At 37.0% G+C, this 144,179-nt stretch overlaps 6 protein-coding genes and 4 pseudogenes across 6 annotated transcripts; 3 read left to right on the top strand and 7 right to left on the bottom strand.

Annotated features, from left to right (window-relative positions):
* Positions 1–1,955: 1,955 nt before the first annotated feature.
* Positions 1,956–2,923, bottom strand: LOC148776744 (olfactory receptor 4K13-like; annotated as a pseudogene).
* A 21,207-nt stretch (positions 2,924–24,130) lies between these two features.
* LOC148776743 (olfactory receptor 4K13-like) lies at positions 24,131–25,069 on the top strand. The gene has a single exon (XM_088840387.1). The coding sequence runs from the start codon at positions 24,131–24,133 to the stop codon at positions 25,067–25,069; it is 939 nt and encodes a 312-aa protein (XP_088696513.1).
* Positions 25,070–43,712: 18,643 nt separating this feature from the next.
* Positions 43,713–44,645, top strand: LOC148776742 (olfactory receptor 4K14-like). Its single transcript, XM_088840386.1, has one exon. The coding sequence runs from the start codon at positions 43,713–43,715 to the stop codon at positions 44,643–44,645; it is 933 nt and encodes a 310-aa protein (XP_088696512.1).
* A 12,306-nt stretch (positions 44,646–56,951) lies between these two features.
* On the bottom strand, positions 56,952–57,908 carry LOC129562608 (olfactory receptor 4Q2-like). Its single transcript, XM_088840385.1, has one exon. The coding sequence runs from the start codon at positions 57,891–57,893 to the stop codon at positions 56,952–56,954; it is 942 nt and encodes a 313-aa protein (XP_088696511.1). The 5' UTR covers positions 57,894–57,908.
* A 17,221-nt stretch (positions 57,909–75,129) lies between these two features.
* On the top strand, positions 75,130–75,760 carry LOC148776741 (olfactory receptor 11H6-like; annotated as a pseudogene).
* An 11,779-nt stretch (positions 75,761–87,539) lies between these two features.
* On the bottom strand, positions 87,540–88,580 carry LOC129562847 (olfactory receptor 4K15-like). Its single transcript, XM_055436323.2, has one exon. The coding sequence runs from the start codon at positions 88,512–88,514 to the stop codon at positions 87,540–87,542; it is 975 nt and encodes a 324-aa protein (XP_055292298.2). The 5' UTR covers positions 88,515–88,580.
* Positions 88,581–99,065: 10,485 nt separating this feature from the next.
* LOC148776740 (olfactory receptor 4K15-like) lies at positions 99,066–100,109 on the bottom strand. The gene has a single exon (XM_088840384.1). It carries the CDS (start codon positions 100,107–100,109, stop codon positions 99,066–99,068), a length of 1,044 nt encoding a protein of 347 aa, XP_088696510.1.
* A 23,374-nt stretch (positions 100,110–123,483) lies between these two features.
* Positions 123,484–124,301, bottom strand: LOC148776739 (olfactory receptor 4K1-like; annotated as a pseudogene).
* Positions 124,302–131,319: 7,018 nt separating this feature from the next.
* On the bottom strand, positions 131,320–132,254 carry LOC148776738 (olfactory receptor 4K1-like; annotated as a pseudogene).
* A 9,784-nt stretch (positions 132,255–142,038) lies between these two features.
* LOC148776737 (olfactory receptor 4K5-like) lies at positions 142,039–143,007 on the bottom strand. The gene has a single exon (XM_088840383.1). It carries the CDS (start codon positions 143,005–143,007, stop codon positions 142,039–142,041), a length of 969 nt encoding a protein of 322 aa, XP_088696509.1.
* Between the last annotated feature and the right edge of the window lie 1,172 nt (positions 143,008–144,179).

The following is a 144,179-nucleotide window of genomic DNA, read 5'->3' as shown; positions in this document are numbered from 1 at the left end:
AACACACAGATTAATTGAGTACCTAAAATAATCTGTGTATCTGGAGAAGGCAATGGCAAGCCACTCCAGTACTCTTGCCTAGAAAATCCCATGGATGGAGGAGCCTGGTAGGCTGCAGTCCATGGGGTCGCTACGAGTCAGATATGACTGAGCGACTTCACTTTCATTTTTCACTTTCACACATTGGAGAAGGAAATGGCAACCCACTCCAGTGTTCTTGCCTGGAGAATCCCAGGGACGGGGGAGCCTAGTGGGCTGCCATCTATGGGGTCACACAGAGTCGGACACGACTGAAGTGACTTAGCAGCAGCAAAATAATCTGTGTAGTAAATAATAACAAAATTTATCATTTAATATTAAAAGACATAAATAGATGTTCTCATCTTTTTGTGCCTAATTAAATGATTACAGTTAGTTTAAAATGCATGCACCCTCCTTAAAACAATGGGTTTGAATAACATTTTAAAATAACTACTTAATTCAGGCTTCTCTTTTGTTTCAACTATGAATTCTAACTCTATTTATATAATATCCTTTATTCTTGATTAAATATGCACCCTAAGTTACTGGTCAGGGTAAAATTCTGTGATTCTCGATACATGCCTTCTCTCTTCTCAAATGTTTAATACTCTCATTCTATCTTTATCTAAACTGCCAAGGAACAACAGTTGTCTTAGCCTAAAGATGTATACAAATTAAGACACTCACCCTCTTTTCTCCAAATGGAAAGACAAAATTCTACAGATTACTATGTACATCTCAGTGTGGTATTATTATTTCCTCTAATTTAGTCATAATCCCACATGAATATCCCATATCCTAGAGAAAAAATTTAAAGTTAACCTCCAACAACTACTTGATAATGAACAACCAAAAAAAATTGAAATTTGTCAGCAAATACTATACATACACAATGACCATAAATATTTTAGGAAGAAACAGTCTTAGTTTCTATAATCATCATTCTACTAAACTATTGTAGTATTTATTTATGTCTATCTTCTTTTACTACCAATTGCATTCTTCTTCTGTCTTCATCCAAGATCTCCAATGATGGTGATTCTTTACTTGGTTGAGTGAATCAAATTCTAATTTATACTAGGTTGTGTGATTTTCTTTTTTTTTAAGAAAAAAGAAATTTTATTATTTTTTTAAATTTATTGATTTTAATTGGAGGCTAATTACTTTACATTATTGTATTGGTTTTGCCATACATTGACATGAATCTGCTTGATATGCACATACTGTGAGGCACCATAGAGAATCACATGGGTTTCAAACATGATTTTTCCTACCCTGCTGTGTATCAGTAGTACTAGTACACCTTGCTCAGTGGGTCAACCTTCTTAGCTATTTTAATAAACTCTTTTTATTGAATCAGAGGCATAAGGAAACAGAAATTGTTGGTTTCTTTTTACTTTCAGATCAATGGAAAATCATTTTAACCTTTTGTTGGGAAGATTTAATTATTGGGACTACGACATGTAAGGGAGAAGACAGGAAGCAAAAATGTATGAATACTAATTAAAGTTTAGATTAAAATATTTTACTTATAACAGCATAGATTTTGTAGTTACATGTAGGATATGATTCTAGGTCTAGTACTTAACAATTTTTGTGACAAGTTTGTTAAATTTTTAATGTGCAGTTTTCTGGTGATAAATATAAATAATATTCTCTATTTTCATTGTGTGAGGTTAAGAGAAAATGCATGCAGAATGCCTTAGACATGGTTAGAACTCAACAAACAGTATTTTAAAATCTAAGAATTTATAGAAAAATTTAAAATTGCAACATAAATGAATGATAATATATTGGAATGATTTGCACTTGGATGTACAATTCAGAATGCTTTGTTGCATATATGCTTGTGTAAGGAAAAGTAATAATTTCCCAAAATATGACTTATATTCAGTGTAAAATCTTATACCTGTATCTCTGGATGATGATTACAATAACAACAACGATGATGCCTTTGATGATTGTAATATTTAAGTTAAAAGGCTGATCTGGAACTCACATTCTTGGACTTTATTTTTATTATTGCTTTCTTCATGTCTTTATTCCTAAATGAGTAAATGATTGGATTTAAAAGGGGAGTAAAAATTGTATAAAACACAGAGAAGATCTTATCTATGAAAACATGGCTGAATGGCCATATATAGATAAAGAGGCAAGGTCCAAAGAATAGTACCACCACGGTGATGTGGGTTGAAAAAGTGGACATGGCCTTGGAATATCCACTGGAGGAGTGATGATGGACAGTTATCAGGATGATGCTATAGGAAATGAACAGAAATGTGAAACAGAACAAAGAAAGTAGTCCACTAAATGCAATAACTAATAGGTCTAAGACATAGGTGTCAGTGCAGGTTTGATCACCTGAGGCAGGTCACAAAAAAAACCATCCACAACACTGGGGCCACAGAATGGTAAAGTCACTATAAAAACCATTTGACTAACAGAGTGCACAAACCCAGTAGTCCAGGAGAAAATACGGTGCAAATACGGTGGCTTATAATATTTTGTAATGAAGGGGTTTACATATGGCAATTAATCTATCAATTGCCATGGCTACAAGCAACATCATCTCACTTCCACCTAAATGGTGAAGGAAAAAAATCTGGGCCATACATCCTTCATAAGAAATAGCCTTATTTTTACTAATAAAGTCACCAATCATTTTAGGAGTAGCAAAGGAAGCCAGAGACATATCAATAAAGGACAGGTTGACCACTAGGAAGTACATTGGAGACTGTAATTGAGGGTCCAGTTTCACTACCAAGATAATAATGAGGTTACTTAATAAAATGGCTATGTAAATAATGGTAAAAAAGAAAAAAAAAAAAATCTGTAACTCATGAAACTCTGTGAGTCCCAGCAAAATAAATTCAGCCACTACAGAGTGATTTTATTTTTCCATTTGTTTGGCTGTTGGCATATGTTACCTAAAACAAAATCAAAATAGAAAGTCTGTTAGTTAAACTTGAAAGATAAGTGCATAGTCACTTACCTTTTTTCCCTAAAATTCACTGAAATGCTTAAAAAGGATAAAAAAGAATCAACACTAAATCCAGCTTTTTGAAAGAGATAGACACAATTTCTTAACAAAAATTATAAGGAATATCTACCATAAACCAAGATGTTTGAAGAAAATTGAAACTGTCAATATGTAACTCATATTTGGGCTAATTATAAGAAAAGTGATTATCTCAGCTGGTGAGAGAATATTCAAGCTCCTTGCCACGTTTTTAGAGTTTGAGAAATAGGTTTATTCATCCTCCATAGACAAAAAATAAAGTCTACCATCTTGAACTCTAATAATAGTAAGGGTCATGTAAGTGAAAGAAAGGCCAAGTGGTTTTCTAATTATAAGCAGGACCGAGAGAAATGAAACTGAGTAACTGGAATATAGAGCATCAACAATCTAGAAGTCATTCTGTATTTGCAGCTGAAAGTTAGATGAACAGAGATAATAAACATGATGAGTCTTTGAGACAAATGAATCTATGTTGGCAAACTGAGATAGCTTCTCTTCTTATTTTTTTCTGAGATGGAAGAAGTGTCCAAATATTTGAGTCTTCTCCCACAGGCCCTGATTTCCTTTGGGCCTATGAATTTAGTAGATTGTGAAGTACAGTGCAGAGATAGCCTAAATGGATGCTTGCTGCTGGCTTATAGATCCCTGATAAACAAAAGGAAATCTGTTTATCAGGGAACACATCCATATTGCTCTGGATGTGTAAAGCAGACCTTTGTAGAATGACATCCACTTCCACCATGAATAATGCTAGCCAGAATTTTTGAAACAAAATAACAAGGAATATATACCAGGTTCGAAGAAGAGATAGTAACACAACACATTGTTAAGAGATCTAAAAAAAACCAAAAAACGGGTTTCTAGCTGAGCAAAGGAAAATATTTTTAAATATTTTAAGAATTCAGAAAAGTAAAAAATACTATAATAAAGATCATCCTGTTTTCAGAATTAACAAGTATATGCATTTTTATCATTTTGCATCAAATTTTTTAAAGAAAATAAAAAATACTGGCAGAGGTAAAGTTCACTTATCATCTGACTAGTTTGTGTATGACACAAACTATGTCATACACAAACTATGATTAAGTGATATCCTGTCATAACAACATTTTGCAAATGATTTTATTTTTACTGACAAACTGATATTCTAAAATTGTACGATATACTTGTACATATCCATTTACATGTAAAAAATTTTTTCGAGATTACATTACCAGAAGCACAATTACTAGTCATTTTAACTAATCAAATAATGCAAATTTCTCAATAAAGATTTATATAAATACTACTTTGCACAAATATTGGTAATTTTTTAGCTCTCATTCTGACCACCTGATTTTATTGTAGGAATGCAAAAATGGTTCAATACTAGAAATTCACTTTATATAATTAACAAAATTAAAGAGTTAGGCAAGTAACATAATTTACAAGTGACAACAAAATAAGCATCTAATAAATATTAGATTCATAAATTGTAAAATATGCCAATTATCTTTAAGTTCACATATATATTCATGTACTCCCAATCTGAATTCAAGTAGGAGTTTTTGGAAAATTGACATGTTAATTCTAAAATGTATATTGAATTACAAAAGATCAAGATGAGCCAAGGCTGTTTTGAAGAACAAAGCTAGAAGATTTGTACTGCCAAAACCTACTTATAAAGCCATATAAGACAGTTTGATTTTGGCTCAAGGATGTAAAAATAAACCAAAGAAACAAGTGAAATATCAGAAATGACAACAGATGACATAGTAAAGCACATTTGTGGAGAAACAAATATAACTGTTTACTGATGAGCCAGTATGTAATAAGTAGCTGATGCTGGTGGCTCTGTTTTGGGAAAGAGGACATTTCTAATGTCAGAATTCCACAATATCAATAAATACCATTAGTTGGCTTAATCATATTCTCCTAAAAATTTGGCTTCAAAATTAATATTGCTTAACTTTAAAGATTTGATATTTTAATCTTTCTTCCAGTTTGTTCTCAGGTTTGCCTGATTATAAAGTAGACCAGGCAGTGGGTGAGATAACTTTCCTAGGACGCATTCTAAGTCTACATGCAGCAATAACCCAGCCTCCCACGAGATGATGAGAAAAGAAGGAATTTTGCTAAATTTTTGTTTGTAAGTTTTTCCACTAAATCATACTTTTCACATATGACTCTGCCATGTGACATAGCGGTGTTTGTCTTCATGCACTATTTATTCCACAAATTACAGATTTCAGAGAGTAAGGACCCAGAGCAGAAAGAATGAGACAGAAAAATGAAACAAAACTACAGTTGACCGTTGAATAACAAGGGTTTGAACTGTGCATATGCAGATTTTTTCCAATAATAAATACTACAGTATTATATAATTTTTTAGTTCCACTGTGTTGGAGGGTTGGTGCCCCTAATCTCCCCATGTGTTCAAGTTAGTAGCTCAGTCATGTCTGACTGTGATCCCATGGACTATATATAGCTCACCAGGCTCCTCTGTCCATGGAATTCTCCAGGCAAGAGTACTGGAGTGGGTTGCCATTTCCTTCTCCAGGATGTGTTCAGAGTCAATTGTATTGTCCACACCTAGACACAAACACATACGTAAATGAGATATATAATAGAGATAGATTTTGGGATCAGTAAGGGAAATAGTAAATGATAATGGGGCAACTACTTAGCAATCAGGAATGGCAAGATCAAAACTCTAATTTCACTTCTCTTTTGAAAATAAATCTCAGAAATGTAAAAGATTTAGATTAGAAAAATACAGCTATGAAAACAGTAAAGGCAAACATAGGTGCATATTTTAACCCATTAAAAATAGCTCATTAAAAATGTTTTAGATATGATGCAAAAACTAAACTCTAGGAAGATATGGACTAGTAAATTTGACTTTACTAAATGTAAAAAATAAAAAAGTGATCATAAAAAAGAGATGAGAATATACTTTCAACAAATGAAACTAAGAACTGTTTCAAACTAAGAAGTTTGATTAGTAAGAAAAGGTTAAAGAAACAGTGGAAAAGTGGAAAAACCATATGGATTAGCAATTCACAGAAGTAGAACTTCAAGTATCTTTAAAAAACCCTTCTCAACTTTATTGATAATTAATGAAATGCAATTTATAGCAAAATATGTAATTTTACTTATCACATTTAAAATTTAATTTTGACAGAATATGAGATAGAGTTTAATAATTCTCTTTTATATTTTGGCCCTATATATATTTGGGGAGGGGGAGTTGGCACTATATCTTAGATTTAAAGGTTTTACGACAGTTTAATGGAAAACTTCCACTTGTGGGATTTATAGGCTAAGTGTTCAAAGAAACATAATTGCATGCTCTTTGCATCATTGTCTTTAATAACCAAAAATCGAGAAGCTCCTCAAAATTCCACTATTTGTGGGATTATTTTAAAATGGAAATGCATGTGTGCTGATCTGGAAAAACATATGACATATTAAATTTGTAAATGTTATATTTTAAATTGCTGCAATATTTTAATGAAATATTTCATACAAATTTCAGAGAAGTATCAGTTCATTAAACTACCAAGACTGCCTACCTCTGGCATATTAACATATAAAGTTTAATAAAGATTCTAAATTTTATAAGTTCAAATTCTGTACAATTTAATAAAATTGAATTAGAGTCTAGTCCTGGATAAGTGCTCTCAAAAATGTAGTTGGCGTTTGTCTACCGAAAGCTTTGAAGCAGAGAGTCATTTATTTTACACACAGCTATAATGGAATATTTAAAATTATCCATAAGTAACCTGAAACTTGTGATATTAACTTGCTGTGCCAGTTTATCATCTACTGCCTAAAGCACTTAGAGTTGCAGTGGCAACTCTAAGCTGGTAATTATGGATTTGGCAGTCAATCATGCATAGCCAGAATTGGAAACATATTCTAAGTTGTATATCAACTTTGACAAAGAAACTTCAAGAAAGTCAGGACGATATCTCTGTCCCCTTACCCTTCAGCCTTTCCAAAGTTTCCTCTGTGAATAATGAGAAAAATTCTTGAAGTGAAGGACAATGAAATCTGATATTAAAATGTACTACAAAGCAGAGTAATAAAATGATATTTTAGTTTCATAACATTAGATGGAGTAATGAAGTGATTGTAAGAAACCTGAGAATTTAAAAATAGTCATAGATTAAAAATATGTTCTTAAGGATAAATTTTCAGTTATTTGAGAATAAATATGGCTGGTTAGGTACATATCTTAAAGAAAAATAAATTCAAATATTTTAAATATTTCGACAATAATTTCAAAAATAAAATACTGACATAAATATATGTGAATATATATACTCTTTTGTATTAATATTGGGTAAGATCAAGATAAACCTATAAGTAAATATATTCATTTTGTTATTTTATAGTATTGAGTTAGGATCATGTAAAAGGCAAAAATAAAGGTGAATAGATTTTATTCAGTGAGGATGAGTAAGCTCTCTATTATATAAAAAACATAAGATTGTAAGAGGCAAGAGCTAAACTGGAGAGAAACAGTCAATATAAATGCCCTTAATGTCAATTTTTTACGAGTCAACAGGACAATATCAAGAGCCATGTAAAAAAATTAAGACAAAGTGAAGTATAAAATGTTTAGGAAAATATATGTGATGTTTGAACCTGTGGAAAAAAGAAATTAATTTCCATAAAAATATAGCTTGAGATCATACACAGCAAAGTTTTGGTGATTTAGTTGGATAGAAGGCAATGGCAAGCCACTCCAGTACTCTTGCCTAGAAAATCCCATGGGTGGAGGAGCCTGGTAGGCTGCAGTCCGTGGGGTCGCTATGGGTCGGACACGACTGAGCGACTTCTCTTTCACTTTTCACTTTCACACATTGGAGAAGGAAATGGCAACCCACTCCAGTGTTCTTGCCTGGAGAATCCCAGGGATGGGGGAGCCTGGTGGGCTTCCGTCTATGGGGTCCCACAGAGTCGGACACGACTGAAGTGACTTAGCAGCAGCAGCAGCAGCAGCAGCAGAATTAGATTTCTGGTTATATTTTCCCATATATCTTGATATATCACAAATATTTTGTAATAAAGATATTTAATTTTTAAAATTAAAGATGTTTGAATAAATATTTTATTTAATGTATTCAAACATAAAAATGTCTTTAGTTTTTTTCTCCATACCTTGTACCTGCTTTGAGAGTTGTGGGTGAAAATCACTGAGATTCTTCTAGAATTTTTTTTTCACTTGCTCCCACTTTCTTTAATCTTCTTTCTGTATGTACAAATTCTAATAAAGGAGAATTTTACTTGAAAATGTACAAGACAACATGAAAAATGTGTCAATTATCGACCTTGGGAAAATCTGGCATCTTATAACTGAATTCCCTCAGCAATTTAAAGGACATGTATTTGGCAAGCTAGAGTATTCAAATTCTCTCATTAGTGTGTAGTTTTTCACAATAACAAGGGACAAAAATAAGGCTTTGCCAACCAAACAATACATCCACATTTCAAAAAGCAGACATGGATATAAAAACTGAGTGTCTATATAAAGTGTAGATAAAATTGAATTTTCAAAAGTACAAAGTAAGAAGGATTTATAAATAAAAGAAACAAGATTAATTATAATTCAATTTATTATAGAAAATTTCTTCAAAAAATAGTTTCCTAGCCATAAACATCTTTCTTTAATCCTATTATCTGAATAAGAGTCAAGAGAAAAAATTTAATTGGAAATATTGGAAATAACTTATTCCTAAGAGTCACATTCCTCTGATACCTATTTTCCTCTGTAATTAGTTCCTCTTGGATTTGCAAGCCCCCCCATAACTGCATTGTTCCAGAAGAGTTCAAACTGGTTAAAATTTGGTTAAAATTAAAGAGATTTACTGTTTTTTTATTTCTTCCATGTCAAACAGCAGCTAATTTATTTCTCACACTTGACTGCCAATGTTTATTATGTCAATAAATGACCTATGCAACCAATTATTTTGTTGAATTATATTGTGATTTCAGTGAAAAGCCTGCTTAATAATATCCAAAAGTACTTATTTTCTGCCTCTATATTGACAGTTTCACATATTGATTACTTCACGTATTCATAGTTTAGATACTCTTAAGAAAATAACATACCTGTTAAAGGGTTAATGTGTTATTCCCAAATCTGCTATAAGCATTCTTGTACATTTCTTTTGGACATGATCATTTCTTTCTCTTTAGGTGTATACCTTGCAGTGAAATTACTGGCTCCTAGGTAGGCATGTCTTTTAGAAACTGCCAGTTTCCGATGTTGTTTCACCAATTTATCCTCCCAAGCAGTGTACAAGAATTCTAGATGTTCCATATCCTTCACAGACTTTGATATTCTCAACCTTTTTTAATTTAAAGCTATGTTCTTATGTACATCCGTTCCGTTCCGTTCTGTTCCTTTCAGTCGCTCAGTCGTGTCCGACTCTTTGCGACCCCGTGGACTGTAGCCTACCAGGCTTCTCCAACCATGGGATTCTCCAGGCAAGAATACTGGAGTGGGTTACCATTTCCTTCTCCAGGGGATCTTCCCGACCCAGGGATCGAACCCAGGTCTCCCGCATTGGAGGCAGACGCTTTAACCTCTGAGCCACCAGGGAAGCCCTCTTATGTACATAGCAATACTAATTGTGGTTATATGTACATTTCCCTGATTACTAGTAATAAGGAATACCTTTTTATATGATTATTATCTATTTGAATATTCCCTTTTGTGAAGTACCTATTTAACTCCTTTTGCCCAAATCTTGTGAATGGACAACTTAAGTGAAACAAGCAAATCTTGAAACCACAAAGTATACTACAGGCAAGAGAAGAAAGAAAATGTACATGCTGTGTATCAAAGAGATTAAAACCATAATTTAAAATAATTCCTTTAAAAAAGAAACACAAGGAACATTTGTTTCACTAATGAAAAAATTTCCAAATGTTTTAAGTGAAATAACTTGGAGTAGACAGAGATGATGGTGGAATAGGAGGATGCTTATTGCACCTCCCCCCAGAAACACATCAAAAACATCTACACGTGGAGCAATTCTCACTGAAAACAACTTTGAAACTGGCAGAAAGACTCTTGTTTGTAAGAAAGATACACACAGAATTGGGTAGGAAGGGAAGAGCAGAGATCAGTTCAGGACTCACAACCCATCAGAGGAAAAGGAGTTTGGAAAAAAGGGGTTAGAAGAAAAAGGGTTAGAAGAAAGGGGGTTTGGAGATCCTCCCTGGGGAGTGAGCAGTTCAAATCACATATCTGACACCCCAGCCCTGGAGTGTGACACTAGGAAGATGAGTCCCATTAGTTGATTTGAAAACCAGTGGAACTTATAGAGGACTGTGAGAAACCCAGACCCACTGGTGAAGGGCATGTACATCTTTCTCACTCCCAGGAACAAGGAAGAGGAAGCAGGTTGAAACTGCCTCAGGCTCTGGCTGGTTTCCAGAAAGCACCCCAACATGTACCTTTGCCCATGCCAGTCACCCAGTCTGGCCCCTCTACCTCCAGCACAACTCCGCAGTAGAGTGAACACTGCCTTTGTCAAGCAGAGTGTTCAGTGTTGATGAATTTATGCCTAAAAAATTCCTGAGACTAAAAAAAGGAGACAGATATTCAGGCAGAAGGTAAATATTCAGATATTCATCACAGAGAACCCTAATCAAGAAGAACCTGAAGAGACCCACACCAAGTCATATCATAACTAAAATGACAAAAATTAAAGATAGAGAATTCTAAAGGCAGCAAGAGAAAAACCAAAGAGTCATATACCAAAGAATCCCTATCAGACTATCGGCTGAATTTTCTGCAGAAACTTTGCAGTCTGGAAGGGAATGACATGATATAATTTGCTGAAGGAGAAAAAAATAAACCTAGAATACTCTACCCAGCAGGATTATCACTGAGAATTGAAGGAGAGACAGACAAAAATTAAAAGAGTTCATCAACCTCATTTTGTTCTTTGATCTGTGGGTTCATTGTTGTTATTCAGTCATCAAATCATGTCTGATTCTTCGCAACCCCATAGACTGCAGCGCACCAGGCTTCCCTATCCCTCACCATGTCCACTGAATCAGTGGTGCCATCCAACCATCTCATCCTCTGTCACCCTATTCTCCTTCTGCCTTCAGTCTTTCCCAGCATAAGGGTTTTTTCCAATGAGTCAACTGTTCGCATCAGGTGGCCAAAGTTTCTTCTTCTTCAGCATCAAACCTTCCAAAGTGTATTCAGTGTTGATTTCCTTAAAGATCAACTGGTTTGATCTCCTTGCTTTCCAAGGGCCTCTAAAGAGTCTTCTCCAGCACCACAGTTTGAAAGCATCAATTCTTTGGCACTCTGCCTTCTTTATGGTCCAACTCTCACATCTGGACATGACTACTGGAAAGACCATAGCCTTGACTATATGGACCTTTGTCAGCAAAGTGATGTCTTTGTTTTGTAACACACTGTCTAGGTTTGTCAGAGTTTTCCTGCCAAGAAGCAATCATCCTCTAATATCATGGCTGTGGCCACCAACCACAGTGATCTCAGAGCCCAAAAAGAGGAAATCTGTCACTGCTTTTTCCCCTTCTCTTTGCCATGAAGTGATGGGACTGGATGCCATGATCTTAGATTTTTAATATTGAGTTTTAAGCTGGATTTTTCACACTCCTCCTTCACCCACATCAAGAATCTCTTTAGTTCCGCTTCACTTTCTGCCATTAGAGTGGTATCATCCACCTATCTGATGTTGTTGATATTTCTCCTGGCAGTCTTGTTTCCATCTTGTAACACATCCAGCCCAGCATACTTTTCATTAAATTTAGATTTTTTTAAACATTATGTCTTTAGATATTTCTTTCTTCCATCTCTGACTCCGGTACTACATGTGGTATATTATGTGATATTTTTCATAGGTTATAGAGGCTCTTTTAAGTTTTTCTCCAATTTTATTCTGTTTCTGGTTTAGCTTAGATGATTTCTATTTTCTATCCAAGTGTTTTATTTTTCCTTTGTTTCCCAAATGGAATTTTTCAGTTTCTGTATTATATTTTCAGTTCAGTTCAGTTCAGTGGCTCAGTCGTGTCCGACTTTCTGCGACCCCATGAATCACAGCACGCCAGGCCTCCCTGTCCATCACCAACTCCCGGAGTTCACTCAAACTCATGTCCACAGAATCGGTGATGCCATCCAGCCATCTCATTCTTTGTCGTTCCCTTCTCCTCCTGCCCCCAACCTTTCCCAGCATCAGAGTCTTTTCCAGTGAGTCAACTCGTCTCATGAGGTGGCCAAAGTATTGCAGTTTCATCTTTAGCATCAGTCCTTCCAATGAACACCCAGGATTGATCTCCTTTAGAATGGAGTGGTTGGATCTCCTTGCAGTCCAAGGGACTCTCAAGAGTCTTCTCCAACACCACAGTTCAAAAGCGTCAATTCTTCGGTGATCAGCTTTCTTCACAGTCCAACTCTCGCATCCATACATGACCACGGGAAAAACCATAGCCTTGACTAGACGGACCTTTGTTTTACTGCCCCCCAATTCCATTTGGTTATTTATTTCATATCTTCATTTTTTTCTCTCATGTTCATATTTTCCTTTAAATTCTTGATTTATTTATATAATGTCTATTTCAAAATTTTTAATTTTAAAAGCTTATTCATCTAAATCATTTCTGAATATGTATCTCTTGATCATATAGATCATATCTTACTTCTTTGAATTTTTATTAGCTAATGATTGGATGTCATATATCAGTGGGATTCTCCATGAAGGGACATTTGGCATTATCTGGGGACCTGGTTGGATGTCACATGTGGGGGCTGCTACTGGAATTTAATGGATAGAAGAAGGAATGCTGCTAAATATCTTAAAATGATCAAGAAGACCTTTGAACCTACAATAAAGCTACCTTTAAAGCTTAAAGTTGAAATCAAGACTTTAAAGCATACAAAAGGTTAAAGAATTCTTAGCAACCTGATGCTTATATAAATATGTTAAATGAAGTTGTAATGAAAATTTTTACATTTATTTATGTACAAATAAAATTTGAATATGACAATAGTTCATAGAAAAGAAAGTGCATAAAGAAGTTTCTTACATTTATTTAATGAAATGTTATAATTATCTGGAGGTATGAGAAATAGAACGTTTCTTTCCATATCAGTAAACGAAGATGTTACAGACATTAGCAATTGCAGCCACCACCATGGTGAGCTGGTAAGCTCTGAGGGAACTCGGAAGGAGAAGAATACCTGCCATATTGAAGCCATCAGATTATAGCCACTCCCTACATTGAGCCACAAGGAAACTCAGGATGTGACCGACACAGGATACTGGTCCTACACAGCTCAGGTGCAAATAAATGGGATGATTTCAGTGAGCCCAAACTCTTGCATCTTCCCGTACATGGAAAAGAACTAAATTCCTTAACTTGAGTTATCCAGTTTTCTTTAAATAACAACAATATTTTGTTGTTCAGACTATGTGCCTTTTGTTGAAAAAATTTTATGTAACCTGGTTCTTCCCTTCAACTCCTTGGAGCAGTTCTCTCAGGGTCATTTTAGATGCTGTCTTCTAGGTTTGAAGTTCTAAAAATCCTCACTGGAAAAAAAAAAAAAGCTCTCAACTTTTAGGTTGTGAGTATTTAAGTTGACAGAAATCAGAAAGTGACAATTTAAAGTTCAGTTCAGTCACTCAGTCATGCCTGACTCTTTACAACCCCATGGACTGAAGCACACCAGGCTTCCCTGTTCATCACCAACTCCCAGAGCTTGCTCAAACTCTTGTCCATTGAGTTGGTGATGACATCCAACCGACATCCAACCACCTCACCCTCTGTCGTCCCCTTCTCCTCCTGCCTTCAGTCTTTCTCAGTCAGGGTCTTTTCCAATGAGTCAGTTCTTCACATCCAGTGGCCAAAGTATTGGAATTTCAGCTTCAGCATGTCTTTCCAATGAATATTCAGGACTGATTTCCTTTAGGATTCACTGGCTTGATCTCCTGGAAGTGCAAGGGACTCTCAAGAGTCTTCTCCAACACCACAGTTCAAAAGCATCCAATTTTCAGCACTCAGCCTTCTTTATGGTCAACTGTCACATCCATACATGACTACTGGAAAAACTGTAGCTTTGACTAGACAGACTTTGGTTGACCAAGTAACCAAATATGTGGTCTAGGTAGGTCTTCTTCCAAGGAGCAACTGTCTTTCAATTTCAAGGCTGCAGTCACCATCTGCAGTGATTTTTGGAGCCCACGAAAATAAAGTCTCTCACTGTTTCCATTGTTTCCCTATTTGCCATGAAATGATGGGACTGGATGCCACGATCTTAGTTTTTTGAATGTTGAGTTTTAAGCCAGCTTTTTCACTCTCCTCTTTCACCCTCATAAAGAGGCTCTTTAGTTCATTTCTGCCATAAGGGTGGTGTCATCTGTGTATCAGAGGTTATTGATATTTCTCTCAGCAATCTTGATTCCAGCTTGTGCTTCAACCAGCCTGGCATTTCATGTGATGTACTCTGCATATAAAGTTAAATATACAGCTTTGATGTACTCCTTTCCAAATTTGGAGGGCTTCCTTGGTCGCTCAGACATTAAAGACTCTGCCTGCAATGCAAGAGGCCCAAATTAGTTTCCTGGGTTGGGAAGATTCCCTAGAAAATGAAATGGCAACCCACTCCAGTATTCTTGCCTGGAAAACCCCAGGGACAGAGGAGCCTGGCAGGCTACAGTCCATGCGATCACAAAGAGTCAGACACAGCTGAAAGACTAAGGCTTTTTCCAATTTGGAACCAGTCTGTTGTTCCATGTTTGGTTCTAACTGTTGCTTCTTGAATGACATACTGATTTCTCAGGAGGCAGATGAGGTCATCTAGTGTTTCCATCTCTTGAAGAATTTTCCACAGTTTCTTGTGATCGACACGGTTCAATAAAGCAGAAATAAATGTTTTTCTGGAACTCTCTTGCTTTTTTAATGATCCAACGGATGTTGGCAATTTGATCTCTGGTTCCTCTGCCTTTTCTAAATCCAACTTGAACGTCTGAAAGTTCTCGGTCCATGTACTGTTGAAGCCTGACTTGGAGAATTTTGATCATTACTTTGCTAGCGTGTGAGATGAGTGCAACTGTGTGGTAGTTTGAACATTCTTTGGCATTGCCTTTCTTTGGGGTTGGAATGAAAACTGACCTTTTCCAGTCCTGTGGCCAGGACTGGAAAAGTTATGTAATTTAAAGTTACATATTACATACTCTAAAGAAACCACAGAAATGAAACAGAGAAAGAGAGTATGACAGAAGGAGGAAGGAAAGAAAGAAGGAAGAAAGGAAAAAAGAAGAAAAGAGAAATGAAACGGAGGTTATCTAAAATAATCGTGTCTGTCTAGTAGTTACTAACTTGGAAAACCCAGTTTAAGCCATTTGATTCTTTCCTGGTCAAACCAAACAGGCGTTTTGGGCTCATTTTTAGCGATGGGCTTTCCAGAATGAAGGCCATGTTGCTCTTTGCATTATTAATCAGCCAGAATCAGTCCCAATAAGCAATAAAAATGTTGAAAAAGGGAAATCTGTATGACAAATGTGCCAAGTATCCCATGTTAGTATTGCAATAGGAATTCTGTTCATAGTCACAGTGATATCTTCGGACATTGATAGTCTCTTAAACCAGTGTTCTTCCTATGTGGTCAAGTACATGGGCTCCAGATAATTGGAAAATAAAACCACTCTTATTTTGAGAACTTGGTCATGGAAACTTTCATGGGAACTTTGAGGAAGATTTAAAAGGTCATGTAGAAATATCTTGAGAAAAAAAACAAAACAAAACCTAGATCCAGGAAACTGGAATGCATCTGCAAGTTCTTTCAGATGACTTAGAATTCTTAGAAACAGCTACTTGGAGTCATGAAATACATTGACATGGGAACATCAAACAAAAAATAGATGTGCATATTTCTCTCATACACAGCTGCTGAAGCCACTTCTCTGAACTGAACTCGGTGCCTATGGGGAAAATAATCTGAAGATGAGTTTAGGCAAATTTCTCTGATGGCAAACCTGCACAAAATCAGAAAATGGATTGTATTGGATTCACTCTTGAAACCCCAGTGGTATAAAAACAGATATTCAATAGAATTGACACCTATTCAGCTCTTAAATCTGCTTCAGTTCAGTTCAGTTCAGTTCAGTCGCTCAGTCGTGTCCGACTCTCCGCGACCCCATGAATCACAGCACGCCAGGCCTCCCTGTCCATCACCAACTCCCGGAGTACACTCAAACTCATGTCCACAGAGTCGATGATGCCATCCAGCCATCTCATTCTCCGTCGTCCCCTTCTCCTCCCGCCCCCAACCTTTCCCAGCATCAGAGTCTTTTCCAATGAGTCAACTCATCGCATGAGGTGGCCAAAGTATTGGAGTTTCAGCTTTAGCATCAGTCCCTCCAATGAACATCCAGGATTGATCTCCTTTAGAATGGACTGGTTGGATCTCCTTGCAGTATAAGGGACTCTCAAGAGTCTTCTCCAACACCACAGTTCAAAAGCATCGATTCTTCGGCGATCAGCTTTCTTCACAGTCCAACTCTCACATCCATACATGACCACGGGAAAAACCATTGCCTTGACTAGACGGACCTTGGTCGGCAAAGTAATGTCTCTGCTTTTTAATATACTAAAGCAACCACCATGAATACAAGTAAAGATTTATAACATTGCAGAGTCTATCAGGGTACTTCATATGAATGCAATTCCTCTGGTCAAGAAAGGCATTTTTTTATTAATATACAAAAATTATCCAAGAAACATTGAATTACGTGGTATTCACAGTTCTCATCATTCTTAGAGTATTGGTCTTACTGAAAACTGAAACAGGCAATTCAAAGCATATCTTACTTTGCATAGGAGTGGATACAGACACAGAAGTCTGCTAATATTAATGGGAAAATGTACTTTTCAGTTGAATATGAGAGTAAAAGGAAATAGTCCACAGGAAAATTTTCTTAAAACTGGGGGGTGGAAATGAGGAAATAGAGGGAAATATAATTATCTAACATTATCTTTTCAAGTCTTGTATTTTAATAGGCCCAGTTCTATTTAAAATACATTATACATTAAAAAAAAAACTAAAGTTAGTTTACAGTAAACTTTAGATATATTTTGCATTTGATGCCTTTTAGTACTCTTCAAGTAAATTTTCATAATTTGAATACACCAGACTTGAAAGTGGTTTTATATTGCCCTCTTATCTGTTGTCCATAAGTAAAGCATATCAATTTCTATAATTATGTGATACTAGAAAAGAATGTTTACTACTATTGTAATTAAGGGAAAACAGTATAGCATCTTTAATAATTCCCATTGGTATTTGATCATGAGTTGGGTATTGTTAGGTCTCAAAATATATCCTTTTTTTATTATCACCCTCTCAATATTTATGATCCCTTTTTCCCTAGGAAAATGAATATTCACATGTGTCACTATTTTAGGAATAATGCAATTATTTTGAAATGAGACACTGTTCAGGTTTCAGTGTGCCCGGAGTCAAGCGATGTTCTGAAGCACTCTGTACAGTTGGTAAGTCATGGAGTCAGTTTTAATGTAGATTAAGACAATACAGAAACATTCCTGGATACTGGCTTATAATCACATTGTCCATAGGTAGAATCAGATGTGAAAAGTCATTTAGAAGCTGAACAATGTGATACAATTATTGAATTCTAGGAGGCATTATTACTCTAGTTGTCATACAAATATAGCATAGTCTCATATGTGTGTGACAACATGAAGAACATTATATGATTGAGTATACTTTGATACAACTCAAGTGATTTTATTTTCAATCTGCTAAACAGCGTCCATGTCAAACTTTATCATGTCAATGTTATTACCAACAAAAATTTTATGGCGAACTATGCCAAACAGTGTTTATTGAAAACAGTAACTGGGTGAATGGAAACTTCCCTCTTGTTTTCCAAGAAATGTGTTATTCTCTTGTGCTTATCCACCTACCACATCTAACACATCAGTTTATCCTATTCTGTTTTTAAAGAAAAATAAGTCAGCTAAATTGGCAAATCTGACCTAAGAATATTCACTTTTACTTAACATTTTTATTAAGATTACAAATATTAAAAATATAAACTTTAAATAGAATAAATCTTTTATCTGTTCTCTAATACTTGAACATTTTATTCTTTCTAGATAAAGCACTAGGTGCATGCTAAGTTGCTTCAGTCATGTCCAATTCTTTGTGACTCCATGGACTGTAGCCTTCCAGGTTTGCTCTGTCCTTGGGATTCTCCAGGCAAAAATACTGGAGTGGGTAGCCATTGCCTTCACTAGGGGATCTTCCTGACTCAGGGATCGAAACTGGGACCTTATGTTTTCTGCATTGGCAAGCGGATTCTTTACCACTAGCATCACCTGGGAAACCCTAAAGCACTAGGTAATCAACCACAGTTTGTCCTTTTCTTATCGGATTTTGATGACTATAATCTTCTATGAGTAAATTTCAAATTCTAAAACTTAGTTCAGTCGTACTTCCTGCACATGAGTCTATGTGCTGTACTTAGTCACTCAGTCACGTCCGACTCTTTGTGACCCCGTGAACTGTAGCCTGCTAGGCTCCTCTGTCCACAGGGGTTTTCCAGGCAAGAACACTAGAGTGGGTTGCCATGCTCTCCTCCTGGGGATCTTCCCAACCCAGGGAATGAACCCAATTCTCTCGCATTACAGGAAGATTTTTTACTGTTTGAGCATTAGAATTAAAATGTTAATTTCAGGATTTCATATAGCCATCTTTATCCTCAACCATTTTAGAATAATCTGAAAGTTTTTCATCTAACAAAGGGAAGTTAAGGACTTTGCTTTTGCAGAAAGGGAAGATGACAGGCAGACAATCAAAATGATCCTTTTGAAAACAAAAGAGATTCTTTTCTCTGTCTTCTGCCTTCTCCATACCCTTAGGAGTATGTGTGGGTGAGTGTATGAGTGTGTGTGTATGTGTGTATGTGTGCTTTCTGTATGTATATGTGTAAGGTTTTGGATTAAAAACCTATATATAAAAATGTTCTTTAAAGGAAAATCATAGATTAGTGTAACACTATAAAAACAGAAAGAAATAAAAGTAGAAAAATCCTTTGGTTGTAAAAATTATTAGTTATGTATTTTTAGAAATATTACCCTAAAAATATCAACAAATTTTTAGAATTTTTTCTTTTTAAATATCATTCAACAGCTTTATTGATGGCTTTCATAAGCTGTATTAGTATTATGAGAAATAATTTGTATATTTTCAAGTACCTTAAAAATTCCTTATTTGGGAAGGAAAACACACTAGCAATTTAACCCTAGAAGTCAGAGATACCAAGTGTTGAAATAAATTGTGCCTAATTCTTATTAGAAGAATTAAAGAAGAACGAAAGAGCCTCTTGATGAAAGTGAAAGAGGAGAGTGAAAAAGTTGGCTTAAAACTCAACATTCAGAAAACTAAGATCAAGGCATCTGGTCCCATCATTTCATGGCAAATAGATGGGGAAACAGTACAAACAGTGGCTGACTTTATTTTGGGGGGCTCCAAAATCACTGCAGATGGCTATTGCAGCCATGAAATTAAAAGATGCTTACTCCTTGGAAGGAAAGTTATGACCAACCTACATAGCATATTAAAAAGCAAAGTAATGCTTTGCCAACAAAGTTCTGCCTAGTCAAGGCTGTGGTTTTTCCAGTAGTCATGTATGGACGTGAGAGTTGGACTATAAAGAAAGCTGATCGCCAAAGAATTGATGCTTTTGAACTGTGGTGTTGGAGAAGACTCTTGAGAGTCCTTGGACTGCAGGGAGATCCAACCAGTCCATCCTGAAGGAGATCAGTCCTGGATGCTCATTGGAAGGACTGATGTTGAAGCTGAAACTCCAACACTTTGGCCACCTGATGCAAAGAACTGACTCATTTGAAAAGACCCTGATGCTGGGAAAGACTGAGGGCAGGAGGAGAAGGGGATGACAGAGGATGAGATGGTTGGATGGCATCACCAACTCAATGGATATGAGTTTGGGTAAACTCCGGGAGTTGGTGATGGACAGGGAGGCCTGGCGTGCTGCAGTTCATGGGGTCACAAAGAGTGGGACATGACTGAGCAACTGAACTGAACTGAATTCTTATTCTGGGCTTCCCTGGTGGCTCAGTGGTGAAGAATTTGCCTGCCAATGTGGGGAATGCAGCTTGAACCCCTGTGTCTGCAAGATCCCCTGGAGAAGTAAATGGCAGCCCACTACAGTGTTTTTGCCTCAGAAATCCCACGGACAGAGGAGACTGGTGGGCTCTAGTCCATAAGGTCACAAAGGAGTCGGACATGACTTAGCAACTTAAACAACTCTTGTTCTAGTGCTCCTTTAGAAGACTGAGATTTAATATATGTAACATATGTGATGTATATGGGAAATAGTTAAGTTATAGGATGCATGAAATGGACAATAAATGCAGTGGAAATTATCATGAGTTTCAAATTTATGGAGGGTTTTTATTGTGTATAAGAGAGGCCTTAATGCGCTCTGAAGGGTTTGGTTATACGACAAAGGAATTTGTGTAGCTAAGAAGGAGAAAACAAGCAAGCATGGGGAAAAAAAAAATGCGTGAAGAATGTAGAAAGCCATGAAGTTTCTGCTGAAAGAGATGTTGAATTTTTTCAATACTAGAAAATAGTATTGGATTGGTTGGTGAAGGGCTGACTATGAAGACCTAAGTACATTTGGGGACTCATAGTTAGAAATTTATATAAGTTTTTAAGAAAACAATGATATGATGGAAACAGAATTTTTACGGGAAATGTTAAAATCCTAAAATCAACTGCATTTGTGGGGTGATTATATATGCATCATCTATTGATGTAAAATCAAATTCTGTATAGCTGCAAAAAGTTTATAATTTTTGTGCACTCATATGAACATATCTTTAATTTTTAAGTGAAAAACCCAAGGGAAATAACTATGCGTGTAGCATGAACACTTGTTGTCTTATAAATATATACACTAATATACATAACACACACACAAACACTATACTAGTATGTTATTATTTTTTTTGAATGCTATCTAGGATACAAATGGCTTACAGTTAGTGATCCTGTTATGTGTGACATGGTATTTTTTCCCCATTAGTATAAGCTACTTTTACTTTTTAAAAAGTAATCTAAAGGAAAACTATATTTTTAACAAATATTTTAAAATGGTGATTGTTTCTGTTTTAAAAGATTCAACATTCAATTTGACATATGATTAAAATTTCCAATTTCTATTGACTTTGCTCTATAACTAATTTTAATCTAGATCCTGAATATATACTGCATAATTCACTTATTCAACCATTCTTTCAACAGATATTTAAGTGTCATGCACAGATGCTAAAATGTGTATAAATTACTTTATGTGTTTCTTGAGAGAACTGTCCTGTTCTCTTTAAATGAAGTTTCAAAAATTAGATTTTAAAAAGGATCACTGTAAGGGATCCTTAAAATACTAGACTGTAGCCGAAAGGAGCTATAAACTTTCTAGACATGGAAATGAATACCTTTACAAACTTGATGTGATTTAGTACTTTATGTCAATTCATATTTCTCAGAGTAGGAAACTGGCCAAAAGATATGTTCATATAGTGAAAAATGCAGCCTCATTTGGAAAATGTATTAATACTATGAAGTTGTTTTGAAGAAACTGAATATACACCATTATGATGCTTTTTCTTTCTGTTTTTGATGATTGGGAGAGTAAATTGTAGGAAATTGATGGGATAGAGGCTTGGAGATGCATGGATATCCCCATTCACAGAAGGCACCTTCACATGAAAATATTTCTCCCTGTCTTCTGGGTATCAATGGGGCAAAAAGAAAGACTATATTTTATTTACTGAAGGAGATTTATAAAAACAGGTAATTTAGAAATCGTTTATGACTATGCTAAAGTGTTTGACTATGTGGATCACAACAAACTTGAAAATCCTTAAGGAGATGAGAATACCAGGCCATCTTACCTGCCTTCTGAGAAATCCGCTTGCAGATCAAGAAGCAACAGTTAGAACTGGACATGGAACAATGGACTGGTTCCAAATTGGGAAAGGAGTACCTTATATATAGAGTACATCATGAGAAACGCTGGGCTGGATGAAGAACAAGCTGAAATCAAGATTTCTGGGAGAATATCAATAACCTCAGATATGCAGATAACATCACCCTTAAGGCAGAAAGTGAAGAGGAACTAAAGAGCTTCTTTATGAGGATGAAAGAGGAGGGTGAAAAAGCTGGCTTAAAACTCAACACTCAAAAACCTAAGGTCATGGCATCCGGTCCTATCACTTCATGGCAAATAGATAGGGAAACAATGGAAACGGTGAGAGACTTTATTTTGGGGGGCTCCAAAATCACTGCAGATGGTGATTGCAGCCATAAAAGATGCTTGCTCCTTGGAAGAAAAGCTATGGCCTACCTGCTGCTGCTGCTAAGTCGCTTCCGTCATGTCCGACTCTGTGCGACCCCACAGACGGCAGCCCACCAGGCTCCCCCATCCCTGAGATTCTCCAAAAAAGCAGAGACATTACTTTGCCAATCAAGGTCCGTCTAGTCAAGGCTATGGTTTTTCCAGTGGTCATGTATGGATATGACAGTTGGACCATAAAGAAGGCTGAGCACTGAAGAATTGATGCTTTTGAACTGTGTGGTGTTGAAGACTCTTGAGAGTCCTTTGGACTTCAAGGAGATCCAACCAGTCCATCCTAAAGGAAATCAGTCCTGAATATTCATTGGAAGGACTGATACTGAAGCTGAAACTCCACTACTTTGGTCACTTGATGCGAAGAACTGACTCACTGGAAAAGACCCTGATGCGGGGGTAGATTGAAGGTGGGAGTAGAAGGGGACAACAGAGGATGAGATGGTTGGATGTCATCACTGACTCAATTGACATGAGTTTGCATAAACTCAGAATTGGTGATGGACATGGAACCTGGTGTGCAGCAGTCCATGATATCGCAAAGAGTTGGACATGACTGAGCGACTGAACTGGAAAGCAATTTTTAAAAAGCAAAGCTAGTCAAATCAGTTTTGCAATAAGCATGGGCTTAATTAGGTGATTTTACTGCAAAATTTGTATAAGCTAGTTGCCTCAAACTTTCTGTTATTTTGAAGCCTGTTACAGATATACTTGCGAGAAACAACCAGTGGTCCTCTATACAGCAATAAGCAAACAAAATACAAATAAATGGATACAAACCAGAAATGAAATAAAATCAGCTACATTTGGCTGTGGATTTTTTTCACCTTTTGTACTTTTTGCCCAGAATTCTAAAGTAGGCATCTGATGTGAATACAGTTAAATTTTGAGTGAATAAGTTGTATATTTATATATTTTTTAAAAATGTGTAATGACCACCACTAGTTAAGCTGTGAGACATTGTTGCACTGGAGCATGGAATGGAGCATGGAAAAATAAAGGTAGATTTCTCAGGAACTAAAAGCATATATTTAAACCTTAATTTATGTTTTAATTCATAGTTCTTTACCAAAATATATTCCAAAATATAGTTCTTGTGAATCATGGGTATATTGTCTACATTTCTAATTTCCAGATTAAAAATTTCAATATTACTCTGTTGATATAAAACCCACCATAATTATCTAATGCATGGTTATCTTTATAGCACGAAGAGGCGTTTAGTGCCTTGTAGTCTAATTTTTTTATTTTATAGAGAAGGAAACTTGACCACCAAAAGGAAAATGGCTTATTCTATGTTGCTCAATGAATGGCTCTGCTAGGTGTTGTATTGAAACCTTCTAATTCCAAGTTCACAGCCTTATAAAATTGAGGTTTCATAATTTTGTGGTTTCATAACTATTTTTATTTTTGTTTTTCAGAAATGTATATTCTGAATTCTACCCTTATTTGGATACTTCTCTGGACCATTTAGTAAATCACTGACCAACAAAAATTCCCAAAAGTAGAAGGTGCTTATAAATTCAAATACCCTATCTAAATAGCGAAGTTGGTCATCAGCATGAACCACCCTTATGTAAGCATAATTTTCCTGCTCTTTATTCTTACTCATTTTGATTATTACAGGATTAAGTAGACAACCAGACAAGTGGATGACATGGAAAAGACAAACCATTCAGTGGTATCTGAATTCATTTTGCTGGGACTTTCCAAATCTCAGAATCTTCAGATTTTATTCTTTCTGGGATTCTCTGTGGTCTATGGAGGGATTGTGTTGGGAAACCTCCTCATCTTAGTCACTGTGATCTTTGACTCATGCCTTCACACACCAATGTATTTTCTGCTTATCAATCTCTCCTGTATTGATATGATCCTGGCTTCTTTTGCTACCCCTAAGATGATTGTAGATTTCCTCCGAGACCGGAAGACCATCTCCTGGTGGGGATGTTATTCTCAGATGTTCTTCATGCACCTCCTAGGTGGGAGTGAGATGATGTTGCTTGTAGCCATGGCAATAGACAGATATGTTGCCATTTGCAAACCCCTCCGTTACATGACTATCATGAGCCCACGAGTGCTCACTGGGCTACTGCTATCCTCTTACGCAGTTGGATTTGTGCACTCGTCTAGTCAAATGGCTTTCATGTTGAATTTGCCCTTCTGTGGTCCCAATGTTGTGGACAGCTTTTTCTGTGACCTACCCCTTGTGATCAAACTCGCCTGCGAGGACACCTATGTGCTCCAACTCCTGGTCATTGCTGACAGCGGCCTCCTGTCCCTCGTCTGCTTCCTCCTCCTGCTTGTCTCCTACACGGTAATTATTTACTCTGTCAGGCACCACACTGGCAGTGCTTCCTCTAAGGCTTTCTCCACTCTCTCAGCACACATCACAGTAGTGACTCTGTTCTTTGCCCTTTGTGTCTTTATCTATGTATGGCCCTTCAGCAGATATTCCATAGACAAAATTCTTTCTGTGTTTTATACGATTTTCACACCTCTCTTAAATCCTATTATTTATACATTAAGGAATCAAGAGGTAAAAGCAGCCATTTGGAAGATAAAGACTCGACATACAAATTCAAAGCACGCTTTGTAGATGACACCGCTGAAGAGGTGTTTGGACATTATTTAGGAATGCACTTTAAATGCATTTCAAGTTCTGTAAAACAGTATGTGTGATTGTTAAAAAGGAAGCCTCTCTATTGTCACCCTTAATGTTTAAATGCATAATATCTACAGTCTGGCAGGTGTGCGTTGAAATCCCACCTTCACCACTTTCTCTCATGCAAATTTGAACAAAATGAATAAATTCTCTGCAGCTTAGTTTCTTTATCTAGAAAAACTTCCTCGAATGTTTCTTTTACTATTTTCAGTTCAGTTCAGTTCAGTTCAGTCGCTCAGGTGTGTCAACTCTTTGTGACCCCATGAATCACAGCACGCCAGGCCTCCCTGTCCATCACCAACTCCGGAGTTCACTCAAACTCATGTCCATCGAGTCGGTGATGCCATCCAGCCATCTCATTCTCTGTTGTCCCCGTCTCCTCCTGCCCCCAACCCCTCCCATCATCAGAGTCTTTTCCAGTGAGTCAACTCGTCGCATGAAGTGGCCAAAGTATTTACTATTTTAGCAGGTCTTTAAGCTTTTGAACTGCAGTGTTGGAGAAGACTCTTGAGAGTCCCTTAAACTGCAAGGAGATCCAACCAGTCCATTCTAAAGGAGATCAATCCTGGGTGTTCACTGGAAGGACTGATGCTAAAGCTGAAACTGCAATACTTTGGCCACCTCATGCGACGAGTTGACTCACTGGAAAAGACTCTGATGCTGGGAGGAATTGGGGGCAGGAGGAAAAGGGGATGACAGAGAATGAGATGGTTGGATGGCATCACCAACTCGATGCACATGAGTTTGAGCAAACTCCGGGAGTTGGTGATGGACAGGAAGGCCTGGCATGCTGTGATTCAGGGGTTGCAAAGAGTCGGACACAACTGAGCGACTGAACTGAACTGAACTGAAACCTTGTAAAGTATATGATTATTGCTGCTATAATAGCTGCTGTCATTACAATGGTATTCTGCGTTTGGAATATGCACACAGATGACACTTCACATAGTTGTTTAGCTAAGGGCCTGGCTAACTACCTTGCTAGAGAGCTGCATTTTGTAGATAATCCCTAGTCAGTATGTATTAATTTTTAATTACCTACTTACCACAGTGCCTCCAACCATTCTGCATCTATTTAGTTAGGCTGCAAAATCCTGGAAGATATATCTAGGACTGTAAGGAGCATGGCCTAACCATGGAGAGAGTGAACGAAATTTGCAGTTGTGTTGTGGCATGAAAGCACTATATTAAAGGATGCACAGGATGCTGTCGAGATGCAGAGGAGCGACATCTAAATCAGAACAGGTTCAAGGAAGTCTTCCAGGAGAAGGCAATAATTGGAGTAAGCATTGGTTGGATAGAGAAGAAAGACATGCTGAGAAAGGGATCTGTATAGGAGAACACAGGGAAGCAAGAAATAGGACACCTTGGAGGAAGCACACATAATTTTTTTGAGCTGGGACATGGAGTTTGATAGCAAGAGCTGAGGTAGAGAGTTAGGTCAAATGCAGTCTTATCTTATAAAAGAAGACCTAAGGGACTCCTTGGCATTCAAAACTATATGATATGGAAATTAAAAGAGAAGGAAAAAGAAAGCATAGATTCTCCTGCCCCAAATAGTACATTGTACTGTTCTTATTCCAAGTTTGCCTTCTCCATTTCAGCTCTATCTATGATATTCCTCTTTGCCATCTAAGCAACTAAGCCTGGAACTGAATAAAAGACAAAAGGAAATTTATGGCAACTGGTTATGGGAAGAGATGCCCATTGTCTTTTAACTGCAGCACACAATAAAAGAGAATCATCACATGTTTGGAATTTATCATAGCTATGACCCGGAAAATAAAACATTAAATACTATGGCAGCAACACATCAATAGGTCATTTCTACATAAAAGGCACATCACATCAACCTTAGTTGTTTTATACCGAAAAACTAGTTTCTGGATAAAACAATGTACATGCATACTGAATTCTATCTGGCTAGATATATCTTTTCTCTGAGCACATCTTGTAGAAATGCATCATAGATTTAGAATAGTCTACAGTCTTGTTTCTACAAGCGCATTACTGATTGATGGTTGTGGCCAAAAATTTGTAATTTAAATTATTTGTTATGTATTTTTTTATGCCATCGCAGAGTAAAACCACTAACTACTCAAGTTTTTCCCCCAAACAGTTGCATATTTTTCCACATCATTATTTTTAATATAATTTATCCTCCTTTCACTTCGTTATGTGAAATTTGTAAACTGTTGTTGTTAGGAGGAATAATATTTTCCCTCTCTCGCAATTCTGCTTGCCATCGACATAATACAGAAACATTCATCTTGATATTAGCAAGACTTCTCTCTTTTTGCACTTCCTTCCCTATACCACTCACTCACTATTCCTCTTGGTATGAAGCATGCTTTATAGATCATTAAGGTTTAAAAACGAGACTGAGCATGAGGTCCTCATAGTTTTGCCCTTTCAGAGTTGCTCACACACTCATGAGTGCTCTTTCTGCTCTTGGTGTTAAACCTGAGTCAGGGATTATAACCTGCCTTCTAGGAGCAGATTTGGAAACGTCTCAAAGTGTCTTCCTCTAAGAATTATCTGCTCTAGAAGTATGGGTAGTTAAATGTATACTTGCCCCTGTCTGTTTAAGTATTTGTTCTGCAAACCCTCCCTTTGGGTTTCAGGGTTAAAATTAAGGGGAAATAGTACAGAGACTTTCGGAGTTATACATTCAATACAGCTTTACCAGTAATAATATTGATACTCTGTCTCTTCTTTTTTCCTGATTCTATTTATAGACTGGCTCAGAACTCAGGAAGGGGAAGGGGTGATTAACACTTCTGAGAATCCTGCAATCAATTCCTAGTACCCTCAGTTCAGTCAGTTCAGTTCAGTCGCACAGTCGTGTCTGACTCTTTGTGACCCCATGAATCACAGCACACCAGGCCTCCCTGTCCATCACCAACTCCCGGAGTTCACTCAAACTCATGTCCATCGAGTCGGTGATGCCATCCAGCCATCTCATTCTCTGTTGTCCCCGTCTCCTCCCGCCCCAAATCCCTCCCAGCATCAGACTCTTTTCCAGTGAGTCAACTCTAGTACTAGCATTAAGCTTTTTTCAAAAGTAGTTTTTAAATGGAAAAAAAAAAAAAAAGACTCTCTTTAGTGTATCATTCTGTAAGTTTGGACAAAAGCATATAGTCTTGTAAACATCACAGGAACATAGGAGAGTTTCATTAAACCCCCAAATTCCCCTGGTCCCATCTGTAGTCAACCTTCTCTCCCTTGCTCTGGTCTTGGTACAGGTGATCTATTCTCTGTCCCTAGTGTTTTGTCTTTTCTAGACTTGGATCTGGAATGACATGGAATCATATAGAAATAGCTTTTTGAACACGACTTCCTTCATTTAGCATAATGCCTGTGAGATTCATTCAATAGCAAGTTGTTTTAATTACCATAAGCCCATGTTCATTTTAATATCTATTTATTAACTATCCCCATTACTATTCTTCTAAAATTATTCTGAAACCAATTCAGTTATTCATTGATATTGAGTAGAATACTTCTATGAAATAACCTACTGCTGCTACTGCTGCTAAGTCACTTCAGTCGTGTCCGACTCTGTGTGACCCCATAGATGGAAGGCCACCAGGCTCCCCCGTCCCTGGGATTCTCCAAGCAAGAACACTGGAGTGGATTTCCATTTCCTTCTCCAGTGTGTGAAAGTGAAGTTGCTCAGTCGTGTCCGACCCTTAGCAACCCCACGGACTGCAGCCTACCAAGCTGCTCCATCCATGGGATTTTCTAGGCAAGAGTACTGGAGTGGCTTGCCATTGCCTTAGGTAATTATATTTGCACTCATCTTACACATCAATTTAGGGAGAAGTAAGATATTGACAATTTTGGGCTTTTTATTACAGAACATGTTTATTTCTGCACTTATTCAGGTCTTCTTTTATGTCCTCCAACAATGTTTAATAAAGTTTTCCATTACATACTAAAACTATTAAAATTATAACATATTATTTTATTTAATTTTAATGTCATTTTCAATTGTATTTTTTGTTATTTCTGGAGTGAAGAAAGTCTAGTTTTATATATGTGTGTGTGTTTGTGTGTGATACATATATATATTTACTTGAAATTAACCACTAAAATAAACTCTAAGTAATTCAAAATTTTATTCAATTTTGGGAGGCTTAGTATATAACATTTCAGCTATGATAAATATGTTTTTCTATTATTTTTCAGTATTTTATTTTATATCTTAGATCATGACATTTTGAGCACTTAGTACATTTTCTGAATTTTTTTCCAAAAAGCTGGAGAACAAAATAGATATTTGCCATAAAATTTGTGAGACAGTTCAACTCCAGTAAGATTTGCTGATTTTAATCTATTTGTACAATATGTTGAATATTTTGCATTTTACAAAAATAATTTAATATTCGAGATAAAAACTACAGTTTGCACTTGGCTTATTTGACATGGATAAAATTGCTAATTTCATTGGAGCTACTGTTAACATTTCCAGTAGGTAGAGGTAAATCTTTTAGGTGGTATAAGAAATCTAAGAAAATGCATTTAAAGCTGGAAGTTAGACCGCCTATCAAAAATTAATACAAATTTATAAGGAGCTTGGGCGCCATCTAGAGAGAGCAACCTCCTGTTTCTCTTCCTGGCTTTAAACAAGAAATCAAGAATTAGGAAGGAGAATTTATAAGAATGGGATGAATTCTTCCCAATCCCCTCAATAGATTCGGCTCTAAGTCCTGTACCTCCCAAATAGGAAGTCAGGCTGATTATTCTCATCATTACCAAAAAATAGCTATTTTCACAGACAAGTTTTAACATTATTTTGAGAACTTTCTTTCCTCTAGTACCCATCAGCCAAGTCTATAATCCCAGTAGATATCACAACCTACTAAAAAGGCAAGTCAAACTATTAGTAGTAGCAAGAAATTATCTATTGCTTATGATTTAAAATTTTTGTAACCTACCATAGATTTACAAAACTAATTCTTTAACTTCTCTAAAAGTGTGGATGAGCCTTCTAAATTTGAGGAGGAACAAATACATATAATACTCATTATAATCTTAATTTGCAAGATTTTATTTTGAGCATAATTGGTCAGATTGGTTAATATGTCCCAAGAAAAATAGGAATTGTTTAAGGCTGCTATGGAAAGAGTGGTTAAAGGTAATTCTTCAGTCAGTATTCAAAAGACAGATTTTGAAAAATTAATAGAATTAAAATAATTTTTAATTAAAAATAATATAATGGATGAGAAACTAAGTAAATAACTTGGCTATCTTAGTATTATTAGCTACTTGATGATTTTATCCCCATTTTTATATATGAGGGAACTGTCACAGAGGGGCTTTATAATTTATCTAAGTTTCCATATCTAGTAAGTAAAGAACTAAGATTCAAACTCAGTCTGTTTTTAGACTCCATGCACCTCTTTATAATTCTTATGCTACCTCTACCTTTAACCCAAATTCTGGAAACCATATTTATAAACAACCCATTCCCAAAATCCTGAAAGAGTTTAAAAATTAACAGAGGGAAGTTGGGTCCATGGACAAATAATGCAAAAGCTAATTTATTTTCCTTTATACTCAAGATTTCTTGAAGTGATATTGAACACTTCAACTATAAGACTTGCCTGTTCACAAGTATTGAGGTTTTGAAATAACCATATATAATAAATATGACGAAATTTTCAAGTAGTGTTGATTGTAAAAAGCTAAACAGTAAATAGTAAATAATTTTTAATTTTGCCATAGAGGTGTAGTCGGTAGAAAAGCATTTTCCAAAATTCATGTCCACCTGAAATCTCAGGATGTGACCTTGCTTGGAAATAGTGTATTTGTGGATACAATAAAGATATTGGTATAAATGAGGTCATACTGGATTAGGGTGATCCCTGAATCCGATGAATGTGCCCTATGGAGACAGAAAAGGACACACAGTTACACAAACGAAATTCCATGTGAAGACACAATATGCAGAGTTTGGAGTTACGCTGTCATAAACCAAGGAACACTTGGAGCTGCCAGAGCTGGAGGAGGCAAGAAGGGATCCTTTCCTGGAACTGTCAGAGGGAGCATGGTCCTGATGACACCTTTATTTCAGACTTCTACCTACTGGATGTGGAACAATAAATTTCTGTGGTTTTAAGCCACAGTGCTTGTAGCAATTTGTTATCATAGCCCTAGGAAACTAATACAACCAAGGAAAGTTACTTCATGTACTAGAAAAAAATTAAGGCTAAATACAAAGTTGCACCACCAAATTAACATGAAAATCAGATTTTGAATGATGCAAATTGATGGCAAGAATGTGGAAATATAGGACTCATGCAACATTAGTGGGAGAAACCAGTTTGTAGAGAATTGTGGCATTATTTATTGGACAAGGGAATGGTAACCCACTGCAGTATTCTTGCCTGGAGAATCCCATGGATAGAGGAGCCTGATGGGCTACAGTCTATGAGGTCGCAAAGAGTTGGACACGACTGAGTGGCTAACACACAATGGAACTAAATATATGCGTATATTAATGCCAAGCAATTCCTCCCTCACACCCACTGGTGCTCACAAAGTGGCAGCTGATCCTGTAAGGGCCAGCGATGAGAAAGGCTCTGTGGATGGAACTGCCCCGAGCCTCACACTCCTCCTTTCCTTCATGTCACACTGGCCCCACCCAGGTGCCAGTGCCATGTCAGTCACCAGCTAGCCCCTGAGAAGATTTTAAGATGCCCCTTGGTGACTGGTGAGTGGTCCCCTTCTGGATCAGACCTTCCTGGGAAGGCTTATGGCTCTACCAGATGGAGAGAGGCCAGTGGTGGCATGCGGAGGAGATCTAGAACAGAAAGGGAGCAGAGACATGACCTGGGTGAGGATCTTGTCTATTTCCCAGCACCTCGACCAGTATCTGGCACACTGGAGGATAAGGCACAGAGAGGTTAAGCAACATTCAGAGATCATCCAGCAAGTCAGGTGCAGAGCTGGTCCAGGAGTCTCATGTTTAATTCCAAAGCTGGGATTTGCATTTTTAGGTTCCTTCAAGCACAGATCAGAGGGAAGGCTGTGCTGTGGGTGGAGGTAACCTCTGGCTGCAGCATTTCAGCTCTGAGGTCCCAGGGAAAAGAAACTCTCCCCTGGAATGGAGCTCTGTATCTAATAAGGAAGCCCATTTCTCATTTCAGTGTGGAACTTTGGGATCCCTTTTAATTATTAAAAATTTTTTTTCCTGAATATTTGTCCTCCAAGAAAATGTGGCAAAAAAAAAAGTTTTATAAGAATTGTTCCATCCTGAAACACTGAAACTGTTTGAAATTACCCGACTAAAACATCACTCAATGATAAAGCTTAGAAAATTCTGTCATAGAATAGAAGTGAAATGTTTGCTAAATAAACAAATTAATAAATAAAATTGTTATTATGTGATAAGTGTTTGTGAATGTTATGTTTGCTCTTAATAAAACCCATAAAAAGAGTATTGAAACCAACCATATAGTGTCAATGAGAGAACATTAATTAAACACTAATATTTAAGTAAATTTGTTAGCAGTCACACTAGAGAAAGATCCTCTACATTAAAGTCTTTCACAAACTTCAACGACTCTTATCAGTCTCAAACTAACATAGTCGGTAGTTAATGTTAAATAATAAATAGTTTTAAAAACAGTTGAGCAGATAGTTCTATGCCCTCAATGATGTTTTTACCTTAACCTGGCCTCCTGTTTTAGGATTAACATTGTCCTTTTTATGTACACACTGTCCATGCTACATGATGCTATCATTTAAAGTTTGACTTTTTATTGCATTTTTTTGTCAAGAGCCACTAATCAAGTTACCCCTTGAGGCTTGCAATGATGTTTCATTTCTTATTCCCACTAGATTATTACACAATCTCTGGCATAAAATAGATTCTCAGGGCAGATTCATTTTAAGCAGTTAGTGCTGCGGTTAATTATGTGATGAAGATTTAAAGATTTAAGGGGAATCAATTACATCTTAACCATTTTCAGTTAGTGTGGCAGTGAAATGGTCAGTTAATATATCTGAGAAGTCAGTAGTGACATGGGATTAGAAGGAGAGACAAAAGAGTAGAGGAGAGCCATTTACAGAAAATATACTCTGGTAACCAGTATAGTTGCAGGTTAGCCATAGAAATCCCAATTTATATGTTAATGTCAGATGCATTAACCTCTCTTATTTGTTGGTACCTGTACAATTTAACATATTCTAAACATGTGTGGAGAAGACTCTTGAGAGTCCCTTGGACTGCAAGGAGATCCAAACAGTCCATTCTAAAGGAGATCAGTCCTGGGTATTCATTGGCAGGACTGATTGAATTGAAACTCCATAAAGTTAGACATAAAGATGGCTAATAAACACATGAAAAAATGCTCAACATCCCTCATCATCAGAGAAATGCAAATCAAAACCACAATGAGATACCATTTCACACCAGTCAGAATGGCTGCTATCCAAAAGTCTACATGCAATAAGTGCTGGAGAGGGTGTGGAGAGAAGGGAACCCTCTTACACTGTTGGTGGGAATGCAAACTAGTACAGCCACTATGGAGAACAGTGTGGAGATTCCTCAGAAAACTGGAAATAGAACTGCCATATGATCCAGCGATCGCACTCCTAGGCATACACACCGAGGAAACCAGAATTGAAAGAGACACATGTACTCCAATGTTCATTGCAGCACTGTTTATAATAGCCAGGACATGGAAGCAACCTAGATGTCCATCTGCAGATGAATGGATAAGAAAGCTTTGGTACATATACACAATGGAGTATTTCTCAGCCATCAAAAAGAATGCATTTGAATCAGTTTTAATGAGGTGGATGAAATTGGAGCCAATTATACAGAGTGAAGTAAGCCAGAAAGAAGAACATCAATACCGTATATTAACGTATATATATGGAATTTAGAAAAATGGTAACCTGAACCCTGTATAAGAGACTGCAAAAGAGACATAGGCATTTAGAACAGTCTTTGGGACTCTGTGGGAGAGGGTGAAGGTGGAATGATTGGGGAGAATGGAATTGTAGCATGTATATTATCATAAGTGACCAGTCCAGGTTCGACGCATAAATTTTCCTCTGTTCATTTCTTTGCATTTGTGCTTTTTTAATAAAATTCTTTTTAAAAAAAAAAAAAGAAACTCCAATACTTTGGCCACCTGATGCGAAGAGCTGACTCATTTGAAAAGACCCTGATGCTGGGAAAGATTGAAGGCAGGAGGAGAAGGGGACGACAGAGGATGAGATGGTTGGATGGCATCACCAACTCGATGGACATGGGTTTGGGTGGACTCCGGGAGTTGGTGATGGACAGGGAGGCCTGGCGTGCTGCGGTTCATGGGGTCGCAAAGAGTCGGACATGACTGAGCGACTGAACTGAACTGAACTGAAACATGTGTGGTTATCAAAGCTGTTTATTTCTGTACATATCAGAAACTTTCCTTTGTTTATAGTAATTTTAGCATTATCTTCTCTAATGGCCAGTGGCAAAGATTTCTTTGAAATAAATGTCATTTCCAGAAACATTTAATGAGTGGCAAGTTTATACTAGTATTTAGATTATATAATGTATTAGGATGGTTAAAATATGATCTTTAATTTTGAAACCATCAGTGTTTAGGCATTTTTAGAGAAACATTTTAATTAATACTGTAATTTAACAGACACCATTAGATATTTTTTTTTCTTTGAATCTATGGAAATATGAGATCTTATTTCTGATATGAGCAGCTTTAGCCCACAGCAGTCAGATAACCAGTGTGCACAGAAGCCTGAGAATCCTAAACACAACATCAGAGGTAGAAAAGGCAAAGTGAGCATTAAAGAAAGTAGCAGTAGCTTCTGAATGGAAACCTGTTGGTGTTCTTTAAAATATAAGAGCAATGGCAGATTTGGCATAAGAATTTATTTTACAGGCTGGAGTAGAAGGCTTTCAAAGTCATGTAGGTCAACTCTAAAGAGTTTTGAGAAGAAAGTTCATGACAGGAGTAGCAGTAAAAAGTCATCAAAGAGTAGTATTAGGGATGTGTTATTGGGGACAACTGACATAGAGGAGGGTAGAAGGAAATACGAAAACCCAGAATATATGGAAGTCTATCTGACATGACCTTATGGGGCTCTAGAAGAATTATGCATGAGTGTTTCAGTTTGATGTGCATCACATCACTTCCCCAAATATTGTGGCTCATGTAGCCACTTTATTCTGCTTGCAAATTTGTGGGTCAGTGAGTGAGAAAGGGCTGAGACAAGTAGTTCACATCTGAGCAACATAGGGTCAGTTTATTTTGAAACTGAACTCATCTTGGGTAATCTTTCAAGAGGGCTTCTTTTCTCATACGTCAGTCATTATGAGCTGTAAATCTTCATTGGGAGAGGCATGTCTCATTGTAGAAGAGTATATAGAAGAAAAGGTGCATATTTCTTTGGAAAATATGATCTGCTATAGGAGGATAGTCAGGATTGTGACCCAGTATCTTGCTAACATTATATCGTAGGTGAAAGAGCTATTGAACCAGAAGAATAACTGAGAATATTAATAAAGAGACAGAAATAATGAAAAAAAGACATTTTGGAATGAAAAAATACAATAACAGAAATGAAACATTCACTAGTGGAAATGAAACACTCAACTGCACTTTGGCTTTCAGAAGAAAATAGCAGTGAACTTGAGGATAAGTCAGTTGAGAGTATCCAGTCAAGGAACAGAAACAAAGAAGAATAAAGAAAAATTAAAAGCGCTTTAGAGACCTGAGGAGTACCATTAAAAGTACTAAAATATATAATGGTAATTGTAAAGGAAAACAAGACAGAAAGAAAGAAATAGAAAGAATAGTTAAAGAAATAACAACAACAAGAGACCCAAAACCTTCCTATACTTGATGAGAAACACTAATATATATGCCAAAAAATCTCATGTGTGAGTGCTCAGTACTTGAGTCATGTCCAATTCTTTGCGATCCCATGGACTGTAGCTTGCCAAGCTCATCTGTCCATGAAATTTTCCAGGCAAGAATACTGGAGTGGGTTGCCATTTCCTTCTCCGGGGGATCTTCCTGACCCAGGGATCGAACATGTATTGCCTCCGTCTCCTGCATTGGCAGGTGGATTCTTTACCTCTGCACCACCTGGGAAGCCCTCAGTGACCTTAATAAATTCAGGTTCACAGCTACATACATATTAGTCAAACTGTTAAATACTAAGTAATGGATCTTGAATCCAGAAAAAAAAATACTCATACATCACACACAAGTTACTCTCAATATGTTTACAGTTCGTCCCTCATCAAAAAGCATAGATGCCAGAAGTTAGTGGAATGACATACTTCAAGTTCTAGAGGGAACAAAGCAGATGTTATTCTTAAAATATTATTTCTCTACCTTTACTTGTCTTTAGGCTACCTGAAGGAGTAGCGCTTGTTTTTATTTCACATACCTAGTAACTCACTCAAGATAGAAAAGCAGACAACATTCCTCAAAACATTGTAATGCAAATAAAAAATCCACAGCAACCTTGGACAAAAGTTTACTGTTGAGGTATACAATAGAACACCAAAACTTATGGAACAAATTTGGGGAGAGTTTCTTTGGGAAATTGTCTCTTTCAAAAGTGACTAGGTATATTGAGGAATTAGAAAGTTACATGCATGACCAGAGTGAGATATACGCTCAAAAAAATTTAAAAAGACATGAGAAGACTTTAAGCTTTCATCTCTGACTGGTCTCTAAGCTAAGTGCAAACAGAAAGTTAAGGCTTAAGGCAAAGTTGTAAATGGCCTGTTTAAGCACTGAATACGTGTTCCTGCACAGAGCCAATCTGCAAAGTTTTAGTGGTTCTTTCTTCCTTCCCTCTCTGTTTTCTTTCTCTTTGTCTTCGTCTCTCAATCTCTCTCTCCTCGACTCCCTTTCTCTCTCTCACCTGCTCTTTACATTCAGAAAAGCTCTGTCAAAACACTAGCTGAAAACAGAGGAGTCCAAGATGGCAAAATAGGAAGAACCTGAACTCATCGCTTCCCCTGGAAAAATAAACTGACTAAAACATACCTCATACTTGACCAAGGATGTGGTGTATTTATTCCAAATTTTGTATGTGAATAAATGTGATATTTGTTAATTTTTATGTTTGACATTTATTGAAGTAAGATGTTTAATGTTCACTGGCCTATTACTCTCTTCATTTAAAAAATAATTTTCTTATACTCTTTGTTCATTTTTCTCTTCAAGTTTTCTTACTGATTTGTAATTTATTCATTTTTTTCTATATTGAAGATATTAGGCCTTTGTGATCAGGGCTATAATACCCACTCTGGAACTTTGTGTGGATTGGAAAAAAATTGTGATTCCATTTTGGCAGACGCAGGCTTGGTCAGTGTAAATGGTTCATTGGAAGGGTGTGGCACAGGCTGGATGTCAGCCCCCAAAGACCCTTTGGCCAGTAGGACTTGAGCAGTTAAAGCTTACATGATTCACAAGTTTAGACATACAGTTAACCAGTTTGTAGCTGGATTTTAATATTATTGTGATGATGTCTCAAATACAAAATGTTTTTTTAATTTTAAATATTTTGATAATTTATCCTTCTACTATCTGAATTCTTCCATTGTGGAGAGAAGCGGCGGTAGAGGGGAAAGGAGAGGGAAGGGAAGAAAACGGACAAGAAGAGAAGAAATTTATTCTAAGGGATGGTTCATGTGATTTGGAGCCCTAGCAAGTCAGGTAATCTGAAGTATGGACTGGCAGGCTGGAATCCCAAGCAAGCTGATGACTTTTTTTTTTCTTTTTTTTTTTATTGTTGTTCTTCTATTCAATTTCAGAGATTTAGAGGATAATCTAGAGTATTCATTTAGCCTTCAACTGATTGGATAAGGCCCACCCACATTGTGGATTGTGATCTTCTTTACTCAGAGTTCACCAATTTAACATCAGTCTCATCCAAAGACACTCTCCATGTTGACATGTATAATTAATTATCACATTTAGTAATTCCTTCCCTACCTCTGCATCAAGTGTCCACTTCTGTGATTTGTCACAGTTTCTCTGTAGTTGTTTTACATAATATAGCTGTACTCACATAAAAGCTACATTTCAGACACAAGTGACACTGATATGTCGTCTACTTCCACAATCATTATTTAGCAACCATTCTTTCTGTGTTTCTAATAGAGAAACAGAACCTTAGAAAGGTTTTATTGTTCCTTTCAGTGAACTATAATTATGTAACACCAGTTTGGAACTGGTCTTTTCATTACATGCAGGTGCTATCTTGGAAGAAAAATGTGTTATACATTTGACTGCATATATATGTCGAATATGGAATTCAATGTTATGCAGATAGTTGCAAATGTGATTACCATTCATTAGAACATTCTAGGATTTTTGCAACCACACAACCATTAGAATAAGAAACTTGATTTAATTTAAAATGATTTGGGTAAGTAAGTGGGACACTAATTATAAATGATCTGTAGTAACCCAGAAAAGAGGTGATCATATGAATCTGACTTTGAGAAAGCAAATATTTTGTTATATATAAATCTGATATTGCTGGTAGGAATGAGCCTTCTCCAAAGTGTTATGCTGGATCTTCAGCATATTTTTAGAATGTAGCTTGTTAATTTGACTATTTGAGAAAGAAGCATGCATATTTTTGAGGTCTTCCCTCATAGCTCAGTTGGTAAAGAATCTGCCTGCAATGCAGGAGACCAGGGTTCAATTGCTGGGTCAGGAAGATCCTCTGGAGAGGAAATGGCAACCCACTCCAGTATCCTCGCCTGGAGAATCCCATGGACAGAGGAACCTGGCAGGTTACAGTCCATGGGATTGCAAAAGTCGGACACAACTTAGTGACTAAACCACCAACCAAAAGTATATTTTATACTTTTTAAACTAGATAATGATGCTTTATTATTCTAGTTGACTTATTAAAGTAATTGCAGCTATGATTTTATAACCTGACAGACATTTAAAATGTTTCTTCCATTGGCAACTGGGGAAGTGAACATGATTCACTACCAACAATTTCCACTAGAAGATGGCTTATTCCCCAGACTCCATCATGATAATTAGACAAAAATAGCTGGTCTTTAAAGGATTCTTAATCTGATAGGCAAGAGGATATAGACATTAATGTCTGAAATCTGAGGGAAACTCAAATCTGAAGTTCTCTATCTTCTTAAAATGATACTTCTAAGGCTTATTTTTTAGGAGGCAGAAGATATAATTATATCTTCTCTGGAATTAAAATATGTATGTTTTAAAAAGTTTTATTTAAGTATAATAGATGTAAAATTCAAACTTAGGGATCTACAGTGTCAGTACTGAATATTTTAACTCCAGGTTAGTAAAAATCACTGGATGTATATTTAAGTGAATGTGTGTCTAAACAGAAAAGTCAGATAGAGACTGATTTGTTCTTTTAACTTGTATATTAAATGATTAGAGTAAAGCGTATTAACATTTAAATTTCTTCATTGCTATACTTAAGCATCTTTTGTAGGTATGCAACCTCATTTTTTTTTCCTGATTACAAATTCAACATTGTTTAATTATCTTTAAAAAGCGCTTGCAAATCATAAAAGGGTCTCTGAAATTAGAACCCTATATAAGTTTTTCTTATTTTACTTTTTTTAGTATCTATTTTATTTATTTATTTATTTATTATTTTTATTGGAGGCTAATTATTTTACAATATTATATTGATTGGTTTTGCATACATTGACATGAATCTGCCCCAGGTGTACATGAGTTCCCCTTCCTGAACCCCTCTCCCACCTCTGTTGAGATATAGTTTACATATCATACAGTTCACTCACTTTAAGTGTTCGGTTCGATGGTTTTTAGTATCTTTACATTTCAGAGTTGTGCATCCATCACCAATATCTAATTCTGGAACATTTTGACTCAACGGCAAGTGTTTTTTTTTTTAATTTTTTGTTTCCTGAATTTTCCATTTGATTATTTCAACTTTTCATTCTCTTTTTTTTTTGTTTTGTTTTATATATCCAGAGTAACATTTATTTTTATTTTTTTTACTTCAGTTAAAAGTATTTTTATTGAAAAAGCACAAATGCAAAGAAATGAACAGAGGAAAATTTAAGCGTCGAACCTGGACTGGTCACTTATGATAATATAGGTGCTACAATTCCATTCTCCCCAATCATTCCACTTTCACCCTCTCCCACAGAGTCCCAAAGACTGTTCTAAATGCCTATGTCTCTTTTGCAGTCTCTTATACAGGGTTCAGGTTACCATCTTTCTAAATTCCATATATATGCGTTAATATACAGTATTGATGTTCTTCTTTCTGGCTTACTTCACTCTGTATAATTGGCTCCAATTTCATCCACCTCATTAAAACTGATTCAAATGCATTCTTTTTGATGGCTGAAAAATACTCCATTGTGTATATGTACCAAAGCTTTCTTATCCATTCATCTGCCGATGGACATCTAGGTTGCTTCCATGTCCTGGCTATTATAAACAGTGCTGCAATGAACATTGGAGTACATGTGTCTCTTTCAATCTCATTCTCTTAATTTTTATAAAACACTAAATTAAACATAGTTATGTTTTAGATTTACATGTGACATTTTTCATGGTCATAAAGAGGAAGAAATATCAATAAAGATACTGCCATTATGGTCTGTACTATGTATGCTACAATGGGTTTCAGGGTAATCCAACTATATTTATGAAGAGTTCCTGAATTGTGATTTATGACCACTCTGTCCACGAAGCACTTAATTTCAAATTTATAACCCCAGTCTATTAACAAAGGTGTTGCAATTAAATATTTATAAAAGTTCAAGAGAAATAAAAAATTTTGAGTCCTTATTATCTTGACAAAAGTCTGTTGAGATGAGTACTATTTGAGTGGTTTAAAACAGATAAAACCATTAACTCCTATAGATTTTAAAATTTTACTATTGTGTCCTATTCATATCATTAGAATATTTCAAGCATGGAATGTGTTTCTTTATGTGCTTAGTCGCTCAGTTGTGTCTGACTCTTTGGGGGCCCATGTAGGCTCCTCTGTCCATGGAATTTTCCAGGCAAGAATACTGGAGTGGGTTGCCATTTCCTACTTCAGGGGGTCTTCCCAACACTGGAATCGAACCCACATCTCTTGAGTCTCCTGAATTGGCAGGTGGGTTCCTCATCACTAGCACCACCTGGGAAGCCCCTGTGTTACTTTAGTTCCCTGTAAAAACTTTATAATACTATTTTTTCAATTTTATAAAGGGTAAACATAATTAAACTCTTACAAAGGACAGTTCTACATGTTTAGTAAAATTTTTCACAAAGAACTATTCAATGACTTTACAAATTGGTTTATACAGTAACTTCCTCTTGTGATGAAAGTGAAACACAAGCTTATCTCTCTTGATAAATCAATATTGGGATCTATACATCCCATTGTACTTCTGGGGAGCTCAAAGCTATATTTTTAAATCAAATACTGACCTTAGCAATCTCTTATACATAATTGTGAAAGCAGCACACCCCCCTCACCAAATTATTTCATAGGTTTTATGCTCTGATTTTTGTTGAGAGGTCCTAAAAAAAATCTCATTCATTGAAAGCCATCTTAAAATCTTTTCAAAACAGTTTATAAAAAAAACAATTAGACCATTAGCTTTGTATTCCCAAACCAAATTAAAAAAAATAACAAAAGCAGTAATTTTTAAAAATGTGTGGAATCAGGGAAATTGTATAAATCTTAGATAAATTTATTTATTTTCTTTCATATTGGTTGGTTTCTATATACTTAATTAAGTGAGAATGGGAAACTCTGTTGGTGTTATATAGATATGATCTGAATGAGTGAGTGTGTGAAGGAGTAAATTAGTACAGAAGATATGTTTACTGAATATCATAGAGTTTTTACACTTAAAATGGCTGTATTCTATAGTTGATCAATTGGAGTTAATAAATCAGGCCCCCCCAAAAATCCAAATAGGCTTAACCCGAAGAGATACTAACTCTATTGCTCTTTGGGAAGCCATATCTTGAGTTGAATATTAATTGGAAAGTAAGACATAATTTTTCTGAACCAGATCTTCTTTATCATTCAGTTAATCATAAGCATTATAACAAATTATACTATAAGGGCCTTTTTCATTTTTTGACAAAAACAGTTTTCTAAATGATAAAAGAAAAAATATATTCTCATTATAATTATAAAGCATAAAAAAAACACAATTATAAAGAAGTGCATGAATAATAGTCTATATCTGTATTAACATGGTATCAGTCTATACTCTTTTATCTCTCTTTTCCATATATAGAATTTGCTGACTACAGCCCATTTTTATAGCCTTTTGAAATATCTTATAAGTGAACTCCACCAGATTTCTGTCATTTGTAGATTTGATAATTATGTTTTCTCCAAGTTTAGGAAAGAGTCCTGTGGCCTCAACTGAGGCTATTCTCCCTGATGGTACAAATTCATGCTTTACATTAAAATTGTATATAATTGGGCTACTATTTAGATCAAATTTTGCTCAAAGACAGTAACAGAAAATATGATAAATGCCATTCTATAACTGGTATAAAGCAAAATAATGTCACCACCCCCCAATTTACTAAACAGAATATACAATAAATGGTTCACAATCTGGCAGGTTTCCTATATTTATATATCATCTCAAATATGTTTTTAACCAAATCATGCTTTTTAGCTTGGAAGAATATTTTTCCTTTTAATTTGCCTCGAAGGGATGAAATTTACTTCATCTTTTGGCTTCTGGTGAGAGATGTTGGTTGGTGCTTAGGTATGTAGATATGGCCACCCATCAAATGTCTTTGCCAGATATGGTTTTGAGTTTGTATAGGTAAATGCAAGGGGCTTACCTGGTAGCTCAGTGGGTAAAGAATCCATCTGCAATGAGGGAGACCTGGGTTCGATCCCTGGTTTGGGAAGATCCCTTGGAGGAGGGCGTGGCAACCCGCTCTAGTATTCTTGTCTGGAGAATCCCCATGGACAGAAGAGCTTGGCGGGCTGTAGGCCATAGAGTCACAAACAGTCCGACATGACTGAACAACTAAGCACAGCACAGGTAAATGGAAAACAGAGGAGAGAAGGGGAGACTTGACAATGTACATTCAATTGTCATTGATGGCATTATTTTAAATTAAGTTTTAATTCCAATTCTTAGGTCTGTTACTTAAAAACAGTTAAAAATAGTGACAGGTGGACAGACTATAATACTATTAAGAAAATCTTTATATTCTCAATCCTACAAGGATTTTTGGTTCACCTTCTATACATGATTGATTCTATATTTGCTCATGGTCAAAGGCTAGATAATGGAGAAAAAAATATTCCCACAACTCTCATCTATGCTGGAGTCTCCCAGAATGTCTAACTGCCCCTAAGGAAACACTGAAGTCTGAAAAAGGTGAATAAATATGTTGGTAGGCAATCGGTTTAAATCTTCTATATAGCGTATTTTATGTTCTCTCTTACAACTTAAAATCTATATTTAGATCACACTTAATCGATCACTTTCATGTGCCTGGGAAATGATAGGCACTTTCACTTATATCTCTTTTCTTGTGTATATTCAGAACAAAATCTGAGACCAGTGATAATGGACCTGCAGAATTATTCCTCGGTATCAGAATTTGTGTTGCATGGACTCTGCACTTCACAGCATCTTCAAAAATTTTTCTTTGTATTCTTCTCTGAGATCTATGTGGTCCCTGTTCTGGGCAACCTTATCATTGTGGTCACTGTAATATCTGACCCCCATTTCCACTCCTCCCCTATGTACTTCCTGCTGGGGAATCTCTCTTTCCTGGACATATGGCTGGCCTCATTTGCCACTCCCAAGATGATCAGGGACTTCCTTAGTGATCAAAAGCTCATCTCCTTCAGAGGATGTATGGCTCAAATCTTCTTCTTGCATTTTGTTGGAGGGGCTGAGATGGTACTTCTTGTTACCATGGCCTATGACAGGTATGTGGCCATATGCAAGCCTTTACATTACATGACAGTGATGAGCCAGCGGACTTGCGTGGGGCTGGTGTTGGTTTCATGGGTCATTGGATTTGTGCACTCCATCAGTCAGGTAGCCTTTACTGTAAATTTACCTTACTGTGGCCCCAAAGAGGTGGACAGCTTTTTCTGTGACCTTCCTCTTGTGATCAAGCTTGCCTGCCTGGACAATTATGTCTTGGGTATACTTATGATCTTAGACAGTGGGTTGCTTTCCATGAGCTGTTTTCTTCTCCTCCTGATCTCCTACACTGTTATTCTCATCACTGTCCGACAGCGTGCAGCTGGTGGGGTATCCAAAGCACTCTCAACTTGCTCAGCACATATCATGGTAGTCACACTCTTCTTTGGGCCCTGCATTTTCATTTACGTGTGGCCTTTTAGTAGGTTCTCTGTGGACAAGCTCCTCTCTGTGTTTTATACCCTTTTTACTCCACTCTTGAACCCTCTTATCTACACACTGAGAAATAAGGAGATGAAAATATCTATGAAGAAACTGAGAAACCGACATGTGACTTTTCACTGAAGTCCAGCTTTCCAAAAAGTTATATGTTCTTATTCATTCAGAAGATATCTTTCTTTAATATAATTCTGATCAAATATTTCATTCTGACATGACATTGGTATAATTTGTATTGTGTTACATTATAGAGAAATAGTTACTGATTTCAACAAAATATATACATAATTTTGTGTGTGATATTATATATATGCATATGTAATTGCTCATACAATATATGTTTACTCAGGGCTTCCCTAATGGCTTAGATGGTAAAGAATCTGCCTGCAATGCAGGAGACACATATTCAATCGCTGGGCTGGGAAGAGCCTATGGAGAAGGGAATGTCTACCCACTCCAGTATTCTTGCCTGGAAAATACTGTGGACAGAGGAGCCTGGCAGGCTACAGTTCATGGGTTCACAGAGAACTGGACACAACAGAGCTACTAAGCAGGCATGCATGCGTATGTTTACTCAATTCCACACATCCTCCTTGGAATGAATTCCACATTCTTTAAGCCAGATTTCTCTTAACAATTTGTCTAACAAAATTGATTAAAAATGAATTTTTATTTCCTAATCATAGTCCAGTGGGGCTTCCCAGGTGGCACAGTGGAAAAGAATCTGCCTGCCAGTGCAGGAGATGCCAGAGTCATGGGTTTGATCCCTGGGTGGGAAAGAGCCCCTGGAGAAGGAAATGGCAACCCGCTCAAGTATTCTGGCCTGGGAAAATCCCATGGACAGAGGAGCCTAATGGGCTACAGTCCATGGGGTTGCAAAGAGTCAAACATGACTGAGCATACACACACATATACACATACACACAATTATAGTCCAACACACAAGGGCTCTCGGTTCATAGCATGAGATATTTGGCCCAGGGAAGGTAGCTTGAGAGTAAATAATACCATGTGAATCTTTGTCCTGGTTTTGAAACCCTGAGAGGAAAAATTGCTTCACAATTTCAGGATCATATTGCTTTAAAAAGCAAGATGGGGAGCACATGTACACCGGGGGTGGATTCATATCAATGTATGGCAAAACCAATGCAATATTATAAAGTAATTCAGTTCAGTTCAGTTCAGTGCAGTCGCTCAGTCGTGTCCGACTCTCTGCGACCCCATGAATCACAGCACGCCAGGCCTCCCTGTCCATCACCAACTCCGGGATTTCACTCAAACTCATGTCCACAGAGTCGGTGATGCCATCCAGCCATTTCATTCTCTGTCGTCCCCTTCTCTTCCCGCCCCCAACCTTTCCCAGCATCAGAGTCTTTTCCAGTGAGTCAACTCGTCGCATGAGGTGGCCAAAGTATTGCAGTTTCAGCTTTAGCATCAGTCCTTCCAATGAACACCCAGGATTGATCTCCTTTAGAATGGACTGGTTGGATCTTTTTGCATTACAAGGGACTCTCAATTAAAATTTTTTTAAAACAGCATATTATTTTTTCTTTTGAATGTGTATTATATTTAAACTTTTTTATTTAAAAACAATGCATGCTGTTGGTATTGAATTATCGAAGTCAATTTTAACATGAGAAAATCAATATTTTATGGCCACATATTTCATGGTATAAACATAAGCTTACTATATGATATACACTGGACTATTTAATTAATAAATCTTCACCTATAGTAGGTTTTTAATAAACATTGCATCTTACTGAGTTGATGCTGTCCCTTAAGGAGTCATCTATCAGGAAGCGTTTGTCAGAATAACACAGATTCAGATCTTATGCTGAATTTTGAATGTCTTTGGATCCTAAAAGATAATCATAAGCAAGAATTAAGTTTGATATGAACTAAGTTAATGTTTAGAGGATTCAAGCAATTTTCTCATAAGTTTATTCAGAAACATCAAGCCAAAGGACCGAATTGGGTAATGCATGAATTATTTGAGTAACTGGATGAAACTTCCAATAATTTTGGACATTGTTGTCAATCAGTAAAAGCATGCTCCTGGGTACTTTTATTTTCCCCTCTGACTATAATCCTACGCATGTGCCTAAACAATAAAAGAACATAGAAGGAAAACAACTTCTTCCTTGGGATATTTTCTCTATAGTTATCTTGCTTGCTATTATGATAATACTGTGCTTCTACTTTATAAATTTGGACACAGTCAATTTTATGGTGATGCCCATATATGTGAACATTGTTGCTCATTCGCCCAGCTGTGTCCAACTCTGCGACCCCATGGGCTGCAGCACGCCGGGCCTTCTTGTTTCTCACCATCTCCTGGAGTTTGCCCAAGTTCATGGTCATTGCCTCGGTGAACACTGAAAAAGCTTAAAAGGAAATCAATATCTGTTTGGGGATTGATTTCCTTAGTTTTTATTGATGTAATACAGATTTTTTTATTTCTAGATTTTGGACATAGCTCTTTTCATCATCAAAGATATAGCTAATACTATTCATAGATTTATTTACTCAGTTGACAAGTGTTTGTCAAGCACCTTCCATATTTAATGCACTGCACTAAGAATGAAGATAGAGTGTTTAAGAACACACATTTCCAGTTTAGTGGAATAAAGTTGGTTATGCACACAATCAAAGCATATTATTAAATTAAAGTTGTGATAGGAATAAACATGATATGCTCTGAGAGCAAATGAGAGGAAAACCTAGTTCAGTTTTGATATTCAGAAAATATTTCCCTTATTATTTCAGCTTTTCTATCTCCTAGGATTCTGGATTCTATTACTGCACACACATGTATGTGCGCACACACATTTCATTTAGTTTAGCATGACTCAGTCACATAGTAAGTGCCCAAATATATGCTGAATCCTATGTTTCTTTTTATTAATAAAACTATCCAATGGTTATGTCCCATCTGTAATACCTGCTCAGCTCTCCATGTTGCTTATGCCAGATCCATGAAGACGGATGTGGACCATTGTATTATCAGTCTAGGTGGAGAAATCCCTGCATTTAAGCTGTCTGGACATAAACATGGATATTTGATGTGTTAGTAAAATTAGCGTGAAAGGAGTCATCCGTGTCTGTTTTCCACAGACTCTAAACTTTTGCAGGAAATTCACCACTGTCAATTCATAGGAAGTCATACCTTCCAAATAGAGGAACTTCTTTGCGTTTTGAGGAACCATTTATAAAACGTATTTTCCTATTCTGAGATAAGGTAAATTAAATACATAATACAGTGTTTCTCGAAGTATAACTGAAAGCTGCTTATACTAAAAAATCACCTGGAATGATTTTTAAATGCAAATAATATGTTCTTCTTTTGTTAACTGTAAACTGCCTCAGGTAATTGTAATTCACAACCATGATTGAGAACCACAGAACAATTGTTGACATTATCAATCTGCAGGAGTAGTTGCTATTAAGGTATGATTGGAAGGATTTTCTTGTGACAGAAATCTCTACTAATGGACCAGAAGGTGTTCTCAGAAGCATATCTCTGCAACCCGGAAAAGTCCCTGACAGCAAAAAGCTGGACAATTGTAGGACTCAATGTTTTTCCTCTTAGGGACCATTGCTGTCCTTCGATGCCTGATGTCTAGGATTCTGAGAACTATTGTTTTGTGTATTTTATGTTAAGTTACTTTATAAGGAAAAGTAAATCCAGTCCTTATTATTCCATCTTAAGCACAAGCAGAGAGCATCGTCTGTGTGATTGATATAAATATTCTTTTCCTGAAAATAAAATGAGCGTAAGATTGTAGAGATGCTAGTAGAGGTGCTGGATGTCGAGCGTTTCATCATGAATATGCAGAAAGGGGAACTGCTGCTGCTGCTAAGTCGCTTCTGTCCTGTCCGAACTTGTGCGACCCCATAGACGGCAGCCACTAGGTTTCGCCGTCCCTGGGATTTCTCCAGGCAAGAACACTGGAGTGGGTTGCCATTTCCTTCTCCAATGCATGAAAGTGAAAAGTGAAAGTGAATTGCCAATTCAGGGTCGATGCATGTTACAGGATGCTCGGGGCTGCTGTGCGGGGATGACCCAAAGGGAGGATAAGCGGAGGAGGGAGGTGGGAGGGGAGTTCAGGAAGGGGAACTCATGTACACCTGGGGCGGATTCATGTCAATGGATGGCGAAACCAACCAATATAATATTGTAAAATAATTAGCCTTCAATAAAAAAAAAAAAAAAAGTGAATTCGCTCAGTTGTATCCGACTCTTATCGACTCCATGGCCTGCAGCCTACCAGGCCCCTCCTTTCATGGGATTTTCCAGGCAAGAGTACTGGAGTGAGGTGCCATTGCCTTCTCCGAGAAAGGGGAACAAGAAAACTCAAAGGTAAATTCACAATTTTGTTCAGTTATACCTGAAAGTATTGACTCTAAACAGTAGAGAGTGGCTCTCTTGCCAAATTGTGAAATATATCAACAGAATGATAATTTCTTTACATTCTATCAAGTGATATTTTGCATATATTAGGATAATAATATATTTTTCTTTTTCAATCTGCTCAATATAATATTACACTGAGAAATTCTGTAAAGTTGAACCATCTTTGGTTAAATAATACTAGGATAAATTCTACTTGATAAAGGAACACAAATACAGGCTTGAGTTTGTAAAAATGTTATCTTTTTGAATCTGTTTGGGTTCAATCCCTGGATTGAGAAGATCACTTGGAAAAACGAACAGCTACCCACTCCAGTATTCTGGCCTGGAGAATTCCATGGACAGAGGAGCCTGGCAGGCTACAGTCCATGGGATCGCAAAGAGTTAGACATGACAGAGCGACTTTAACTTTCATAATAATTAGTAAGATTTGTTTATAATTTTATTTACTTTCTCTTTTTCATTTGGCATTGAATTTACATAAGTTCTATAAAATGAGCTTGAGAACTTTTATTTTTCTGGAATACTTTTGCACAGGGGGAGAAATGTATTTTCCAGAAAATTTAGCACAATCACCCATAAAGCTTTAACAGCCTGTCGTATTGGGAGAGGGATTAAGTGGGGGACAGTTATGCTACTAAAATTCAATTATTTTTTGCCTCGTTTTTATTTTGACCTTGCCAGATGTTTATTTTAATACTATTCAAATAAGTAACATTTTATTATTTTTACCTTTTATAGATAAACATTTTTACTGAAGAATTGCATACATTTAGAGTGCTGGAGAAGACTCTTGAGAGTCCCTTGGACTGCAAGGAGATCCAACCAGTCCATTCTAAAGGAGATCAATCCTGGGTGTTCATTGGAAGGACTGATGCTAAAGCTGAAACTCCAATACTTTGGCCACTTCATGCGACGAGTTGACTCACTGGAAAAGACTCTGATGCTGGGAGGGGTTGGGGACAGGAGGAGACGGGGACGACAGAGAATGAGATGGCTGGATGGCATCACCGACTCGATGGACATGAGTTTGAGTGAACTCCGGGAGTTGGTGATGGACCGGGAGGCCTGGCGTGCTGTGATTCATGGGGTCGCAAAGAGCCGGACACAACTGAGAGACTGAACCGAACTGAACTGAGAGGAGTATACAAATAATAATCACATAGTTCAACAAAATTTCACAAAATGAACACACAGATTGAGGAACATAGCATCAGAAGTTCCCTCACTCCCCCTTCCATTCTCCACCCACTCAGGATAACTACAGTCTTGACTTTTAATGGAAACATTATTTTTTCTTTTCTTGAGCTTATAGAATGAAATCATAGAGTATGCACTTGTGCTAAAATTATGTCATTGTAAAAGGCAATTTTGTCTCTGTTTCCAACATTTATGGCTTTTAGTTTCTTTTCCTTGTCATATTGCCTAGATAGGACATCTAGCAGCATATTATTTAAATGGTAATATTGGGATTCTGGCGCACTTCATATCTCATGGGAAAGCTTTTTAAAAATTCACATGCTGATGTTTTCAGTAGATATTTATTGATATCCTATCTAAGATTAAGGCGTTTCCTACTATTTTTGAATGAGTTATGAATTTCATCCAGTACCCTTTCCATAATTATGAATTGAATATGTAACTATTTTATTTTATATTTAATCTTTTTACTTTTGATGCTTTGAAAGTGAAAGTGAAGTCGCTCAGCCGTGTCCGACTCTTTGCGACCCCATGGACTGTAGCCTACCAGGCTCTTCCGTCTATGGGATTCTCCAGGCAAGAGTACTGGAGTGGGTTGCCGGTTCCTTCTCCAGGAGATCTCCCCAACCCAGGGATCGAACCCGGGTCTCCCGCATTGCAGGCAGACGCTTTACCATCTGAGCCACCAGGGACGCTCTTTGATGCCTTACATGTAGTATAATTTTAGTACTTTTAATTACATTTCCAATTTTTGTATTGTCAGTGTACAGAAATACAATGGACTTTTTAAAACTTCTTATTTTAAAATACAGATATGCAGGTATTGCAAAAATGGTGGTGTGGTCATGACAGGAGAAGCAGTAAAAGTCATCAAAGAGTAGTATTATGGATGTTTTATTGGGGCAGTTGCTTTCTTGAGAATTCTAGAGAGCTTTATTTGTACTTCTGTTTAAACAGGCATTCTCACTTATCCTGTAGAATTTATAGTTATATCTGTTTGTTTATATTTTATATTTTCTAAGAATACTGATTTTATGTACTTTTTATCTTCTCCTCCTATTACAAAATGTTGAACCATTTTTTAAATTCCTAAGTATTAATTTTTCCCATATATTATTGATTAGTGGAAAATGTCTAGGAGCAAGAGAGATTCTCCCTTAATCTCTAGAGAAAAATAAACTGTATTATGTCTTTTTGATGAATTGCCTCAATCCTGCTGAATTTTAACCCTTAGCTATCTCCTCTGTTAGTAATACTGTTATTAAGCAATAAAAACTAAAAGACTGACAAATAATTAAACTATAGTCCTTTATAGTCATTATAAATAGTCATTTTTCTATAGATGAAGTCACATCTTTCTAGTTATTTGTATTATGAATCAGGTTTCCTAATTATCTGCTCAGTATTGAGGTGTCTATCTGGTCTTCACTGACAACAAGTGGTGTATCTATAAATGATTTTATATCTATTTTAGGAACTAAAGCAATTTTGATCTGTTCTTGCTCTGTCATAACTCAAATGTTTCCTATGTCTCAGTGAAAAATTTGCAAATTCTCTTTCCAAGTATGGGGAAAAAAACCTCAGCTTTGAAATATCTCTTCCCCAATCATTCAACATATTTTTGTTGAGTCTTAATTCATGTTATTTTGGACATTTAAGTTTTTTTAATTTTTTTTTATTGGAGGCAAATTACTTTACATTAATATATTGGTTGGTTTTGCCATACATTGGCACGAATCTTCCCCGGGTGTACATGTGTTCCCCCTCTTGAACTCCCCCCCCACCTCCCTCTTCCCCATATCCTCCCTCCAGGTCATCCCTGTGCACCAGTCCCAAGCATCCTGTATCATGCATCGAACCTGGACTGGTGATTCATTTCACATATGATAATATACATGCTACAATGCCATTCTCTCAAATCATCCCACCTTCACCCTCTCCCACAGAGTCCCAAAGACTGTTCTATACACCTATGTCTCTTTTGCTATGTCGTATACAGGGTTAAGGTTACCATCTTTCCAAATTCCATATATATGCATTCATATACTGTATTGATGTTTTTCTTTCAGGCTGACTTTGTTCTGTATAATAGGCTCCAATTTCATCCACCTCATTGGAACTGACTCAAATGCATTCTTTTTGATGGCTGAAAAATACTCCATTGTGTATATGTACCAAAGCTTTCTTATCCATTCATCTGCAGATGGACATCTAGGTTGCTTCCATGTCCTTGCTATTATAAACAGTGCTGCAATGGACATTGGAGTACATGTGATTCTTTCAATTCTGGTTTCCTCTGTGTGTATGCCCAGGAGTGCAATTGCTGAATCATATGGCAGTTCCAGTTTTTTGAGGAATCTCCACACTGTTCTCCATAGTGGCTGTACTAGTTTGCATTCCTACCAACAGTGTAAGAGGGTTCCCTTTCCTCCACACCCTCTCCAGCATTTATTTTGGACATTTTATTTTATTTTTTTTAATTTATTTTATTGGAGGCAAATTACCTTACATTAATATATTGGTTGGTTTTGCCATACATTGACACAAATCCACCCCAAGTGTACATTTGTTCCCTTTTAAAAATTAGGTGTTGGGAATATGTAGGGCCTCCCTGGTGGCTCAGCAGTATCTTCCGCCTGTAATGCAAGAGATGTGGTTTCAATCCCTGGGTCGGGAGATTCCTTGGAGAAGGAAATGGCAACCTACTCCAGTATTCTTGCCTGGAAAATTCAATGCCAGAGGAGCCTGGAGGGGTATAGTCCATGGGGTCAAAAAAGAGTCAGACATGACTTGGCAGCTAAACAATAATAACAAGTGCTAAGAGAACACTTTAGTGGAGGTTCAAACACTCGCTTGGAGTTTTGCTGCATCTATTCTACACATTCACCAGCTCTGGTGACAGGACCAAGTGAGTCTTCATCTGTCATAGGAAAGCTAAATCTGACTCTGACTCATAAATGTAGAGATAATAAAGACAAAACCTAAGTATCCAATGAATTTACCAAATAATCTTGGCTTCTGTCTCTGTCACCCAAATTAGTTGCTGCAATGGCTTCTATAATCCACTGACATAACCCTAAAAAGTGGAGGCTTCATTTATATTAAATTTGTGTCTAGTTTGTTCTAAACTTGAATGTCATTTTAATTTTCCTATCTTCGCTTATAAACAAAAAAAAAAAACCGATGAATTAGTTTTAATATAACTTTAAGGATAAGTTTTCATTCCAATTCCAAAGAAAGCCAGTGCCAAAGAATGCTCAAACTACCGCACAGTTGCACTCGTCTCACATGCTAGTAAAGTCATGCTCAAAATTCTCCAAGCCAGGCTTCAGCATTATGTGAACCGTGAACTTCCAGATGTTCAAGCAGGTTTTAAAAAAGGCAGAGGATCCAGAGATCAACTTGCCAACATCTGCTGGATAATGGAAAAAACAAGAGAGTTCCAGAAAAATGTCTATTTCTACTTCATTGACTTTGCCAGAGCCTTTGACTGTGTGGATCACGATAAACTGTGGAACATTCTGAAAGAGATGGGAGTACCAGACTAGCTGACCTGTCTCTTGAGAAACCTGTATGCAGGTCAGGAAGCAACAGTTAGAACTGGACATGGAACAACAGACTGGTTAAAAATAGGAAAAGGAGTACGTCAAGGTTGTATATTGTCACCCTGCTTATTTAACTTATATTAGAGTACACGATGAGGAATGCTGGTTTGAAAGAAGCACAAGCTGGAATCTAGATTGGCAGGAGAAATATCAATAACCTCAGACATGCAGATGACACCACCCTTATGGCAGAAAGTGAAGAGGAACTAAAAAACCTCTTGATGAAAGTGAAAGAGGAGAGTGAAAAAGTTGGCTTAAAGCTCAACATTCAGGAAACTAAGATCATGGCATCTGGTCCCATCACTTCATGGGAAATAGATGGGGAAACAGTGGAAACAGTAGCTGACTTTATTTTTGGAGGGTCCGAAATCACTGTGGATGCTGATTGCAGCCATGAGATTAAAAGATGCATATTCCTTGGAAGGAAAGTTATGACCAACCTAGTTCAGTTCAGTTCAGTTCTGTCGCTCAGTCGTGTCCGACTCTCTGCGACCCCATGAATCACAGCATGCCAGGCTTCCCTGTCCATCACCAACTCCCGGAGTTCACTCAAACTCATGTCCACAGAGTCGGTGATGCCATCCAGCCATCTCATTCTCTGTCGTCCCCTTCTCCTCACGCCCCCAACCGTTCCCAGCATCAGACTCTTTTCCAGTGAGTCAACTTGTCGCATGAGGTGGCCAAAGTATTGGAGTTTCAGCTTTAGCATCAGTCCTTCCAATGAACACCCAGGACTGATCTCCTTTACAATGGACTGGTTGGATCTCTTTGCAGTCCAAGGGACTCTCAAGAGTCTTCTTCAACACCACAGTTCAAAAGCATCAATTCTTCGGCAATCAGCTTTCTTCACAGTCCAACTCTCACTTCCATACATGACCACAGGAAAAACAATAACCTTGACTAGATGGACCTTTGTTGGCAAAGTAATGTCTCTGCTTTTTAATATCCTATCAAGATTGGTCATAACTTTCCTTCCAAGGAGTAAGCGTCTTTTAATTTCATGACTGCAATCAACATCTGCAGTGATTTTGGAGCCCAAAAAAATAAAGTCTGCCACTGTTTCCACTGTTTCCCCATCTATTTCCCATGAAGTGATGGGACCAGATGCCATGATCTTGGTTTTCTGAATGTTGAGCTTCAAGCCAACTTTTTCACTCTCCTCTTTCACTTTCATCAAGAGGCTTTTTAGTTCCTCTTCACTTTCTGCCATAAGGGTGGTGTCATCTGCATATCTGAGGTTATTGATATTTCTCCCAGCAATCTTGATTCCAGCTTGTGCTTCTTCCAGCCCAGCGTTCCTCATGATGTACTCTGCATATAAGTTAAATAAGCAAGATGACAATGTATAGCCTTGACGTACTCCTTTTCCTATTTTTAACCAGTCTGTTGTTCCATGTACAGTTCTGACTGTTGCTTCCTGACCTGCATACAGGTTTCTCAAGAGGCAGGTCAGGTGGTCCGGTATTCCCATCTCTTTCAGAATGTTCCACAGTTTATTGTGATCCACACAGTCAAAGGCTTTGGCATAGTCAATGAAGCAGAAATAGATGTTTTTCTGGAAATCTCTTGCTTTCTCCATGATTCAGCAAATGTTGGCAATTTGATCTCTGGTGCCTCTGCCTTTTTTAAAACCTGCTTGAACATCTGGGAGTTCACGGTTCACATATTGCTGAAGCCTGGCTTGGAGAATTTTGAGCATGGCTTTAGTAGCGTGTGAGATGAGTGACCAACCTAGATAGCATATTAAAAAGCAGAGACATTAATTTGTCAACAAAGGTCCATCTAGTCAAGGCTATGGTTTTTCCAGTGGCCATGTATGGATGTGAGAGTTGGACTCTGAAGAAAGCTGAGTGTCGAATAATTGATGCTTTTGAACTGTGGTGCTGGAGAAGACTCTTGAGAGTCCCTTAGACTGCAAGGAGATCCAACCAGTCCATACTAAAGGAGATCAGTCCTTGGTGTTCATTGGAAAGACTGATGCTAAAGCTGAAACTCCAACTTTGGCCACCTCATGCAACAATTTGACTCACTGGAAAAGTCTCTGATGCTTGGAGGGATTGCGGGCAGGAGGAGAAGGGGACTACAGAGAATGAGATGGCTGGATGACATCCCTGACTCGATGGATGTGAGTTTGAGTGAACTCCGGGAGTTGGTGATGGGCAGGAAGGCCTGGCGTGCTGTGATTCATGGCGTCTCAAAGAGTCAGACACGACTGAGCGACTGAACTGAACTGAACTGAATGTATTGATGAAAATAGTGACAGTAATATAAACTGTGCCCAATAATTGATGAAGCTGAAAATGTTGTGACATTTCTGTACATTTTCTAGCATTCTCCACAAACCAGTTACAGTAGGTTACACTGTTGTTTCATTAAGGCAAATCAACAAATTTAGAATTTCACCATCTGTATCCCTTGAAAAAGTATCAACTTCAATGAATAAATAATAGTGAAACCCTGTTATGAACCAGGGTGAATCTGCATTCATATCTTTGATCATTTTTAGCTCTCACAAAGAACTGGAAAATAGGCATCAATTTATACATGCTACAGATAGGGACCTTACTTGATTTGTAATTCAGAGAAGGGTATTTGAACCCACACTATGAGGCAATTGCTGTCTCAATTCCACTGCTAGATGGTAATTAATAATGTGGTGAAGTGATGAAGCAGACTAACATATCCCACTAGTTTGTTGTTATGCAGTCATATAAATCTGATTCACTTTGACTCATCTCACTGATATTCCTTTTTTTGTGAGAGTAAGAAACCTGTGTAAATTCATTACTTAATTCATTGCAGACTTTTAGTTGGAGTAAGTTAAAACTGAGACCAAGACAAAACCTGTAGCAAGGTGGAGAAGAAACTGATGAGAATTTGAAAAGGGTAGATTGTACCTGTATGTAATAGCAAACTGAATATACAAAATGTATAGAATAAAATTTGATTAGATAAGTAGATAGAATGGAAAAGCCTGAATTGATCGGAAACAGAAACCATATTTTCTTTAGGGAAGAAAAAGAAGCAGAAAACAGAACAATTCATTATGAAAGGAGTTTTTCTGGGTTTAATTTTGTTATAAAGCCATAAATAGGAGTATTATGATTTAATGGAAGAAAACCAAACAACTAAGCTACCATCTCTTAACACATTCTTGCCAAAGTAATTATTCTAACCCAAGATTCTTTGCTTGCAAAAACTCACTTCATCTTCTTATGTCTCTTGCTTTTTCCAAGTAAGTCCACTCCTATCCCACAGCTTTCGCATGGCTGACTTGACCTCTTTGTTCCTAAGTGTGTAGATGAGGGGGTTCAGCATGGGAGTAATAACATTGTAGAGTACAGACACCATCTTGTCCACAGAAAAAGTGGAGAATGGATGAGCATAGATGAAAATACAGGGTCCAAAAAAGAGTGTTACCATCATGAGGTGAGAGCCACAGGTTGAGAGTGCCTTTTGCCTTCCTTCTTTGGAGCGAATCTTGACTAGAATAGTGGCATAGGAAGAAACCAACACTACAAAGGAGCTGGTAGAAATCAACCCACTGTTAGATACCATTAGCAATTCAATGACAAAAGTGTCTGCACAGGCAAGTTTGATGACAGGGGGAACATCACAAAAGAAATTGTCCACCTGATTTGGCCCACAAAAGGGCAGACGGACAGTGAGAATTGTCTGGACAGTAGAGTGCACAAATCCTCCCATCCAGGAGGCAGCTACCAACACACACCATAATCCTCGACTCATGATAGTGGTATAGTGCAGGGGGCGACAAATTGCAACATAGCGATCATAGGCCATCACTGTGAGCAGGAACATCTCTGCTGCCCCTACAACGTGCAGGAAAAAGAGCTGCACAATGCATTGGTCAGAGGGAATGAGCTTTTCATTATCAAGAAAGTCAGCCAGAAGCTTAGGGGTAGTTACTGTTGAATAACATAGATCGAGGAAAGAGAGGTTGCCGAGAAGGAAATACATGGGTGATGAATTCAGATGGTTATCATAGACTACTGTGACCATGACAAGGATATTTCCTACCCAAGTGGACACATAGAAGAGAAGAAATAGTACAAATAGCCCTGTTTCAATAGATTGTGTCTGTGAGAAGCCTACCAGGATAAATTCTCTCACTACCTTTGTTGGGTTTTCATCCATTTGATCTGGTTTCACCTGGATCAAAAAATTAAACAATGGGGCATTAGTAATGTTAAAAATGGATAAGATATTTCACACAAAATGTAAGAACCTTATTTCAAAAGTGAACTTTTTCTCTAGGATGCATCTCGATTGGTTAGCTGGAAGAAATTATTTTTTCTTAGATGATATGAATACAAATTTCCCAACAACTCTAGCTTTGAGATACTGATGAAGCAGCCAACATTTTTTGAAGTCACCAGTACTGGACTTTTAGCTGCAACTTGATGCATCTCTATCTTCCATCAGTCAGCATTTTCCTTCCCCTGTTTTACATTGTCTCAAGGCAATATTACATTTCACTAAGATATTAATATTTTTAAAAAATTATAATCTTTAGAAAAAAATAAAACTAGAAGATAGAATTTAAAATTCCAGTGTACAGGCATTAGAGTCTATAAAGGTTTTATCTGAAATAAGAAATCAGCACACTGTAGATGGTTAGGCTACTATGATAACCCTGTGTCATTTTCTATGAAGATAACTCTTGAGGCTCCACCCTATAAAAATGGCTAGAGGGACGTTTATTTGCCACTTTGGTCTTATTGCTATCTCATTACCTAAGTAATGACTCTTACTTAAGTTTGCTGAATGTCTGTCCTGCATATTATTGTTATAATAAATTTCCATCCAGCTTATTATTATCTATAATAACATTTCTCATCTTAAGTCATAGCTGTGGACTTATGGGTACATAGTATGCTTTTATTGATCTAAATAGAATCACATGATGGTTATTCATACATTAAAGTTACTCCTTTGTTTGACTCCTATCAAACTGGGCACAAAGAAATGATTTCTCTTATATGAAAGAATTAGCAGTCCAGGGACTGTGTTTGCATATTTCATCCATTCATATGAGCAATAGCTAAAAGGTGCTACTGCATGAAATGAAATGTGTTATAGTCTACTGAGGGCTGTGGGTACACGCAACAGCTGCTATTGACACAAAGTCTACAGTGCTACTACACATGGTAATGTTTTGAGGAATTAAGACACAATAATTTCAAGTTTATATATCAGTGAATATTCTTTATATTTTATCATCATAGTTCATGCCCTGTTTGAGTCTATGAACTGAATATCTTCATTTAGGCAATTAACAAGAATGCAAGTTTTGAAAAAGATAATTTTAAACTAAATAAAAATTAAAGAAAGCAGTAAAAATGTATATACTTCACAATTAAAGAAATTATATGAAAAAAAGAAAAAGTTAATGAATAGAAATATTATTATTTATATGCTAACAATTAAAATTATCAAAGAATAATAGGAAGAAAATCTCCCAAATTTAAGTATCAGTTTGTTAAAATGATGCTTGCAAAAAGATGAATTAACCCAAGAAAATGGTAAAATAATAAAGGGAAATAAAACAGTGCACAAAAATATACTTGAAACATGAAAAAAAATTATATACACAGAAAAGTTAAGCTGTATAAACAGCTATACTAAAGGAAAAACAACAAAATATAAATATTTACTTGGACAATTGAAACTTTCTTTTTACTTATTGATAGTTTTAAATTTTCTATAATAAACTCAAGTATACTTTTGATTAATATATAGCTCTCTGTGATTTTGTGCAGTTATAAATATCCACACAGCTTTTTTGATAGTAAAACTCTTATTTCATATTAAAAAACTGAATATTTGGATTTTGTCCTTTATGTGCAACTTAATTGTTGCTTATTTTAGTTACTAAATTTCAGATTAAAAATCCCCTTAGTTATAATCCATGTAACTTTTTTACAGGGCAATTATTGTTGTCTAGGTATAACATCAGAGAAGGCAATGGCAAGCCACTCTAGTACTCTTGCCTAGAAAACCCCATGGATTGAGGAGCCTGGTGGGCTGCAGTCCATGGGGTCGCTAAGGGTCGGACACGACTGAGCGACTTCACTTTCACTTTTCACTTTCACACATTGAAGAAGGAAATGGCAACCCACTCCAGTGTTCTTGCCTGGAGTATCCCAGGGAAGGGGGAGCCTGGTGGGCTTCCGTCTATGGGGTCACACAGAGTCGGACACGACTGAAGTGACTTAGCAGCAGCAGCAGCAGGTATAACATAAAAAAACCTCCAATTTATTAAAAAGCAAGGTTTTAATGATAGTATGTTTTTCAAAAAATATTTCACTATTTAATTTTTCATGTTTAAACATTTGTATAACTACAAAAATAATGAACATTTATTGCTGAAATTTAGAAACATGATAAACATGAGGAAAATAATTTTCTTAATACCAAGAAGCAAACATGATTAACTTTAGTGTGTCATATATTCTTGAAAGCTTTCTAAAATGTATTTTTTATTTATATAATTGATATTACATATACAATATGACCTACTACTGAAAAATTCTGCAATTTCCATTAAATACTGGTCTTGCAAATGGGTATAAATTACAGGAGCATGAAGTAAAACTTTCAACATGATAGAGTTTAAGTCTAACTATATACCTTCTTCATATAAAGTGTAGATTCTCGGGTCATGTGGTCACAGAAGCCTGGCACGTTAACACTACAGAGCCATTCTAAATACTATAGATGTAGGAAAATAAATAAATAAAGTGGAACCCCCAGGTTACACCGGCCATTATTAGGAAATTTTGGCGTTCAGGGATTTAGGGATTCAGGTACTCATAGTCAAATAGTAATGGGAATTATTAAATTTTTTAAATCATAATCTGTTGCCAGAAATTACGAAACACAAAAAAAATATGTGTGTTTTAGGGTAATAGTGGGATGCAGGGGTAAGTGGCAATGGATAGGAAAAATAAAGAGGAAAAAAGATTCTTTTTTTGCAATATATCAGCTGGGTGATAGTTCCAGTATGTCATCTGGGTTATTTAAAATTTCTAAATTAAAAATTATTCATTGTAGTGCTGTTTGCATAAGTTATAAAATAATAAATGATATGCATGTCCATTAATTGAATATTTATTTCAATGTAGCGGACCTATTTTTAAAATGATATGTAATTGAGAGGTAAATGTTCCCAGGACTGAGGTTAGTAAGAAAGACAATGAAACATTAGGAAAAGTTTGGTTCCAAGTGCCTTGCCAAAAATAGTCAACCTTTTCACCACTGTCTTTATTTGAAGTGCCTTCTCTAATCAGGATTCCCACTTTAGATTTTATATTGTTTTATTTTTCCTAATTATAGAACTATGTAAATAAGAGTAAAGTTCTCACCCTTTCTTCCACTGCCACATCCATACCACAAGGGGAAAGAAGGAGAGAGGGGTGAATAGAAAAGAAGGAACGGAAAGAGAAAGAAAGATTGATATGGATATACTTTCATATACTTTATGCAATGCTAATTTGTTGTTAAATAATACATAATATTTTAAAAATAGTTCTGCTATAATGAAATAAATATTAATTAATGGACATGCATATCATTTATTATTTTATAACTTCTGCAAACAGCACTACAATGAATAGTTTCAAATTTTGAATTTTGCTCATAATTATTTAGGTATTTATTGGGATTTGGAAGGGATACAGGCCTGAGAGTGAAATTTCTGAGAAGAATGTTGACAGACAGTTTTTTCCTCCTGTGAACAATATACGTGGTGCTATTTTGCACTCTTTCCAACACTGGATAATATCAATCTTTATTGTAATTTTGTAAATATGATAGGTAAAATAATAGTTCATTATCTTAATTTGTGTTTGCCTCATCAGCAGTTATTAATGAACATCTTTGGGTTTTTAATTATTTGTATACTCTCTAAGCACAAACTGGAATCAAGATTGCTGGGAGAAATATCTATAAACTCAGATATGCAGATGACACCACCCTTATGGCAGAAAGTGAACAGGAACTAAAGAGCCACTTGATGAAAGTGAAAGAGAGTGAAAAAGTTGGCTTAAAGCTCAACATTAGGAAAATTAAGATTATGGCATCCAGCCCCATCACTTCATGGCAAATAGATGGGGAAACAGTGGAAACAGTGGCTGATTTTATTTTTGGGGCTCAAAAATCAGTGCAGATGGTGACTGCAGCCATGAAATTAAAAGAACTTACTCCTTGGAAGGAAAGTTATGACCAACCTAGACAGCACATTAAAAGGTCGAGACATTACTTTGCCAACAAAGTTCTGTCTAGTCAAGTGAAGTGGCACCGCTCAGTCATGTCTGACTCTTTGCGACCCCATGGACTGTAGCCTGCCAGGCTCCTCTGTCCGTGGGATTTTCCAGGCAAGAATACTGGAGTGGGTTGCCACTGAGATCTTCCCAACCCATTGGGAAGATTTCATTGTAGGTCTCCCGCATTGTAGACAGATGCTTTTATAGTCTGAGCCACCAGGGAAGTCTCATCAAGGAGTCTGTCTAGTCAACGCTATGGTTTTTCCAGTGGTCATGTATGGGTGTGAGCATTGGACTGTAAAGAAAGCTGAGCACCAGAGAACTGATGGTTTTGAACTGTGGTGTTGGAGAAGACTCTTGAGAATCCTTTGGACCGCAATGATATCCAACCAGTCCATCCTAAAGGATATCAGTCCTGAGTGTTCATTGGAAGGACAGATGTTGAAGATGAAACTCCAATACTTTGGCCACCTGGTGCAAAGAACTGACTCATTTGAAAAGACCCTGATGCTGGGAAAGATTGAGGGCAGCAGAAGAAGGGGACAACAGAGAATGAGATGGTTGGATGGCATCACCAACTCAATGGACATGAATTTGAATAAACTCTGGGGGTTGGTGATGGACAGTTAGGCCTGGCATGCTGCAGTCCATGGTCACAAAGAGTCGGACACGACTGAGCGACTGAACTGAACTGAATACTCCTTCTGAAAATTTCATGTGCATGTTATCACTTAACTGTCTATTATGTTTTCATTATCAATTTACAGAAATTCTCTAGATTTCAAGGATATTATAAGATGCAAATAGTTGAAATATTGATATTTAATCCTAGCCTAAATTTAAATTTTTACCTATGCAAACTTCCAAACAAACAGAGAAATAGCATATCAACAGTACCTCAGGAGGCTAGCTCATATCCTCCTCTCAGTCAAAAATCTTAAATTTTATCTTTATTTTTAATCACTCTTAATTAATTTAGCTTTCTTGAACTTCAATAAGGGGAATTGAATGATAATGCTGTATATGTTTGATTACTTTGATTTAATACTATTTGTGAAATTTCTTCAAGCAGTTATGCTAATCAGTGTTTATTTTTTGTTACTAGTGAACTGTATTATTTCTTTTATTGTGTGAACATACCGTAATTTACTTAAAAATTACATTGTTTTTGGACATTGGTCAGGTACAAGAAAGCTACTATGAACATTACTGCTCATGTTTTTTAATGGACATAACACTCATTTCTGTTGGATGTATGTGTATATCAACTGAAACTTTTCAATTGTAGAATAAACGTGTGTTTAATTCAATAAGAAACTGCCAAATATTTTTCTTTATTGACATCACTAGTTTCCCTTTTTGTAATATAAACATGCTATTCTCTTATATCAGTTTTTATCTTCAGTGTTGTAGGAAAAATCCAAAATCAAACTGACATCTTTTTCATATATCTATGGGCTATTAACTGGATCATGGGCATTTTCTTACTGACATATTATTTGTATCATGTATAAAAAAATCCCTTATTGAATATATGCATTGCAATGATCTAATTCTATCAGCACTTACCTTTTCACTTAATGGTGTCTTAGTAAGCAGAAGCTCTTAGTTTTAATAATGTCAAGTTTTTCATATATGGTTTTCATATGTGGTTTTTCATATATTCAAAAGACATTTCTTTTGAAAAATATTTCTTTCTTTCAAAGTCATGAACATATTCTAATTTTTTTTATTGGAGTCTAATTATTTTACAATATTATATTGGTTGGTTTTCCCATACATTGACATGAATCCGCCCCGGGTGTACATGAGTTCCCCTTCCTGAACCCCCGCCCCCACCTCCCTCCTCCCTTTATCCTTCCTCTGGGTCATCCCCACATACCAGCCCCGAGCATCCTATAACATGCATTGACCCTGAACTGGCGATTCGTTTCACATATGACAACTTACATGTTTCAATGCCATTCTCCCAAATCATCCCACCCTCACCCTCTCCCACAGAGTCCCAAAGACTGTTCTATACATCTGTGTCTCTATTGCTGTCTCGTATACAGGGTTATCATTTGCATCTTTCTAAATTTCATATATATGCGTTAGTATACTGTATTGGTGTTTTTCTTTCTGGCTTACTTCACTCTGTATAATAGGCTCTAGTTTCATCCACCTCATTAGAACTGATTCAAATGCATTCTTTTTAATGGCTGAGTAATACTCCATTGTATATATGTACCAAAGCTTTCTTATCCATTCGTCTGCAGATGGACATCTAGGTTGCTTCCATGTCCTGGCTGTTATAAACAGTGCTGCAATGAACATTGGAGTACATGTGTCTCTTTCAATTCTGGTTTCCTTGGTGTGTATGCCCAGGAGTAGTATTCTCATTTTAAAATGCTTAAAGATTCTCGGTTTTCACATATAAGGATATGATCCTTTTAAAATTAATTGTGTGTGGTGTGAGGTAGGGTGTCAAGTTTCATTTTCTTTCATATGGATATTTAATTGACCTAAAAATATTTACTAAAGAGACCACTGATTTCTGGCTAGATTGCCGTGCAGGCTATGTGATAAATAACACTAAATATGGGTCTCCATTTCAATCTTCTCTATTTTTTAATACTTTTACTAATACAACACTGTCATATTAAGATTTACATTAAATCTTGATACCTGATACTATAAATCTTCCCCTTTGTTCTTTAACATTGCTTTGTGTATTCTAGGCCCTATTCTTTTTTACCTACAGTTTAGAATTAGCTTATCAACTTCCTTTAGCATACTTATAAGAATGCTAATTGGAATTTTAATATATCAGTCAAACAAAGTAACTGTTTGGGATCATTGCCATATAACAGCAATGAGTCATGTGTACATAAACATGAACATATTGCTTCACTTAATTTCTCTCAGTTATGTGTTTTAGTTTCCAGAGTAGAGTTAGTTAGATTTTTTTACTCTTTACGTTATTTTTGAACTACTGCAAATTTATTTTTCTTTAATTTTATTTTTTAAACAGTTATAGTGACTTTGCTATATTCACTTAGCCTAAATTTTATTGTATTGAATCTACAGATTACTTTGGCTAGTATGCACATCTTAACAATATTATGTCTTCCAATCCATAAATGCAGAATGTCTTTCCATTTATTTGGCTCTATAATTTATTTCAACAGTATGTTATAGTTTTCTGTGTAATGTATCTTCAACCTCCTTATGTTAGCTTCATTCCTATTTTAATTTTAATATTATTATAAATGAATGATATTTAATTTTATTTTAGACTGTTTATAGTATCTAGAAGTGCAAATAATTTTTGGGGTTTTGAGTTTTTAATCCTACAACTTTGCTGAATTTATTCATAAGGTCTAACAGTTTGTTGGAATCTGTAGGGTTTTCTACTTATAAGATCATGTTGTCTGAAATCAGAAATTATTTTACTTCTTCCTTTTCTATTTCAGGATAATATTTAACTCTTTTCCCTGTGTAATAGCTCTGGATTTCCTCTTATGTTGAACAGTAGAGGTAAGAGTGGAAATTCTTGCCTCATTTCTTATCTAGAGGAAATATTTTCAGTCTTTCACCATTGACTCTAATGTTAGCTGTGAGTCTTTTCCTAAATGGTCTTTATTATGTTGAGATAATTCACTTCTACCCCTAGTGGTTTTTTTTTTTTTTTAATGTTTCTTATCATGTAAGGGTGAGGAGTTTTGTCAGATTTTTTTTCTGCATTAGTTGATATATTCATGTGGGTTTAGTCCTTCATGTAGTTAATATGTTACTTTGACTGCGCTTCTTCTCTTCAACCATCCTTTCATTCCAGGAAAAAAAAACCCACTTTGTATAATCATAATCCTTTTAATATGCTGTTAAAATCTCTGTGATAGTATTCTGTTGATGATTTTTATTTTAGCATTTATTAGAGACATTGATCTGTAGTTTTCATTTCCTATATCTTTGTCAGGCTTTGATGTCAGGGTAATGAAATTTAGGTTGTTTTCATATTTTGGCTATTATAAATAATGATACAATAAACATTGGGGTACATGTACCTTTTTCAATTAAAGTTTCTGTTTTCTTTGATAAATACCCAGATATGAAATTGATGAATCATATGACAGTTATATTTTAATTTTTTGAAGAAACTTCATACTTTTCCCATAGTGACTGCACCAATTTACAATTCCACCAGCAGTGTACAAGTGTTTCCTTTTATCCACATCCTCACCAATACTCCTTATTTGTTGTCTTTTTGATGATAACCATTCTGTCATTATGGCTTTCATTTGCAATTCTCTGAAGATTTCTGATGCTGAATATCCTATCATGTGCCTGTTGGCCAGCTGTATGTGTTCTTTAGAAAAATGTCAATTCAGGCCCATTATTCAACTGGTTGGTTTTTGTTGTTGAGTTCTATGAGTGATTTATATATTTTGGATATTAACCCCATATCATGTGTATTATTTGAAAATGATTTCTCCAGTTTAGTAAGCTGCCTTTTCACTTTGTTGATGGTGTCCTTTGCTGTGCAAAAGGCAAAGTTTGCTGTATTCACATTTATTTATTTTTTTATTTCCTTTGTTTAAAAAGATGGATCTAGAAACATAATGTTGTGACCAGTATCAGAGAGCATACTTCCTGCATTTTCTGCTAAGTTTTTTATGGTTTGAGGCTTTACACTTTAGAAAAAAAAGTGAAGTAAAGTGTTAGTTGCTCAGTTGTGTCCAATTGTTTGTGACCCCATAGAGTCTTTAATCTATTTTAAATTAATTTTTACAAAGGGCATGAGAAAGTAGTCTAATTTAATCCTTTTGCATGTAGCTGTCCAGGTTTTCCAACGACATAACCTGAAGAGTCTATGAAAAATAGAAGTGGTGAGAGTGGGCATTCTTGTCTTGTTCCTGATCTTAAAGAAAATATTTTCAGATTTTCATCAGTGAGTATGATGTTAGCTGTGGGCTTATTATATATGGCTTTGTATGTTGAAGTACCTTCCCTCTATTTCCACTTTGCATAGAGTTTTTATCATAAATGCATGTTGAATATGGTCAAAAGCTTTCTCTGGATCTATTAAAAAGATATTTGATCTTTATTCTTCAATTTGTTAATGTAGTGTATCAGGTTGATTGCTTTGTGGATATTGAACCATTCTTGCATATCTGAGATAAACACTACTAGATCATGGTGAATAATCATTTTAAGTATTCTTGAATTTGTTTTGCAAATTTTTTGGAGGATTTGTGCATCCATGTTCATCAGTGATATTGACCTGTAGTTTTCTTTTTTTGTGATATTTTTGTCTGATGTTGATATCAGGGTGATGCTGGCAACATTTGCAAACATTTTCTCCCATTCTGTAAGTTGTCTTTTCATTTTTTGTATCTGATAGGTCAAATCTTACATCATTATTTTACTTTTTCAAAATACATTTATTATCTGAGAGTTTATTTCAAAAGAGATTTTTTAGAGTCTGACTGGGATTTGTCTAGACTGCCTTGGATTTGTGTATTGCCTTGTGTTAAATATTTATACTTAACACTAAGAAGTCAATCCATGAAAGAACATGCTATAACTTTCCTAATAATCTGGTTTTCTTTTATACACCCTTGTAAAGATTCACATTTTCTTAATGGTACATGTACTATCTTTCAAAGTTTATTTCCAGATGATTTGTGTTGCTATGGAAAATGAAATAATTTACCCATAAGAATTTACAAATCTTCTTATCCTTAAAACGAAAGTTTTATCACCTACATGTTTTGTAGTTAGCTAATTTATTGAATCATTTTGTTTTAGTTGATTCTCTTCTTCTTGGTGGACATTCATTTCTTAGCCAACAATCAAAATTTCTCTTCCTAATATTCATGCCTGTATATTATTACCTTTATCTCTCTTCATTGGTATATATAGGAACAGTGATGATGATGTATCAACTTACTTTCCCCAAATTACGTTATCTTTTAAGTACCTGTAAGCGACGCCGGCGGCTCCAAGGGCGGCGACCAAGAGGAGCTACCCCAAGCCCGAGGTCAGGGCCAATGGCAGAGAGGAGCAACCCCACGTCCAAGTGGCGGCGGCTACACGGGCACAGGAGGGCCGAGAGGAGCTACTCCACGTTCAAGGTCAGGAGGGGCGGCTGTGAGGAGATAGCCCTTTTCCAAGGTAAGGAGCAGCGGCTGCGCTTTGCTGGAGCAGCCGTGAAGAGATACCCCACGACCAAGGCAAGATAAACCCAAATAAGACGGTAGGAATTGCCAGAGGGCAGACACACTGAAATCATAATCACAGAAAACTAGTCGATCTGATCACACAGACCACAGCCTTGTCTAACTCAGTGAAATTAAGCCATGCCGTGTGGGGCCACCCAAGACAGGCGGGTCATTGTGGAGAGGTCTGACAGAATGTGGTCCACTGGAGAAGGGAATGGCAAGCTACCTCAATATACTTGCCTTGAGAACCCCATGAACAGTAGCAAAAGGCAAAATGATAGGATACTGAATGAGGAATTCCCCAGATGTGTAGGTGCCCAATATGCTACTGGAGATCAGTGGAGAAGTAACTCCAGAAAGAATGAAGCGATGGAGCCAAAGCGAAAACAATACCCAGTTGTGGATGTGACTGGTGATAGAAGCAAGGTCCAATGCTGTAAAGAGCAATATTGCATAGGAACCTGGAATGTTAGGTCCGTGAATGAAGGCAAATTGGAAGTGGTCAAACAGGAGATGACAAGAGTGAACGTCGACATTCTAGGAATCAGTGAACTAAAATGGACTGGAATGGGTGAATTTAACTCAGATGACCATTATATCCACTACAGTGGGCAGGAATCCCTTAGAAGAAATGGAGTACCATCATGGTCAACAAAAGAGTCTGTAATGCAGTACTTGGATGCATTCTCAAAAACGACATTATGATTTCTGTTCGTTTCCAAAGCAAACCATCCCATAATACAGTAATCCAAGCCTATGCTCCAAACAGTAATGCTGAAGAAGCAGAAGTTGAATGGTTCTATGAAGACCTACAAGACTTTTTAGAAATAACACCCAAAAAAGATGTCCTTTTCATTAAAGGGGACTGGAATGCAAAAGTAGGAAGTGAAGAAACACCTGGAGTAACAGGCAAATTTGGCCTTGGGGCACGGAATGAAGCAGGGCAAAGGTTAATAGAGTTTTGTCAAGAGAATGCACTGGTCATAGCAAACACTCTCTTCCAACAACACAAGAGAAGACTCTACACATGGACATCACCAGACGGTCAACACCGAAATCAGATTGATTATATTCTTTGCAGCCAAAGAAGGAGAAGCTCTACACAGTTAGCAAAAGCAAGACCAGGAGCTGACTGTGGCTCAGATCATGAACTCCTTATTGCCAAATTCAGACCTAAATTGAAGAAAGTAGGGAAAACCACTAGATCATTCAGATATGACCTAAATCAAAATCCCTTATGATTATACAGTGGAAGTGAGAAATAGATTTAAGGGACTAGATCTGATAGATAGAGTGCCTGATGAACTATGGACAGAAATTCGTGACATTGTACAGGAGACAGGGGTCAATAAAATCCCCAAGGAAAAGAAATGTAAAAAAGCAAAATGGCTGTCTGAGGAGACCTTACAAATAGCTGTGAAAAGAAGAGATGTGAAAAGCAAAGGAGAAAAAGAAAGATATAAGCATCTGAATGCAGAGTTCCAAAGAATAGCAAGGAGAGATAAGAAAGCCTTCCTCAGCAATCAATGCAAAGAAATAGAGGAAAACAACAGAATAGGAAAGACAAGAGATCTCTCAAAAAAAATTAGAGATATCAAGGGAACATCTCATGGAAAGATGGGCTCGATAAAGGACAGAAATGGTATGGACCTAACAGAAGCAGAAGATATTAAGAAGAGGTGGCAAGAACACATAGAAGAACTGTACAAAACAGATCTTCATGACCAAAATAATCACGATGGTATGATCACTCATCTAAAGCCAGATATCGTGGAATGTGAAGTCAAGTGGGCCTTAGAAAGCATCACTACGAGCAAAGCTAGTGGAGGTAATAGAATTCCAGTGGAGCTATTTCTAATCCTGAAAGATGATGCTGTGAAAGTGCTGTACTCAATATGCCAGCAAATTTGGAAAACTCAGCAGTGGCCACAGGACTGGAAAAGGTCAGTTTTTATCCCAATCTCTAAGAAAGAAAATGCTAAAGCATGCTCACACTACCACACAATTGCACTCATCTCACACGCTGGTAAAGCCATGCTCAAAATTCTCCAAGCCAGGCTTCAACAATATATGAACAATGAACTTCCAGATGTTCAAGCTGTTTTTAGAAAAGGCAGAGGAAGCAGAGATCAACTTGCCAACATCCGCTGGATCATGGAAAAAGCAAGAGAGTTCCAGAAAGACATCTATTTCTGCTTCATTGACTTCAAAGCCTTTGGATGTGTGGATCACAATAAACTGTGGAAAATTCTGAAAGAGATGGGAATACCAGACCACCTGATCTGCCTCTTGAGAAACCTGTATGCAGGTCAGTAAGCAACAGTTAGAACTGGACATGGAACAACAGACTGGTTCCAAATAGGAAAAGGAGTTTGTCAAGGTTGTATATTGTCACCCTGCTTATTTAACTTATATGCAGAGTACATCATGAGGAACGCTGGGCTGGAAGAAGCACAAGCTGGAATCAAGATTGCCGGGAGAAATATCAATAAACTCAGATATGCAGGTGACACCACCCTTATGGCAGAAAGTGAAGAGGAATTAAAAAGCCTCTTGATGAAAGTGAAAGAGGAGAGTGAAAAAGTTGGCTTGAAGCTCAACATTCAGAAAACAAAGATCATGGCATCTGGTCCCATCACTTCATGGGAAATAGATTGGGGAACAGTAGAAACAGTGTCAGACTTTATTTTTTTGGGCTCCAAAATCACTGCAGATGCTGACTTCAGTCATGAAATTAAAAGACGCTTACTCCTTGGAAGGAAAGTTATGACCAACCTAGATAGCATATTAAAAAGTGGAGACATTACTTTGCAACCAAAGTCCCTCTAGTCAAGGCTATGGTTTTTCCCGTGGTCATGTATGGATGTGAGAGTTGGACTGTGAAGAAAGCTGATCGCCAAAGAATTGATGCTTTTGAACTGTAGTGTTGGAGAAGAGTCTTAAGAGTCCCTTGGACTGCAAGGAGATCCAACCAGTCCATTCTAAAGGAGATCAATCCTGGGTATTCATTGGAAGGACTGATGCTAAAGCTGAAACTCCAATACTTTGGCCACCTCTTGCGACGAGTTGACTCTCTGGAAAAGACTCTGATGCTGGGAGGGATTGGGGGCAGCAGGAGAAGGGGATGACAAAGAATGAGATGGCTGGATGGCATCACCGACTCGATGGGCATGAGTTTGATTGAACTCCAGGAGTTGGTGATAGACAGGGAGGCCTGGCGTGCTGTGGTTCATGGGGTTGCAAAGAGTCGGACACGACTGAGCGACAGAACTGAACTAAACTGAACTGAATTATCAATGACTTACAGCAAGTTCTTCTTTTTTTTTTTTTTTTTACTTGATTTGACTTGTTGCTTCTGGTTGGTATATATATTTTCTCTCCCTCTTGTACCTTCCCTCCCATCTTACCCCTCTAGGTCATCACAGAGCACTGAGCTGGGCTCCCTGTGCTATACAGAAGCTTCCTGCTAGCTAGCTATTTTACACATGGTAAAGAATATATGTCAATGCTATCTCTTAGTTCATCCCACCCTTCCCTTCCCCCACTATGTTCACAAGTCCATTCTCTATGTCTGTAACTCTATTCCTGCCCTGCAAATAGGTTTCCCCCCTAATTAATTTATTTTTTTAATTGGAGGCTAATTACTAAAGAGCCTCTTGATGAAAGTGAAAGAGGAGAGTGAAAAAGTTGGTCGGAAGCTCAACATTCAGAAAACTAAGATCTTGGCCTCTGGTCCCATCACTTCATGGCAAATAGATGGGGAAACAGTGGAAACAGTGACTGGCTTTATTTTTCCGGTCTCCAAAATTATTGCCGATGGTGATTGCAGCCATGAAATTATAAGACACTTACTCCTTGGAAGGAACGTTGTGAGCAACATATTAAAAATGGAGACATTACTTTGCCAACAAACGTCCGTCTAGTCAAGGCTATGGTTTTACCAGTGGTCATGTATGGATGTGAGAGTTGGACTGTGAAGAAAGCTGAGTGCCAAAGAATTGATTCTTTTGAACTGTATAGTTGGAGAAGAGTCTTGAGAGGCCCCTGGACTGCAAGGAGATCCAGCCAGTCCATCCTAAAGATCAATCCTGGGTGTTCATTGGAAGGACTGATGTTGAAGCTGAAACTCCAATATTTTGGCCATCTCATGTGAAGAGCTGACTCATTTGAAAAGACCCTGATGCTGGGAAAGATTGAGGACAGGAGGAGAAGGGGACAACAGAGGATGAGATGGTTGGATGGCATCACACACTCGATGGACATGAGTTTGAGTGAACTCCGGGAGTTGGTGATGGGCAGGGTTCCTGGCATGCTGTGGTTCATGGGGTCACAAAGAGTCGGACACGACTGAGCAACTGAACTGAACTGAACCGAATTACTTTACAATATTATAGTGCTTTTTGCCATACATTGACATGAATCAGCCATGGGTGTACTTTATAGCAGTGGAAAAAGAGCTGTGGTGCATTGCATAATGTTTCTTAAAGGTTTTCTTTAAAAGTGCCATATGTAAAATTGTCTTATTGGGCAAACCATGTCACATTGCTTAGTCTAACATTTGTGAAACATAGAAATATTATCCTTTAGTAAAAAAGGAAAATGAATCATTTAGAACAATAACTCTGTCATATGAATATTTTGTTTTGTCCTTGATTTTAATTGTAATGTTTTTGTGTTTTACTACTAAAATATGAGTTTGCCAATTATTTCTGATGAAGAAGTTTTTTTACCAAGTTAAATCATTTCTTTCTATTTCTGGATTGCTTTATTAAAAATGGGTTTCAATTTTATCTATTTTTCTTCTGCATCTATCAAGATATATTTATGTTACTTCTATTAATTAAAAAGTATGTTATATTTATATATTATATTCTCATATGATACAATAATGGATAGCTCTTAAGATATACATCTTACACGATAACATTCTATTATTTGGAAATATTTTACTCTAGAATATGGTTTATGAATTCCCTCTCTAGAGGGCCAATTTCCAAAGATGGCCTCTACAGAACATAAAAGGGAACAATATTTAAATTCTTCATTCGATTCTGTCTAGACCATGATTTTCTTTGCCACTGTCACTTTGCCTTTTCAGTTTATATAAAAGGGAGAACTACAGAGGGCAAACCTGAAGGGTACCCATGACTGACTTCTTAATCCCATAATGTTCCTAAAAGCCTATTCAGCAATTCATATATATTCCCACAATAATTCATGGAATACTACTATAGCTGTTTTTTCTGAGATATGAGAAAACAGTTGTATTTGGTTTTTCTGTATACTCAGATGTGGAAAATGACCTTCAACTATACAGAATTCTATGATATTCACCTTGTATCTTCAGGTAAGGTAAAGCTCACATGTGTCTAAGCTCTCCTTATTTCTTTCTTCTACCCCTTCTTGTTTTATAACTTAATATGTGAATTATAAAAGTACTATTTCTCTAGAATCATAGCCGAGATTTTATATGAGAGCTTATAAAAAATGTTATTTCAAACATTTGCTAAAACTCTTAAAGGATCTTGCCAGATGCTCCTTTTTATTCTCACTCTATAGAAGGTTGTTCTGATCCTAAATCAGGGAAAATTCCAGAAAATGAATGGATACGCCTTCTTTCAGAAAAGTCTATCCCCTGTACTTTCTCTTTTTTTTTTTTAATTTATTTATTTTTTATTTTAGGCAAATTATTTTACAATATTATATTGGTTGAGTAGCAGGCAAGGAAATTTATTTTTACTTGAGATTGCAAATTTTAGGACAGTCTTTGTGAGCATAAGTAAACATGACATATTTTAATAATTGATCACTTACTTAACTTTAACATGTATTTTTGAGAGTGTGTTTTTACTGAAGGGAAGAATTGAAATGTGAACTCTTGTAAATTTTCATTTTAATATTGACTTATAATCTATTCTTAAAAAGATATAGGAATATTTCTCATAACCTAACTCAAAAAAATTTAAAGTTGTATAAAGGATTTAGATCTATTGATATTGTCCTTAATTCAACTCGACATGTTTCTCACTAATAGAACAAAGAATATTGAATAGCATTATCTCTAATGTCTTTGTATGTCACAAACACTGAGTTAACTTGGCTGTGTTTTTGTTTGTTTTTTTTCTTGGGGGGGAATCTGTGTTTTTTTCAGTATTATTTTAAATGGTAAGTCCTTATGCATATTTACTTATTGTCAACACTTTGTTAGCTGTAGGAAATTAGGAAAGCTCTTTGTTCACTTTGTTTTTATTATGTCCAAAATAGGAATATGAATACTTGAAAATCATGGCAACATCTCTGTATATGGTAGGTAGCTCAGGTGGTAAAGAATTTGCCTTCATTGCAGGAGACCACGATTCAATTCCTGGGTCAGGAAGATCTGCTGGAGAAGGGATAGGCTTCCCACTCCAGTATTCTTGAGCTTCCCTGGTGGCTCAGACAGTAAAGAATCCGCCTGCAATATGGGAGATCTGTGTTCGATCCCTGAGTTGGGAAGCTCTCCTGGAGGAGGTCATGGCAACCCACTCCAGTATTCTAGACTGGAGAATCCCATGGACAGATGAGCCTGGTGGGTTCCAGTCCATGGAGTACCAAAGAGTTGGATGCAACTAAGTACAGCACAAAGTAATGTGGCTCAAAGCAAGTCATCTGTCCTAATGAGTAATGTTTTGTAAGGCCAATTCTAATATGGAAATCAGTCATTCTTTTGCAGCTTTAAAAACAAATACCCATGTAGAGAATTGCTCTAGCTCTGTGAGTAAATTCATCCTTTTAGGCTTCCCTTATACTTGGGAAATTCGGATCCTCTGTTTCTCAGTGTTTTCTGGGACATATATTCTGACACTCATTGGAAATCTGTGCATTATTTGTGCTGTGAGGTGCGACCATCAACTGCAAACTCCAATGTACATCCTATTGGCCAATTTTTCCTTCCTGGAGATCTGGTTTATCACCTCCACTGTCCCTAATATGCTAGTCAACTTTCTTTCTGAGACCAACACCATCTCCTTCTCTGGCTGCTTCTTCTCCGTGGGCACCACTGAGACCTTCTTCTTGTCTGCTATGGCCTTTGACAGGTACCTTGCCATCTGCAGGCCCCTTCACTACCCCACTGTCATGCCAGTGCAACGCTGCATCAGAATGGGAGCCTGTTGCTGGGTATGTGGCTTCTTGTACTTCCTCTTGCCTATATATCTAATCTCTCAACTCCCCTTTTGTTGTCTCAATAAAATTGATCACTTCCTATGTGACCCAGGACCCCTTATAAAGCTGTCTTGTGTGCCAGCTCCTGTCACTGAGATCATCTGTGCCATCTGCAATTCAGTCCTCATTTTCTCCCCCTTACTCTTCATTACTAGTTCCTACACCCTGGTGATCAGAGCTGTGTTTAGGGTACCCTCAGCAGAAGGCCGGCATAAGGCTTTCTCTACATGTGGCTCCCATCTGTCTGTAGTGTCTCTGTTCTATGGCTCTATTATGGTTGTATATGTGAGCCCAACAGCAGGCAATCCAGCCGGGATTCAGAAATATGTGACTTTGTTTTATTCTGTGCTAACTCCACTGTTCAACCCCTTGATCTATAGTCTCCGGAATAAAGAGATGAAGGAGGCTCTGAGAAAATTATTTAAGACTGTGAGATTTAGGCAGAGGCCTGGCAGAAATCTTTGAAGAACTTGTGTTTGCAACTGAAATATATGTGGAATAAATGATTGAAAGTTTAGCATTCAATTGAATTAACCACATTAGACAAATATATTTGGGGGAGGGAGAAGAACATAGTCAAATGTAATTAAATGTTTATTAAATTAACTGTGGCCATCTGTCCATTTTTTTATGGTTTTAGAAAATTTACATTAATAGTAAAATTTTTTCATATTCAAATAAAAATAATCAAAGAAAAAATAATCAGTCATCTTCCTGGCATTTAGACTTAATACTAGCTAAAATTCTGATGTTACCATTTCAGTTATACATGTAAACACAATAATCAAATATTTATTACTAATATTTCTCAGGTAAGTCAAAAGTCATGCTAAATTTACAAAACAACATTTAAATTTTAATTTCTATGTCAATATTAAAGATGTGACAAAATTAATTAACCTCTTTATAAAAGTTCATTTATCATAATTGTACTTCCCACTTTCTCACCAAGATTTAGTTTAAATACTCAGAATTTGGATCCAGATGGTTGCCATTATTTCTCCATTTAAAATAATTTTTAAAAATAATTAAGATCATTTAAAAATAATTATTTTAAAATAAATTCTCTATAAAATAAACCATATACTGCCTTTTCCTGATACATCATTTGTGCATTCTACAAGCTAGAGATAACAGCCAGTGACCCTCAGGTATTGTTGTGATTACAGAAATTGCTAGATTTGCTTTGTTAACTATGTCAAGAGCAATAGTGTCTCATACTGTCAGCCAGAATTTTCCTCATTTCATGAAAAGACCATGAATCCATTAGTTATTACTCCCCCATCCTTCCTCTCTCCAGTCCTTGGAAACAACTAATCTACTTTCTGTTCTATAGATTTACTTATTCTCAAAATTTCATATAAATGGAATCATATAATATGTGTGACCTTTTGTGACCAACTTCTTTCACTTAACATCATGTGTACAAGATTCATTTTTGCTGGGCATGTTTATCTGTCCTTTATTCCTTTTTATAGCTGAATAGCATTTCTTAGTATTAATATACCACATTTTGTCTGTTCAATAGTTCATGGACATTTGAGTTGTTTCCATCATTGGTCTATTGTGAGTTACACAGGAACAAGTATTTGTGTGAATGTATATTTTCACTTTGGGGGGGTTTACTCCAGGGAGAGGAATTGCTGTGTCATATGTTAACTATTTAACATTTTGAGGAACTGTCAGACTATTTTCCAAAGTGACTGTGCCACCTTTACTATCATATCAGCATAGTGTGAAATGTATGGGGTTCAGTTTCTCTGTATCCTTACCAACACTTGTTTGCTCTTTCCTTTTTTTGTCCTTTAGCTATCCTTGTATATGTGAAGAGGTATCTTATTATGGTGCTCACCTGCATTTCCCTAATGATAAGATTGTTGATTATCTTTCAGTGTGCTTATGGGGCACTTGCATGTCTTCACTGGGAAATATATATTCAAATCCTTGATGATTTTTAAAACATTAGCCTATTCATCTTTCTAATTCTCAACTGTAGAGGTCTTTACATATACTCTGGATATAAGTCACTTATTAGATAAATAATTTGCAAATATCTTTAATCAATCTGTGAGTTACATTTTTACTTTTATGATTGTCCTTTGAAGTTTTGAATTTTAATGAAGTCCAACTTATCTTTTTAACTTTTATCACTTGTGATGCTAGTTTCATATCTAAGAAATCTTTGCCTAATCAAAGGTCACAAAAGGTACTACTATGTTTATTTATATATTTATTTTTTGTTATAGATGATTTTTCCAACTTTATATACATTTTATATTTTAATAGGTATTTGTTAAGAGCGGAGATCAAACACAAACTCCAAATCACTACTTTAAAATAAAAGTTTCTCAAGTATTTTATGGCATATCCAAATCTGTCACAAAGTTTATGGGGCAATATGAATCACAGCATGCTTACTTATTTTTTGTTTTGCCATCTTGATATTCCTGAAAAGATTGCTTTCTATCACACATTTTCAAAAGGAATCTATTTGATTATGTCCCTGAGATCATAAAATCTTGATCTAATCATTTTAAAATAAATTATTCATATAATTTATAATTAAATAGTACCTTTCAGTGACATTTCAAGCATTATTTAGGGTAGGAAAAAAGAATGAGAAATAAATTACTTCTTATATAAAAGAAAATAGGCAAATTGTGGAATATGGAGAATTAATGAAATGACTATAATAATTAATAATGTGTGGTAATAAAGTTCTTTTCTTTAAATCATATAAAATATCAAATTGTATAGGAAAAAGACTTACTACGGCTAAATAGTTAAGAAGTTATAATAAGGGCAATTTTGATGGTGACCAAATTGCAGCAAAACATGTGCTTATTAATGCAGAATAAGAAGGAATTACAGTGACTATTCGACTATCCATTCACTTCTTTCACATGAGGAAATCCTTCGGGGTAAAAGAAGACACAGGAAACACACTAAATTCCTTAGCGACTAGACTCCAGGTAAATCCAGGAATCCAGTAAAGGTATTTTCCTGGAAAAAAAAAAGACTTCATCCTTTAAATCTTCCTTCAGAATGTTGCTGGTAAAGGATTGAAAGTGAAAAAAGGTGTAGTTGCTCAGTCGTGTCCAACTCTTTGTGATCCCATGGACTCTAGCCCACCTGGCTCCTCTGTCCATGGGACTCCCCAGGCAAGAACACTGGAGTGGGTTGCCGTACCCTTCTCCAGAGAATCTTCCTGACCCAGGGATTGAACCTGGGTCTCCCGCATTGCAGGCAGATTCTTTACTATCTGAGCCACCACTCTAAAAAGAATCTAGTACTTATCTAGGAGGCATGGCTTTCTAGAAAATATCATGTAAGTTATACAGCTCTTGGGAATTTTACAATTTAAATGCTTCCAGTTGTGTAAAGAAACTTATGAAATTCAATTAGAAACCTAAACTCTGTGGTATGCGGTATGTCCTTCTGTGTCCAATATGCTCAGTAACTTCTCTGAAACCAACACCATCTCTTTCTCTGGCTGCTTCCTGAAGTTCTACTTATTCTCCACGGGCACCAGCAAGACCTTGTCTGCCATGGACTTTGACAGGTCCCTTGCCATCTGCAGGCCCCTACATTACCCCACTGTCATGACGGTACGATGCTATGTCAATATGGGAGCCTGCTGCGTGTGTTGCTTCTTGTACTTCCTCTTGTCTGTTCACCTAATCTCTCTGCTCCAGTTCTGTTGTCTCAGTAAGACTGATCTCTTCCTATGTGAACCAGATCTCCTTATAAAGTTGTCCTTACGCCAACTGCTGTCACTGAGATCATCTGTGCTACCTGTAGCAGTCATCATGTTCTCTACCTTACTCTTCATTACCAGCCTATACCCTGGTGATCAGAGCTGGGTTTAGGGCCCTCTCAGAAGATAGGGTTTAAGGCCTTATCTACGTGCGCCTCCCATCTGACTGTGACGTCCCTATTCTATGGCTCCATTGTGATTGTGTGTATGAGTCCAAGAGCAGGGAATCCAAGAGACCCAGAAAAGTTTGAGTCTGTTCTATTCCATGTTAACTCCATTACTCAGCCACTGAATCTACAGTATATCTCTGGAAGAAAGAGATGAAGACAGATCTAATAAAACTACTTAGGACTGTAAGATTTAATCAAAGGCCTAAAAGAAATCTTTGAAGAACTTGCATTGACAGCTGAAATAATATATGGAAAACAAATAATTAAAGTATTAATATTCAACTGTATTAGCTGAAGGAGAAAAATAACTTTCAGGAGGAGGAAGAACTAATTCAATGTAATAAAATGTTAATAAAGCTATGCTTATTTGTTCTTTTATTGGAGAAAAATTTGCATTAATAGTAAAATTTTCAGGCAAAAGTAATCAGACAAATAAGCTAATAGTCAACTTGTTAGCATTCTGATTGAATGCTAGTTAATATTTTGCTACCAATATCACACACATATGCATACAATCTATCTTATACTAAAATTTATTACAAAATTTTTTCAAGAGAGTCAATAGTTATTATACATGCTAATTTTACAAAACAACATTAAATGTTATTGTGTCTATTAAAATATGACAAGCTGTATTCACTTTCTAATGAAAATTGATTTATTATAATTATTCCCAGTTTCTCAATGAGACTTAGTGATAATTTTCTTTAGATCTAGATGTTTGCCATTGATTTTTATCCACTTTATATACACTTAATTTTAAGAATTGTTTTTGATAGTGTTCTATTTAGGCTAAGCCATGCATTGCCTTTTTCTAACATGCCATTTTGTCTGCTATAGGTTCAAATGAAATGGCTAGTGACTCCCAGGTACTGTGATGACAGAATGTGTTAGATTTGTTCCGTTAACTGTCCCAAGGACACTAGTGTGTCCTACTCCCAAGCAGAATATTTTCATCCCATAAAGAAACCTTCTTCCCAGTAACAGTCACTCCCCACTCTCCCTTCTCTCTAGTCCTGACATCCACTTTCCATTTCTGAGTATTTGTCTATTCTGGATGCAGTATTAATGGAATCATATGATAACTTGCCTTTGGTGACTGTTTTTTTTTCCTTTATCACAATGTTTACATATGTTGTAGCATGTGTCATTACTTGATTCCTTTTTATAGCTGTATAACATCCCATTGTATAGACATACCACTTTTGTTTATCCATTCAATAGTTAGTGAATATTTGAGTTGTTTCCATTTTGTGGCTATTATGAATAACGCTGTTGTGAATAGTTATTAGTAAGTTTTCATAAGAACATGTTTTCACTTCCCTAACATATATCCCTGAGAGAGGAATTGCTGGGTTATTGGTTAGCTCTATACTTAATATTTTCAAGAATTGTCAGACTGTTTTCCCAAAAGACTGCATAGTTTTTCTATCACACCAGCAATGTATGTACTTTGGATTTCAAATCTCTGCATATCCTCACCAGCACTTGTTATTTTTTTCCTGTTTACTTTAGCCATGTTGGTAGGTATGAATTGGTATCTTATTGTGGTTTTTATTAGCATTTTCCCTAATTGCTAATGGTGTTGATCATCTTTTCATGTGCTTATTGACCCTTTGTATATCTTGGTTGGAAAAACATATACTCAAATACTTTGATCATTTAAAAATTATATTATTTGTCTTTTTATTGTTGTGATATAAGTTGATAATATTTTAGATATAAGACCTTTGTCATAGATATGATTTGCAAATATTTTCTTTGATCTATAAACTGTTTCATTACTTTCTTAAAATGTCCTCTGAAGTTTTAATTTTTATGAATTTCAATTTATCTACATTTTCCTTTTTCTAAATTTTTAAAAATTTGTATATGGTTTGCATACAGTATATTTGTTTCAGGAATACTCCATAGTGACTCATCATTTACATTTCCCTGGGTAGTATGATCATTTTAACAATATTAATTCTTCTGGTCCATAAGCATGATATATCTTTTCATTTGTTTTTGTATAATAGTCTTCAGTTTTTTTCATCAATGGTTTATAGTTTCCAGAATACACATTTTTTTTAAACACATGTATTTCTATGTATCTTATTCTCTTTTGTGCAATTTTAAATGACTATTTTCTTAATTTCTCTTTCCAATGATATGTTATTATTTTATGAAACACAATATGTTTCTATATAGTACTGTGTGTCTTGAAACTTTACTGAATTTATTTATTAGTTCCAGAGTTTTTTGGTGGAGACTTAAGGATTTTCTGTAGATAGTATTATATCATCTGGGATTTTCTGTAGATAGTATTATATCATCTGCAAACAGTGGCAGTTTTAATTCTTCCTTTCCTATTTGAATTCCTTTCATTTCTTTCCTTGTCCGATTGTTGTCATTAGGACTTCCAATACTATGCTGAATACAAGTGACAGGAGTGGCATTCTTATTTTGTTCCTGATCTTGGAGGACATGATTTCAGCTTTCCACAATTGAATATAATGTGAGCTGTGGCCTCGACATATATGGCCTTTATTATGTTAAGGTGTGTTTCTCCTATATCCATTTTGCAGAGTTTTTTCCATAAATGGATGTTAAATTTTGTCAAAAGTTTTTTCTGTGTGTATTGAGATGATCGTATGGTTTATATTCTTCAATTTAATAATGTAGTAAATCATTGATTTGTGGATAGCAAACCATCCTTGTGTCTCTGGGGAAAATCTCACTTCATCATGATGTATGATGCTTTCAATGTGTTCTTAAACTCAGTTTGCTAATATTTGCTGAGAAATTTTGCATTTGTGTGCATTAGTGATATTGGTTATAATTTTTTGTATTGTTTGTCTTTTTTTGGTGTCTGAGGTTGATGCTAGCCTTCTATAAGGGGTTAAGAAGTGTTTCTTTCTCTTCAATTTTTGAAATATTGTGAGAATTATAGGTGCTAACTCTTCCTTAAACTTTGGATAGAATTCACCTGTGAAGCCCTCCAGCCCTAAAATTTGCTGAGATATTTTTAATAACTGATTCAGTTCTATTACTGGTAATCAATTTGTTCATAGTTTGTATTTATTCCTGATTTAGTCTTGGGAGATTATGCATTTACAGGCATTTATCCATTTCTTCTAGGTCGTCCAGTTTATTAACATATAATCATTCATAATACTCTCGTATGATCCTTTGTATTTTTAATGGTATTTGTTAGCTTTCATTTATGATTTTATTTATTTATGACTGCTCTTTGTTTCTTGATGAGTCTGGCTAATTGTTTATCAATTTTGGTTTTTCTTTTCAAACAACCAGATTTTACCTTTATTGATCTATTTTTTTTCAGTAGTTATTTCATTTTTCCCCCATTCTGGCATTTATTATCTTCTTCCTTCAACTAACTTTGCATTTTGTTTGTTTTTGTTTTTCAGTTACTTTACTTGTAAGGATTGATTGAGATTTTTCTTGTTTTCTTAGGTATTCTTATACCACTGTAAACATTTCTCTTTAGAATCATTCATCCTACAGCCCATAAATGTATTTTTAACTTTGTTTGGGCTTCCCTGGTGGCTCAGAGGTTAAAGCGTCTGCCTCCAATGCGGGAGACCCAGGTTCGATCCCTGGGTCGGGAAGATCCCCTGGAGAAGGAAACGGTAACCCACTCAAGTATTCTTGCCTGGAGAATCCCATGGACGGAGAAGCCTGGTAGGCTACAGTCCACAGGGTCGCAAAGAGTCGGACACGACTGAGTGACTGAACAGAACAGATCAAACTTATTTACTTCTTTTATTATTGATGTATAATTGCTTTACAATGTTGTATTACTTTCTGCAGTACAAAAAAGTGAATCAGCAATAAGTATACATAAATCCTCTCTCTCTTGAATCTCTCTCCCACCCCTCTACGTCATCACAGGTTCCATAGATTTTGATTGCTATGTTTTCATTTTCATTTTCCTCCAAGATTTTTTTAGTGTACTCTTCTATTTCTTCAATGACCCCCTTGAAAATTCCATGTGTGTGGTTTTTGAAGCTTTTTTTTTTTTCGTTGTAATCTCATGGGTCATGGTCAGAAAACATAGTTGATATGAATTCAATATTTTTGAATTTGTAGAGACTTGTTTTGTGGCCCAAAAAGGTGATCTATCCTAGAGACTATTCCAAGTGCACTTGAAAGGAATGTATGTTCTGTTGCTTTTGGATGGACTTTTCTATGTATATCTATTAAATCTAATTGTCTAATATGTCATTTAAAACAAGTGTTTCCCTATTAGTTTTCTGTCAGAATGATCTCTTCATTGATAAAACTGTGGTGTTAAGATCCCCTACTATTACTGAGGATTTTATTTTTCTTTCTTTTTGTTTGTTTATATTTGCTCTATGTACTTGCATGTGGGCATGCCAAGTCCCTCCAGTCATGCCCAACTCTTTGTAACTCTATGAACTACAGCCCACAAGTCTTCTCTGTCCATGGAAATTCTCCAGGCAAGAAAAAAGGAGTGGGTTGCCATGCCCTCGTCCAGGGGATCTTCCTGACCCAGGGATCAAACGCATTGGCAGGCAGGTTCAGTTCAGTTCAGTTCAGTCGCTCAGTTGTGTCCGACTCTTTGCGACCCCATGAATCACAGCACACCAGGCCTCCCTGTCCAACACCAACTCCGGGGGTTCACTCAAACTCATGTCCATCGAGTGGGTGATGCGAGATGCCTATATTTACAATTGTTAATTCTTTGATTTTTCCCTTTGTCATTATGCAATGTCCTTTTTCTGTCTCTTGTTATAGCCTTTGTTTTAAGGTCTAATTTTGTCTGATATAACTTTTGCTATTCCAGTTTTTGTTTTGTTTCCATTTGCATGGAATACTTTTTTTAACCCCTTACTTTGTGTGTGTGTGTGTAGATCTGAACTGTGTCTTCTTAGGCAGCATATAGATGAGTCTTATTTTTCTTTATCCATTTAGCCGTTCTGTGTCTTTTAATTGAAGTGCTTAGTCCATTTACATTTAAAGTAACTATTAATAGGTATGTATTTATTGTCATTTGTTAATTGTTTGGGGATTGTTTTTATAGTGGCTTTTCGTTCCTTTCTTCTTCTACTCTTTTGTGATAGGATGATGGTCTGCATGTTTTGTTTGAATTCCTTTTCCTTTTTTTGTGTATGTATCTATTATTTTTTTTGGTTTGTGATTACCATGAGGTTCATATATAACAGTATTTTCTATACAGGTATATTTTGAGTTGATGATTTCTTAAGTTTGAATGCATTCTAAGCACCTTGCTTTTTACTCCCTCACATTTATGTTTTGTTTTTGACATCATATTTTTCATCTTTTTGTATTATGTATGAATCCCTTAATTACTTATTATAATTACAGATACTTTTACTACTTTTGTCTTTTAACCTTCCTAATAGCTTTAAAAGTGATTGATCTACTTCCTTAACTATATTTTTGTTATTATCAATGAGAGTTTTCCTTTCATAATATTCTTATGTCTATTCCTGGATATTTATTTTTTTGCTTTGTTACTGTTCAGTTGCTATGTCATGTCCAACTTTTTGTGACCCCATGAATGGCCGCATGCCAGGCTTCCCTGTCCTTCACTATTTCCCTGAGTTTGCTCAAACTCATGTCCATTAAGTCAGTGATGCCATCCAACCATCTCATCCTCTGTCACCCGCTTCTCCTCTTGCCCTAAATCTTTCCCAGCATCAAGATCTTTTCCAATGAGTCAGCAAGGTTAGTGTTATGAACTCTTAGCTTTTGCTTATTGGTACACCTCTTTATCTCTTTTTCAAATCTAAATGATAATCTTGTGGGATAAAGTATTCTTGATTTTAAGCTATTTTATTCTATCTTTAAGAATATCTTATAGAGGTATTTTAAAGCTTAAAAGACATAAAATTCTTACCACGTTTCTGGTTATACAGTGTCAGTTCAGTTGCAGTTAGTACTGTTTTGGAATGATATGTCATTTGTTTTTTACATAAAAGTACAATACAAGAGAAAAAAACCCAAAATAGCATATAGTAGGAAATCCTAAAAAAATATTGATTTTGTAAGTAATTGGGGAGGGATAAATTCATGACTATTCCTAAGGCCTTAAAATAGGATTCTGTCATTTTCTGGACATACATTCAGTTCAGTTCAGTTCAGTTCAGTCGCTCAGTCGTGTCCGACTCTCCGCGACCCCATGAATCACAGCACGCCAGGCCTCCCTGTCCATCACCAACTCCCGGAGTACACTCAAACTCATGTCCACAGAGTCGGTGATGCCATCCAGCCATCTCATTCTCCGTCGTCCCCTTCTCCTCCCGCCCCCAACCTTTCCCAGCATCAGAGTCTTTTCCAGTGAGTCAACTCGTCTCATGAGGTGGCCAAAGTATTGGAGTTTCAGCTTTAGCATCAGTCCCTCCAATGAACATCCAGGATTGATCTCCTTTAGAATGGACTGGTTGGATCTCCTTGCAGTATAAGGGACTCTCAAGAGTCTTCTCCAACACCACAGTTCAAAAGCATCGATTCTTCGGCGATCAGCTTTCTTCACAGTCCAACTCTCACATCCATACATGACCACGGGAAAAACCATTGCCTTGACTAGACGGACCTTGGTCGGCAAAGTAATGTCTCTGCTTTTTAATATACTATCAAGGTTGGTCATAACTTTCCTTCCAAGGAGCAAGCGTCTTTTAATTTCATGGCTGCAATCAGCATCTGCAGTGATTTTGGAGCCCAAAAAAACAAAGTCTGACACTGTTTCCACTGTTTTTCCATCTATTTCCCATGAAGTGATGGACATACATTAGGCAATATAAAAAAAAGATGTTAACTGAAGAAAAGGTCCACATAGAAATATGATAGTTTCTACCAAGTATCTATTTGAAAACTACCCTACCTATCTGAAGGGCTTCCCTGATAGCTCAGTTGGTAAAGAATCCACCTGCAATGCAGGACACCCTGGTTCAATTCCTGGGTCAGGAAGATCCACTGGAGAGGGAAAGGCTACCCATTCCAGTATTCTTGGGCTTCCATTGTGGCTCAGCTGATAAAGAATCTGTCTGTAATGTGGGAAACCTGGGTTTGATCCCTGGGTTGGAAAGATTCCCTGTGCAACAGAAAGGCTACCCACTCCAGTGTTCTGGCCTAGAGAATTCCATGGACTGCATAGTCCATGCAGTTGCAACGAGTTGGACACGACTGAGTGGCTTTAACTCCTATCTGAAAGTACAGGAATCATGAAGACCTGGGGGAGAGAGTGCGTTTTATCTTAGAGTCAGTCTCTCATCATTGTGAAGACAAGAGGTAGAGAACCGTAATTCATCACTGAAATTCTCCAGATTATTTTATCAGTATTAAGCAGAAATTAAGATAACCAAACACAGAACACACTGGCACATTTATCCTCTGAATTGTTTTCCATAAATAGTGCATATTAAGCTACAACATTGAACAAGGATTTGTGAAAGTGTTGAATATAAATGCTTTCTGTTGTACAACCAGGCCACTTTACACCTTACTAGACAATAAGAATTGTCTTCAAGCTGTCAGTTACATAGTACAGTGAGAAATGCATTATTACTTAGGTATATCATATATTATATATGCAAATAGATTTATTATCTCTATGATAAAGTATTATGTACCTATTATTACTCCAAAACTGGCATCTGAGCAGTACTATTTTGAGAGGGAAAATATACAGTTTAATTACCACTCAAATATAAATTCCATTCTTAATGTTTTCAAAAGCTGTATCTTTTTTTAAATTTTTATTTAATAAATGGTACAAAGCACGATGCCATAAACATTAACAGTTAAAATTTCACCAAATGAAAGAAATACTATAGAATACACATTGCAAAAAGCTACATTAAGTTATTTTACAACTGACTCAAGCTGCAAAAAGAAAAAAAACCCAATGCCATACCTAAGTTATCCCTCTCTCAAAATAATGCCAAAATAAGGCTGTATCTTAAAGAAGTTAAATAAAAAGTAGGAAATAGAAAAAAAGGAATAAAAGCACAAATTTGGAGGAAGAAAGTATAAAAATAAGTAAAATTCATTCAATGTCTTTTGAATCATTATTACTCTTTAATTCAAGTTAATCAGTCCTCCTCATTGGTCAAAATGATTTGTTTTGATATCACAGATATTCAATTTGTAAATGTCTAGCCACAGGCTACAGTGGTCATAACAGTTCTATAAATTTACTTTGTTTCTAGGAAAAGAACATTTCTTATGACTGCAGAAACCTGGCCAGACTTCAGATAGCGACTCTTCAGTTTTGACATAACTGCCTTCATTTCTTTATTGCTTAGAGTATAGATAACAGGGTTTAAAATGGGAGTAAAGATGGTGTAGAACACCGCAAGGACTTTGTCAACTGAATAACTGCTGAAGGGCCACACATAGATGAAGATGCATGGTCCAAAGAAGAGTGTGACCGCAGTGATATGAGCAGTCAGTGTGGAGCAGGCCTTGGCCGTGCGAACAGAGGAGTGGCTCCTAACTGTGATGAGTATCACAGTGTAAGAAAGAACCAATAGGAGGAAGGAACTCAAAGACAGAAGGCCACTGTCTGCAACTATTAGTAAACTGATAACATAAGTGTCTGTGCAGGCCAGTTTGGTCACTAAAGGGAGGTCACAGAAAAAGCTATCCACTTGATTAGGCCCACAAAAAGGCAAGTTAACAGTAAATGCCAGCTGGCTAGTAGTATGGATGAAACCCACACACCATGGAATGAGGACCAGAGTAATACACACACGCCAGCTCATGATTGTCGTGTAGTGGAGAGGTTTGCATATGGCAACGTAACGGTCATAAGCCATGGACACAAGGAGCACCATTTCACCACCAGCAAATAGATGAACAAAGAAAATCTGGGCCAGGCAGGCTTCGAAAGAAATAGTCTTGTGCTCAACCAGAAAGTCTGCAATCATTTTGGGGGTAGCAAAGGAGGCAACACATATATCTATAAAAGAGAGGTTTGCAAGCAGAAAGTACATGGGGGTATGAAGGCGGAAATCTGAGGTCACAGTGAGGATGATGAGAAAGTTTCCCAGTAATACTGCTAGGTAGAGCAGTGAAAATATTAGAAACAAGAAAGGCTGGAACTCCTGGGAACTAGATAAACACAGCAACACAAACTCAGTCACCCGAGAATGATTTGTCTCATTCATTGACTTTGCAAAGGACTTCTCTTCAGTCACTTGAATAGGGGAGAAATAGAAATCAGTGAATGAACTAACTATGATTTAATTTTCCAGTTCAGTTAGAGAGACTAGTTTCTACTCAAATGTACTTGTAAGACCTCAGTTCAGTTCAGTTCAGTTCAGTCGCTCAGTCGTGTCCGACTCTCTGCAACCCCATGAATCACAGCATGCCAGGCCTCCCTGTCCATCACCAACTCCCAGAGTTCACCCAAACTCATGTCCATAGACCTCACACATGTCTAAATAGAGACAGTGATCTAGTAATCAAAAGGAGAACAGAGTCAGGATGGGATATTGAACCAAAAGTTTTCTAGAAGAGGAGGGTGGTGGTTGGGAGGTTGGTGGAGAGAATTTCAACCAACTGATTCATTAATTGCTTAAGTTTAGTAAGTTAAGTAAGCTAATTTGCAAATGAGATTTACAAGTGAGTGTTATAAATAAATATCTGAAAAGCTGTTTATATATCTCAGAAATCCACTATTTTATTATCTACAGAGACAAAATGTCATTTTTTCTTCACTAAATAAAATAAGAACTCTTAAAAAGAGACAAATGTGTGAACTGCTACAAGAAGGAAATACATTTTCACAAAATTAATGTGCAAAAGACATTAAACACAAAAGAGTAAATGCTCTATTTCTCTATTTAAATGAAGTTGAAAGACAGACGAACAAGTCTATAGTATTTGAAGCTAGGATAGCAGTTTTCCTTGATGGGATTAAAGGGACAGAAGGAAACATTAGAGGGGCTTTTGGATTACTAGTAATGGTCTGATTTTGACTCAGTTGAATGGCTTCTTAGGATGTCCAGAAAAAAGGGGACTTTCTTTTTCTTTCCCTTGTGGGTTCTAAAAACCTCCTCCTGCTGTAACAGTTAAAATTCTTTTCTCATTCCTAGTAAGATAGTTTGGGGCATTGGCTTCTTCAGAAACAATCTTTCACAACTCAGCATTAGTGGACGATGATTGTATATTTTATGTCATAAATCATTGAGATTTGCATAATAAATGAATATTTTCATCTTTTCAGTTTTTTCTCTTATGACAGGGGGCTATGGACATAAGAGGAAGAAAGTTTAGCTTTCTCATCTTTGCTCCAACAGGGGGAAAAAACTGTGAAGGATAAACATATAGATTATATCTATTTCCTCTTCTGTTACAGAGTAGCTCATTGACCTCAGAAAAGCTCTTAAATCAATACCTCCATTCTTAAGAATGCAGGATGAAGATTTGGGGCAAACAAAGTTCTAAGTTTTTTGCAATATAAATCCATTCTTATTTTTAGTAAACTTATTTATAATAATTTAACTGTCCATTTTTCCCAGAACACTGAGCTAGGTAGGATGGTGATAGAGCAGTTAGATTTAAAACTTTCCCTCCTGAAAATTCTTTACTAATATTATAATCCTTACTCCTTTTAAAGAAGGTGATGGACCTTCTTTTTCTATGAATCTCCAGTACATTCTTTATGAAATGAAATAAGAATAGCTTTATCACTTAATAAAAAGATACTACTTTTATACCCAATAAAGTACTATACTATAATGGAAGCATAAACCTATTGGGAAAATATTCTAGGTTAAGATCACAACTGTATCTTCAGGCAGCTGTATGGCATTGAACAAGTCATTTAATTGTTCAGGGCTCATTATTCTCAGAAATAAAACATTGAGAATAATGTTATCCTGAAAGAGACACTGGAAATGTTTGGTAAAAGAAAAAATTCATGAATGATAAATCTTTAATCAAGTGTAAAAACCATGTATATGTGAGCATTCTTAATAATGTCTTATTTCATATCAGAGTATTTTCTTTCTTACAATAATGCCTGTTCAAGGATGGTGTTATCTAACTTTTCAAAGAACAAGTTTACTCTACTGGAGGGGCTCATGTAAATTTTTTTTTTTAATACTTTAGAGTGAATTCATGAAATCATAGGAGTTTTTGCTAGGTGGCTTGCAGATTCCTCCATTTCCTAAATATTATGAAATAAAGCCTCTCTCCAATACTTTTTATTGTTGAAATATTCTGCCTGATAGGTAAGATAAAGTAGGCATGAGTATAATTTACAGATGCCAATAAACTCTACCAGCTTAAAGTTAGAGTTAGAAAGAATATCAGAAACTTTCTTGACTGTCTACTTTTTCCATGCTCTTCTCCTTTCCTGTTCCCTCACTGTTGTATGGTCCTCAGAAAGACACAAATAAAATGCTGCCTCTTATCTAAGATAAAATGAAGAGTGTGCACACATCTTTATCTATGGTCATTAAGTCTTGGAAAGGATTTAGTTGTCAGGCACAATTTACCAAGAAAAACTGACATGGCCCTCAGATGATGAGCCATAAAACAGCTTTACTTCTAAAAGTTAGGAGGCACAGTGCCTGAACCTGGGGTGGACTTGTCTCCAAGGATGTGGGACAGGGCTGGATGCTGTATCCTGATGGAAGCCCTTCGTAGCTGGGGGAGCACTTGGAGCTCTCAGGAATCTGAGAGTGGTAAAAGAGGTAGTAAAAAGAAGCAAAGAAGTGATGAAAATAAATTTTCAAATGTTGTGCAGAATTTAGCCTAGTTGTTGCTACATTGCTTTTCTTTATGATAGCAGTAGATAAGGAAATATGTTGGCAATCACAGCAATTTGTAGAGACTTCTAGAAATAAAAATCAATAAAACTTCACTAAAGGTCACATAAAGAAGACTGAATCCTGACCTACATTCCAGCCACATATCCTTGGGAAATGTGACCTTCCAACATAGCCTCCAGAGATATGAATGGAATTAATCAAACAGTTAAAATATTGATATCCAGGAGGAACTCAAAACATTCCAGACATAATTTTTCATGTAAGCCTTCTTTTTATGATCAGAAAGCACTTCAGTCAGAAATATTAATCAAATGCACTCCAAATTTTATTTTTTGGAAACACAATCAAGTATAGTTATTTCCATGAAATTTAGATCTGTATAGTTCCTGAATTGTCTGGAAATTTAATCATTTTCTCAAAATAATGCTTAGAAAAATTTTAAAATTCTTCCTTCTTTTCCTACTCCCCTTAAAGTACATATTAATTTTTCCCTCCTCAGAGATATGTATGATCTTCATATAATTGAATCAGACATTTTATCCTGTAACAATATAATAGATTTAACCATATTAGTGGAGCTTCTCCGATGACTCAAGCGGTTAAGAACCTGCCGGCCAATGTAGGAGACATGGGTTTGATCCCTGGATTAGGAAGATGCCCTGAAAAGGAAATGGCAACCCACTCCAGTATTCTTGCCTGGAAAATCCCATGGACAGAGGAGCCTGGAGGACTACAGTCGATAGGGTTGCAAAGACTTGGACATGACTGAGCACACATGAATGAAAACATTAGTGATAATATTCTCAAACATAGGCATCATATAGGAAAGTAAAAGTGAAAGTGAAAGTCACTCCGGTACACTTTTTTTCACAATTAAGTACATAGCAGGTGATTCTTACTTTCATTAGTTATTTCTATCTAATAACTATATCTAGTAGCTATAAATGTATTTTATATCTACTAATATTTTCTTGACTTGAATAAGCAAACCATTCTAAATTATAGGCTTTAAAATAGCCTGAAAGGCACATCAAGAAAAGACATCCAAAGGTATCATATGATATAGACAGAACATTAGCCTAGGATAAAATCTTTTCTACTTCTTTTCCACCATCTTACCAAACTTTAGACAAATCACACAACCCTTCGGGTACTCAGTTTCTCTTTGAAAAAAGGAGGCAGATGAGAACTATACTTATTTAATCATAATAGCCTATGATTCTCTGGCATTCTCGTGGCTGGTACACAGGGATGAACCAGAGGGATGGTATAGGGAGAGGGGTTCAAGATGGGGAGCACATGTGCACCCGGGGTGGATTCATGTCAATGTACGGCAAAACCAATGCAATATTGTAAAGTAATTAGACTCCAATTAAAATAAATATTTTTTTTAAATTAAAAAAAAAGAAAAAAGAAAATATCCCCAGAGAGCAAATTGCTTAAATGTAAAAAAAAAAAAAAAAATTTAACTGGTTACACTGATGGAAACAGTATATATGGTTAAAAAAAAAGAAAAGATAAAATCATGATGATTTCATCAAAGAAATTTAGGCATCAATTACTCTGCAGGGTCAGGTATTCAGATATTTGTTAATAGATAAAATGGACACAGAACCTAAGAAGATCCAAGAAGAAGGTAGAGAAAAATTGTCTTCTCTGCTCTTCTGACTGAATAAAGAGTCTAAGGCAGCACAACTCCCTCCTTGTGCTATGCCTTGTAGTATCTACAAGTGAAACAAAATTTTGCAGAAACCTTTACAGAAAGGCCAAAATAGAGACTACAGGTCTTCTAAGACTTCACTCTAACCATTTACACTCTGAAACATCATTGACTTCAGCATACAGATAGAAGGAAAGCCTTTGCAATGATTAGAAACTAATTGGGGATTTGACATTAGGAGATTATAGTAATGAGGGATGAGAGATATGTATGCTGAACATAATAGACACTCAGAGAGAAGGTTTGGGTAGAGGGCCAAGGGCAGGCATGGGAGCTGAAGAGAGAAGAAAGCCCGAGTTTTATAATGTTACACAAGGAAGTGTTATCACTCATTATCTACTGTACAGATTGTCTTATCTCTAAAAATTTCCTGAAACTTATTTCATATAATATCCATCTCCCCAATAGAATTGTCAGTTACTTTTCAAAACAAAAGCAGTAACTAGAATATCCTCTCCACATTGACTTTACTATTAAGTGTTACAGACCAGGTCAATATAATATTTTTCATTGTTTTTTGATAATTTAGATAGGCACATGTTAGTATATATAAATAATCTTCTTCCATTTATTAGCTTAGAAAATAAGACGAAATAATCTCCAAGGATATTTTCATTTCTTTAAAATTAGAAATGTAGAGGCAGTTGTGTAATGGTAACATGTGAATTTCAGAAAAATCGCTCAAATTTCTTAGAATTTCCTTAGAAAGTCCATCAGCATTTTAGTTGATGAATTATATATTTTCTCACTGCCAATAAATCTCAGGCATAAAAATATTTTCAGACTGCAAAGCCATCATAAAATAAATTTTCCCTCCTGGTTTTAGGTGAAGTTTGATACTTCTAGAATGAATCAATGGAACTCTGAGAACATGAGTAGGCATAATTCTTACTGTCCAAAATGTATCTTATAAAAGTTACTTTCCTATAAGATTGAAAGCAAAATGCAATAAAGGACAGCAATTCCTGTCTTCATTCCGGGTAAATTTTGATAGGCAGTAAATACAGACTGAAGTGAAGTCCTCAGTCGTGTCCAATTCTTGACCCCAGGGACTGTAGCCCACCAGGCTATTAGTGTCTAAATATCCTTTGACTATAAAGTGTAAAAGGAGCAAAGAAGGCATGGATAATGGTTATAACACACTTCCCTCAATTCGTCAAATTTTAATCCTGTTCCTATCAGGGCTATCCCTAAACCAGTGCAGTAGGAGAGTCTATGTTATATGCAGAGAGAAAAGAACAGAAATTTGCTTCTTTTAGATGGGGTTTCCAGTTTGAGACAACAGTGACTTTCTTTTGCTGAATTCCAGTTGTCAATTTTACATCTAGAAAACAGCTTACTATTTATTTCCCTATTCCAAGCAAACCTGTTGAAAATGTACTTATGATACTTACACGTTCTAATAATTCTCCCAGTCCTTGTTTCTCTGACTCTTCTAATCTTCCATTAACCTGTGAATTTTCATGTTGAATGCATTTTCAATAGACTCTTGACATGATTTTAAATTGGTCTCTGCACTGAAATGTGCTAAGCCTCTCAGGTTCTGTGCCAACATAGTGCAGGCTCTGCTCCTCTTTCTTTCAATCATATAATTGCAGTATCCTAAGATATGACATTTTATATTACCAGGATGCCAGGAAACTGATCTCATTGGAGAAGTGAAATATCACCCTTTATAAAACTGTGAAGTCATCCTGCAGTGGGAATAATTATATTTTACATAATAATTTTAACAGTGAAAGAAAAAAAACTTCAACCAACTAAGTGGTACATATGAAAACAAAATGTTGTTTGATTATCACTCAAACTCCTGAGTAAGCTTTTTGACCCCCAACTTTCTGACTATCATTCGAGACATCATACAGTCTTATAAATGATCACCAACTTTTGGGAAGGCTTTCTCCAGTCACAAGGAGCCCACTACTTTGCAAGACAGTTAGTTTGTTGTTATCATGTTCAACTGGTTCTACCACCTATAGTTGAAGAAATCTCCTCCTTCAACATATTTGTACTTCAAATATTTGAAGATGCTTTCATTTTTTCTCCATGACAAATCTTCTATTTCCTGGACAAATATGCCTGTAGTCTATTAGACCATATTTTAGATATTTTATATGTGTTACATCCCTGACTGTCTTCAGAGATTCTGCTGTAATTTATAACTGGTCATTTTTAAAGAATGGAAGATGGGATTCTGTACCATTCAGCAAACTCAGCTTTCTGTATACTCTAGCAAAAATTTTACATGCATGAGGATACATGCACAATGTCGTATGTTAAAATATTTTCAAATAAGAGGATAATCTAAGTATTTATAAATGGGGAAATTAAAAAAATATAATATTTTAACACAATGGCATACTGCCAACAATTAAAATTGAATTTTATATATGAACATTAAGAAAGTTTAAAAATGAAATGACACAATTTAAATGATTTCACAGGCTTAAATAATTATGGACAATAAATGTTCCAAAACATCCAAGGAAGTGATAAACACCAAATTCTGAGTAGTATTTGAATGGAAGATAAGAGAAATAGTCAGGAAGTAAGATGAAACTTTTTTCAACTGGATCAGTGATATTACATATACTTTTAAAGATCTGAAGCAGCTATGGTACAATAAAAACATTTGATATCTATGGAAGGAAATGTAAATGCATTTAAAATTTTTTCCCTATTCTTTTCTTTATGTCTTGATTGTTTTACATTAAAAGTGGCCCTCAGACTGTTCTGTATGTTACAAGTCTGATAGATAAATGACCTTATGTATTTTTCAAAACTCATAGACATGTAAATAAGTGTTTAATTTTAGTAGCAAGCATAAACAAATAAGCAAACAAGCAGAACATCAACCAGGTTGTACAGGCATCCCTCCTAGAATTCAGAATCTGAAAAACAGCTCTAACTCTATTAGAAATGTATGACATAACTGCACTGAAGGAGGAAGGGGGAACCACCCTACATAACTGGAACATTCCAATTTTAACCTGAAAGTTGAAAGTTAAAAATAATTATACATTAGCACTGTACTATATTTGGTAAAGTTGTTTCTCAGGGAGTATATATTACTAATTCTAAAACTGACTTGCATGTATGCTGAGGCTGAGCACATACATAAACGTGGAGTGGAGTGACATTCAGCAAGATGGTCAGGGATAAGGTCCTCAGCTTGACTGGAAGCTTTTCTCTCTCAGGTATTTTGAATAGATTGTCTCACCATTTCCTGGTCTGCAATGTTTCTGCAGAGGAATCTGCATATAGACTTATAAGAATTCCCTTTTATGTCTTGAGTATCTTTTCTCTTGCCATTCTCAACATTCCCTCTGTCTTTAACTTTTGACAATTTGATTATAATATATGTTAGTGAAGATGTCTTGATGTTCAACTTATTTCGGTTCTTTAGGTATCATGGAAATGGATGTTCATTTTCCTTCTCATATTTGGGACATTTTCTGTCATTATTTCTTTCAATAAATTTCCCTCCCCTTTCTTTTTATTACAAAGCTATAGTAATCAAAACATCATGGTACTGGGACATGTGGTTCATCAAGGGCTTCTAAGGAAGATCAAGGCTCAGTTCCTATAGTGGTAGCCTGATCATTAATTAACTTCTTATAGGTTTTTCTTCTATGTCTTACTGTGATATGTTTTTGCAGTCTGCATTATTAACATGAGTTTGAGCAAGCTCTGGCAGTTGGTGATGGACAGGGAAACCTGGAATGCCTCAGTCCAAGGGGTCACAACGAATCAGACATGACTGAGAGACTGAACTTACTAACATTATTTAGCTCCACGTATTAACTATGTCATCTATTCTAGTTAATGCAGTGACTCCCCCTTTTTGGGCTGCTTGTCTATTAACATGAAAATCCCAATGTGGTCAAGCAGTTGGCAAAGATTTGGCTCAGTGGAAATCATAGTGTATTTCTCATTAGTGTTGTTCTTCTGGCAATCAGAATCTTCAGTATAGCAAAGCCTGGAATTGCAGTGGCAAGAAGCAAAAAATTCATAAATAGGTCACTAAGAATGGTGGAAAGAGGAATATTCTTATTTCTACTCTATATTTTTCAAAACTGTATATTGAAAGTTGATAACACAATGTTACAATTAACTGCTAGTTCAGTGCATACAGGTTCCCTGGTGGCTCATTGGTAAAAAAAAAACTACCTGCCAATGCAGGTGATATGGATTTGACCCCTAGGTTAGTACGATCCCTTGGAGAAGGCAATGGCAACCCATTCCAGTATTCTTGCCTGGGAAATCCCATGGACAGAGGAGTCTCATGGGCTACAGTCCATGGGGTTGCTAAGTCAGACATGACTGAGCACTCAGCACTCAATGCATATATCATATGTTAGAGTTCATTGTTTCCAAGTAGGTATAATCATAATGCTAGACTCTTTTCTGGGCATCTGATTGTACGTTCAATTGTTCTTTGAGCCTGGAATTGTTCAGGAAAATTGATCTCATGGTCTTGTGTCTATTGCTACAATATTTGTCAGAGTAAAATCTGTTGCACAGGTAATCTTTGTAGAATCCTAAATACATAAATCAGACCCTTTCTGAGGCCTTGGATAGTGATCTTGGAAGAAGAACTACAAGCAGAGAGAGAAAATTCATATCTAGAGTAAAATTTCATTCCTGTAAAGACAATTTACTACCACCTGTGGAGGAGGAACTGATTGGCAAGTTCTCAATATCAATCTCTTCTACTTACAGGTAAAGTTTTAAGAGTAGTTGTAGTCAAAAAGCCTTCATGAAAGGGAATCCAAAGATTCAGAGTATATGTTGGTTGCTTAGTTGTGTCCAGCTCTTTGCAAACCCATAGACTGTAGCCTGCCAGGGTCCCCTGTCCGTGGAATTCTCCAGGCAAGAATACTGGAGTGGATATCCATTTGCTTCTCCAGGAGATCTTCCCAACCCAGGGATAGAACCCAGGTATCCTCATTCCAGGGAGATTCTTTACCATCTGATCCATAACCTAAATTCCAGCTGATTCATGTCTCTGTTATGTAAGTACTGGGGGGATACAGAACCAAAGTGGGCTAATAGATTACCCTTTCCCCAGACCTTAACTGCCTTCTCTATGGAGAATGGCATATAATGGACATTGATGTAAAACTAGTGAATGATAGAAATTGTGATTTTTTTAAATGGTGGGAAATCCTAGTCACATAGTCACTTGTTAAATCATGGTCAGGAACTTAATTCAGAATAAATCCTGATAGGGTTCTACGATCTGCTTTCCAAATGGTGGATGGTGCTCAGTTGTAGAGTACAAAATTTTCCTCCAGAACCCTTAGAGTTATCACTGATGCTCATCTATTTGATCTTGCTAGTGAATCCCATAATGACCTTGTATCTTGTGAATACTTCCATTTAATTGGAATTCATATGACCCAAATGGCAGGGAAGTTTACAAGGAAAAATGGAGCTGGTGGAGGAACCCCTTGAAAACTAACAATCCAATGATAAGTCACCAAACAAATGACTCGGAACAGTATTCACAATATTCTCCTGCTATTGCAGGAGAGTGAACATAAAATGGCAAAACAGAAAGTTCACGTCACTATTCTTCCAATTTTGAAAAGTTGTTGTAAAACAGTGCATTGCCTTATTTATACACAGTAAAAATAATTCTGTTCGTTGTGGTATAAACAATACTTTTTCCAACCAAAGAAGGCCCCATGTATTTCCAGTTTATAAAGTTAAAGATATTGTACCGTTGATATCACATCAGTAGCTCTTTATCTTAAAACAAATTTAAATTTTAAAAATTAAGGAGGAAAGGATGTCAAAAAGACAAGTAAACATAATAGAAAGAAGAAAAGATGAAAATTGCTAAGGTTTCTTGTATTTTTCATTATCACCATTAACCTTTACTTCAACTTAATCAATGCTTCCCACTGGTTAAAATGATTGGTTTTAACATGACAGTGATTCCATTCGTAGGAGAAGGGGACGACCGAGAATGAGATGGCTGGATGGCATCACCGACTCTGTGGACATGAGTTTGAGTGAACTCCGGGAGTTGGTGATGGACAGGGAGGCCTGGCCTGCTGTGATTCATGGGGTCGCGGAGAGTTGGACACGACTGAGCGACTGAACTGAACTGAACTGAACGTGACAGTGATTCCATCTGTAAATATGTAGAGACACAGCTACAGTGTTAACAGTCCTGTGAATTTACTTTGTTTCCAGAAATACGATATTTCTTATGACTGCAGAACCTGGCCAGACTTCAGATAGCGACTCTTCAGTTTTGACATAGCTGCCTTCATTTCTTTATTCCTTAGAGTATAGATAACAGGGTTTAAAATGGGAGTAAAGATGGTATAGAACACTGCAAGGACTTTGTCAACTGAATAACTGCTGAAGGGCCACACATAGATGAAGATGCATGGTCCAAAGAAGAGTGTGACCACAGTGACATGAGCAGTCAGTGTGGAGCGGGCCTTGGCCATGCTAGCAGAGGAGTGGCTCCTAACTGTGATGAGTATCACAGTGTAGGAAAGAACCAACAGGAGGAAGGAACTCAAAGAAAGAAAGCCACTGTCTGCAACAATTAGTAGGCTGACAACATAAGTGTCAATGCAGGCCAACTTAGTCACCAGAGGGAGGTCACAGAAAAAGCTATCCACTTGATTAGGCCCACAAAAAGGCAAGTTAACAGTAAATGCCAGCTGGCTAGTAGTATGGACGAAACCCACACACCAGGAGATGAGTACAAGAATAATACATACACGGCGGCTCATGATTGTCATATAGTGAAGAGGTTTGCATATAGCAACATAACGATCATAAGCCATGGATACAAGAATCACCATCTCGCTGCCAGTGAAAAGATGAACAAAAAAAATCTGGGCCAGACAAGCATCAAAAGAAATAGTCTTGTGTTCAACCAAAAAGTCTGCAATCATTTTGGGGGTAGCAAAGGAGGCAACACATATATCTATAAAAGAGAGGTTTGCGAGCAGAAAGTACATGGGGGTATGAAGGCGGGAATCTGAGGTCACAGTGAGGATGATGAGAAAATTGCCCAGCAGTATTGCTAGGTAGAGTAGTGAAAATATGAGAAACAAGAAAGGTTGGAGCTCCTGGGAATTAGAGAGCCCCAGCAACACAAATTCAGTCACCTGAGAGTGATTTGTCTCATTCATTGACTTTGGAAAGGACTTCTCTTTAGTCACCTGAATGTGAGAGAAACAGATAGCAATCAGTGAATTGAGCATGGGTTTGATTTCCCAGTTCTGCTTCATACCCTAGGACTCTAGTTTCTATTTATATTTGCATCTAAATTTTCACATATCATCAAAGATCATATAGAGAGCACGACAACACTATTCAAGAAGGATGGAGGGGAGAGATGTTCAACCACCTGGCATATCCGATTACATCAATTTAACAAATGGAATAAACTAACTTAAAAATGAAATTGAGTATCTGAAATTTTTTTGACATTACAGAAATCCAGTCTAAGAATCTACAGAGACTAATTCATTTTTCTGCAGTAAAGAACATAAATCCTTTTTGAACTGCTAACACAAAGGAAGATATTTTCACAGACTTAATGTTGACCAAGACAGTTAGATACAAAGAGGTGTATACTGTGCTAACCTTTTGAAATAAATTTCAAAAATAGGTAAAACTAATCTCTAGGGTTGAAAAAGCTTCAATAATGATTATCCTTAAAGGGAAATTGGGGACAGAAAAGATAGGAAGGGCCTTCTGAACTGCTGGTGATGTTCTGTTTCTTAATGTGGTTGATAGTTACATAGGAGTATTCACTTTGTGAAAATGTATCAAGATACATATTTCTGCTCCATGTGCTTTTGAGTGTATGTGATATATATTCAAAAAATTAAATAGGAGAAGAAAAGATGGCATTACATTATGTGAGAGAGTTCATAGGAACTCATTGCCTTGAATAATTAAATCTTATTCCTTTCCCTATTGAGTTACAAATTATCTCAACTAAAATGCAAAACCACAGCAAAACTTAAAGATCCAGAGTTTATTGTAAGTCTTCCTAGAGCTGTGATTCATCTCTTCATGCAGTTCTATCATATGAAAGAATATAGTGTTAGTTCCTCCCAGTTTATTCCCCAAAGATATTAAGCTTTTTAAACTCAGCCATTGGTGTTAGTAATGTAGACATATTATTGAATTATGATTGATATTTTATTTGATTTGGCAAGGCTTAAAAATTGTATTGCATAAAAGTAGTCAGTAAGAAATTTGTATCATAGGAAAATTGTTTTTTTCTTTTCTATTCAGTTATTTTCTATTCTATCAGAACTTTCTCCCTTTTATGCTATTTTAACTTTAAAAAAACTTGGAAAAGTTGTGTGATTAAATGTAATGAAGCATATGATTTTGAAGAACCTTTCTCTGGATCTAAATTAGGTCTTAGGAAAGAGTATCTTTTACTGATTTCTACTCATCTGCAATTTTTTAAATTAATGTCTTCTTAGATTATAATTAAAAATTGCCTAGTATCCTTTGAGTTTCACTGGAATGTTTACACATAAAGACAGGGTATATAATGAATAATTTCAACCCCCAGGAACCAAGTTCAGGGACTCACCTGTATATTTCAAATCTCTAATTCTCTAGAAAATCTACCAAAGAATTAATTCACATTTTATCTCAGATTATATAAAAATATGATCCCAGGCTGTTCAAAAAGCTAACTAGCAGAGGTTGAAGTCAAAACAGGTGGCCAGTAAAATTACACATAGAAACAACTTTATATTTAAGGAGCCACCACATTCTCTTCAGTGCCATTCTCCCCTCCTCATCATTTCTCGGGAGTTTCGTATTAGCAAGTCAACTCCAGGAACCCACCTTGATGTATCCTCCCTGGAAAACACCCTGACTCTTACATCCCTGACATGAATCCTATACTGAATCCTTAGATACAGGGCAAGACTTAATATCTAACAAAACCAGCAAATAAGGGTTCATATCTGCCCTATCAGAAAAAGCAAAGTCTTAAGCACAGGGAGCTTCCAAGGGAGATCTTTTGGTGCTAGAACAGAAAGGGGCAGCAGGAGTCATTGTGAGAAGACATTCTGACATCTTTAGAATAAAATCTATTATGTGAGACAGTCATCCTAAGAGTCACTCTCCCATTGAGTCATTTGCATACTTGTATTCTTCACTGTCATTGGCTTATTGGGGTTCCCAGGAAAAGAAAGGATACTGCTTTCCAGATAGAATACTGGTAGAACTGATTCAATCAACATTTGAGCTTAGTATACAAGATCAAAGTGGTGAGCAAAAGAAACTGAATTAATTAGTCTAAGTATAAATCCTTTACTTCTAATAAAGTTCATTCTTCTTTAGTTCATTTATTCTCTAAGTATATAACTGTCCATTTTCCCCAGGGCTCTCTGCCATGAGCTGGTGATAGATCACTTAGGTTTATAACTTGCCTCCCCAAAGCTCATTTATTAATATTTATAATCCCTTTTTTCATTTAGAGAAGATGCTGAATCCTCATTTCCCTTCACTCCTTTTTAGAGGAATTGGACTGTCTTTTTACATCTAATAAAACTACTGTACTAATAGAAACATAAAGCTGTTAGAGTAAAAACAGTTGTCATTGGGCAGCTATATGACTCTGAACATTTAGTCTTTCAGGGTTCAAATATCCTCAAATATCAAATATAGAAAATGATGTTGCTCTCAAGGAGACATTGAAAATGTTTCTTAACCAATGACATCAGTGACACATCTTTAATCAATTGTAATGATTAAATATATGCAAATGTTCTGAATAATGTATTGTTTCAGACCAGAATAAATAATTATTACTATTTTCAGATTATTTTACTGGTAAAGATGGTGTTATCTGTCTCATTTAAGAATGAGTTCCAATTAGTAGATGTGTTCATGTAAACACCAATTTTTCATTTCTTATAATAATTAAAGATAAATTAACATGCATATAAGATTTACTAGGTGACCCTCAGTCCCCTTCTATATGAAATTCTATCAAATAATTATTTCTCCAATACTTCTATCTCAGAACTTAATACTGGTAGATGAAGTGAAATAATTGAGTATAGTTTACAGAGGCCACCAAACTCTTACCAGTCAGGGATACATCTTTTACAAGCTTTCCCACATTTCCGCTGCCTTTACCTTCTCCATGTAAATCCAGATCAGAGATTTAACCAACTCTGTGGAGACAAAGCTTGTGTGTCATCTTCAAAAGGATACTGACAAAATGCTTTCATTTACCTAAGATGAAGTGAAAAGTGTGGAGAAAGCTTATAATCAATAGCTATTAATTCATGGATCAGATTTAGTTGTTACTTCTACATCTTCTAAGAAAACAGACCTGGCCTTGAAGAAATGAGTTATAAAGACGTTTATTTTTAAATAAGTAGGAAATAGACTCGAGATGCTTGTAGACAGGATGGGCTGTTTAAGGGGACATCAACCTGCATGCTGTGTCCTAACGCAGAACTTAAGTAACAGGGAGTATTTGGAGCAGTCCGGAATCTAAAAGACAAAGCAAGAGGTAAAAAGGAAGAAATGCCTCCCCTCCCCCCAAAAAACCCTGCTATTTTACAATTTTGCAAAGAATTTAGCATAAATGACTTTCAAAGACCTCCAGAAATTAAAACCAATTAAATATCAATAAGCATACATGAAGAGAATTAGTGTTTAGTCTCCACTGAAGCTTTAAGTATAGAATTACTTACCCACATATTCTAGGAGAATGCTTTCTTTCAACTTAACCTCATCTGACAGGTCCTGAGAATAGATAAAATTTTTGAGGGATTCAAACACTGTTCTCAAGGGGAGGCTCTGAGTGAACTTAATCTACAATTTCATATAAACTTTGTTTTTAATTAGCAAGAATATTTTTAGGAAGCATCACCAATGATAGTGGTTTTTATATGATTTTGGGTCTGTAAAAATATTGAAATATCAAGAATATAGTGTCATTTATCAGAACCATGTTTAGGAAATATTTAGGCTTTTTCTTCCCCTTATCTTACTTTCTCTTGATTCAAAGTGTAGGTAACTTTCCCCCTCCTTCTCAGAGATATATAATCATTAAATACTTGAATCAAATATTCAAATAATACTTGAATATTATTTTGTGAAATAATGAATTTACCATGTAGTAAATTTATCATAATAGTAGTAAGAGTCTAAAATACAGTAATCATATAGGACATATCTTCTCTTTTCACAAGTAGGGCATATATTCAGCAGGATATTTTGATTTTCATAATTTATTTACATTGGTATTTCTTTGTCATGAATCAACAAAAGCCATTCTAAATTATAAGCTTTAAAATAGCCTAAAACCCAAATCAGCAGGTGATGTCTAAAGATATCATAGACTATACAAGAAGTTATAGCCTGAGTCACTGAAATTTATGTTCTGACTCTGCTGCTGCTGCTAAGTCACCTCAGTCGTGTCCGACTCTGTGTGACCCCATAGATGGAAGCCCACCAGGCTCCCCCGTCCCTGGGATTCTCCAGGCAAGAACACTGGAGTGGGTTGCCATTTCCTTCTTCAATGTTCTGACTCTACCTCTCACTAAATAACTGCAATTTTAGGCAATCTGCCACTATGAAGGTGCACCATTTCTTTTCAAAAATGGATAAGAACTCTTCCTCCTAATCTTTATGATTCTCTAATTCTCTGCCTTTTGAAAGCATAATCCCCAGAATGTGTTAGTTCCATTATAAAAATTATTACAAAATGTTGTATTAAAATAAAAGCATGTTCAATCAAAAAAGAAATCCATCCTGGTTTTAGTAAAGAAATACAGCTGTCTATTACTTTTCAGATATAGATATAGGACAACAATAATAAGCAAAATGGACATAGAATAATCCAAGATTGAAAGAGTAGAGTATGATTGCTTCTCTTTGTTTTCTGTTCTAACTGAATTAGAAGGCTGAGGATAAACAGCACTCTTCTAGTGCCTAGCCTCTAAAATAGCCTCTATTTTGTGCCTCTAGATACAAAAATATTTGTACCTACCAGGAAAAAACCAACATTCTTCAGGATCCATTGGATGGGGGCAAATGCACTGAACCCATGTCTTTACAGACTTCAGTCTTCACCATTTACACTTTGAAGTATCATTGTCCTCAACACATAGATATAAGAAAAACCACCACAAGTGTGAGAAGCTAATTAGTGATTTGGCGTCACTAGATTGTAGTGATCATGGGACACAGAGACTTGTAATAACAGAAATTACCTTCATTAGAGCTGATTGCATGAGAGTTTGTTTGCTCACAAGAATTACAGTACATCACCTTGAGGATTCACAAATGGACAAAACAGGAGGATTCATGGAAATACTTTGTCCTATTGGAAAAAATTTAAACATGGTGGAAAGAAGAGCCATGAGTAGTTTTGCTAGCTAGTCCATTCTGCTTCAGGAGAGTTTTAGAACAGGGCCATTGGGGGTGTCAAAAATTGATGAGGAGCCATTTTTTTGCCTCTGTGTACTACACAGCAGTGTACCATCTTGGTATGTTAATAGCTCTAGAAGATCCATGTACTTGGTTTCAAGGTAAGGCAGGGGAAGTTCTTTTATAATAGAAACACTTTATCATGCTGAGTAGATTTTAGTAAAAAAACTTTAAGTAATTTCCAGAAATTTAAACTTTTTAGTTCAAGCTTTTAGGGAAACTATAGCTAAGTGAAGCTATGATGTTCCCCTCCTTGGGGAGAAAGGACAAAATATAAAATGATAAAGAAAGGAATTCCCTATTATAACATAGAATTTTGAAATTAGTGTGGACACTAAAGTCAGCTAGTCCGACATCTTAAATTTATAGATTGGTTGAAAGAGCTCTCGAAGAATTACTGTTTGATTCAGTTGATACTGACCAATACCACTTTCTAACCCCTTGCCAAATGTCCTTTCTTCTCTACCATCATTCCTCTTCCACAGTTTGGAACATTTTGATGTCATGATTAGAGCTAAACTGATTATTCATCTCTTCCCAGACACATGCATCTAAAGCACTCCTAAATGTTTTGTTGACAAGTACTTCCTAGTACCCTTGATATCTATCATTTCTACTATCCTTTTCCTGTAGATAATTTCCAAAAGTCTGTCATTTGAAATCATTTTCTTCTTAGGGTCTCCTGCTGGATGATTAATACATTTAAGTAACTTTACTCCCTTATAAGAAAGAGCCCTAAATATACACCTCTAAAGTTCCAAAATGTATCACAAGACATCTCTGAACCACAAATTTGTCATCTCCAAAACGTCCAACTCTTTGTGACCCCATGAACTATACAGTCCATGGAATTCTCCAGGCCAGAATACTGGAGTGGGTAGCCTTTCCTTCTCCAGGGGATCTTCCCAACCCAAGGATCTAATCCAGGTCTCCATTATTGCAGGCAGATTCTTTATCAGTTGAGCCACCAGGGAAGCCCAAGAATACTGGAAAGGGTAGCCTATCCCTTCTCCAGCAGACCTTCCCCACTCAGGAATCAAACCAGGGTCTGCTGCATTGCAGGTGGATTCTTTATCATCTGAGCTAAAAGGGAAACCCTCCAAATTAATACATTTTCCCTAAATATATCTTTACTATAATACCAATACTATTAATGTTATCCTTATCATTCTAGGAAACATTTAGGCTCAAAATCATCAATATGGGTGATATCTACTTCTCTAATATTCCTATACTTAATTCCTAAATATCATTTATTTTGATGGGATCACCCTGTTTATATAGGTTTTTTTTTTAATGCCTAGTGTTTTCTAAACATGAATCATGAACCTTTCCCCTGGTTGTTACATGTAATTTGCACATTTCATTTTTGGCAGATGCATCCTCCTCCAAATTTGTAGATTTAATAAAATAATTATTCCCACATTGTAGAAAATTTAAAGTCTGTTTCTTAACTGAATGTGTGCTTTAAAATAAACTTAGAAGAAATGGGGTCATTCTCCATCCCCCTTCTGATGTCTTTGTCAGAAGCTTTCTCTGTCCCTTTTCTTACTTTAATAAAACTCTGCTACCCAAAAGCTCTTGAGTGAGCAAGCCTGGTCCCTGGGCCCGATGTTAAATCTTCTTCGGAGATCACAAATCTGACGTCTTTCACAGTAAGCTAGCATCTTGGGGGTTTGTCCGGGATCTTCAAGACAAGGTAAGCACACTCAGAGCTCTAGTCTCTCTGCTTTCTCAGTCTGCACGTTTTCTGCTTTCTTTTATTAACTCTATGGTGTGCTTGTATGAATGAATGACACGCCCTGCATTAAACAAGTGATGAGCCCTGCTTGTGGTTTTGCAGTGCCTTGTAGTGACTGAAGGCAGTCCCAAAAAGGGGAATCTTGCGGGGATTTATACCGACCTGTCAGTGCCAAGAGACACCCAATGTCCCTGAGAGGGGAGAAGCCAGAAATGGGCAAAGCATGTGGACCTAACTTTCCTTTCTCGGTCAACTATTCCTGGTCTCTTTGACCATTTCGTAATTGCATGGGGAATTAGAACTACTAACCTAATCTGTCAGATCATAGACTTTCTAGGGACTTGTGATCCATGCTGTTACTATGTACTTTCACTTAGACCCCAAGTATGGAAGCGCCTAGCTTTGCTAGGAGCTGAAAGTTACTAGGAGCATGTATGGAGTGAGCTGGAAGTCTAGCTCCAGGGATATCTCTCAGGCTAGAGATTACTCTCTTGGCTGCCTGCCTCAGGGGCCAGCAGCCTGAAAGTGAGTCTTTGTCATGGCTGTGCTGCCTATCTATATGGAGAGAAGCACTGCTGGTGACCATGAGGATTTTGAGGACACAGATCAGAAATTGCCAGGATCTGTTCAGACTGGAAGTACAGTGGGCTTCTTCCTTTGGTAGCGCTAGCTCTTAGTGGACCAGAGGAGGCTCTCAGGTGGCTTTTGTCTCAATTCCTTAGATATTCTTTTGTGGAATCTGTGGGAATGAACTGGAAGGATTGGCCCTAATAGCTTGAGGACAAAAATCACTTTTTCCTCACTGGCCGACCCTCCACCACCTCTTTTGCTATCATATATACTGTCGTGGTGACACTGAGAAGGGCCATCTTGGTTGTTGCTCGCCCCTTTATGACTCACCGCTTCTACTGCGGTTAGGACTGTACTCGGGAATGTGCACAGACACACGTAAGACGGATGCTTCCCCTAGTAGTCCTAGCTTGGGAAACATTCCAGAAAGCTACTCTGCTCCACCCCGGTGGCATTAGAGAAAAGGGCAAATCAAACAAAGGTCTTGGTTGTATGGAAATAAATCAATCTGGGATACCATCAGGTCTACCCCTGGTGCATCTCCACCCCGCCGAGGTGGTAGAACCAGATAAGAACTGGTATGAGTAAGATGCCTGCATCAGTAAGGGACAGACTAAGTCTGACCAGGGAAGGGATGCTTTGGTGGCAAGTCTGTCTACACCCCCATCTAGAGCAGGGAGGGACGTCTCTGGTGGAAAGAAGCCATGGCTGTGGATGCCGCTTTTTTCTCTCTTACAGGTGGGAGAACCACACCTTTAATATGTGTTTTAAAAAACAAGCTGGGACAAGTTTGATCCCCCGAGTTTAAAAAGACATATCTGATCTTCTTCTGTGATACTGAATGACCACAGTATCCTTTGGAAGACGGGAAACGCTGACCTGCTAAAGGATCTCAAATATTACTGTTTTACAACTAGACCGGTTCTGTAGAAAATAAGGGAAATTGGCAGAAGTGACATATGTGTTGCTCTTTATCTCTCTGAAAGACATGCCAGACTATGTCCTAAGGGTGCAGATTTGCATGTGAAACCTTCAGCTCCCTCCTGTTCTCTTACTTTACCCCTTTATCTGGGGCTCCCAACTGAACAGACTGAAAATCAGGGCAACTTTCTAGGAAGGGTTGCCTCAGTCTCGGTAGAATTTCAAACAGTCCCAGTTTCGGTCAAGACTATTTAGAGGATCCAAAAAGTACATAGAAGACTTTCCAGGACTAACTTTATGACCTTACTTGAAGAGATGTTATGTATGTCTTGGGACAGACACTGATTCCTGACTCGAAAACTTGAGTTTTGGGGGAAGTTAGTACTTTTGGAGATGAATGGCTTGAACGTGAGACAAGGGGAAAGAGCGAACACAGAATAGCCCTCCTTCCAACTGGGAGCCAAGTAGTTCCAATAACAGAGCTGCTTTGCTGGATGTACTCTTGAAGGACTTAAGCAAGCACACACTCCTGGTAAATTCCTAGATAGACCATGGGAGGTCTCCACAAGTTTACTGATGTTGATCTTGAAAGTGCAGAAGGAGGAATGATCTTAAAAGATAGAGTTCTCATTCAGCCAGCTCCAGATATCTTCCCTAAGTCAGAAAAACAGGAGTTTGGACCAAATCAGTCTTCAGAAAAGCTGTTGCAGCTGGCTCAGACAGGATATTATGGTAGAAAATAAGAGGCAAAAAAGAACCAGGAAAAAGACTGAAGCCCCAATAATGGCTGTTAGACCTGCTCTGAAACAGCCTGAGAAAAAAATGCCCAGAGGGACCCAGGTGAAAAGGGACGGACTTGTTATTACCGTGGAAAGGAGGGGCATCTCAAGCGGGATTGCCCTCAGGCATCTAAGCCATCCCCAGCTCCATGTCCTGTCTGCAAAGGACCATACTGGAGAAGAGACTGTCCTCTGAAGTGTAGGCCCCAGGGTTTGTACTCTCACCACTATCGGGATCGAAGGTGCCTGGGGGTCCACACACAAGCTCCCATCCTAGTAACACCTGAGGAACCTTGAGTATTAATAACTGTGGAGGGCCAATAAGTTGATTTTCTTTTGGACACTGGGGCAACTTTCTGCTCACTAAAGCCCCTGGTCTGCTTTCTTCCTGATCCACTACCATAATGGGGCTATCTGGACGAGTCAAATATTTTTCAGTCATTGATTTGAAGGATGCTTTCTAGAGTTAAATCTATATTAGATCATCTTCTACCTATTACTTTAAGACAATTGAGAGGATTCTTGGACATTACAGGCTATGGCCACATATGGATTCCAGGTTATAGGGAACTTGCCTGGCCTTTATATAGACTTACAATTGAGACTCAGCAGGCCCAAACTGACAAGCTGGTTTGGTCTCTAGCTACTCAAAAGGCCTTTGCTGCTGCTGCTGCTAAGTCGCCTCAGTCATGTCCGACTTTGTGCAACCCCATAGATGGCAGCCCACCAGGCTCCCCCATCCCTGGGATTCTCCAGTCAAGAACACTGGAGTGGTTTGCCATTTTCTTCTCCAATGCATGAAAGTGAAAAGTGAAAGTGAAGTCGCTCAGTCGTGTCCGACTCTTTGCGACCCCATGGACTGTATCCCACCAGGCTCCTCTGTCCATGGGATTTTCCAGGCAAGAATACTGTAGTGGGGTGCCATTGCCTTCTCCCAAAAGGCTTTTAAGGCTCTTCAAATTGCTCTTTTGCAGGCTCCAACTTTGAGCTTGCCCACAGGATCAGAGTTTAGTTTGTTTGTTACTGAAAAAAAGGCTATGGCCACATTATTTAAGGGTAATTGTTACTATTGTTTTACTAATGCCTAAAGTTCAACCCACTCCAGTACTCTTGCCTGGAAAATCCCATGGCTGGAGGAGCCTAGTAGGCTGCAGTCCATGGGGTCGCAGAGAGTCGGACAGGACTGAGCGACTTCACTTTCACTGTTCACTTTCACACATTGGAGAAGGAAATGGCAACCCACTCCAGTGTTCTTGCCTGGAGAATCCCAGGGACGGGGGAGCCTGGTGGGCTGCCGTCTATGGGGTCGCACAGAATCGGATACGACTGAAGCGACTTAGCAGCAGCAGCAGCAGCAAAGCTCATAAAGAATTGATGATTTTGAACTGTGGTGCTGGAGAAGACTCTTGAGAGTCCCTTGGACTGCAAGGAGATCCAACCAGTCCATTCTTAAGGATATCAACCCTGGCTGTTATTTGGAAGGACTGACACTGAAGCTGAAACTCCAATACTTTGGCCACCTCATGCGACGAGTTGACTCACTGGAAAAGACTCTGATGCTGGGAGGGATTGGGGGTGGGAGGAGACGGGGACGACAGAGAATGAGATGGCTGGATGGCATCACCGACTCGATGGACATGAGTTTGAGTGAACTCCGGGAGTTGGTGATGGACAGGGAGGCCTGCGTGCTGTGATTCATGGGGTCGCAGAGAGTCGGAAGAGTCGGACACGACTGAGCGACTGAACTGAACTGAACTGAGCTGCTGTTTGAGCCAGGAACCAAGATGGGCCTGAGAATCTATGTTGGCTTGCTCTGCTGACTCCAAAAGCCCTGAGTCTGCAGTTTGACCCTCAAGACAATGCCTTCCTGTCCTGAGCTCGTTCCTATGCTGCATTCCACAATCAACATAATTGCTAGGTCTACAGAGTACTTCCCTTCTCATCAATTGAAGGCTTCCCATGATGGGTTTCTCCGCTTCAAGGAAAGGACTTTCTTCAACTCTGTGATGACATCTAACAATCCTAAGATGGACTGGTGTAACATATTGTACCTTAACTATGGGCACAATGTGACTTTCAACTTTGACTATACATTATCTTAGTTTAATGACTATTTTGCTGCACTTACGAAGGTAAGTGGGTCTAGATCTGGTGGTTTTTTACCTGATGTTTATCAAATATGGGATGAGGTCACATGGGTAACTCCTATAAAGGGACACCTACTATCTAATGCTCTCATATGCTGGGAACAAATAAAGCCTTCCCAGAAGTTAGCTGACAACTTAATTATAATGATTAGAAACAATTGGGATTTTTGCCTCAAGAAATATGCAGTGTGATCATTCCTGTGTTTTCCAATCCCAGCTCAAGTCCTCCTTTTGCCTGGCCAGGCACTGATTGGGACTGGATCCCTCAGTCACGCTGGCTTGCACCAAATGGGATCTACTGGATATGAGGCTCTTACCTATGGGCGTGGCTTCCCCCTGGTTGGATAGGGAGATGCACCCTAGGTCTAGCTTTTACTCTTGGCTTCATATTTTCAGAGCTTCCAGAGAAGCCTACTAATCTGCCACACCTTAAAACTCATTGGGCAAGATATGTATTTCACTGGCATGATTATCTGGCTGCAATATTAGTTCCATCTCTGGGAACTACAGATCAGATGTTATGCCATGAGTTGATGCTCTGACTAACTTTCAGCCTTTAATGCTGAACAAATACAAATTAGAAAGGCAGTTTTACAAAACAGATTGGCCTTAGATATTCTAAGGGCTGCACAAGGAGGAACTCGTGCCATTATTCATATCCAATATGAGTACTAATGTTACTCACTTTACTAAACACATGAACAAGATGATTCAGGATATGGATTCTCCTGAAGCCTCAGTCACCTCACTTTGGGAAACATTAAGTAGCTCCCCACGGTGGAAAACTATCTTAATCTTAATAAGTCTAATTGTTCTGTCTTTACTGTTTGTTTTCTGCATCTGTAACTGTGTAACTGGACTTGCTTTTAACCGTTTGAAAGCTTTTAAGTTACAAATGGTTGGTTGTTCAGGCTCCTAGGAGTGCCACAGACTGCTCCAACTTGGGGCCTCTTGATCAGAAACCCTCAATATGAGGGTTAGGAGAATGTATTGCCTCAACAATTTAGGGCCAGCACCCCATCACAGCAGGAAGTAGTTATGGAATGAAAACGATGCCCCTTTCCCTTGGCAACATAATTCTCTTAAAAGAAAAGAAGGGAATGGGAGAGTCAATTCCTAGGCAAGTTGATAAGAACTCTGGGGTTCCACGAGGAGGAGAAAGGGGTCTGAGGCTCTTGAAACAGAGATAGTGGTCTGGAATTCTAAAGGAGGCAGAAAGGACAACCATCTTTTTTTCCTATACATTCCTTAGTCACATAAATAGTTTTTTTCTTTCAGCTGAGAACTCATGATTATACAACAAACAATTCAGTTTGAACACTGTCATAAGGATTATATAACAACAATGTATCCTGCTTAAGGACAGTTTCTCCTTCCTGAAAATCTTCTTGCTCTTGAGTGTCCAAGAGTCTCAGGGTCGGTGGTGGCCTGCTGCAGGCTTGGGGGCACTGCCTGCAGCAGTGCGTGAATGGGACCTTTTGAAGGAGGTTACCATTATCTTGAGAGTCCCTTGGACTGCAAGGAGATCCAACCAGTCCATTCTAAAGGAGATCAATCCTGGGTGTTCACTGGAAGGACTGATGCTAAAGCTGAAACTCCTATACTTTGGCCACCTTATGCGATGAGTTGACTCACTGGAAAAGACTCTGATGCTGGGAAGGATAGGGGGCGGGAGGAGAAGGGGACGACAGAGAATGAGATGGCTGGATGGCATCACCGACTCGATGGACATGAGTTTGAGTGAACTCCGGGCGTTGGTGATGGACAGAGAGGCTTGGCGTGCTGTGATTCATGGGGTCACAAAGAGTCAGACACGACTGAGTGACAGAACTGAACTGAACTGAACCATTATCTTCATAACCTACACCACAGTTTCAGTTCAGTTCAGTCACTCAGTTGTGTCCGACTCTTTGTGACCCCATGAATCGCAGCACGCCAGGCCTCTCTGTCCATCACCAACTCCCAGAGTTTACCCAAACTCATGTCCATCGAGTCGGTGATGCCATCCAGCCATCTCATCCTCTGTCGTCCCCTTCTCCTCCTGCCCCCAATCCCTGCCAGCATCATGATCTTTTCCAATGAGTCAGCACTTCACATGAGGTGGCCAAAGTATTGGGATTTCAGCTTTAGCATCAGTCCTTCCAGTGAACACCCAGGACTGATCTCCTTTAGGATGAACTGGTTGGATCTCCTTGCAGTCCAAGGGACTCTCAAGAGTCTTTTCCAGCACCACAGTTCAAAAGCATCAATTCCTCAGTGATCAGCTTTTTTCACAGTCCAACTGTCACATCCATACATGACCACTGGAAAAACCATAGCCTTGACTAGGCGGACCTTTGTTTTCAAAGTAATGTCTCTGCTTTTTAATATGCTGTCTAGGGTGATCATAACTTTCTTTCCAAGGAGTAAGCGTCTTTTAATTTCATGTCTGCAATCACCATCTGATGTGATTTTGGAGCTCCCCAAAATAAAATCAGCCACTGTTACCCCATCTATTTCCAATGAAGTGATGGGACCGGTTGCCATGATCTTAGTTTTCTGAATGTTGAGCTTCAAGCCAACTTTTTCACTCTCCTCTTTCACTTTCATCAAGAGGCTTTTTAGTTCCTCTTCACTTCTGTCATAATGGTGATGTCATCTGCATATCTGAGGTTATTGATATTTCTCCCAGCAATCTTGATTCCAGCTTGTGCTTCTTCCAGCCCAGTGTTTCTCATGATGTACTCTGCATATAAGTTAAATAAGCAGGGTGACAATATACAGCCTTGACATACTCCTTTTCCTATTTGGAACCAGTCTGTTGTTCCATGTCCAGTTCTAACTGTTTCTTCCTGACCTGCATACAGTTTTCTGAAGAGGCAGGTCAGGTGGTCTGGTATTCCCATCTCTTTCAGAATTTTCCACAATTTATTGTGATCCACACAGTCAAAGGCTTTGGCATGGCCTCAGGTCAAATAACAGGGAGGGAACACAGCCTAATCTCTTCAAGAAAATTAGAGATACCAAGGGAACATTTCATGCAAAGATGGGCTCAATAAAGGAAAGAAATGGTATGGACCTAACAGAAGCAGAAGATATTAAGAAGAGGTGGCAAGAATACACATAAGAATTATACAAAAAAAGATCGTTACGACCTTTATAATCATGATGGTGTGATCACTCACCCAGAGCCAGACATCCTGGAATGCAAACTCAAGTGGACCTTAGGAAGTATCACTATGAACAAAGCTAGTGGAGGTGATGGAATTCCAGCTGAGCTATTTCAAGTCATAAAAGATGATGCTGTGATATTGCTGAACTCAATATGTCAGCAAATTTGGAAAACTCAGCAGTGGCCACAGGACTGGAAAAGGTCAGTCTTCATCCCAATACCAAAGAAAAGCAATGCCAAAAAATGTTCAAACAACCGCACAATTGCACTCATCTCACACGCTAGCAAAGTATTGATCAAAATTCTCCAAGCCTGGCTTCTCTAGTATGTGAACTGTGAACTTCCATATGTTCAAGCTGGATTTAGAAAAGGCAGAGGAACCAGAGATCAAATTGCCAACATCCACTGGATCATGAAAAAGCAAGAGAGTTCCAGAAAAATATCTACTTCTGCTTTATTGATTATGCCAAAGCCTTTGACTGTGTGGATCACAATAAACTGTGGAAAATTCTGAAAGAGATGGGAATACCAGATGGGAATACCATCTGACCTACCTCCTGAGAAATCTGTATGCAGGTCAGGAAGCATCAGTTAGAACTGGACATGGAACAACAGACTGGTTCCAAATTGGGAAAGGAGTATGTCAAGACTGTATATTGTCATCCACCTTATTTAATTTATATGCCAAGTACATCATGAGAAATGCTGGAATGGATGAAGCACAAGCTAGAATCAAGATTTCAAGGAGAACTAGCAATAACCTCAGATATGCAGATGACACCACCCTTATGGTAGAAAGTGAAGAGGAACTAAAGGTCCTCTTTATGTGTGTGAAAGAGGAGAGTGAAAAAGTTGGCTTAAAGCTCAACATTCAGAAAACTAAGATCATGGCATCTGGTCCCATCACTTCACAGGAAATAGATGGGGAAACAGTGGAAACATTGGCTGACTTTATTTTTCTGGGCTCCAAAATCACTGCAGATGGTGACTGCAGCCATGAAATTAGAAGACGTTTGCTCCTTGGAAGAAAAGCTATGACCAACATAGACAGCAAATTAAAAAGCATTACTTTGTCAACAGAGGTCTATCTAGTCAAGGCTATGGTTTTTCCAGTATTCATGTATGGATGTGAGAGTTGGACTATAAATAAAGCTGAGCGCTGAAGAATTGATGCTTTTGAACTGTGGTGTTGGAGAAGATTCTTGAGAGTCCTTTGGACTCAAGGAGATCCAATGAGTCTATCCTAAAGGAAATCAGTCCTGAATATTCATTGGAATGACTGATGCTGAAGTTGAAACCCCACCACTTTGGCCACCTGATGTGAAGAACTGGCTCATTTGGAAAAGCTCTGATGCTGGGAATGATTGAAGCAGGAGGAGAAGGGAACGACAGAGGATGAGATGGCATCACTGATTCAATGGACATGAGTTTAGTAAGCTTTGGGAGTTGGTGATGGACAGGGAGGCCTGGCGTGCTGCAGTCCATGGGGTCACAGAGAGTCAGACACAACTGAGCCACTGAACTGAACTGAACTGAACTGAAAACCTTCTGGCTAATTCTGTTATCTTAAAATGTAAACTATGGGAGTAGGTCTAGGAAGATCTTTGCAACCTTGAGACATTCTTTGGACTTATTGTAATAGCTAATTTTAAAAGTATACAACCCCCGTGCTAGCACTAGCAAGTGGGTTTTCTCTGCTCCCCTTCTGATATCTATGTCAGAAGCTTTCTGTTCTTTTTCTTACATTAATAAAACTCTGCTACACAAAAACAAACAAATAAATAAATTTAGAAGAAATGTTTGGCTCAATGTATTGAAAGCTCATCAATCAGGTGCGAGCAGATTAGGATCATTATGCCTTCTTGATGGATTAAGCTCTTTACTATCACAGCATGTCTCTCTTTATTCTCAGTAATATTTCTTGTTCTGAAGTCTTCAGAGTCAGATATTGATTTGATTTCTTTGGTTCCCTTATAATTACTGTTTGCATTGTATGTCTTTTCTCCATCCTTTTATTTTGAGCAGTCTATGTCTTTATATTTAAAGTTGATTCCTTATACACAGCAAATAGCTGGTTCTTGCTTGTGGTTCATCTTGACAGTATCTGTCTCTTAGTGAAGTCCTTAGACCTTTCACATGTAATGACTTTAATGACTGTATACCTACTATCTTGCTATTTTTTTCTATTTATTTTATCTTTGGGACCCCAAGAATTCTCCAGGCCAGAATACTGGAGTGGGTAATCTTTCCCTTCTTCAAGGGATCTTCCCAACCCAGGGATGAAACCCAGGTCTCCCGCATTGCAGGTGGATACTTTACCAGCTGAGCCACATGGGAAGCTCTTTATTTTATCTATATCTGCTCATTTTTCCTACTCATTCTGTCCTCTATTGGATTTCTTTTTTTAGTTTTCTATTTTTTCTGTTGGTGTTATTTTACCTTTAAACTGATCTATAACTTTTATCTTCCACTTTATTAAATGATATTGTAACATCTTATCATATAAGTATACTTCTTTTTTATATAATGTTTTAATTTAAAATATTCACTTCATGTTATATCATTTACTTTGTCATGTTTTATTTTTTTGTTAGATGTGGAGCTTTAATCTTTAAAGAAACATTTTATTGATGTATGACTGATATACAAAGACTGTACATTTTTAATTGATACAGTTTGCTGAGTCTGAAGATAATTATACACCTGTGAGATTGTCACCACAATGTGTGTCAAAAACATATCCGTTACCTCTAAAAGTTTCTTTTTTATAGGTATTGCCTCTTTTGTAATAACATTCAGCATAAGACATACTCTCTAAACAAATTTCAAGTGTAAAATGAAATATTGTTTACTATAGTCACCATGATGTATTAGAACTCCAGAGCTTTTCATCTTTTAATAGAAACTCCTTTGTCTAAACTAGTATCTCCCTGTTTTCCTCCCCCTCAGGCAACTGCTACTCTCTGCTTCTATGAGATTTTCTATGATTTTGACTATTTTAGATTTCTTGTATAAGTGATACCATGTAATATTTATTCTTCTGTGTCTGGTTTATTGCACTTAGTATAAAGTTCTCCAGGTTGCAGTATTTAAATGTTTTAGGGTGAATTTTTTTTTAACTATTCACTTAGTTAATCTTTAAAGTTTATCTGAATTCAATTTGCTGTGAATCCCACCTCCTTCTACTTCCTGTTTATAAATTTTTTTTTAATTTTGTTGACAGTGTTTTGTTTTCTGAACTAGCACTTCAGTTTAGTAGATAACAATGCTATTTATAGGTACTATTAAATGCTTTGTGCCTCATATTGAAGTTTTCAGCCATAGATATTCTTTTCTGTTCTGAGTTAATGAAAGTTTTGTTTTTCAACAATGACTGTTTTTAAAGACTTTTCCCATGTATTGAGATAATCATATGTTTATTTTCTTGTATTTTTGTTAGTAAAGTGAATTATATTGAATGATAGTCAAATTTCAAACCAATATTATATTTCTGGGTATCTTAAACTAGATCATCACTTTTGCTTCCTGTTTTTACATATTCTTGAATTTGTATTGCTGTTTTTAAAGGAATATTTTATACTTCTTTTTAAGTGAAATTGGCTTAAAAAATTCCCTTATAATGATGCCTGTAAAATTTTAGAATGAAGTTTATTCTGGTTTCATTGGATGGAGGAATGCTCTTCCAGAAAGGGGAAGAAATATCAATCTCTGTCTTCAATGGCATTCTTACATGAAAGGAGTCACAATTTTTTTTTTTTATTTATGACTAGCTTTATCCAATTCTTAATGGGGACTCTATTTTCTAGAGTCCATAATGTATAATATTTATAAATATTTAATTTTGTGCTTGAGAATTGGGAATTTATTTGTAAAGATAGAAGATGCCTAGATAAATTTATTAAGTTATAAATACAGACATATTTTGATAAATATACCAGATTGCTTTCTAAAAATTTATCTGCAATTTTTGACTAAAGAGAACTTCCATATTTCCACATTTTCAGTCTTATTTTATTCCTTATCAGTATAACAGAGAACATAACACTTCTCTCTTGTTTTAAATTATATTTTTACTACCTAATAGATTGACTTTTTTTCTGTTTGTGTTTATCATTTGCATAGCTTTTCATGAAATTTGCTGCCTATGATATATGACTCATAAGTGTTTAGAAATAGTAAAATATGGTTGTCATTTGAGAATTAGGTTTTATAACACACATAATGTATAGAACATATGTCAATTCTCTTCAATTCAATTACAGTGACTCTTAGGCCAGTAAATTTTTATTTTAATCTGGTGAGAGGTATTAGCACACTCTGAAAAAGACTATATTTAGTCCTGAATATACAGGGAAATAAGAGAGGGAATCACCAAGGCAAATCATAACAGTGCCCACCCCAACGTTGTTCAGGTGGTGTTTCCCTGTCAGGTTATCAGAGTAGGATGATCTTGTGTCAATCAAGTAACCAACATAGCTTCACCAAAAGCACTAACTAATAATTCGATATCTTTTCTAATTACAATGCTGTGACTATTTGATTTGTTTTATAATTACAATTTCAGTGGAACTTGACAAATTCCCCCAAGTTTCTTGCAATTATCAACAAGTTGGCATTTCTGGGTCTGTAAGTCTGTGGGCCAAAACTTGCACTACGGCAATTCATTAAATTGGTATCAATTATGAGGTTTTCTGGTGGTTGGCCAGCAAAATGTGCTCCGCTGGTCATACCCTTCTGCAATTCGAATACAGAGTAAGTTCTGTGAGTCTTTGTTTCCTTAATGTTCAGTCATTTACATGAAGCCAGAGTTCTTTCTTAGTCTCCTCTGACGACAACATCGACATAAATTAAGTAAAAAGTTGCTGAAAAGTATTGAGCTACATTGAATTGAACAAAGCTGAACATTACCACACTGAGACTATTAACACTTCATATGTTTATAACATACCATTATAAACATATGTTTATGATGTCTATTATATCCTTTACTTGCTTTTATTATCTGGTAATGAACTTTTTAATAGATATCTTGACTTCAGTTGAAATCTTTTACTGAACACGGAACTATGGCTTTGCCTCTTTTGTAAAACCTGTCATTTCTCATTTGAATAATATTCATATCAGTTCAGTTCAGTTCAGTCGCTCAGTCGTGTCCGACTCTCCGCGACCCCATGAATCACAGCACGCCAGGCCTCCCTGTCCATCACCAACTCCCGGAGTACACTCAAAGTCATGTCCACAGTGTCGGTGATGCCATCCAGCCATCTCATTCTCTGTCGTCCCCTTCTCCTCCCGCCCCTAACCTTTCCCAGCATCAGAGTCTTTTCCAGTGAGTCAACTCGTCGCATGAGGTGGCCAAAGTATTGCAGTTTCAGCTTTAGCATCAGTCCCTCCAATGAACATCCAGGACTGACCTCCTTTAGAATGGACTGGTTGGATCTCCTTGCAGTATAAGGAACTCTCAAGAGTCTTCTCCAACACCACAGTTCAAAAGCATCGATTCTTCGGCGGTCAGCTTTCTTCACAGTCCAACTCTCACATCCATACATGACCACGTGAAAAACCATTGCCTTGACTAGACGGACCTTGGTTGGCAAAGTAATGTCTCTGCTTTTTAATATCCTATCAAGGTTGGTCATAATTTTCCTTCCAAGGAGCAAGCGTCTTTTAATTTCATGGCTGCAATCAGCATCCGCAGTGATTTTGGAGCCCAAAAATATAAAGTCTGACACTGTTTCCACTGTCTTTCCATCTATTTCCCATGAAGTGATGGGACCAGATGCCATGATCTTTGTTTTCTGAATGTTGAACTTCAAGCCAACCTTTTCACTCTCCTCTTTCACTGTCATCAAGAGGCTTTTGAGTTCCTCTTCACTTTCTGCCATAAGGGTGGTGTCATCTGCATATCTGAGGTTATTGATATTTCTCCCAGCAATCTTGATTCCAGCTTGTGCTTCTTCCAGCCCAGCGTTCCTCATGATGTACTCTGCATATAAGTTAAATAAGCAAGGTGACAATATACAACCTTGACGTACACCTTTTCCTATTTGGAACCAGTCTGTTGTTCCATGTCCAGTTCTAACTGTTGCTTCCTGACCTGCATACAGGTTTCTCAAGAGGCAGGTCAGGTGGCCTGGGATTCCCATCTCTTTCAGAATGTTCCACAGTTTATTGTGATCCACACAGTCAAAGGCTTTGGCATAGTCAATGAAGCAGAAATAGATGTTTTTCTGGAACTCTCTTGCTTTCTCCATGATCCAGTGGATGTTGGCAATTTGATCTCTGGTGCCTCTGCCTTTTCTAAAACCTGCTTGAACATCTGGGAGTTCACGGTTTACACACTGCTGAAGCCTGGCTTGGAGAATTTTGAGCATGACTTTACTAGCGTGTGAGATGATAGCCTGTTTTTAATAAATTTAAGTTTATTAAAGTCATATCCAATGAAGTAACCTCACACCCTCACGTGTGGACAACAAATGTGATAAGGAGATCAGATTGCTGCAGGGTACAAGGTCTCAAAGATGTGACTGAGGTAAGGACAATCTAGTTTTCCACTAGTTTCCTATTTCATCACTCCAAATGTCTCATGTGTATCAAACAACATTATAACTTACCTGAAAATCAGTGTTTTGAAGATTTTATCCTTTCTATGGCACTTACTGCATGTGCTTGCATGTTAAACTTTTGGTATATTGATAAATATGGTAATAGAACAGTAATTGTCTTACAATCAAAGTAATAAAAAGAAAAACACAATTACATCTTCAGTTAAAAAATGGCATTTGGATTCAAAGCTAACACAAATAGAATAAACACCCCCTGGCATGAATCAGTGATGTGGTGATAACAGTGATAGATCTGTGACTAATAAGGGGCTGAATCAATTATGCTCACCTTCTTTATCACAGTCATTCCCTGATTTGGTGAGATGTTTCTGAAATTTCACTTAATTTTTTTTTAAAGTATGGGATATATTTCATAATTATTAATATGTGCACTTTCTGTGATTAGTTTGAAATTTAAACTCGCACATGAATTAAACAAATCACTGTCTATTTCAGTCAGTTCAGCTCAGTCGCTCAGTCGTGTCCGACTCTTAGCAACCCCATGAACCACAGCACGCCAGGCCTCCCTGTCCATCACCAACTCCCGGAGTTCACTCAAACTCATGTCCATCGAGTCGGTGATGCCATCCAGCAACCTCATTCTCTGTCGTCCCCGTCTCTTCCTACCCCCAATCGCTCCCAGCATCAGAGTCTTTTCCAGTGAGTCAACTCGTTGCATGAGGTGGCCAAAGTATTGGAGTTTCAGCTTTAGCATCAGTCCTTCCAATGAACACCCAGGACTGACCTCCTTTAGAATGGACTGGTTGGATCTCCTTGCAGTCCAAGGGACTCTCAAGAGTCTTCTCCAGCACCACAGTTCAAAAGCATCAATTCTTCAGCGATCAGCTTTCTTCACAGTCCAACTCTCACATCCATACATGAACACGGGAAAAACCATAGCCTTGACTAGATGGACCTTGGTTGGCAAAGTAATGTCTCTGCTTTTTAATATGCTGTCTAGGCTGGTCATAACTTTCCTTCCCAGGAGTAAGCGTCTTTTAATTTCACGGCTGCAATCAGCCTGTTTAGATATCCTATAATTATTTTTAGCTGGTAGGTTTATTATCAATGATATAAATAAAATCTGTAAAGTGCTATGACAGTTGTCCCAGAAAGAATAAGACTACTCTTATAATTTGAATTATGGCCTTGGTGATGCTGCTGCTGCTAAGTCGCTTCAGTCGTGTCCGACTCTGTGCGACCCCATAGACGGCAGTCCACCAGGCTCTGCCCTCCCTGGGATTCTCCAGGCAAGAACACTAGAGTGGTTGCCATTTCCTTCTCCAATGCATGAAAGTGAAAAGTGAAAGTGAAGTCACTCAGCCATGTCCCACTCTTCGCGACCCCATGGACTGCCGCCTACCAGGTCCTCGGTCCATGGGATTTTCCAGGCAAGAGTACTGGAGTGGGGTGCCATCGCCTTCTCCGTGGTGATGCTATTGATATGTTATTTGCTTCAAATTCAGAGCATCAAAACTCAGTCCTATCATTAATACTATAGTATTTGGGGTATTTAAAATTTAACATAAATAATAAATATAATTTAAAATTTATGAACAGTATTGCCTTATTTATGAATGTGGAATATTTGCAACTACTTATAGGAATCAAGTTATTAGCTGAAATAATTATGAACTATAACTTATGAAAGCAATTTTCATTTAGCTTATAATGTCAAAGCAGTTTCTATTTTTAGCACTAAATTGCTTTCTATGCTACTCCAGTCAAGTTAGATGTGTTTGCTAATCTGATTTAATATGGAGATATCTTTAAAAGGTTGCAAGATTTTTTAACAAGACTTATATAAAGGACATTATAAATTTTAATATATGTAGCTACTGTTTGGGGGCTTCCCTTGTGTCTCAGACAGTAAAGAATCTGCCTGCAATGTGGGAGACCTCAGTTCAATACCTGGGCTGGGAAGATCCCCTGAAGATGGGTATAGCAACCCACTCCAGTATTCTGGCCTGGAGAATCAGAGGAGCCTGGCAGGCTACAGTCCATGGGGTCCCAGAGTCAGATACGACTGAGCAACTAAGCACAGCACAGCACAGTTACCATTTCAGGGAAGATGAAGTGAGCCACAGAATATCAAAACTGGTAACATAATATGCAGTTCTGCATTGCATTTGCCAACTTTAGAGTGACAAATCAGGTCCTATAATCAGAAAGACTAATTATGATAGAAACACAGTGATAACAACTACACAGGGGCATTACAAAGAACAAGAAGAAAGGACTTGTGTTGCTTCATCACAGTTGTCTAAAAGGCTTCCTTGGAACCCACATGTTGGTTCCTTAGTTTCTTCATGGCTTCCTTTACATCTTTATTCCTTAGGGTGTAAATCATAGGGTTAAGAAGAGTAGTGAATCCAGTAAAATACACAGAGATAAATTTATCAACTGTGAAGCTTTCAAAGGGCCAAAAGTAGATAAAGATTAATGGGCCAAAGAACAGAACTACAACAGTAATGTGGGCAGACAGAGTGGAAAGTGCCCTGGATGTCCCACCAGAGGCTTGGCGATGGACAGTAGCAAGGATGATAGTGTAAGAAATGAGCAAAAGGAGAAAACAGATAAGTGACAACAGGCCACTACTTGTGAGCACCAGGATCCCTAAAACATAGGTGTCCAAGCAGACAAGTTTAATCACGAGGGGGAGATCACAAAAGAAATTGTCTACCTTGTTGGGTCCACAGAAAGGAAGATCTATTGTGAATAACAGGTGACTGGCTGAGTGCAAGCAAGATGCCAATGGCCCAGGAGACCCCCACCAGGACAGTGCACAGTCTTCGGCTCAGGATGGTCATGTAATGCAGAGGTTTGCATATAGCGATATATCTATCATAGGCCATGGCAACAAGAAGTACCATCTCACTGCCCCCAAAAACATGCAAGAAAAAAATCTGTGACATGCATCCCTTGAAAGTGATGGTCTTGTGTTCACTGAGGAAATCTGCAATCACCTTGGGAGTGGCAAATGTAGCCTGACAGACATCAGTGAAGGAGAGATTGCTAAGAAAAAAGTACATTGGAGAATGCAATCGAGTCTGTAATCACTGTGAGAATAAGAATGTTTCCCAACACTGCAGCATCATAAAACACAGAGAAGACAAAGAAAAGGAAGAGCTGGAGTTCCCGAGAGCTAGACAGGCCCAACAAAATGAATTCAGTAACCACTGACTTATTGATCCATCCATTAACTGAATCTGGGCTGCTCAAGTTATCTAAAGGGAAAAAAAAAATTATTTAAAAAAATAACAGATAAGGGTATTATTATTATTTCTAGGAATTTATATTTTCCTTGTGTTACATAACTATACAAATTGTCATTTACTTTTGCATTTATGGATTGGCTAGATAAAAGATGGATAAAGATTTACCCAATTAATAGTTGTCAATATGGAAGGAAGGGAAAATTTGATTTGATATTACATACCAATACACTTTTTATAGAAGTGTGCAAGATCTCAATAGCACTTTGAAAGTCCCATGTACCATACTTATACATTCAGATTACAAGTTCAAAAGATGAATCCGATGCCTTTTACAGAATCTTGGAGGGACAAGAAATTTAGGCCAAGTGCAAAGAGATGAAAATCAGACCAGTTACTTTAGCAATGACATTGGAGAAATAAGTGAGATGTGTCCATGCATTTGAGAAAATCTGCAGTGATAATAAGAGAGAGAAATTAATTTGTAACAAGTTAAGCTACTATGAGTGACAAATTACTTTCACTTTTCTATATTAAAACAATTTGAGTTTTATATGATTTAGTAGTTAAAATGTTTTCCGAGAACCTCAGAAGCATATGTTCTTTTCAATCACTCTTTATTTCTCTCCATATGATCTCCTTTTCACAACAGTTGAATATAATATTATTTAATCAGACCTTCAAAGCACTTCAAAGATGGAACTGAATGTAATTTAATTACTATGATATGTTTGTTCTTTAAACATATTTGTACCACTTATGTTTGCTGGTCATTTTTTAATCTCTTCTTTCTCTGATGAGTTTTTCACAATAACAAAAGTGTTTTTGCAAAGTCAACTGAAAATATAATTTATATATTAACAAATAATACAAATTGCCTGCTCTGTACCATGCAACCTTATGGACTCTGGAGCCAAAGCAATGCGAAAAAAAGGAGGGGAAATGTGCCCCACCTTCATTTGGTTATATCCTAAAGAAATGGTGGGACTGGCAGAGGCAATGGAGACAAAATATATATTATGTCATTTAGTGAGAAGTGCTTCAGAGAAAATAAAGCAGGGCAAAGGAATATGGACTAACCAAGTGATCATAAAAGCCTCTCTGGGTAGGTTACATTTCAGCAGCAACTAAAGAAAATGAAGAGCAAGCCTTGAGGAAATCTACTTCAGACAAAAGGAATAGCAAACGTGCAATAAATTGTTTATGTGAAATAAGCATTCTCTTGAAAAACATCAGTATAATTTTGGCTGGTTTATTAGAAACTAAATAATGGAAACTTAGCTTTTAACCTTACTATGAAATTGGCATAATCGACTTTTTTGAACAATAATCTGCCTCATAGGCTTAAACAATTTTAGAAAGCTGTTAATTCAGTCTATTAATTGGGCTTCACTGGTGGTTCAGAGGTTAAAGCGTCTGCCTCCAATGCGGGAGATCCCGGTTCGCTCCCTGGGTCGGGAAGATCCCCTGGAGAAGGAAATGGTAACCCACTCCAGTATTCTTGCCTGGAGAATCCCATGGACGGAGAAGCCTGGTAGGCTATACTCCACGGGGTCGCAAAGAGTCAGACACGACTGAGCGACTGAACGGAACGGAACGGAATTCAGTCTTAAAATATGGACACACACTAAAAACCTAGTCTTTCTTGTTTTCTAAAAAGAAATACAGATATAAAATTGCATTCCAAATTCTATACATATACTTCTGTATACAGAATTTGAAAAGCAATTTATATTTTTATTTAAATGTGTGGTGATAATTGTGTCATTCAAAATAAAATTGAAATGATCTGTGATTTCTTGTAAGAACCCTTGAAATGAAGCTTATGGCCAGATCTCAGAAACTGAGAAAATTTTTCTGTGTCTGTAGTCACATTCAATGATAGCTGCATGAGATATATTGTATTATTTAGTAAAGGTAAGACATCCACATCCGCATTTTAAAATATAAAAATTACTAATTACTTTTTTGTGTTACTCATAGAATCTTATGCCTTTTAAAACATCTTCCTATAGTGTATCAATGTATATACAAGGCTTGACAAGAGTTTTCGAAGTGATAAATGCAAAATCTATTGAGTTATTAAAATGACAATTTTTTGCCCGATTCTATTCTCTATCACCATATCTATTTTTTCAAAATAATTTAGCTATATGCTTACCTTCACCTGGTAAGCATCGACGTGTTAGCAGTGACAATAATCAAATAAGTCTAATGTTTTATTTCAGATTTTAGAATCTCATATACAAACTCCAAGCTCTTTTTTTTTAATTTAATTCTTTTATATTGGAGTATAGCTGACTTACAATATTGTGTTAGTTTCAGGTGTATAGCAAAGTGATTCAATTCTACATATACATATATCCATTCTTTTTCAGATTCTTGTCCCATATAGGCTATTACAGAATCTTGTCATCTCAAGTCTATAAATACTTTAGCCCAGAATCCCTTTAACTCTGAATGCTAATATCTATATTTAATTTTTTGCTTCATGTGATTAAATTCCACATAACAGTTTTGAGCGAAATCACAGGGGAGCAATAATAGGTTGAAGAAAAGAAACCTCCAAAACCTATTGGCTTTAAAAAAAAAAAAAAAGATTGAGTCACAAGAGCCCATAAGACAATGTTTGAATACCATACTACATGCCCCCAAATCTCAGATAACCAATCCCATGGACTGCAATAGCCCATTAAAAAAAACTTCCTTTAGTGAGGTCATCTTGCTGTGGGAATTATTAACATACTTCAAGTTGTTTTTCTAAAAACAAGATGATAAAAGCGTTTATTTGTCTATAATTGAAAGCAAAGTACATATCACAAGAGGGAAATGTAGTGACCTAGGAGTCTGCAACAGCAGTTACTCTTGTTTAACAAGCTGTCTCCCTCCATGTGCCTTTGTCTAAAGTGGCAAAGACAATAAACACCAGCCTAAATGCCCAGAGCAGGAATATGTATCATAAGAAATATCAGTCTCCAATGGGCCTAAGATAATTAGAATCTTTTCTTTAATCCTTTGCTTTTATCTTTTTATGGAAATATCTATGATGAAGTTTTTGAAACTCCATATCTTATAATAAGCTACCCCTCAAAATCCAATATTTTCATTGTCTTTGCTCATTACTTAACCAAACATCAGAATCAAACAGAAAGTCATTTGGGCATACAGTGGGTAAAACTGCTTAGATACACAAGTAGTTTGCTTTTGGATATTGTGGAAAGAGGTCTCAGAGCAGTGAAAGGACTGAGGTCTACAGAGAAGAGCAGGTGACAGCAAGAAAGGGAAACTTGGTGAGCCAATAAAGAAGCCCAGGTTTCTCTGAATTCTCTATTGATAGACCAGCTTCCTTCTTGATATCTTTCTCTTTAATATTTCACAGATATTTCAATTCTTCTGTTTCCAAACCTATTCCCCATCCCCAGCTAATGGCATTTCTTTTGCCTCAGCATTTTCAGCCAGAAACTTAGTACCTTCTTTTTCCTCAGTCTTTTTCTATATACTACTTTGTATTATTTCAAAATATTCCATTTATTAAATTATATTCATTATATTCATTTTAACTCCCCTGTCTAAACCGTCATCATTTTTCTCCTCAAATGTTTCAAGATCTTCTGATCATCTGAACTTTTACCATTGACTTTTTTAAATCGATTCCTCCAGTTTGATCTTTAAAAATAAAGTAAAACCATAAGTCATGCCAACCTTTAAAATAAAGCAGGCAGTTACCTTAAGGGTGTTTGCTTCAGTTCAGCTCAGTCACCCAGTCGTGTCCGACTCTTTGTGACCTGATGGACTGTAGCACCCCAGGCTTCCCTGTCCATCACCAAATGCTGGAGCCTACACAAACTCATGTCCATCACGTTGGTGATGCCACCCAAGCATCTCATCCTCCATTGTCCCCTTTTTCTCCTGCCTTCAATCTTTCCCAGCATCAGGGTCTTTTCAAATGAGTCAGTTCTTCACATCAAGTGGCCAAAGTATTGTAGTTTCAGCTTCAGCGTCAGTCCTTCTAATGAATATTCAGGACTGATAACCTTTAGGATAGACTGGTTGGATCTCCTTGCAGTCTATGGGACACAAGAGTGTTCTCCAACACCACAGTTCAAAAGCATAAATTTTTCGGCACTCAGTTTTCTTTATAGTCCAACTCTCACATCCATACATGACTACTGGAAAAACCATACGTTTGACTAGATGGACCTTTGTTGGTAAAGGAACATCTCTGCTTTGTAATATGCTATCTAGGTTGGTCATAACTTTTCTTCCAAAGAGTAAGTGTCCTTTAATTTCATGGCTGTAGTCACCATCTGCAGTGATTTTGGAGTCCAAAAATATAGAGTCTCTCACTGTTTCCATTGTTTCCCCATCTATTTGCCATGAAGTGACGGGACTGGATGCCATGGGTATTTGCTTACTGACTTATAAAACCTCTTTACAAATTAAAGATATTACCCCTGTAGATAATACTGCTTGTCACCTAATTTTTCTTTTGACTTTATTTGTGATAGAATTTAAAAAAAAAAAAAAAAAAACTAAAACTTTTGTGGGAATTAACGCAGTCATATTTGCCAACTATTTTTTTAACTTTTTGACTTCTGAATTTTTTTATCAAACTCAATGTGACAGGTTGTGCCCAATCACTAAAATCCCAAGTAGAGCCAACAATGATTAGAAAGTGGAAGAACGTGTCTCTGGTAGTACAAGGAACTGGCCAAATCAAATGACCACTCACAAATTCTAATTTCCCTCTTTCTCCTACTGTTCTCCCTCACCTCCATTTTTCCTTGTGTCACCTACTCCTCCTCTACCTCAGTATTTGACTACTGAGGATCAGAGCAGCTAAATGACAGTTTTTCAAGGGTACTATTGGCAACTCTCCATTTTCACCTGCAAGTCAGAGTTAAAAGGGAAAAAAATACTACGAACAATATCATGAATGCATTAATGGTTATTACATATTTAAAATGTTTTGGCACTATATAAAATTCGTTTAAAAAAAAAAAGTCATGTTAAAGGAACATTACCATGTTTGATATTGTACAAATGAATTTGACCTGAACTCTAAAGTTCCAAGAATTCTTAGCTAATAATTAGTATCATGGTTCTAAAAGACTGTCTATATCTAAGACTCAGCTGGCTCTGATTTATCATGCAGAGTTAATATCTAAACACACAGTCACTAAGTTATGTTTTAAAATATAATTAAAATACTGAACCCAATGTGATGACAATTGCAGGCTTTCTATTTTCTGTTAAGCAACTTTTTTCTTTGTAGAATACATTTAGTCTTTTTGTTATAAGGCCTTTTTCATAAGGCAAAGGGAGAAGTACATAAGAAACCTTTGGCCAGCGAATGAAACAATAATTTGTTGTTCAGTCACTAAGTCTCTTCTGACTCCTTGTGACCACATGGACTGCAGCATGCCAAGCTCCCCTGTACTTCACTATCTCCCACAGTTAGCTCAAACTCATGTCCATTGAGTCAGTGATGCCATCCAACCATCTCATCCTCTGTTGTCCTCTTCTCCTCTTGCCCTCAATCTTTCCCAGCAGCAGGGTCTTTTTCAGATGATGTGTTGCTTCACATCAGGTGGCCAAAGTATTGGAGCTTCAGCTTCAGCATCAGTCCTTCCAATGAATATTCAGGGCTGATTTCCTTTAGGATTGACTGGTTTGATCTCCGTGCTGTCCAAGGACTCTCAAGAGTCTTCTCCAGCACAGATTTTAAAACCTTATTACCAGGTGGTGCTAGTGGTAAAGAACCTGATTGCCAATGCAGGAAATAATAAGAGATCTGGGTTCAATCCCTGGGTCAGGAAGATTCCCTGGAGAAGGGCGTGGCAATCCACTCCAATATCCTTGCCTGAAGAATCCCATGGACAGAGCAGCCTGGCAAGCCACAGTCCATAGTGTCGCAAAGAGCCGGACATGACTGAAGCGACTTAGCATGCTTGCAAAGCATTATTACAAGTACAAGAATTTTACATTCTCTCTTCTGTGTTCCAAGAAATAAGAAAGAATAGATCCGAGTTTCAAAAAAATTTTGTCATTTTTGTGCATTTGTATGTTTTAGGTACATAAGAAATTGACTTTTTCTGTGAATTTAAATATTCTATATCTGATGTATTTGCAGACAATTTCAAAGATATTTGCAATTTTTATGACTAATGTAGAACTCATTATAACTAACTTTTTCTACTTAAAAATAAGTAGACTAGGGAAATAGATAAGTATGCTGCTGATAGCAACAAATATCTAGAAAAAGTTTTGTAATGAATAGATATGTATATCAAATAATCTAGAAAAAACAGAAAAAATTTATTGGGACATAGCAGCAGATAGGAAAAACTATAAATAACTAAAAATTTTCAATACATGAGGAAAAGATAAGCTAAAAATCATGCAAGAAATGTATACAAGTGAGGTGAAATCTATGTTTTAAAACAATGTTTTTCCACCATGTCAATTTATAGAAAAAAATATTATGAATAAGTTGATAGAGCCTAACAGAAACATAATTTACTTGCATGTTTTGATTACAAGGCATAAAAATTACACAAGTTCAATTGAAGAGAATCACAAACTTAGTAACATGAATAGCTTTTTTTGTAGATTAGAATCTCTAAATTATTTATAAAATATTTTGAAAGGTTACTAAATATTTTCAAGAGAATTTGTACTTTAGAATTATGAAGTATGAAAAAGTGGTCAAAATTAAATAGCAAACCAAGAACTGGTTTTATGCAATTCCTTTGCAGTTGGGGAAAAAATCTAATTCTGTAATTGAATAACCCCAGTCATTAGCAAAAATAATTGGCTTGATGCTGTGATCCAGTAGGGGCTTTTCATTTCCATTGCATATTTATGTTCCTTCATGGTGTGTCCTAGTTTTTCCAGAAGCTCATATGACGGTTTCTCAATTTTCTCATGGCTGATTTAAATCTTCATTTCTCAGAGAGTAGATGATGGGATTCAACAGGGGTGTGCAAACAGTGTAAAACACAGAAAGGAACTTATCCAGCGAAAGTCTGCTAAAAGGCCATATATAAAAATAAATGCAAGGCCCAAAGAAAAGAATGACCACCGTGATATGGGCAGTTAATGTAGAAAGTGCCTTGGATGATCCGCTGGAGGAACGGTGACAGACAGTGATCAAAATGACAGTGTAGGAAATAATTAAAGCCAGAAAACAGCTCAGTGATATCAGGCCACTGTTAGTTAGGGTCATAATTTCCATTTCGTAAGTATCCATGCAAGCCAACTCTACTACCAGGGGAAGGTCACAAAAGAAGCTGTCTACCTCATTGGGGCCACAGAATGGCAGATCCACTGTAAAAGCCAAGTGGCTCACAGAATGAAGAATACCCACAGCCCAGGAAATAAACACAAAAATTATACATAGTCTTCGATTCATAATTGTGCTATAGTGTAGAGGCTTACAAATGGCTATAAATCTGTCACATGCCATAGCTACAAGCAACATCATCTCACTCCCAACAAAACTGTGAAGAAGGAATATTTGGGCCATGCAACCCTCAAAAGAAATAGTTTTGTGCTCCACAAAAAAGTCCACAAGCATCTTGGGGGTGGCAAATTTAGATTGGCAGATATCAATGAAAGATAGATTACTGAGCAGGAAGTACATAGGAGAGTTCAAATGGACGTCAGAGGAAACAACAACAATAATCATGGTGTTGCCCAAAATTGATGCCACATACACTATTGAGAAGATGGCAAAGAAGAAAAGCTGAAGTTCCCAAGAATTAGAGAGTCCCAGAAGCACAAACTCTGACACCATTGATTCATTTGTGTAAGCCATGTTTCCAATCTACTGTTACCTAAGTAAAAAAAATCAGGAAAATGTCACAATGATTGACACTTATCTAGTATATATACAAAAGAAATATGATAAGTTTTCAATTAAAAGTTAACTTAATGAGACTATGTAAATAGTCAATAAACTAGTATTTAACATCTATGTCTGCTGTGGAAAGCAGAAGTGAGAAACAAAGATAATTAGATATGGATCCTATCATAGAGAGATAAGATATTCATATTAACATTAAAAATATAAAATCAGAAACATGCAAACAATACCTGATGAAATAATACCATGCTGCTGCTGCTGCTGCTAAGTCACTACAGTCGTGTCCGACTCTGTGCGACCCCATAGACGGCAGCCCACCAGGCTCTGCCATCCCTGGGATTCTCCAGGCAAGAACACTGGAGTGGGTTGCCATTTCCTTCTCCAAAATAATACCATAGATATTAGCAAAATGAAATTAACTATGCCAAAGTGGTAAGGTAACATATCATGGGGTATGTATCATTTTAGCTAAAACTATTTAAAAGCTTGTAATTTGCTAGGCAAAACTGAAGGAAAAGGCTATTTTAAGCATGGGGAATAGCAGAACTAAAGCTACAAGTGTGAAAACATGAAAGGCATATTCAGAGAGCCATGAGCTCAGTGGCTTGGCTGGAGGAGGGTGTGTTAAGGAACAGTAAAAATGAAGTTGGGAATGGTAGGTTAGGAGTAAATCATGGATTCAATTAGCCTTAAATGTAATTCTAGTGGGTTACATGAATGTTCTCCAAACTGAGAATCATAAAGTGACACTGCTTTAGAAAGCTTAATAGAAGCAATTTGTGACCATGTCGAAAGAAGAGGCAATGGTAATACTCTGAAAGTTTCTGTGAAAATCAAGAACGAGAACGTTCCTTTCATCCTTTGAACAATAGTTAATCAAAGTTCACCTTCTGTTGCATAAATACCAGCAGTGAATGAGTCACCTATGTGTCTTCAATCTCGTCCAACTCTGCCTTTTGTCTCTTCCCAAACATGCCTGACACACCTGGATTTATCAAAATCTGTTTGTTCTTTTGGAAATATTTTATATGACTATATGTGGTGCATTTTGAACACATAATAGATTTTCAAAAGAGAAAATTTAAGTAATGTGTTAATAGCCTCTAAATTGATTTTTGACATTTTGCTTTATTACATTGGGCACCATGTGGGCAATTGATCCCAGAAGAAAACCCTGCACAACCTCTTGTGGATCAGAAGACATTTTTGGCTTTAGCCCTGTGTATCCAACACAACACAAGAGGTATTAATCTGTCACTATACTGATTAAAGTTCTACACCCTGTATACTTCAGTGAAAGATATAACTGATACAACAGATATTTAAAAGCTTAAAAGCAAAACTGAACCAATAAATTAACCAATTAAAAATATTTACACTGTTAGAAGCTTTAATTTATGTGATTATAACCTGATTGCTGAGGCACTAAATTCTACCCTTTCAAAGAATACTCAGTGCATTTGAGTTACAATCTCTAGTTTTAAGGGGAATCAGAAACTTAAGTTACTCAAGAATAGAAACAGATTAAAAAGGCAAGAACTGACCTCATTACAAACTTCCATTATGTGATTCTCTTCTCCATGTGGAAGATTTGGGCCAGTGTTGGCTTTTCTGAACATGTATTTACATGAGCGATGCAGAGAAGGAGACAAACAAACATTGGAAACGAAAGAAATTCCATTTCTAAAACTAAAAATGATCCTACAAAGCTACAGTTATTAATTTTAAACATATAAAATTTGAGGCCATGATGGACTTCATGTAACTTTCAGTCTCCTAGATAAAGCCTGACAAATATCATGATAATTTAGTGGAATAACATTAAAGAGAGAGAGAGGGAGAAAGGGAGAGAGAGAGATGAAGATAAGAAGAAAATAAGGAGGAGGAAGAGGAGAAAAGGGGGGCAGAAGAGGAGAAGGAGGAGAGTAGAAGGAAGAGGAGGAAGGGAAAGCATAGTGGTTAATAACCTGTAGTCAGTGGTATTTATTCAATTTTTAAAGATCGTCTCATCTTTTAAAAAAGTTTTTCTGAAAATATCCAAATTTTCTACAAAGTATCTAATAGATGATAAGATTTGTCATTTCACTTTTCAAAATACAGGAAACAACTACAAAATCTTTTCCACCCTAGTTTCCTATGATTTCTTAATCCAAGTAGAATAGACTAGGGTCAATGCTATATCTCATTTTCGTCTTAATTTTTAAGGTAGTACCCATTAGTAAAAAAAAAAAGAACAACTAACTTTTGTCACTTTTCAGCTGCGTGACTGCCTATAGAAGGTAGAACTAGATTATTTCCAAGGCTATTTTCATCTCTAAAATTCTAAGTTCAGAGGCAGTTATGTTATGAAAATATGTGGAGTTTATAAAAGTCACTCACAATTCCTTGGGCTAGGCACAGAGCACCAGAAAGTTATTAATGAATCATACACCTTTTCATTGTCAATGTACTTCAGAAGAAATGCTTTCGAAATGCAAAGTACGCTATAGGAGAATTTCCTCATTCTTGGTGTAAAACCAAGTTTGAGACACAGAAATTGATGTTACATCCATAGCCATCTCTAAATTATGTTAATAGATCTCCAAAACCATAACATGCATAAATTTGTTTTCATTATTTTGTCTTACAATAGCTAATTACCTGTATGCCTAACAGCAGAGCAGAAGCAGTAAAGAATACCCTTACTGGCCATTATATAGTTACACCTTCTTCATTCTAGGCAAATTGTGATAGCAAATAATCGTTTTAACAAATGGCCAATTATCTTCTGAATAGAAAGCATAAAAATGGCATATAAGGGACAGATAATGGTTATATCATACTTCCTTTTGTTTATCAACTATTAATCCTATTATTATCAACTTGGCTGCCCTTCATATTAAAAATATTTTCAATATACTCTTGACTTGATGCATTTAAACTTGTCCCTGAACTGAGCTGTGCAAAAGCATACTCCTCAGTTCTTGTCCTGAAGTAGTGAAGGCTCTGCTCCTCTTGTCCTAGACTATACAATTACAATATCTAAGGTAATGCAATATAAAGCTTTCCATCCTCAATCCAGGAAACTGATTTCTTTGGGGAAGTGAGAAATCACCCTTTAGAGATCTGATGTCATCCAACAGTGGGAGTAATCATGTTTTACAAAATAATTTTTCCAGGAGTGGAAAAGAAAGGAAAAAAGTTTATTACCAACGAGTTGGTGTGTATGAAAGCAAAAGATAATTTATCTCTGATTCCTAGTCAGCAAAGTAATTTTTCAATTCCTAACTTTCTGTCGAGCGACTGAACTGAACTGAACTGAACTTTCTGTCAGTAAAACAATCATCAGTCCAGTTCAGTTCAGTTGCAGTCATGTCTGACTCTTTGTGACCCCATGGACTGCAGCACGCTTGGCTTCCCTGTCCATCACAAACTCCTGGAGCCTGTTCAAACTCAGGTTCATCAAGTCGGTGATGCCATTCAACCATCTCATCCTCTGTCATCCCCTTCTCTTCCTGCCTTCAGTCTTTCTCAGCATCAGGGATCAGGATCTTTTTCCAGTGAGTCAGTTCTTCACATCAGGTAGCCAAAGTTTTGGAGTTTCAGCTTCAACATCCGTTCTTCCAATGAATATTCAGGACTGATTTCCTTTAGCATTGACTGGTCTGATCTCTTTGCTCTCCAAGAAACTCTTAAGAGTATTCTCCAACATCACAGTTCAAAAGCATCAATTCTTCGGCACTCAGCTTTCTTTATGGTGCACCTATCACATCTATACAAGACTACTGGGAAAACCATAGCTTTGGCTATATGGACCTTTGTTGGCAAAGTAATGTCTGCTTTTTAATATGTTGTCTAGGTTGGTCATAGCTTTTTTTCCAAGGAGCAAGCATCTTTTAATTTCATGGCTGCAGTCACCATCTGCACTAATTTTGAAGCCCAAGAAAACAATCATACTGTCTTACAAATGATCACCCAGCCTCAGAGTGGTTTCCTCCAATCACAAGGAGCCCACTATTTCACAGGACACTTAGTCTATTGTTAGAGTGCTTAACTGGTTCTACCATCTGTAGTTTAATAAAGAAAACCTACTCCCACTTAAACATAATATCTCTTCAAATATTTTAAGGCACCCTCATATCTTCTACCGGAGAAGGCAATGGCAAGCCACTCCAGTACTCTTGCCTAGAAAAATCCCATGGATGGAGGAGACTGGTTGGCTGTAGTCCATGGGGTCGCTAAGGGTCGGACACGACTGAGCGACTTCACTTTCACTTTTCACTTTCACACATTGGAGAAGGAAATGGCAACCCACTCCAGTGTTCTTGCCTGGAGAATCCCAGGGACGGGGGAGCCTGGTGGGCTTCCGTCTATGGGGTCGCACAGAGTCGGACACAACTGAAGTAACTTAGCAGTAGCATATCTTCTACATGAAAAATCTATTTCTCTCCCAAAATATTTCAACTGTCTGTGAAATGAAAATATCTCCTGTCATATCAATAAATAAGAAATGTTGAGTCATCAGCGATTTCTGGGCTCCAAATGTGGATGAGGGCCCCCAAAACAGAGCAGAATGCCTGTGATCCAGCAGATGCCACCATCCTACCCCGCATGGCAATCGCTGAAGAGCTGGGGGGATGCCAGAAATAGCCATTTGCCACACCTGCCACTCCATATGGTGAACAAGGAATTAAGGATGTAAACAACCTAGAAACAGAATTTGGCCCTAGATAGCTGAGATGCATATGAAAGCAATGAATTCAGTGAGCCTGAGCCTTGCATCTTCCCATGATATCTGGTTTTCCTTACTACTTAATAATAGTCTTTGATGTTCAGACTGCTTACCCACTTTGCCGCAAACTTGTATATAGCCTGATTCCTTCTCCTGCCTCTTTGGAGAAGTTATCTCAGAGCTACTGAGATTCTGTCTCCCAGGCTTGGAGTCCTAAACATTCCCACCAAATAAAATAATTCTCTACTTTGAGTTTGTGTCTATATTTTTTTAGTGGACAAGTCTTTTCAACTGTATTTTATATAATACATTGTCTAGATTTCCAAAGGTTGTGATGTAGATGTAGGTTTTAAATGGTCATCTTTAAAGAACGAGATTGAAATAGATTTCTCCTATCACTTTGCATGTGTATATGCTAAGTGTGTGTGTGTACTCAAACGCGAGTAAAATGTGCACATGCCTAAGGACACAAGAACAATGGCATGTACTGCAGCATTGATTGAGAGGGATTGATACTGGAAACAACCCAAGTATCCATGAATTTGAGAGTAAAGATGCATAATGTTTTAGTGTGGTGGAATACATTCAATGATTAAATTATTACACTATTTTTATAGATGAATATGTGTAAGATTAAGAACCTGACAAGGGAAATATAAGATTGTTAAAATTATCAAGCACACATTTCTACAAACCAAACGTATGGACACACCATATATGGACACACATTGACTAATATTAAAATGCACAACATGAAAGTTGTGAGTTAAATTTTATTCAGGGACCTTACTGAAGACTATAGCCCAGGAGCGCTTTGCTTAGTTGCTCAGTCGAGTCCAACTCTTTGCAACTTCATGGACTGTAGCCCACCAGGCACCTCTTCCACGGGGATTTTCCAGGGAAGAATACTGGAGTGGGTAGCTATGCACTCCTCCAGGGAATCTCACCAACCCAGGAATCGAACCACAAGCTCCGGCATTGCAGGTGGATTCTTCACCATCGAAGCCACCAGAAAAGCATGGAGAACAGCCCAGGAGACAGTGTCTCAAAGAGCTCTGAGGAATTGTCTGAAGAAGTGAGGGAGGAGCCAGAGTACAAATTTCTTTTGCTGAGAAAAACATGTGGTCAAACAAAATAGCAGATTACTGCTAATTACAAAGGAACAGACACATCAAATTAATGCTTTTAGTGCTTTTCTATGTGTGGAAAAATACAAGAAGCTGAGGTCATTGAAAACTGTCCTTCAAAGGGCATCTTGGCCATCTAGAGGTAGCATCCACAGCGCCGCGTGCTGCCAGTGCTTCTCCATTCCGAGCCTCTCAGGCGCGCTGGCAGCAGGTGACTGCAGTGGAGAAGGGTTTGGTCCTTTCAGAGCTGATACAGAAGGCAGCATTTGTTTCTTTATACTAACTTCTTATAATAGTAACTTTGCGCTTTGAATAGTCAGAATTAGTTTCTTTCGCTTGCAGGAAAAGAAAAAAAGGTTATCGTTAAAATAGCTGTCAGTTCAGTTCAGTTCAGTCGCTCAGTCGTGTCCGACTCTCCACGACCCCATGAATCACAGCACGTCAGGCCTCCCTGTCCATCACCAACTCCCGGAGTTCACTCAAACTCATGTCCACAGAGTCGGTGATGCCATCCAGCCATCTCATTCTCTGTCGTCCCCTTCTCCTCCCGCCCCCAGCCTTTCCCAGCATCAGTAGGGAAGCACAATTTGCTACCCCAAAATATTCCTTTGGCATGAGAATTATTTTGAGATGAAGACAAGTAAGATGCAAAGACTCAGGAAGTAACTTTGATATTCCCTTTAACTGCCTCAAGAATGTAGACAGGATCTGTTTTAGGAAGGGAGCTTGATGGGCTTCCCAGCTGGTGGTAAATAATCTGCCTGCCAATGCAGACGGAGAAGGCAATGGCAAGCCACTCCAGTACTCTTGCCTAGAAATCCCATGGATGGAGGAGCCTGGTGGGCTGTAGTCCGTGGGGTCGCTATGGGTCGGACACGACTGAGTGACTTCACTTTCACTTTTCTCTTTCACACATTGGAGAAGGAGATGGCAACCCACTCCAGTGTTCTTGCCTGGAGAATCCCAGGGACGGGGGAGCCTGGTGGGCTTCCGTCTATGGGGTCACACAGAGTTGGACACGACTGAAGTGACTTAGCAGCAGCAGCAGCCAATGCAGAGACAAGTTTCCATTGTTGGGTTGGATTCCATTCCTGGGTTGGGAAGATCCCCTGGAGAAGGGCACAGCAACCTACTCCAGTATTCTTGCCTGGAAAATCTCATGGACAGAGGAGCCTGGCGGGCTAGAGCCCATAGGGTTGCAAAGTCAGACACGACTGAAGTGACTTATCGCAACACACTGTCACCTTGATAGCTATAATATGAACTAGGTGTATAGCCGGGAGGAACACAGCAAAGTCTGTTTGTTAAGATTCTTCTCAGTGTCCCATTGTCTCTGCACAGCTCAGCAAATATTCGTTTTCCAAACATTTGCTTTTGTATTTCCATGTAAATTGCCTTCCTCTCACCATACCTCTATCCCCAACATCCTCTTTTCTCTTTAGCTGCAGGCAGTATTTAGGTGAAGGTTTTAGGCATTTTGGTGAGTTACCCAGTTTTCCAGGTCTCTCACATGTATGTATGTTACTAAATTTTGTTTGATTTTCTCCTGCTAAACTGTTAACTGATCTAGCTTCTTTGTCAAGAAATAGACAAAGGAGGGACTTCCCGACATTTTTAAAAACTTTAAAAATGGTTCACATCAAAAATACACATATTTTTTTTAAAAAGGAAATGAGCTAAGGAAAAAATATGTGTGTGCTAAGTCGTTCCAGTAGTGTCCAACTCTTTGCAACCCTATGACCTGTAGCTCACCAAGCTCCTCTCTCCATGGGATTCTCCAGGCAAGAATATTGGAGTGGGTTGCCATGCCCTCCTTCAGAAAGGGAAAATATACTTTTTATTAAAGGAATACTTGTAATTTTCTTCTAACCTTTCTTATTACCTTTTCTGATAAAAGGAATCACCAGACATAATTGTTACCATTGCTCTTTTTCTTGGCACACATTGGCTGGAAATTCTTCTAACTTATCTGAAATCGTATCTACTGCTAAGAAAGTTGTCAAATTCATCAACATTTAAAGGTAGGACCTGGAATATGCAGCTCGTAAAGAGATTACATAAAGAATTAAGAACAAAATGTGTTTTTCTCTACTACAAGAAAAATTGCTGGCTTTCCAGACATTCTTTAAAAAAACTTAGTTGATATATAGATAGCACTTTATATCTCCTTGAGCGAGACCTTGTAAAGATACTTTGTTCATTTACATACAATGTGAGTGAGGCCATGTGGAAAAATTCAAAATTTGGAGTCCTCTGACACGAACATTTCTTCTTCTGTGAAATTAACTCTGGGAATTCAGACTCCATTTCTTAATATTTAGCATTTTATTTCAAGAAGTTCATTAAGATACAAATTTAAGATTAATTCAATGTTATATATATGACTGTGAGGAAGGCTGATCGCCGAAGAATCAATGCTTTTGAACTGTGGTGTTGGAGAAGACTCTTGAGAGTCCCTTATACTGCAAGGAGATCCAACCAGTCCATTCTAAAGGAGATCAATCCTGGATGTTCATTGGAGGGACTGATGCTAAAGCTGAAACTGCAATACTTTGGCCACCTCATGCAACGAGTTGACTCACTGGAAAAGACTCTGATGCTGGGAAGTGTTGGGGGCGGGAGGAGAAGGGGACGACAGAGAATGAGATGGCTGGATGGCATCACCAACTCTGTGGACATGAGTTTGAGTGACCTCCGGGAGTTGGTGATGGACAGGGAGGCCTGGCGTGCTGTAATTCATGGGGTCGCGGAGAGTCGGACACGACTGAGCGACTGAACTGAACTGAACTGATATATGGCATATAGATTTCAATGTCAAAAATTACCTACCAAATCAGTTTACCCAAACTAAAAACCAATGCCTTCACATTACAATGTATAACTGAACAATAAAGTGCAACAATAAATAAAAAAGGCAAACAATAAAGTGCAAAATTAGAGTTTTCATTCTTAGCATAAAAGAGAGACTAATATTTCCATAATCTATTTGCCTTGTATGAATTGAGAGATTTGGGAAAGTAAAATTAGAAGGTCTAATCAACAGTAATAATTTTCCTAACTGTCCCCAGAGTCCAGGGTAGAGATCCATTTGTGGGGTCCTGATTGCTAACCAGGATGTATGTTTAACATTGATCATTATAACAAAGAACTTTGTATTTGGCCCACATACAAAGAGTGCTGCACAGCTCCTTATAGAACAGACTGAAAAGTCAGTGTTGAATTGGTCAGCTTTAAAGATTCTCCTGTCTTCTGCAACTAGTAATTTCAGAGGAAACTGGCATTTCCTTAACTGATCAGAGAAAGCCCACTAAATATTTGAAAAGTAAACTTCCAATTATATTTAGTTCCATACTTTAAAGCACTGCTAATTATTGGAAAATAATATGGGATAGGCATAATTGATATTGGAGGAGAAATCTCTTAACTGAAGAATCTTCACTTAATTTTATGCACTTATCTTAAATCAGTGAAGCTGCTGTCCTCTGGATGGGAAAATTCAGTTTCAGAATCTTGAACACTATTTGCCTATATTGATTCTTAGGCATGTAAATTAGGAAACTCATAAGATTTTTAAAAATTTCTAAAGTTATCCCCACCAAAGAATCAGCTACTCATTCTTTTTTCCCATCCTATTTATATTTACCTATAACTAAAGCATCTATGGTATCTATATACAACCATCCCATAACTTATCTCCAGAACCAGTAGTCATGATTTTTTTTTCCTATTCTTGGATATGTAACTTTTGCTAAGATGATATCAGGGAAAAAACTTAATATCCACTAAATATCTCTAAATCTTCTTCGTTATTTTCACCACATTTAAGATATACCATGCAAGCATGTTGAAAATATTTATAAACAGACTATTGATTTGTGGAATTTGAATGAATTTGGTCTTAATAAAGGGAATTCCTCACTATTACTGGCATTTCAGAAATTTTCTTGGGCCTCAAATAATGGGTCATAATTTTCCTCAAGGCAGTCTTCGTATCTTTGTTCCTTAATGTATAAATAATAGGGTTTAGAATGGGAGTGAAAATGGTATAAAATATGGCAAGAACTTTATCCACAGGGTAGATGGTAAAGGGCCACACATAGATGAATATGCAAGGTCCAAAGAATACTATTACTACAGTAATATGGGCAGCCAGAGTAGAAAATGCTTTGGCCATTGCAGCAGCAGACTTAAACCAGACAGTGATGAGAATAATGATGTAAGAGCTGACCGAGAGTGAGCAAGTGCTTAAGGAAAGGATTCCACTATTGACTACAATTAGGATTTCAATGACGTAAGAGTCCAGGCAGGCAAGTTTGGTCACTCGAGGGAGGTCACAAAAAAAGCTGCCTACTACATTGGGCCCACAAAAAGGCAGATTCACAGTAAATGACAACTGGCTTAGTGTGTGCACCAAGCCCACAGCCCAGGAGATCATTACCGGAGCAGCGCACGTCCTTCGGCTCATGGTGACGACACAGCGCAGGGGTTTGCATGTGGCTACGTATCTGTCGTAGGCCATGGAGACAAGTAGCGCCATCTCCCCTCCAGTGAAAAGGTGAGTGAAGAAAATCTGAGCTATGCAGCCACTGAAGGAGATGGTCTTGTGTTCACTCAGAAAATCAGTAATCATCTTAGGAGTAGCAAAGGAAGCCTGACAGATGTCCACAAAGGAAAGGTTTCCCAAGAGAAAGTACATGGGAGAGTGCAGGCTGTTGTCAGAAGTCACTGTGAGGATAATGAGAAGGTTTCCCAGCACAATGACCACATACACAGAGAAGAAAACAAAAAAGAAAATCTGGATCTCCTGAGAACTAGAGAGTCCCAGTAACACAAACTCAGACACCACCGATGAATTGATCTTATCCATGGATCCAGGCTAAAGACTTGCTCTGAAACAATCCTGAAGAAGGGAAATTGGGGGAATCAGAATTACAAACTATAACACTTTTAATGTAAAGGATTCTGAGATACCAGATATAATGCATATTTGCTGAATGAAAAATTTTGAAGAGACCATGATAATATATCTGAAGAGTCAGAAGGAGCTTGTGAGAATGTCCAAATAATTTTACCAGTCTCATTAGAATCCCTTGAGTTTTGGGATAGTCTTAATGATCTTTCACACAGTAGTAAAGAAGCTCATTCATGACCTAACTTATCATGATCACAATGTAAACAAAACTTTACTACTATTGCAGGAATAATAACAATTTAAACAGTTCCTACTAAGGAGATACTGTTGAATATATATTTTCCAGGTCTATAGTTGCAACCTAGACTGTCAATTACTCTTTTGCATAATTTCTTAAAATACATACTATAACTTTATCTTAATTATCTAAAACTCGTCTTTGCTTAATAATTTAAAAACAAAACCTAAATTTTCCATTATGCTTGCCTATAAAGATTAGATTTAGAATAATTTATGATCCCCTTGCCTAGTGTCCTCCATGAGATTATTAAGACATCTTCATAATTAAAGACTAGTTGTTTCAGCATAGAGAAATAAAAAATAATTGAATTATAAATGCCCCATGCTCCTTTAAATATATTTATTTGGAATCAGAATAATCCTGAGAATTATTTCAAACTTGCATTTCATTTCTTCCCTGTAATAATATAGCCCTGCTATATAAATCCAATTCCATTGAACTGAAAAAAAAAAAAAAAAACCTTTCAGGAAGCTCTATTTATAGCTGTATTTGTTCTCACAATTAACCATTGATCACATTTATAGTAATGAACCTTAGAGTGAGAAGTGATCTTACCCCCATGTAAGAGCATATATGTGTTCAACTGCCTATTTCATATAAGAAGTTAAAGTCTCACTCTGTCTCTGGGATATAGTCCTAGACTCTCAATCCCACCCTCTCTAGCTTTATTGAGTAGTAACTGATGAGTAAAACATATTTAAGGTATACAGTGTGATATTTTGGTACTTGTATACACTGTGAAATTATTATCACAATCAAGCTAATATTAACATATCCATTATCCCACATAGTTATATTTTCATTTGTAAAACAATTAAAATCCAGT

The sequence above is a fragment of the Moschus berezovskii genome, chromosome 9 (assembly GCF_049115385.1).
Source record: "Moschus berezovskii isolate FMDL1 chromosome 9, NW_MosBer_1.0, whole genome shotgun sequence".
Taxonomy (NCBI): Eukaryota; Metazoa; Chordata; class Mammalia; order Artiodactyla; family Moschidae; genus Moschus; species Moschus berezovskii.
Note: the sequence above shows the minus strand (reverse complement) of the source record. Positions and strands in the feature narration are given on the sequence as shown.

Bases quoted from the DNA above. Each gene is read 5' to 3' on its own strand.
- LOC148776743 (XM_088840387.1), top strand. From the start codon at position 24,131: ATGGAAAAGACAAACCATTCAGTGGTATCTGAATTCATTTTGCTGGGA.
- LOC148776742 (XM_088840386.1), top strand. From the start codon at position 43,713: ATGGACCTGCAGAATTATTCCTCGGTATCAGAATTTGTGTTGCATGGA.
- LOC129562608 (XM_088840385.1), bottom strand. From the start codon at position 57,893: ATGGATGAAAACCCAACAAAGGTAGTGAGAGAATTTATCCTGGTAGGC.
- LOC129562847 (XM_055436323.2), bottom strand. From the start codon at position 88,514: ATGAATGAGACAAATCATTCTCGGGTGACTGAGTTTGTGTTGCTGTGT.
- LOC148776740 (XM_088840384.1), bottom strand. From the start codon at position 100,109: ATGAAGCAGAACTGGGAAATCAAACCCATGCTCAATTCACTGATTGCT.
- LOC148776737 (XM_088840383.1), bottom strand. From the start codon at position 143,007: ATGGATAAGATCAATTCATCGGTGGTGTCTGAGTTTGTGTTACTGGGA.